General features: G+C 41.7%; 8 protein-coding genes across 13 annotated transcripts; 3 read left to right on the forward strand and 5 right to left on the reverse strand.

Annotated features, from left to right (window-relative positions):
• Positions 1-3826: 3826 nt before the first annotated feature.
• On the forward strand, positions 3827-16091 carry smarcd3a (SWI/SNF related, matrix associated, actin dependent regulator of chromatin, subfamily d, member 3a). Of its 2 annotated transcripts, XM_047028421.1 has the most exons (14): positions 3827-4171; positions 6646-6836; positions 7751-7840; positions 9357-9399; positions 10022-10144; positions 10567-10689; positions 11176-11271; positions 11525-11626; positions 12031-12192; positions 12723-12820; positions 13307-13442; positions 13719-13841; positions 14423-14524; positions 15018-16091. In XM_047028421.1, the coding sequence occupies exons 1-14, from the start codon at positions 4100-4102 to the stop codon at positions 15069-15071; spliced, it is 1515 nt and encodes a 504-aa protein (XP_046884377.1). In that variant the 5' UTR covers positions 3827-4099; the 3' UTR covers positions 15072-16091. The 2 variants fall into 2 exon arrangements, with proteins under 2 accessions (XP_046884377.1, XP_046884378.1); XM_047028422.1 differs by lacking the exon at positions 7751-7840.
• A 1878-nt stretch (positions 16092-17969) lies between these two features.
• Positions 17970-25310, forward strand: abcf2a (ATP-binding cassette, sub-family F (GCN20), member 2a). The gene is made up of 15 exons (XM_047028388.1): positions 17970-18066; positions 19288-19475; positions 19772-19984; positions 20504-20686; positions 21146-21317; positions 21664-21759; positions 22136-22238; positions 22429-22524; positions 22704-22823; positions 23210-23299; positions 23422-23532; positions 23776-23838; positions 24208-24336; positions 24488-24691; positions 25088-25310. Exons 2-15 carry the CDS (start codon positions 19334-19336, stop codon positions 25202-25204), a joined length of 1839 nt encoding a protein of 612 aa, XP_046884344.1. The 5' UTR covers positions 17970-18066; positions 19288-19333; the 3' UTR covers positions 25205-25310.
• Positions 25311-26414: 1104 nt separating this feature from the next.
• On the reverse strand, positions 26415-38583 carry LOC124472440 (myosin heavy chain, fast skeletal muscle-like). Its single transcript, XM_047027272.1, has 39 exons — positions 38365-38583; positions 38138-38281; positions 37747-37903; positions 37534-37561; positions 37247-37361; positions 36939-37031; positions 36766-36829; positions 36505-36603; positions 36237-36340; positions 35879-36017; positions 35648-35766; positions 35353-35502; positions 34981-35151; positions 34546-34849; positions 34067-34137; positions 33807-33894; positions 33610-33727; positions 33405-33528; positions 33128-33264; positions 32673-32928; positions 32323-32565; positions 32060-32236; positions 31735-31880; positions 31538-31628; positions 30953-31342; positions 30621-30747; positions 30375-30493; positions 29925-30121; positions 29585-29768; positions 29308-29473; positions 29011-29135; positions 28555-28863; positions 28190-28393; positions 27911-28036; positions 27399-27569; positions 27151-27255; positions 26975-27070; positions 26665-26796; positions 26415-26527 (listed from the first exon to the last, which is right to left on the reverse strand). Exons 1-39 carry the CDS (start codon positions 38569-38571, stop codon positions 26510-26512), a joined length of 5814 nt encoding a protein of 1937 aa, XP_046883228.1. The 5' UTR covers positions 38572-38583; the 3' UTR covers positions 26415-26509.
• A 5435-nt stretch (positions 38584-44018) lies between these two features.
• Positions 44019-50452, reverse strand: faim2a (Fas apoptotic inhibitory molecule 2a). Its single transcript, XM_047027613.1, has 12 exons — positions 50391-50452; positions 49084-49279; positions 48854-48975; positions 47794-47858; positions 47614-47667; positions 47066-47116; positions 46935-46974; positions 46723-46760; positions 46539-46626; positions 46038-46133; positions 45680-45733; positions 44019-45584 (listed from the first exon to the last, which is right to left on the reverse strand). The coding sequence occupies exons 2-12, from the start codon at positions 49253-49255 to the stop codon at positions 45438-45440; spliced, it is 927 nt and encodes a 308-aa protein (XP_046883569.1). The 5' UTR covers positions 49256-49279; positions 50391-50452; the 3' UTR covers positions 44019-45437.
• Positions 50453-56779: 6327 nt separating this feature from the next.
• LOC124472167 (epidermal growth factor receptor substrate 15-like 1) lies at positions 56780-71753 on the forward strand. 5 transcript variants are annotated; one of them, XM_047026853.1, is made up of 25 exons: positions 56780-56838; positions 57295-57336; positions 57434-57523; positions 57696-57743; positions 57839-57934; positions 58106-58204; positions 58290-58415; positions 58498-58557; positions 58688-58942; positions 59840-59997; positions 60287-60452; positions 60591-60653; positions 61119-61204; positions 61408-61480; positions 61592-61753; positions 61890-62087; positions 62312-62476; positions 62799-62904; positions 63171-63301; positions 63398-63464; positions 64632-64714; positions 64899-64962; positions 66496-66677; positions 67475-67491; positions 68013-68119. In XM_047026853.1, exons 1-25 carry the CDS (start codon positions 56812-56814, stop codon positions 68035-68037), a joined length of 2589 nt encoding a protein of 862 aa, XP_046882809.1. In that variant the 5' UTR covers positions 56780-56811; the 3' UTR covers positions 68038-68119. The 5 variants fall into 5 exon arrangements, with proteins under 5 accessions (XP_046882809.1, XP_046882810.1, XP_046882807.1 ...); XM_047026854.1 differs by having other exon boundaries at positions 67475-71753; XM_047026851.1 differs by lacking the exon at positions 67475-67491 and having other exon boundaries at positions 68013-71753.
• Positions 71156-73574, reverse strand: klf2b (Kruppel-like factor 2b). Its single transcript, XM_047026856.1, has 3 exons — positions 73222-73574; positions 72176-73112; positions 71156-71988 (listed from the first exon to the last, which is right to left on the reverse strand). Exons 1-3 carry the CDS (start codon positions 73291-73293, stop codon positions 71813-71815), a joined length of 1185 nt encoding a protein of 394 aa, XP_046882812.1. The 5' UTR covers positions 73294-73574; the 3' UTR covers positions 71156-71812.
• A 33861-nt stretch (positions 73575-107435) lies between these two features.
• Positions 107436-115414, reverse strand: ap1m1 (adaptor related protein complex 1 subunit mu 1). The gene is made up of 12 exons (XM_047028230.1): positions 115217-115414; positions 114571-114727; positions 114389-114456; positions 113919-114049; positions 113543-113690; positions 113187-113313; positions 112807-112949; positions 112488-112559; positions 112178-112336; positions 111948-112073; positions 108939-109014; positions 107436-108313 (listed from the first exon to the last, which is right to left on the reverse strand). The coding sequence occupies exons 1-12, from the start codon at positions 115256-115258 to the stop codon at positions 108291-108293; spliced, it is 1272 nt and encodes a 423-aa protein (XP_046884186.1). The 5' UTR covers positions 115259-115414; the 3' UTR covers positions 107436-108290.
• A 6316-nt stretch (positions 115415-121730) lies between these two features.
• On the reverse strand, positions 121731-126001 carry LOC124472895 (lipoprotein lipase). Its single transcript, XM_047028028.1, has 10 exons — positions 125755-126001; positions 125269-125444; positions 124935-125114; positions 124667-124778; positions 124267-124500; positions 123932-124174; positions 123704-123824; positions 123249-123422; positions 123004-123111; positions 121731-122880 (listed from the first exon to the last, which is right to left on the reverse strand). Exons 1-10 carry the CDS (start codon positions 125846-125848, stop codon positions 122775-122777), a joined length of 1548 nt encoding a protein of 515 aa, XP_046883984.1. The 5' UTR covers positions 125849-126001; the 3' UTR covers positions 121731-122774.
• Between the last annotated feature and the right edge of the window lie 5834 nt (positions 126002-131835).

Genomic DNA, 131835 nt, shown 5'->3' on the forward strand with positions numbered 1-131835 from the left:
GGATATACTTTCAGCAATAAGCTTCGTCACAGACTCGCGTTTCTCTTGGGTAGACTCTTATAGCGTAGGTCATTTTTAATGCGGATCTCCATAGTGCTTACGGGCCACAATTCGTGATGGACTTCACTGCCGCCCACCTGTCCACGGCCATCCAGATTTGCGCATCAGACGAATGGGTTTCATGAGTGTGTTGTAGGCTTGTCAAAATTAGCCTTTTCCAGTTTACCAGTTCCTTTACCAGTTTGTAGGCAGTAAATCCTCATTGAACACGTTTCTTTATTGCTTTTTTATGTTGTTGTTATGTCGGCTAATATGGTGTCCAACACTTTTAAGACACCTGAGGAACAAAGTAGGCCTACCATTTTCCCTTCTTTATTCTACGGCAAGTGAAAGCTGAGTCTAATTATGATATATACAGAGATATATTTACTCTGTGTTTTGTGATTGAGAAATTACGTTTTGTAGTTGACTATTATGTTTCTAGACTTTATAACAAAGAACAATAGGGATAAACCTATAGTCATTTTTGGAATTGGATCCAAAAGGTTGTGCTTTGCAGTTACAGTGCCCTCCAAAAGTATTGGAACAGTGAGGCGAATTCCTTTATTTTTGCTGTAGACTGAAAACATTTGGGCTTGACATCAAATAATGAACGTGAGACCAGAGATCAACGTTTCAGCTTTTATTTCCAGGTATTTACATCAGGATCTGATGCACAACTAAGAAAATATCACATTTTGTTTGAATCCACCCATTTGTCATGTGAGCAAAAGTATTGGAACAGATATACTTAAAACATATTTAAGTGAATAAGACTTAATATTTAGTTGCAAATCCTTTGCTTTCAATAACTGCAGCAAGTCTGTGACCCATTGACGTCACCAAACTTTTGCATTCTTCCTTTTTGATGCTTTCCCAGGCTTTCACTGCAGCCTCTTTCAGTTGTTGTTTGTTTTGTGGGGTTCCTCCCTTCAGTCTCCTCTTAAGCAGGTAAAATGCATGCTCTATAGGGTTTAAGTCTGGAGATTGACTTGGCCAGTCTAATACCTTCCATTTCTTGCCCCTGATGAACTCCTTTGTTGTTTTGGCAGTGTGTTTTGGGTCGTTATCTTGCTGCATGATGAAGGCTCTGCCAATCAGTTTGGTTGCATCTTTCCTTAAATTGGCAGACAAAATGTTTCTGTAGACTTCCGAGTTCATTTTGCTGCTGCCATCATGTGTTACATCCTCAATGAAGATTAATGAGCCCGTCCTAGAAGAAGCCATGCAAGCCCAAGCCATGACATTACCTCCACCGTGTTTCACAGATGAGCTTGTGTGTTTGGGATCATGAGCAGTTCCTTTCTTTCTCCAAACTTTAGCCTTTCCATCACTTTGGTAAAAGTTAATCTTTGTCTCATCAGTCCATAAAACTTTGTCCCAGAATTTTTGAGGTTCATCTCTGTACTTTTTGGCAAATTCCAGCCTGGCCTTCCTATTCTTCTTGCTAATGAGTGGTTTGCATCTTCTGGTGTAGCCCTTGTACTTTTGTTCATGAAGTCTTCTGCGAACAGTAGATAGTGATACCTTCACTCCTGCCATCTGGAGGTTGTTGCTGATCTCACTAACAGTTGTTTTAGGGTCTTTCTTTACAGCTCTCACAATGTTTCTGTCATCAACTGCTGATGTTTTCCTTGGTCTACCTGTTCGACGTCTGTTACTTAGTACACCAGTAGTTTTCTTCTTCTTCAGGACATTCCAAATGGTTGTACTGGCTATGGCCAATGTTTCTGCAATGGCTCTGATTGATTTTCCATCTTCTCTAAGACTCACAATTGCTTGTTTTTCACCCAAAGACAGCGCTCCGGTTTTCATGTTGTTTTCACCTCTGAATACAGTCTGCATAGACAAAACCTATCTTACCCAATCTGAACCTGAGTGTAGACATTCAGTGGTATTTATTGATTGAATAATGTATGTAATAGGACACACCTGGGCAACAAAACACACCTGTCAGTCATATGTTCCAATACTTTTGCTCACGTGACAAATGGGTGGGTTCGAACAAAAAGGTGATATTTTCTAATTTGTGCATCAGATCCTGATGTAAATACCTGGAAATAAAAGCTGAAACGTTGATCTCTGGTTTCACATTCATCGTTTGATGTCAAGCCCAAATGTTTTCAGTCTACAGCAAAAATAAAGGAATTGGCCTCACTGTTCCAATACTTTTGGAGGGCACTGTAAGTAGGCCCACTTTGAGAATAGTCTAGGTATTTGTAACAGTTCTACGTTCATGAATAGCTGACATTCTCTCAGAGACAAAAAACAAACACTTTTCATGCACACATATTACCAATTGCTTTTGCAAATAAGTCGAGGGGACATGTTTCTACTTAGCTGACAATATTAGATATGCAGTGCTGCTTATTGTCCTCAGGGAGGTGCTTGTGTGTTGGTTGAAAGGTGAACACTTAACAATCGAATGGTTTCAGGCACATAATGTAGTTTATACTTACTATATTAGTAATGATATACACCAAAATCACAAGTTTTGTAATTGGAAATTTGTTGAGAAGATTGAAATAATTGATGCTACTTACAATAAGAATGAATGAGAAGAGCAAACCTTTTGTGTCTCTAGCCTCAACTGTGTGCATGTACATGATCTGTGCATAAGTCAGGCAACCCTCATGCCAGAGTGAAAAAGAGAAATAATATGTTTGGACTTAGTGAGACTTCACCAAATCACCATTTATTGCTGTCGACTTTTACGCATTGGATCAAAGTGCGGGGGTGAGGGGGCGGTTACCAATACCAGCTACCTAGAGGGGGCCTTTGACTTCCAGGATGACTCTTATCTATACACACAAGTGGCTTTGGTAGGGTTGTTGCAGTAGTGGGATTTCATTATGTAAATCGTTAAATTTGTTTTTTTTTTTGTTTAATTTAGTTAATGCAAGTTTTTAGAACAAGCGATGGATTGTTATGGTTTATTTTATGTGTCTGTTTACTTAGTTTCTTTTCAAATGACCATTTCATTATCTTCTGTTTTGCCCTGTGATCGTACATTGCATTTAACCTGTTGTGGCACCCTTGGAGTCTTTCAGATTTACAGATCAGCTTTGCTTCACTTCACTCACACACAATCCTCCTGCACTGCCCGGCTTCAGAAGTGTGTCTCCCATGACAACTATGTTCACAAATAACCACAACCATGTGGTTACTGCCCTCTCTAATTGAATCCCTCACGCAGAAAGGCTTGTTGTATTAATAAAGTATGTTCAAGGTTCATGGTGAATGTGCCAAATAAACATAGATAGAGCTGTAAGTGTTTAAAGTGTGTGGATGTTTGAGGTGTTAAAGAGACTGGGTGTTTCTCATTGTTTTCCGTTTTGTTTGCCCAATGTGGCTTGGACAATGAGCGATCACTTTTTAGGTGTGGGCCTCATGCTGTATTTCTTTATATCTCTTTATGTCTGTCATAAGAACCACCAGGTTCCCTGCTAGCTGTACAATAGCTAGGATGCTAGTGAATTTATTGAGTACATTTGTTTGAAATAATGTTGTTTTTAAATTATATTATTATAGATGTTCAATGCTAGCCACAGTAGTTCATCTTCATTGTTCCTTTAAGATACATTTATATTTGTATACATTTTGTATATTAATTAGGTTTTTGGTCTGTCATTCACACATGCATATTAATGAGTGCGTAAGGGAGCAATAGAGTCTATGTATTTTATGTTTGCTCTCCCGTGGGGGGTTGTGCTAGTTGGCCCACAGGAACCCCCTTCAGTCCCCCCGCCCCCCTTCCCTCTGCTTCGCTCCCTTCCCCTCTCCGCTACTCCAGGCTTAGAAGACAGCTCCACTACACACCAGCACCAAAGTGTGTGTGGTGTATAGAGAGAGAGAGGTGGATTCGACAAGGCTACACGTATAAAAAGGCAGGGAGAGAGTGCATGTGTAGGAGATGGGAAAGGAAGGTTAGATAAAGAGGCTGTGACAGAGTAGTGGTGAAGGAAGAAGAGGGTGTGTGAGAGGAGGTTGAGAGGAGGAACGGAGAGGGGGAGACAAAAGAGAGAAAAGGAAAGGGGGGAAGGGGGATTTAGAGACAGCTATGGAGGAGAGCATTGGAGGGGCTCGGAAAGCCACCAAGAGCAAACTGTTTGAGTTCCTCGTCCATGGAGTGGTGAGTGTGTGTGTGTATTTGCATGTGTGTGGCCGTGTGTGCGTGTGCATTGCCAAAGCAGTGTGTGTGTGTTAATGCATGGTATTAAATTGCACGGAGCTACAGCGTGTGTGTATCAGGCAGGAAAAGGGGAGCCATATAAAGGGTACATCTGAGCCCCTGAATCTTGCATTACTCCTTTTCTTTATTTATAAAAGAAGGGAAGAGATAGGAGAGTGGGGAAGAGAGAAAATGAAGAGGAACCTGAGGAAAGCAGGAAGAATAAATATTGTATTCCAGAAGGGCTGAACAGAGCAGACTTAAGAACATAAGTGTCCAAACACCATGTGGAAGGCTTTGGCTAATAGATTTGATCACTGAGCTACAGACTTAGCTTAGCATCATGTTCAAATGAGTACTAAAGGGACCATAGATACTATTAACTCTTATGAGGCAAACCTAAATGGCTGTCCATGGCCAACGTAAAAAAACTTGTTTTGGAATATCATGACATTTTTGCAGATTCTGTGTCAAGGCTAGGTCAATCAAGAAAACGCTGTGAATGTTGTTTTTCTAGTCCCCCACCTATTAAACAGTTGTATGTAATGTTCATGGGACTACAGTCAGTATGCGTTTTGTATGATTCTCAGTCCAGGTCATAGGCTACAGTCCCAGCTTCTGTTTACTAACACAAGAGTTTAAGCATTGTTATTACACTATCAAAAACTGACAGTTATGTGTGATATACAAGTGTATATTATTAAGTGTATAATGACTTTAAAGCTCGGTAAAAGCCCATTATGTAGCATGCTTGTTGTAACATGCAAGGCTTTTATGTTACATTCAATCAAACTGTCAGTATTTACTGTATGTCTAGAGCTCTTTTAAAATGTTATTTACATTATATTACTACAGCATGTGGTAGGGCTGCATAAATATTATTGGGGCTACTACTGATCTATCTACTCTATCTCTAACTAACTCTATCTCTATCTACTGATTGTGTGTTTGTTGTATGAAGACTGATGACATCCTGTACTACAGTATGTAGAGTGTGTAGAGAAGAAAGACAGTATTTTACCTTTAAGTAAATGATTTCAAGGTAGAACGGATGAGATACTGTCCTATATTGTTGTCTATTGTATCTACTGGACACTTGTAGAATATTATATTGTATATATACAATGTTTTGTCTGCTGATGTATGGTATACAGTGCAATCTGCATTCTACTCAGGTGTTGAGGCTTTGTGAAGGCCATACCATGAAAACTTAGAGCAAAGGAGATTCTCAGAATTGCCTAAAGTCCATATTAGGTAAATAGCGATTACCAATATTGTTGGAAAGTGATGTCTGCTCTAGTTGGCAGGCCTGGTAATCAGCTGCAATATTCTGTCTACAGTTAAATTCCGCTTCACGGTTGTCACCTTTCATACAAAAGTCACATTTAACACATTAGACTGCTTTCATTTTGACATCACTGCAGTGTGAATGGAGAGAAGCATTTCAACATGGTAATCCTGCCAATTCTTACTGATCCCTTGTTTACGGTTCTTGTTGTGTGACAGTCGTATCCCTGGTAACAAGTTATTTCAATCTTTTGTCCACACAAGTTCCGACATTATGCACTGTTGAGTGCAGACATACCCAAACATGCCTTATTGCATCCTATAAATGGCTGATGTTGCATTGGTGTTCAGAAGCCAAGTCGTGTCTGACACGGGTGTAATATCACCTCTTCATCTCTTGTCATCTCTAGTGGTTAGTAAACCATGACACATTTAGACCCACAGCTTCTTGTTTTGCCTGGGTTATAAAGAGGGGTGTGCCATATCTGAGGACATTCTTATTAAAACACATGTTTTTGTTGTTCGTATTTGAAGCACATTGAACCAAATTCTGAGCCTACATCTCTACTTCCGAAGGATCGTGGACAGTCATAATCTTGTAGTAAATGTTATACAGAAAATGTTACACAGAAAATGTATACAGTATTACATTTTATAATGGGCCCCAATTCTGCATGCTTGATTCTTTTAAAGCATGCAAAGGATCACTTTAATGGTCTGGCTCAAAGTGTACTACCCAGTGTGTGAATGTGTGTGTGCACTGCAGCTGTCAAATGCTGTACAGACAGGCACAGGTGTCTGAGCGGGCCGTGTATCTAGAGATTGCCCAACTTAAAGTATAAGCCTGGCAAACCTTGAGCAAAAATACTGTATACATGTGTTTGCTTCATCCATTTGATAAAGGCCATTTTTTGTATGTGTCAAATTTACTCCATGAATGCCGATGGCTGTTGTGTGTTTAGTTTTTGGGCATGCATGTACTCTGTATATGTGTATAAATCTGTGTTTGGATTGAACCAAAGGTGATTAAATTGAAGTGAATGAAACGGAACTGTATGGCCCTCAATTGTCTTCAAAGATGCAAAATAAATTGCCTCTATTCTATCTGACCACTGACAGACACATTCTCATCTCTCTGCCATGTACAGCGCCCAGGAATCCCATCGGGGCCACGGATGCCTCATCAGGGGACAGCCTTATGCCCCCCAGGACCTCCTTATGGTGGGGCCCCATTGATACGTCCAGGGATGCCCACCCCCACTATGGAGCCCATAAGGAAGCGGCCCCCAAACTCCCAACAGGTTCAACAGCAGCAAGCAGTCCAAAGCAGATCCAGGAAGTACGTTTCCCAAGCATAATATATATATACAGTATATTGTCCAGTAAGAAATGGCTGAATGTAGTGTGTGTATGTGTGTGTGTTGCCGTCTTCTCCTTAAATGAGTGTAGAATACATTTGCAGCTTGGCTTTGGTTGAAATTACAGGAATCCCTCACTATCATAGAAACACCTTTTAATAGGCTTGGGACTCTATACTCTATTGGCCTCCAGTGGTCCACAGTCACCATTGCTAACTAATGCACTTAGTATAGGTACTAAATGTAATAATAAGTACATAATTGTGGAACTTATATTTTCTCACCAACTACAAAATGTTTTTATTTATTTACGTGACCTGTGTGTGAGTCTTACACAGATACACCGATATAACTGTAAAAGATACGGAAACTAAACTGAATCAAACCAAAAAACAGTTTGGCTCCTTGGATAGGTGCTTAGATTCTTTCTGAAATAGCCTCCAGTGATCAAGGATTTTAGGTCCAGCGTGTCCAAACACCACAAGGACTGTGGTTGTAGAGCAGACATCATGGTGATCTAATGTGGTCGTTTTTCTGGTTGTTTTCGATCCTAGCAGTGTAATAAACGGGGGTCTGAGGGCTGTTGAGATAAAATTAGCTTAAATGAACTTAAATTAATGTTCATTCAATTAACATGCTAATGTTGTGCCCTTTTAACTCAATGTAAACTTCAGCCTCTGTGCTTGTAGAGAAAACAGTGGTGGGTTGTGTCCCTTGTCATAAATCACACTTAATCTTAAATAGGTTGACATCATTAACAAAACAGAGCAGTAGTCACACTCTACACACAAATAAACACAAACACACCAAGTGGCACACAGAACACCATACAAACAAACACACGCACACATCTTCTGTCACATTGCCATCTAATATAGAAACAATCAACCCATAGGAAGCCAATGGGAATTCCTGGAGCCAATGACATTGCTGCGAGGCAGATGGATATCAGAGAGGTCCAATCAGATTCCTCACTTGGATCCAAGTAGGCAGTCTCTTTTGATGCATGTTGGTTTTTGACGGCTTGCATTGAGTCACTATTTAGCCCAACCCAACATAAAATTAAGTACCATATTCTCCCCTAATCTATTGGATATTTATGTTCGTGGCATGTATGTTTCCAATAAAGTTTTTTCAGTGATGCTACTTGTGAATACATATATATAATATATAATATGATAGGTGCAAGTTGAAATCAATGATCCTTCAGATGCATGTCAAACCCTGCAGAGCATGATTGTCCTTGTGCTGGATAGGGATGGAATCTGCACACGCTCGGTCTGGGTTTACGCCTTTGACCAATCACCTCTCAGACACGAAAGAGGTGGCACATGAAAGGATGCTTGCAAAACTGTCATTAGCATGACATGACAGGCACATGATCATACTTCCGGCGCGCCTACGCGATGGCTGCGTCGACAAGAGCTCCGTTTTAGTTTTTTTTTTTTTTTTTTTTTTGTGTATTAGGGTTAGTATAGCGTACTATTTATTGTTATCTGTAATTTAGGAAGTTTTAGTGTTAGGGTTAGTATAGTCGTTTATTTATTGCTATCTGTATATTTAGGAAGTTCACTTATCTAAGCTCAGCATAGATGTAAATTTGTTCTGTGTACTTATATGTTATGTTATGCCAAGTGCTTGCGTTGTCTTGTCTTAAGAATTTCAGTGCCCAGTCTAACCTTGTGTTGCTCTGTGCACCTGACAAATAAAAGACTTGAACTTGACTTGACTTGAACATGTTTTTAGCATGAGCACAATTGTCCTCATACAGGATGTTGCGAGTTTATGGCAAGTGTTCTGTTGTCTTGTTTTTTGCTGACTACAACCTGATTTGTCAGTCTCTGTTATCTTCAAGTATGTGACTTTGTATGCCAAGTTTATGTCGACGCCAATCCTCCCTAATGCAGATGTATTCTGCAGTCCAAAAAGTCAAGGCCACAATTCACAGTGTTCAGTTTCTCATATATCCTTAAACATCCACTGTCCGTCTCCAGTTAGAACTTGTTTTTCCGCACTGATATCATCTCTTGAGACAGAACCCTTCCTCCTGGGTCCCCCAGAGCGGTGTGACCTGTGGTGGTCACAGAGGACCATGGGAAAGTTGATTGTTGAGGGCAGATGAAGCCATTTCCTGTTCCAGCTGGATTTTGATGTATCGATACACTCACAGCACATTCACATATACGTGCATGCAGAAAGGAGAGTGAATTGGCTTTATTTCAGTCCCTCCTGGTGTTGCAGCTACACTCACAGATACACACACAACCTCACCCCTCAGACTGGAACAGCTCCATTTCCTTCCCTTGGTTCCCCTCAAAATTAATCTATATCCTTACAAACACATACACACAAATACAGTACAGCTGGGAACAACAGTTGGGCCTTCATTAAGTTGATGGCCCATGAACTGGACTACAGTCACCATAGAAACATGTTATATTTATATATCCTCTCTCTCTCTTTCTGTCTCCATCTCTCTCTCTCTTCAACCCGCTTCTCAGTGCCAAGAAAAGGAAAATGGCTGATAAGATTCTTCCACAGAGGGTAAGTGGTTTTTATTTGTCTACATATTTTGTGTATTTGTGTACCAGTTCAGTAAGGGAGCTTATTGTGGGGTCTAGAGGATTGTAGGGGGAGGAGTGTGCTGACGATTTGAGAGTAAAGAGCAGATTTTATGCGTTTAATGTTACAATGGGTGGTATCTTGGCACTGGAACTATTTATCCGAAAGAGGTAAATGCAAAGAAGTCTTGAAATCAGGCTCACAACACCCACTTTAAGGTCCCATAAGACCAAAGGCAAGAAGCTAGTTTTTCTCACATAATTTCCAGTTCCATATCGTTTCCCTATTAATTGTGCACAATTTATGGGTTGGAGAAATCCCACCACCTCTAACATACATTGGAATATATGTTAATAAGGGAAACTACCAGCCATTTATCAATTACATTGGTCATCAGAATTGATTACAAAGTCTGTCTCAGTGTGTTCAGAATTCCTCTACCACAAGCAGATATGTGTCCATTGGCCTTGAAATGAACTTCTGTATACTTTTGGTGAACTTTGGGGGGGGGGAATTCCTCTAGATGTTTGTCATAGATGGGTTTCACAATAGTGCATACAATTAAATGTTCACCTTCAAACCCACTCAAATCACTTGTATTTAGATCCGTGAGCTGGTCCCAGAATCACAGGCCTACATGGACTTACTGGCATTTGAGAGGAAACTGGACCAAACCATTATGAGAAAGAGGGTTGACATCCAGGAAGCAATTAAAAGACCAATGAAGGTACTGATGTCAATACCAATGTTGGATCATTCCAGGAAAGTCAAAAGGGTAAAAAAGCATGTAACCCTAACTGCAGTACTGTAAGCTAGGCTACTCTCAATAGAGCAATTGTGCTATCAATTACAATTAAAACCAAGCAGATAGATTATTACATTTGAACTTTATATCAAATGTGTTACAGTTATGTATGTAACATTATGAGCCTATTTGTAAACCTTTATCATGGTTGTTGCTGAGCTGAGAATAAGGAAAATAACACAAAGTTGTTCATGTAAGATGTTAATCATACAACAAGCATTTAGTTTAGCAATGTAAATGCTCTGCAGTGTATTTGCTTCTTGCGGCACAGCAAAGGGAAAGTGTTACTATTAAGATACAATTAAATAACGTACAAAAACTGATTCATATATCCATATTAACAGCAAAAAAGAAAGTTGAGATTGTATATATCCAACACATTCAACCCTGCCAAGCCAGAACCAGATGATTCAGATGGCAGCATTGCATCCTGGGAGCTGAGGGTCGAGGGCAAACTCCTAGAAGATGTGAGTTTCTTGTTTCTGCAGACCTTCAGGTTTGCTGAGTACTGTTACTGTTTTTATGTCTTTGTCTGTATATATATTTACTATACTGTGAATATTTCCAACACTTTGAAGAAACTGAATTGGAATATGTAGTGTGGATATCAAGATACATAGTTGTATATTTTTGCCTATGCCTTTTAGAGCCCTGTGTGCTTGTCCCTCAGCATCATACAATGACCCCCTAAAATGCCTTTTATAGCCCATTCAACTAATGCGAGACAGACATTAATACAACACTACAGGTGACCCCAAGATGAACGTGCAACTTTTGTATTTTGCAGACTGGCTTGTGTACTTTCTTTGCATATTTAATTACCCATTTCCTTGTTAATTACTGAATCATTTACAATTGTTTTAATGATTAGAAATAATGATCAGATAATTGTGGCTTCCAAACACCTGCTGAAATATTTGTAGCTTTTTCCTTTATGTCCTCTTACACTCAAGCCAGGAAAGCTGAAGAGGAAATTCTCGTCATTCTTCAAAAGCCTGGTGATAGAGTTGGACAAGGACCTGTATGGTCCCGACAACCACCTTGTGGAGGTAAGGATACACCCACGCACACACATACTTTCAAAACCAAACATTTGCTAAACATGCATACCTGTGTTGTGTGAGTTTCAAGATTTACTTTGTTTATAGGAACTTAGATTCTATGAAACCATGAATTCCAAACAAAGGTGTGATTAACAGTATCCCAGCCGTAACATTGTTGTGTCCAGTTTGTCAGAAATGGTATGCCTCACCCCAACCAATGTGAAGGGGAGAGTTAGATGTGTATTTCATTTCCTTCCAGTGGCATAGGACCCCCACCACGCAGGAGACTGATGGATTCCAGGTGAAGAGACCAGGGGATGTTAGTGTGCGCTGCACCCTGCTTCTCATGCTGGACTACCAGGTTGGAAAGTGGAGGGAAATAGCAATCCAATGTTCTAGAATAGCACAGACCAATTCAATCTAGTATCAGAAAGGCACATTCCTATGATACTTTATTTGGATAATCCATATGTCTATGTTCTACAGAAGTTCAATTCAAAATCAAAATGTATGAATATAAATATATTATTTACTAGCAACCATGGCTCCTACCCCCTAAACATATCTGTGTGAATATCAACTGAGTACATTTACAGACAATCTATAGGGGACTGTAGGGGATGTTGATACTAAATACCAAACTGGCAAAACCAGTCAATTACATGTGCCTGTCCAGTCAATATACACCATAGTTGGTCATGATTGCTAAATTGACCCTATTTCCAGCCATCCCCTATTTCTGACGTCCCCTCTTCTCCCCTTCAGCCCCCTCAGTTCAAGCTGGACCCACGGCTGGCCCGTCTGCTGGGTATTCACACCCAGACCCGCTCCTGTATCATCCAGGCTCTCTGGCAGTATATCAAGACCAATAAACTACAGGACTCCCACGAGAAAGAGTACATTAACTGTGACAAGTACCTCCAACAGGTACTCCCCAAAATGTTGTGTTATAATGACAGTTTTTAATTTAGTTTGTTAGCCTACGTATTGCTATTTGTATTTCTCGGCATAGGTATGTGTGCACTTAAGTATAAATATTGTATATTGTTACATGTAGAATGTGTCTTTGTGTGTTTGCTTGTATTATACAGTACAGTACGTTTTGATTGTACAGTCGTGGCCATAAGTTTTGGCAATGACAAATGTTGTGTTTAGCAAAGTTTGCTGGTTCAGTATTTGACAAAAATGTTTTCACGTTTCTATAGAATACTGGAATACAATAAGACACATTTCATATTTTTAAAGCTTTTTTGGGGCAAAGATTCTCAATATATGCAAATAGTCCCCTCTTTTACAGCAGTCAATTTGCTCTTAAAATCCTATCAGAAATCAGTGATTTCACCTGGCTAAAACTAGTTGATACTTTCCCCTGTGCTGATGATATGACTTACTGAAATTATGTTAGCAGGCTGTATTTGTGGATGCACACCCCTTATGAGACATTCTCTCTGCCATAGATCTTTGACTGTCAACGTCTAAAGTTTTCTGAGATTCCTCAGCGTCTGACTAACATGCTGCTTCCTCCAGACCCTATTGTCATCAACCATGTAATCAGGTACAATGTTTCCTTAATAAGCCCTCAGTCATTAGTTTAAGTTACGTTCAGGGCACACATGCAAAAAGAGGCTCCTGAGTATCTTTTAGACAATTTAAAATACTTCTGTGAAAGTATATCTCCACAGATCCATAGTTTATAATAATGTACAAATAAATAAAGATTACTTGGTACAGCTATGAGGCTCAAGTAAATCTGTTTTACTGCATTAAAGCTTCAATTTAGAAAAGGTTAGTAGAGCCTAATTAGCTGTTTGTTCTTCCGGGACATTGGGCGGTGAATACTTATTTCTTGTATGTTTTGTTTCTTAGACAGGTTGAATGAGAGAAGGAAACTGAAAAAAATTGGGGATTACAGCACAGAAAGCAGGAGCTGAAGGCAGGGGTGACAACCATTGAGGGGAGGGCTTATGAATGGCACGCAGGGAGTGTTTAACACTACAGCTCCACTTCCACATCTCACAAACAAAGGTCTGTGTTTTATCAGTGTTGACCCTAATGACCAGAAGAAGACTGCGTGCTATGACATAGATGTTGAGGTGGAGGACCCCTTAAAGAGTCAGATGAGTGGCTTCCTGCTCTCTACAGCCAATCAGCAGGAGATTGCATCACTAGACAATAAGGTTAGCTAATCCAAATTGTCATATTTGTTTGGTGGAGACATAAAAGATTAAAAGGCATAAAAAAGTCAAAAAGTAAAATATTTTCCATACTGTAATACTGTACCAAAAAAATAAGTCGACTACTGCATTTTCTTCAGGGATTTTGTATCAAGGATTTGAATATTAATGACTATATTAGAAATGAGTATTTTAGCCATATTTTATGACCAGGCCATTTGTCAGAGCCCCCCAAAAAAGCAGCCTTCCACATGTCTGGTATTCATATTTTTTCCTCAGATCCATGAAACCATCGAGTCCATTAACCAGCTGAAGATCCAGAGGGACTTCATGCTCAGCTTCTCCAAAGATCCAAAAGGCTACATCCAGGACTGGCTCTGCTCCCAGAACAGAGACCTGAAGGTGAATACATCTGGTACCATAGCTGTGTACCACTTTGCTGAACCTCACTTAAGAATACAGGGCAACACTTAAGGTTACCAATACATTCCAATGAATAACATTATTAAGAGTCAAGATTTAACTAGGTAGATCTTCCTAGTATAGATTACTGGTTTAGCTTTTACTGCCATTCAACAATAGGGACACAGGGTATATGGAAGAAAGATTAAGTATACAAATTCAAATAGGACGATCACCAGTGTACTCAGCAGCTGCAGCAGGGCAAATATGAAGCCTGTTTTGAACAATATTTACACAAACACAACTTTTCATGATCATTTCGGAGTCTTCCTTGGTTCACCTTCCTCTTCAGCTGTTGAGACCACTCCTCAAGTGGTGTGCGATAGAAGGTGTGATTGTAATTTTACATGACAATACTTTTGGTGTAAAGGAACGACTGTCCCAGACGACAGTCTGAGTGACCGGGGACAAAAGGGTTGGATAATTCAGGTCTCTGCTAATACAGTCGTACAGCACACAAAACAAGCTCAACTAGATCCATGCAAATGTTTGACTACTGTTACTATTGTCTCTGGAATCAGTTGATGACCGATGTGATGGGGAACCCTGAGGAGGAGAGAAGGGCAGAATTCTATGAACAACCCTGGTCTCAAGAGGCTGTCAGCCGATACTTTTACTGCAAGGTAAGTTCACAGTTATGTAAGTTTCGGGAAATTGGTGGGTTAATTAAAACTACGGTAGGTAAAATGGGTTACCTAAAGTAGCCTTGGAGAAGACAACAAAATTGTCCTTGGTACTTTCAGTCTACAACATTATAAGCTTACGCTCCTTCATGAAAGACCTCAAAGCTTTTAAGGAGTCAGTGCTGAGGACACTCATGACCTTCTGCTTGTAAGGATGTTTTGGATTTACAGTGTTTTCGTATTTAATGTGAGCACCTGGCAACTGCAGTCTCTAATGTGGGCCATTCCAGAAGGAATTTGAATAATAATGGTGTCTATGGAGCATCATTGCTCATTCTGGCTTCTGCTAAATGTGCAAGTGATTTGTATGCCTAATTGAGGCCTTGCCTTTAATGGTGGCCTTTGCCCTGTTTATACTGTGCCATGGTATGGAAAGTATACTGCATAGCTTAGGTCATCCCTATCTTTCTCAGTTAAATTTTTTGTCCTACAGATTCAACAACGCAGACAAGAGCTGGATCAGGCCTTATCTGTACGTAACACCTAAAGCTGTCCCAGGGGAAGCAGTGATGTAAGACCCATAGGCAGGCACTGACTACACTTCAACTTCTAATACAGTCTCTCTGAGAGGACAGCATGTCCTGGCCTCGGGAGGGTCATTGTAAGTGACTCAGTAAATATTTATGCTGCAACATCCATCCAGCTATAAAACCCCTGTATTCATAGCCTAGTCCACTTCCATGTCCAACCAATACTCAACCACATAAAAAAAATCTTATTTCAGTAGGACCTATACATAGTTTTCAAGCAATAGAAGGCGATTATTCCATGGATCTCCAATAATGGGGACATTTATTTACTAAGGGGGAAAAATACACATATTTCCACAATAAACTATGGAAGAATGTCTTGAAAATGAATGCCTGATAGAATGACAAAATAGGACATTGTTATGTCTAATTAAGTGGAGAATGTCAGTATTTGTATTGGCCATCTCCAGTCATCCCCACTGAAGTGCTTCCTTGACCTTGTGCTTGTTTGTTATACTCCATCCAAACAGTCAATATAATACTGAATGTATTTTTCCATTTATGATCAACATTTGTTTAGTATTAATTAATGTCTCAAGACCGATAATCTATCCCTTGATGCTGTTTTATATTGAAATTGTACCGTATTTACTGTTTTATACAATGTATCCCCCAGAACAGGTTTGCTGTAACATGTGCTGTATAGCAAAAGCTTTATACATTATTTGTATATACTGTTGCGTATATTTAAGATGGCGTCTTGTATAGCAAGGGTGTAGTCACTCTGAAATTCCAAAGATACTGAGCTCATATGTTTAAATAGAAGGGGAACTCACATATAATAGATTATGCCCAAATTGTGATGCCAAATTATTGATACTACATCAAATGCAACAAGGATAAAACTAGACAAAGAAGAACTAGTAAATACTGCATGTTGCAGAAATAATTGAAGTTGTTGATGGGGAGTCAGGTGGCTGAGCGGTTAGGGAATTGGAATCCTAAGGTTGCTGGTTCGATTCCTGGCCTTGTCAAATGACGTAGTGTCTTGGGCAAGGCACTTCACCCTACTTGCCTCAGGGGGAATGTCCCTGTACTTACTGAAAGTCGCTCTGGAAGAGAGCGTCTGCTAAACGACTTACTGAAATGAAGTTGTAGAAGTGTGTACTGTACAGTACACAGTAGGCTGTGTTACATGACGTTTTGAGCATCATAAAATAAAGTGTTACATTATCCTCAAGACAAGAATAAGCAGAAGATGCTTGGTTCTCTAGCCAATGACACTGCTAGAATCTATCGTATATCTTGGACCAGAGTCTAGGAGAAGGGAAAAAGGTGATGATTCACAAGGTTTCATGACGAACTGTTTAAATTGTATATAGTGTTATTTGATTAATAACTACATGACCATTACTGAGAATGAAATACCTCGTGAAATGTTGCATACACATATTTGCTGAGTTAAGGTACAACAGATTTGTGTGGGAAGTTGAACTGTTTCCATGGTTTAGAATGCACTGTCTTGATTTAGTATGCACTGACTCCTCTAGTTTCATAGTAACTTATTAATGGAGTACTTATTTTAAAATGAAATGGTATGTAGATCTGTTTTTATTTTGTGTAGGCATTGACATTGGCACATGGAAGTGACCTTTACTCTGAATACAAACTGATAATGAAAATATATTTGAGTCAAAGCAAAATGTGAAATCTAGATCTATTGAATGAAAATGTAGATCTATTGACTTACCATAGTGGAAATTGGAAAGGTAAAACATATTTTGGTTAACAATTTATTATAAAACATTGTCTGATATCCTTCCATGGACTCTCAACTAGATGCTGATAATTGTTCACTAAACCAAATCAACCTTACTGATGATTTTCAAGTAATAAAATACATCTCACCAAGTGTTCTTGATTTTTTGAGTGAGGTAGAAAGGTTGCTTGTTGTGAATGGAGAGGTGTTCAAGTAATTGACAACCTTATTGTATTTCTTTTACTATGCATGTTGTGTATTTATCCACATGTTGTGTCCCAGAAAGGACTTTGGTCCATAAAAAAGAAATGGCAACTATTTGTTCTGTGTTATGCTTCATCTGTTCAAATTCTTGTCACAATTTCTTCCCAAATGCTAATGCTCCAAGAAATGTATTGTGTATTTTCCTATATGCTGATTAAAAAAATGCATGTTTCAGGTCTGATAGCTACAGGTAGGAGGGGCATCTGATCACTCAGTTAAGGACTGAGGTAGGATCAGGCCATCACTGAAAGTGCTCCGCTGCCTGACTAGGTTTTCATGGAGAGGTCATTTACAATATGTCATAGGCCTAAGCAATTATATATTTATATTCAAATGTTCGTTATCTATTGCTTTTTTTTATAACTCCTGCCGGTTTTAAAGAAGTTTCTCCAAACCACATCTCCAGCTTGGACTTCCCCACACAACCTGTGATGGCTTTGATTAGGGTCTTGGCAGTATGTCCACACAGCTTTTCCAGTGTGTTGAGAAGGCTTAAGTTTTTGCTTTCCACACTTTTCAATTCTAAAGCCTTTGTCTTTTGAAGTTCAAAGGTCAGCATGGGTGTGCGAGGGGTATCTATACCGCCATGGATACATGGGATACCTCCACTCTTACCCTGATGAGTGAATCCCAGAGCCTTCTTTAATTCACAATGATTAATTCACATTTATGAAAATTGAGTATTTACAGCTTTCACAAATACAAAGGGATGATTTAAAGTGTTTACACTATTACAGAAGCGCCCCTTCTGTTCGATTTATAAAAGGCTTTTTTTGTTGTTTCAGAGCATTTACATCGGAATCGGATGACGTGTTTTTGACGTATACCCTATTACCCAACCCAAAAAACTGAGAGGGGTGGAGTCAGTAGAACAACTCGGGCTCTCATTGGTCAGTGAGCCGGTATCGGGGACACGCGAGCACTAAACGAAGTCTTCAGCCTCCAGCAATCTAACATCGTTGGACCGCCGGCAAAGAGGAACAAGAGTGGTAAGAACAAGTCTTTTTTTCAGCGTGATCATACAAAACTATTTAGTATATCTAAACATCTAAACAACATTGATGACATTAATAGAATATAGCCTGGATAGTTTTAAACGTGTCCTGCGTAGGGGTGCAAGGTTAGTTAGCTAGCTAACATAGCTAGGCTAACGCTTTGGCTAGCTAACTAGCTTTTGAATAGACAAAGCAGTACAAGAAGGACCACGAGTAGGCTAGTTACTGTAGCTAAATGCTGTGGCTAGCTAAGAATTGTGAAAACCCGCGGACTGGTATTTTTTTTGTAGCTTACCAAAAAATCAAAATCTGAAAAAGCCGTTTTTATAAATTATTTTAGGGGGCAACTAGCCACAGGTAAGACATTTTGCTAGACGCGCTTACGCCAGCTGTCTTGGTTCATAACGTAGGCAGCCGAATAAGCTGGCTTGTTAGCAAGATTGGGGCCTTTGCTTTTTCCCATCAAAGGGCCCGGTGTCACTTGTAATAATGGAATTTCATTCCTTGTCAATGCTGGCCAGTTTATATGATAAACCACTACATGTTGCTGCAATACAGAAGGCTATTTATAAACGTCCTATATCAAATCTAATTAATTACAGTTTTCCCGGTGTACAGAAGGAACACGTGATGGTGGCCTACCGCCATATCGGGCCACCAAGCCGTGATGATGTAGCAGGCTAGCGCTGATGTAGAAGGTTTCTGTTCTGAAAAGCCGGTATTGTGCAATACTCCTGTCTAGCTAGATCCGTTGTTACTTCAACAATCAACAGAGCAACTTTTCAATACGACAAGAGGGTGACGGCTTTAGATTGATTTCCATTAATAGTTAGCCAAAATGTAGTCTAAGAATGCTTTGATATCATTACCACAATCCCAATGACAAGTGATTGATTTAAGTCATTACTTTAATCCTTTTGGACGCTCGTATATGCACACAGAACAATGTATTTCTAACTTGTAACTTGGCTGTCAGAGATAATAAACTGTAAAACGGCATATAACAATGATAAAAGTAAGATACTAGTCCTTTAGCATCTGTCAGTATTGGTATCTTTTTGTATTAGTGTCCATACCTTTTTGTATTGCTCAAATTCTCCCATGTGCTTCTGTATCTTAAGGGGCTGATGTAGAGACTCGCCGTGAAAAGTGTTGGCTACTCTAAACTGGCCCCCATTCTAATCCTGAGGTCACTGTTCCCATTGCTTTTGTCAGCTCGCTGTCTTCAGGTCTCAATATCTGCCTGACATCTGTAGCAGCCATGCCATCTGACTTGGCCAAGAAGAAGGCGGCAAAGAAGAAGGAAGCTGCTAAATCCCGCCAGAGGACCAAGAAGACCGAAGATGAAGAGGGCGAGAGACCTGAAAATGGGCTGGAGAACGGAGATGGCGATGATATGAACGGTAGGCCTAAGTGTGGACAACAGTTTGTAGGGTTTTAGTTCCAGGTGGCCAGAACAAGCAACCAAAGAACTAGTTATACACAAAGTCAAGGCATGTGTTGCTGGTCAGTGTTTCATGGTCTTTTAGAAGATGTTTCATTCCATATTTTAGGCTTGAACTTGACTCTCACTAAACATTCAAAACAACTTATGCCCCACATAGGCCAATACCACACATCCCTGTTATTCCATATAGGGGGTTTGCTTTCTATTACAATTTATTCGGTGGCATGTCTTTTGTAAACCTTGCTGCAATAGATATGGATAGCATGGCCAAGGAGCTGGCTGAGCTTGAACTGAAGAAGTCAGAGGCACGGGCCGTGACTGGAGTCCTGGCGTCCCACCCCAACAGCACTGATGTGCAAATAGCAAGCCTGTCCCTGACCTTCCACGGCCAGGAGCTTCTCACTGACACCACCCTGGAGCTCAACTCTGGTCGACGCTACGGTCTTATCGGCCTCAACGGCACAGGTAAAAACACTAGGTTCCATTGGGGGGGATATCAAATGTATCTAAATATATATATATTTTTTTAAATTTAAATGAAAGTTGTAAATGACAAGGTAAAATGTGTCCTGTTAATTAAAAGGTGACACAGAAAACTTTACAATATGGGACCAGTTGTATTATTAAATAGTCTAAGTGTTCAGGTCGATTTTTTTATTTTGCCGTCTGTGCTCTGTTGGAGTGCTGCTTTGAGATGATGTGAACAAAAGGCCGAATTATAGTGCTCCTGTCAGGCAGTGTGTTCTGACTGCAGGGGTGCGTTGACAAAAACTAGACCGAAGCGTTTATCTGATCTAAGCGGCCAACTCTGGAGTTCTTTTTAATGCTCTGTGGGACACCCCTCCTGTTATTGGTCTTAATAGTACTAAAGCCATGTTTATGATCCAGTAAAGGACTTGGGTCTGCATAGTAGCTGGTCAGACAAGTCCCATTCCTTCACCATGGGTAACAAATAACGCAACCATTTTTGTTTCTTCCTTGCAGGCAAGTCAATGCTGCTGTCTGCCATTGCCCACAGAGAGGTGCCCATCCCAGAGCACATAGACATCTATCACCTGACCCGGGAGATGTCACCCAGCGAAAAGACAGCCCTGCAGTGTGTGATGGAGGTGGACCAGGAGAGGATTAAACTGGAGAAGGAGGCTGAGCGTCTGGCTGCAGAAGACTGTGAGTGTGATGTCATCGTCTGTCGTTAACCAGATTTACTTTTTAATGATAAAAAAAAAAAAAAGATGCATGATTAATAGTCGTAGCACAGTAGCTGGGTTAAAACAAAGAATCAATAAAATGCCAGGGGCCCCTTAAATTTTAGTGTATGATAAGTCATAGTAGCGTATAGTATTCCACGTTACCATGGGAACTGTGTTCACTGTGGCAGCTTCCCTTCCTAGGCGTGGTACACTAGCTCCCTTGTTCAGATAGGCACACCATGCCATAAACCTTTCATGGTGTCATGTCTGGACAAGGGAACAACAAACGTGAACCGGGGTCAAAAAGGGTAACAGGAAGTACACTTCTGTCGTATGATCTTTCTCCACCTCGTCACCTTTCATCCATCGTTGCCATATGCTGTCTCGTTTTTGTACCCATCCACTCAATGCGTTCCCTTCCCGCTGTGCACTTTAGCCGAGTGCGAGAAGCTGATGGAGCTGTACGAGCGCCTGGAGGAGCTGGATGCAGACAAGGCAGAGGTGCGGGCCTCCCGGATCCTCCACGGCCTGGGCTTCACTGGGCCCATGCAGCAGAAGAAGCTGAAGGACTTCAGCGGAGGCTGGCGGATGCGCGTCGCTCTGGCCAGGTTGGTGTGAGCTACCCTCGGAAACAAAGGGTCTCGCGAAAGAAACGGCTTGTCTGTACAGAACTGCCTGGAAATGATGTAACGAAAGGCCGAATGATAGCGCCAGTGCCGAGCAGTGTGTTCACAGTGCAAGGGCGCGGTGACAAAAATGGACCGAAGCGTTTTTCTGATCCTAGCAGTTTGGTCCAATTTTTTGGTATCCTTCTAGTTGCTGTAGCGAGAAGGGCTACTTAGGGTTTCTGTGAAGATTCAGTTCTTGACAGGAATCTACAGAGCATTGAGACTGGACCTGCTACCTGTTGTAAGACGGTACCATATACTAATGTTGGGTCGTCCTTGTCTGCAGAGCCTTGTTCCTGAAGCCGTTCATGTTGCTGTTGGATGAGCCCACTAACCACCTGGATCTGGATGCCTGCGTGTGGCTGGAGGAGGAGCTTAGTCAGTAAGTGTGAATGTATATCTAGACCGCCACTGATGGGATTCTGTTTCAAATCACATCAGGAATTGTTTCAAATTGTTCTTGTTTAGGTTCATGATTGGTTACTGCTGTGTACGGTGGCAAATTGCAAAAAACGTTGAACTCCTCTAATCGTTTCATGTATTTGTGGAGTCATGTTTGTAGTCTGTAAATGTCAAAGTTATTTTGTAGTTAACCATGCTGTATTTGTCCTATATGCTAAGTATCCAAATTATAATAAAAACGTTTCAAGTTCAGCTTTATATATTTGTACTGTCTTGACAACATCAACACTTATGGCCAGTGTTGTGAACTTCTTTGAAGCTTTTATGTGTACTAAACTTATGTTTGTACTCTACAGGTTCAAGCGCATTCTTGTCCTAATATCCCACTCCCAAGATTTCCTCAACGGTGTATGCACCAACATCATTCACCTGCACCAGCGCAAGCTGAAGTACTACACAGTAAGAGCAACTATTCAGCCTGCACAGTTAGATTGGTCTTTTTTAGATATTTGAATTTTCTCCGTTTAAACAATAGGAGTCCTCAACATGACCTGTGTGTGTGGTCTGTTTTACTTACGGAAACCACCAAGTTCTGCTAAACCTGAAAGGACATTGAGCTGTGTGAAGTAACTTTATGGCTTTGTTCCAGGGAAACTATGACCAGTACATAAAGACCAGGGAGGAGCTGGAGGAGAACCAGATGAAAAGGTTCAACTGGGAGCAGGACCAGATGGCACACATGAAGGTAATGGTGGACCTCTCGGAACCCATGAAAATGAGTAGTAACTGATATAATTGAAATCTTGTCAGCATTAATTTCTTTACTTTGTCAGTTAAAAGATATCAAAGCAACCATATAATGTGCTTGAGAAAACAACATTGTTTTGATAGCTTTTTTTTTTTTCTGCTGTTTTCCGCCCCCAGAACTACATAGCCCGGTTTGGTCACGGCTCAGCCAAGCTGGCCCGCCAAGCCCAGAGCAAAGAGAAAACCCTGCAAAAGATGGTGGCTTCGGGCCTGACTGAGAAAGTTGTAAATGACAAGGTAAGAATGGTGCTGTTAATTAAAAGGTGACACAGAAAACATTACAATATGGGACCAGTTGTATTATTAAATAGTCTAAGTGTTCAAGTATATTTTTTTTTATTGAGCCTTTTTTGCTCTGTTGGCATGCTGCTTTGAAATGATGTGAACAAAAGGCCGAATTATAGTGCCCCTGTCAGGCAGTGTGTTCTGAGTGCAGGGGTGCGTTGACAAAAACTAGACCGAAGCGTTTATCTGATCTAAGCGGCCAACTGAGTATACACAGAATACTTGTCTTTTTTTTTTTTACGTGGTTTTAATTAACAAAGATTACATTGAGGATGTTACACTTTCCAATTGTAAGCTCATTTAAAGGACAGTATTGTAACTCCCTTCCTTTTCCCTAGACACTGTCATTTGTTTTTCCTCCCTGTGGGAAGATCCCCCCTCCTGTCATCATGGTCCAGAACGTCAGCTTCACGTACTCTGATGACACTGTGAGTAAACCTTCAAGATCCCCTCCATTTGGAGTGTTTTTGTTAAGATTTGATGACAACTTTTTACGCCTTTTTATTTGCAAGTTTTTAATAGTCTTTTTTGCTTTTTATAAATGCTGTAGCCCCATATATACAAGAACCTTGAGTTTGGTATTGATCTGGACTCTCGAGTGGCCCTTGTGGGGCCCAATGGAGCCGGGAAATCCACTCTACTCAAACTGCTCACCGGAGAAGTAAGCAGTAGAGTTTTTATAATGCATATTTAATGTAATTTACAACTTGTTGGAACTTATTTCACAAAATAAATGTGACGGTCTCAGTTATTGACTCGTGTATGAACTGTTAATACCGTAAGTTCAAAATCAATGTAGAGTAATTCAGTTATGTTTTTAACGTGCTGATCTCTGACGTGTCTGGTTCGGAATCCTTATAACTTTTTTTCCCCCTCCCCTCCCCCTCTTGGTGTCTTTTCATAGCTCCTCCCCTCTGATGGGATGATTCGGAAAAACTCTCATGTGAAGATCGGCAGATATCACCAGGTATGTTCTGGTCAGGGTATCGGGATTTGCATATTCCAAATCTCACTTTGGTTCCATATTTCAGGGTCTGAATTTAGCTAACCATTTTCAAACATATTTACATGTAGTCATTTAGCAGACACTCTTATCCAGAGCGACTTACTGTAAGTGCCTTGCCCAGGGACACAACGTCATTTGGCATCGAACCGACAACTTTCTGATTAATGGCCCGACTCCCTAACCGCTTAGCCATCTGACCCCCATATCAGCACAGAATGTCATATGCAGTATGTACGAAGTGGTCACTCAAAAGGATCAGTTTTCCCAAATGGGTGATTTTACTTGTACTATGTACACGTGGTCTCATGTATTTCTGGATCCCCCACACAGCATCTCACAGAACAGCTGGAGCTGGACCTCTCCCCCCTCGATTACATGATGAAGTGTTATCCAATGATCAAGGAGAGGGAAGAAATGAGGAAAATCATTGGCCGCTATGGACTAACTGGGAAACAGCAGGTATGTTTGTCCCCTGGGGTTAGCTGAGCCTGGTGACACTGGAAAAAGAGTCCTTTAGTAGATTTGTTACTACCAACACGGTACCATCTTAGGTTTGAAGCATTAAAACATCACCTGCTTACAAATCCAACTGCCCACTCCCCACCACTAGGTGAGTCCCATCAGGAACTTGTCTGACGGTCAGAAATGTCGAGTGTGCTTCGCTTGGCTGGCGGGACAGAATGCCCACATGCTCTTCTTGGACGAGCCCACCAATCACTTGGACATAGAGACCATTGATGCCCTGGCCGATGCCATCAACGAATACGAGGGAGGCATGATGTTGGTCAGTCACGACTTCAGGCTCATCCAGCAGGTATAAATTACATGTCAAGATTTGAAGTGGTTAGCACACCTGTCCTTAATTGGTATTTCTTTAGTTTTAAACCCACGTAACGGGTCCTGGGGCTTTGACATTCTTTGTTTACAACCGCTTTGAAAGTATGGTGGTCTGGCAGGCATACCACTTACCAAGCCCCGCCCCTTTCCAAGTCCTCTGCTTGTTATGCATGTTATGGTAAAATCATTTCGATTGGTCTGTTTATGGCCTCGCTCTCTGGGGCTTGAACTTCCCCCTAGGCCCCCAGTCAGTTGATATTTTTACGTGTTTTGAATTTGGGTAGACTACTTGGAGGCCATGGTGCCTAACTTGTTTGGCAATCAGTGGATGCTTTGTCTTTTACGAAAATGTGATGCATCTTTGTTTTCCCAGGTGGCTCAGGAGATCTGGGTGTGTGAGAAACAGACCATCACGAAATGGACCCGGGGCATTTTGGCCTACAAAGACCACCTGAAAACCAAGATCGACAAACAGATGCATGATATTTAAACTGAAAAATAAAGATCTCCCCAGGTTCAAGACAACACTTTCTCCCAAACCTTGACATTTCTCGCCCATTCTCTCTTCACGCTGTATAGCCGCCCTCCCCCCCCCCCCCCCCCCCCCCCCCCCCCCCCCCCCCCCCCCCCCCCCTCAAAAGCATGCGATTACTGCATTTCAAGATGGCCATCCCGTTTAGGTCTTAAAGCCACCTCACTGGCTTTTGGACAAGTCCGTTATGTTTATTGTTGTGGTTACCTGTACATGTAACCATTAGTAGGCATATGGAATCTGGATTTCAAATGTATTTAATAAAGGATGTGGCTGCACTTATGGTTAATTTTTAAACATTGTTCATCATTTTCGGTAAGTTGAGATGGTAGGATATAAACTGCATATACAGTTGTTTCCTCTTACTCAAACATTGCTTTTTATTTTTGTTTATTTAACGCTGTACCTGCAATAATGGGATTGTCTGAAATAAAGGAGTACAAAGACTGGAGTTATACTATTAAAATCTGTATTTTCCAAATGTCAAACGGACAATCTTAAATATGGTGCATCTACAAAAACACAGTAATTTAGTACAGGCGCATACATAATTTGTAAATATTCAGTACACATGTAATGCATTTCCCCATCCTGTAGAAGGTGATACAATCTGGATAAGCAGTGGGTATTTTTATATATATTTGTGAGCCAGAATATACAGTTGTGATTCTGAATAGGGAGATGGGGTATTTCATATCTACAATTCTAATAGAAAATGCTGTTGTAGACAAGTTGTAATTTACAGTATATGGAAGACGTTGAGGCCAGTTGAACAGTTTTTTTTTTTTTTATTACCACTTTTGGTTATCCCAGGGTATCCTCTCTGGCTCTGCTTAGGCAAATGAACGATAACATTGATGACAATGCATGTGTTATTCACACCTAGGTACCCCTTAAGATCAAAGCACATCATTGGTTTTGTTTTAGTGTATCTGGCATTTTCCCTAAATAAAATCGGTGATTGGACGGCAAATATATTAAGGCAGCAACCATGGGAATAATTGTCCCCAAATTTGAACGGTCCGACTGGAAAAAAACTGCAGCCGATGTTGGAAAAGTGTACATTGAGTAAATCGCCATCACTGCTAAACTTGTCAAATGCAACCTAGGTCTAAACTGCAAACAGTATTGAGGTAATTGCCCCCACAAATACAATAAGACACAATAGTGTAGATCTACATGCTTTATTTCTGCTCAAAATATCACCATGAAAATCATATTTTATGAGACACAGGAATGTTTTGAAACAGTTTCTGGTCAGGTCTATTCAGCATCCTTTGCCTGAGGAGAGAACATTTAAGATAGCCTTATTAATACCCTCTCACACAGCAAACATGAGTCATCTAATTTGACTTGACAATATATTTTAAGTCTGAAAGGGACATTTTAATGTGCATTCCTATTATTGATGTGGTTACCTTGCCAGAATCTCGGCTCTTTGCTCTGAGCTTGTTGACTTGAGACTCAGCAATGTCGGCACGCTCCTCAGCCTCCTCCAGCTCATGCTGAACCTTCCTGAACTTGGACATGTGGGAGTTGGCCTGCTCCTCCTGGGAGACATGGGAGAGGAACATCAACAATCAAAGTCATTTGACTCAGTAGGCAGCAAGTGCATAGTAATTATCATTAGTCTGGAGTGGAAAAATTATAAATGTTCAGTGTCAATTTATTATTTTATTTACAAAATCAATTACTAAAATACTGGTGAGGGTGAATGTGTACACGTACAGCTTCCTCTGCCAGTCTCTTGTAGGCCTTTACTTTAAGCTGCAGTTTATCCACTAAGTCCTGAAGTCTGGTTGCATTCTTCTTATCCTCTTCAGTCTGGAACAGAAAGGAAATTAGTAGAATTTGAATTTTATGAATGAATTGTGACTCATTTACTGTTGACTGTTTGTTGTTACCTGGTATGTCAGCTCCTTTACCCTGCGCTCGTACTTGCGAACTCCCTTGATTGCGTCTGCACCTCTCCTCTGTTCGGCATCCACTTCGGTCTCCAACTCTCTCACCTGTTCAGAGGAGGACATTTACTTGGACAGTTTCTATATGCTAAATGCTAAGGTTTTACAAACAAAATAATGAACCATTTAATATGGTTTGAAATAGCTAACAAATGCAGTTGGTTCCCAGAGCTAATGAAGCGCCGACTCACTCGAGATTCCAGTTTCTGGAGCTGCTTCTTGCCACCCTTCATGGCTAGGTTCTCTGCCTCATCCAGACGGTGCTGCAGGTCCTTGACTGTCACTTCAAGATTCTTCTTCATCCTCTCAAGGTGAGAGCTGGTGTCCTGTTCTTTCTTCAGCTCTTCTGCCATCATGGCTGCCTGCGACCATTGTGGGGAGATAAGGTAATGGATTGAGCTTGATGCATACGGTTGCATCAAGCCCAGATGAGTGCATATAGTACAATTGAGTATGTTGTGAGAGGAGAAGTGTATGGAAGAATTATGATGAGGGGTGGGCAGATGCTGTGTGTTAGTAAAGTATTGACATGTAGTTGTATTAGGGCTGATGAAAACATAATAAGTGTATTATCTAAAGACATACAAGTTCATATGGGCTGGACACACCTGAAGGTGTATAAATCCTTATATAAGAAACCAAATAAATATGAATCAGTACAATAATGAAAAAATAAATGAGTATTTCTTATTTAAAAACCCACATCAGTAATGGCCTTCTTGGCCTTCTCTTCAGCGTTCCTGGCCTCCTGGACAATGTCTTGCACCTCTCCCTGCACCTGAACCAGGTCAGCCTCAAGCTTTTTCTTGGTGTTCAACAGGCTGGTGTTCTGGACAGAAGGAATCACAGAGTCAAACCTGTGAACTTGTAAGAGATTTGTTTTGTTGTGAAAGAACCAAGTGATTGGATAACCTTTCCTCAGTCTGGATGTATGTTCTGTTTTGTCATACTTTGTGACTGTGCGTGTGGATGTTGTCCACACCTGGGAATGCAGCAGTCCCACTCTCTCACTGGCGTCCACCAGCTCCTGCTCAGCCACTTTGCGGCCTCTCTCCGTCTGCTCCAGAGCACCTCTCAGCTCCTCAATCTCAGCCACCATCAGACCGTTTCTGCGCTCCACCATGGCAGCCTGTTCCTTCATGTCCTCTGAATCACGGACAGCATCGTCCAGGTGCAACTGGGCATCCTGAGTAGCAAAGATTAGGATATTCTTATTTGTTTTCGCTGGTCACCAACCTTGGTTTCATGTATACATGTGCCTTGCGCTACATTTACTGCAGAGTTTTAAAAATATCTTTGCTGGTATTTTTTATTTACTTCAGAAACCAGTACATTGTGATGATTTACCTTGAGCTGTGCCTGAACGTTCCTCAGCTGCTTCTGGGACTCAGCAGCCTGGCGGTTAGCATGGCTCAGCTGGACCTCCATCTCATTCAGGTCTCCCTCCATCTTCTTCTTGACTCTCAAGGCGTCATTCCTGCTGCGGACCTCAGAGTCCAGAGTGCTCTGCATGGAGTCCAGCACTCTCTGGCTGTTCCTCTTGATCTGCTCCATCTCCTCATCCTTCTCTGCCAGCTTTCTGTCCACCTCACCCTTGACCTGGTTCAGCTCCAGCTGCACACGCAGGATCTTGGACTCCTCATGCTCCAGGGTTCCCTGAAGAAATTGAAATACTGAGTGTGATGCACACCTACAGTGCATGTTAAATCCAAACAATTCAACACCTAGCAAATACCTGCTCAGAAAAGTATTTAGGTCAAATTATAATAAAAATATTTTGGAATTCCAAAATACAGTTTGTACCTCAGCCTCCTCCAGAGCCATCTGGATCTCAGCCTTCTCTGTCTCCACTGTCTTCCTGGCCTTCTCCAGCTCATGGATGCTCTTGCCAGTCTCTCCTATCTGCTCCGTCAGGTCAGAGATCTCCTCTGTGGAAAAAAATTAAATGTACAATTTGCTCAACTAAATCACAGTCAATATCAGTTTAAAAACAAGAATATGCTAATGTTGTACCTATTGGTTCTGGTGGACTAATCAGCTTAACTTCTTGCAACCATCAGCCTGAGGACCTTTTTATTGTTGTTCAATTGTTTAACTCACGTTGCAAGTTCTTGTTCTCTCTCTTCAGAGTCTCCAGATGGTCAATAGCCTCCTCATAGGAGTTCTTCATTTTGAAGAGCTCTGTGCCGAGAGAACGAGCCTCCTTCTGAGCTCCCTCCAGCTCAGCCTGGCCCTCCTCAAACTTCTGCTTCCACTCTGCTAGAACCTAGGAGGAAACACAAACCACGACAGTGTTGAGCTACTGAAAGATTTAAAAATAAAAACGTTTATAATAAAACAAAATAAATAAAAGAATAGTTCTTTGTCAATCCGATACCTTGTCAAAGTTCCTTTGCTTTTTGTCCAGGTTGGCAGCCATGGCATTGGCTCTCTCAACATCAATCATGAGGTCCTCCACCTCTCCCTGCAGCCTCTGTTTGGTCTTCTCCAGAGAGGCACACTTGGAGTTGGTGGCCTCGATGGTTTCCTCAGCATCCTGGAGACGCTGAGCTAACTTCTTCCTGTTATGGCAAAAGAGTAAAGCTATCCTTGTTCTGATGGCTGGCTCTGTGTGGTTCATAGGTAGCCTAACATCGCGGCCTATGGTGCCCCATAACCCACCAGCCAACTGATTAAATTGGCTTTTTGGAGACAGCTTTCCAGATGAATGTACTTACTTGGCCTCCTCCAGCTCCTCTGTCCTCTGGATGGCATCAGTCTCATACTTGGTTCTCCACTGAGCCACCTCAGAGTTGCACTTGGACATGCCCCGTTGCAGCTCTGCCTTGGCCTCCTGCTCCTCCTCAAACTGCTCCCTCAGCAGATCACAGTCATGGCGTGCCGATTGGACACCGTGGGCCAGTGCGTTCTTAGCCTGGAAGAAAGATGGGTGAAAGTTAAAGCTGGATTTTGTTTCCTGACAAAGCCTTTTGAATATCTGCATAAAGAGTTGAGCATCATTGAGAGCTTGAACGGAATATAGAAAGGACTAAAAGCAAAAGCACAATGACTATGAAAGAACAGTGAAACTGGTGGATGACTTTAACTCAGGGGACAAAGTTATAGTCAACAAAAGCCCTTAGTTCCTCTCTAAAATCTGGGTATCTGAGCCCTGTCTGTAGCCTCACCTTGACTTCCTCCTCAATCTGCCTTTTCAGCTCCTCAATCTGCTGGGTGTAGGCCTGTTTGCTTCTGGTCAGTTGTGAAACCAGGGAATCCTTCTCTTCCAGCTGGCGACTAAACTCACCTATGGGGAAGAAAAGGGGCTCTTGTTAGGCCAAGCAATTTCTAAGACTAAGATTAACCTCTGCTGGCGGACCGCACAGTATTTTATTTTACCTGCAATGGTTAATGCTGTTGTTTTTAAAGGTTACCGTTTTCAGTCAGAAGTCTGGCTCTCTGTCCGCTGATGTCATTGACTTGGCGAACATTCTCATCGTTCTTTGTCTTAATTTCGCTCAGCTGGTCCTCAAGGGTACGGCACATCTTTTCTAGATTGCCCTGTTAAGCAATGTAAACAACAAAATCGAATAATTACAAGGTATGAATAATGAGTATACATAGTGTTGTGCTGCAGTTATTGTTCTGTCTCTAACACATTCATTATTGTGACTTTCAATTATAGTTTACTCTGTAGCATGTCAGTTGGAAGTGTATTTGATCATATGAAGCACTATGCAGGAGATGTTCCCTTTTAATGACTAACTTTAGCCTTGGCAACGGCTTCCATGTTGGAGGAGAGGTCGTCAATCTCCATCTTGAATTCACTCTTCTCTTTCTCCAGCTTCTGTTTGACGCGCTGCAGGTTGTCAATCTGCTCTCCCAGCTCTGCCACACTGTCAGCCTGCTTCTTCCTCAGGGCTGAGGCTGTGGACTCATGCTGCAGGGTGGACTCCTCCAGGTCACGTCTCAGCTTCTGGAACTCAGCCTCTCGCTTTTTGTTCATCTCAATCTGAGCAGCTGTGGCGCCTCCAGCCTCCTCCAGCCTCTCACTGATCTCCTCGAGTTCCCTGGACAGATCGGCCCTCTGCTTCTCCACCTTGGCCCTGGCAGCACGCTCAGCCTCAATCTCCTCCTCCAGCTCTTCAATACGAGCCTACAATCAAGAGTATAAAAGGTCCTCCGTTTTGGTCTATCCACAATATGGGCTGGTAACGGCTAAATTAACTCATCAGTTAAGTTTGCTGGATGTCTCATAGGACAAAATATATATCAAAATATATAACACTGTGATAAACTGTTCTATTTTACAAAGAAACAAATATTCCTGTACTTAGTAACTACACCGTACTTGGAGTTCCTTGATCTTCTTCTGCAGCTGGGCACCCAGAGACTGCTCATCCTCAACCTTGCTGAGGAGCTGGCTGGTCTCAAAGTCCTTCCTATGGAGCACATTAATGTTAGAGGTTTAGTTCAGGTGCTGTAAGGGGAAAGTCAAGATCTAAGGTAACCAACATCGACAGAAATATTCTTAGTATTTGTATTTACTTCTTGATCTTCTCATCCGACTGTTGTTTGTCGTTCTCTAGGTCCATGATGGACTCCTGGGCCAGTTTCAGGTCTCCCTCCAGCTTTCTCTTAGCTCTCTCAAGGTCCATACGGACCTTCTTCTCTTGCTCCAGAGAACCCTCAAGCTGAATAACAAAACACACATTTAGTCATCACACCTCATGTTCAGTGGAAGTATGATTCAAACATTAGTGTAGGCTTTCCTGCACAAAAAATATTACTCTATTTGCAATATATCAGGAAAATGTCAATCAGAAATAAATGTGCAGATCTACTGAATTTCTCATAGAAATCATAGACTCACGTCATCAACTTGCTGTTCCAGCTTAGTCTTGGCTTTAGTCAAGGTGTTGACTTTGTCCTCCTCTGCCTGCAGGTCATCCAGTGTCTGCTGGTGGGCCTCTTGCAGGGCTTTCTTCTCTTTGGTCAGCTTGGCAACACTCTCATCCTGAGATGCCATCTCCTCAGTCAGGTTTTTAACCTAGTGAGGACAATAACAACAGGATTCAATTGGCAGCGTACAAACTAAGAGAAGCACAAGGTCAGCTATTGGTGAGATGTTGATACCTTGTTCTCTGTGGCATGCTTCTCCTTCTCCACTTTGGCCAGGGTAAGCTCCAGATCATCAATGTCCTTCTTCAGCTCAGAGCACTCATCCTCCAGCTTCCTCTTCTTGGCTGTCAGCTCAGCATTGATCTCCTCTTCATCCTCCAGCCTTTCTGTTGTCTCTTTGAGTTTGGCCTCCAGCTGGATCTTGCTCTTGATCAGACCCTCACATCTCTCCTCAGCATCGTTCAGATTATCTGATTCCTGGAAAATGAAAGGTAGAGAAAAGCGTTGTTTCAATGTTTGTTCTAAGCTTGGTCTTTTAAGCTTGTTTAACTGTCTTTACATGTGAATATATCTTGTTCACTCACGGATGCAACTTGGAGAGACAAGTTATTCTTCTCCTGCAGGAGGGACACCATCTTCTCCTCCAGCTCCTTCTTGCGAGCCTCAGCCTTGGTAAGGGCGACTTTGCATTTTTCAAAGTCCTCCTTCATGTTGGCCAGCTCCTTCTCAGTCTCAGCACTCTTCAGGAGAGGCTTGATCTTGTAGTAAACCTTCATCCATGGCCAGTGTTTCACATTCATGAATGAGCGGATGTTGTACTGGATGGTAAAGACAGACTCTCTGGTTGAGAAAGAGAGAGAGGTAGTGAGACAGTGTGTTGCTCCATGGAACAGCTTGATAACATCAGAACAAATGGCATATCTTCACAGATTCCACTTTTGAGTTAAGCTTTGGAAAGCTGTTTGGCCACTTTTGGAAAGGGCCATCAACTGATGTTTGGGTTGAAAAAAAAGTTGAAAGACAAACGTCACCCACTCACCTCCTCTCCATCATCTTGGTGAACTCCTTCCTCATCACATATCCACGACAGAGAGCCTGCGTCATGGTTACCAGAGCAGCAAGCTTCTCATCTCTCATCTCCTCAAGAACACCCAGCAGACCAGCTTTGAAGAACACCTGAGACACAGGTTAGCAACAAGCTGATTAAGGTAAAGACTTTCCAGTGGATATTTCATGCATTTTAACATTCACTGTATACTGTGAGTGAGAAATGTACATATTATCTTATTAGCTGTCATGCTAGTTTGAGCCCATGCCTTGGTGTGTCCGAACTTGTACTCCTCGTGATCTACATCAATTGATCCAAGCAGTTTCTCAGAAGCCTTCTTGTTGTCAATGAACTGGCCTTCAGGGATGACACTGGCGTTTAATACTTTATATCTGTATTGGAAAAAATATGGATATGCGTCAATATCACAGTGTAGAAATTAAATATGGGTGTGTGTGTGTATTTGTGTTTACCTCTGCTTGAAGTCACCATAGAGGATTCTGCTGGGAAAGCCCTTTCTGCAGATTCTTATTCCCTCCAGCACACCATTACATCTCAGTTGGTGGATAACCAGGAAGTTCTGCATCAGACCTGGAAGCAAAAGATTGAGATGAGCTTTTGTCCGAGACAATCTTGCTAAGTGAAACTATTCTGTAAGTATCATTCTCACCTGGAGTCTTGGACTCGTTGGGAATTAGGCAACGTACAAAGTGAGGGTGGGTGCTCCTCAAGTTAGTCATCAGCTTACCCAAGTTCTCCTGTGAAGAGTTTCAAAAGCAATTTTGTTTGTTTAATTTGTGTTCTTTCAGTTTCTTTAAATCAAGGATTATATGTACACCCACAAATTAGAAGTAATATATAAACTCTCACTACAAATTCCTGTTCATATAGAACACGTACACATATTTGCACGCAGTGTTTCTCACTCACTCTGAATTGAGAGGACACAGTCTGCATGGAACCTCCCTTCTTTTTGGCTCCCTTCTTAGAACCACCAGCATCTGTAAATAGTACGATAAAAAAAATGAGAAAAGTGTAAATAACAAAAACGTGTGAGATTCTCATTTGACGAAAATCTTGTTAGCTTAGATCAAAAGCTTAGATCAAAAATTAGGAAGTTTTAGTGTTAGGGTTAGTATAGTCGTTTATTTATTGCTATCTGTATATTTAGGAAGTTCACTTATCTAAGCTCAGCATAGATGTAAATTTGTTCTGTGTACTTATATGTTATGTTATGCCAAGTGCTTGCGTTGTGTTGTCTTAAGAATTTCAGTGCCCAGTCTAACCTTGTGTTGCTCTGTGCACCTGACAAATAAAAGACTTGAACTTGAACAAAACTATTGTTAGAGTTTCGAATGAAGCTTGCATGGGGGGGGGGGATTAATTAAATGTAACTTAAATTTACAAACCCTCAGGTGGAGGAGCCACATAGAGCAAACCCAACAGTTTGACTGAGGACTTCTGGTACAGCTGAAGCACAGAGTCGTTCAGTGGGTCCTTGTTCTTTTCCAGCCAGCCACAGATGTTGTAGTCCACTGTACCAGCATAGTGGACCAGGGAGAAGTGGGCCTCGGCCTTGCCTTTTGCTGGTTTAGGCTTCTCAAACGCCTTAGTTTTGCCAAGATGTTGGTCGTACAGCTTGTTCTTAAAGGAAGTGTCTGAAGCCTTCGGGAACATGCACTCCTCTTCGAGGATGGAGAAGATGCCCATTGGCTGTGTAAGAAACCCAGTTTGATCATCTTCAGTCAGATTTGGGACTCCTAAAACATTGTGCTTCCAACACAAGTTGTATGTGGATACGTAACTTTTCTTTTTGCATCAACCCCAAAGCCTCCCTACCTCACCTTCTCAATAAGCTCAATGCAGGCAGCCAAGTCCATGCCAAAGTCAATGAACTCCCAGATGATGCCCTCCTTCTTGTACTCCTCTTGCTCCAGGACGAACATGTGGTGGTTGAAGAACTGTTGCAGTTTTTCATTGGTAAAGTTGATGCACAGCTGCTCCATGCTGTTGAACTGTGTAAAACAATTTCAAAGAGAACATTTGTGTTTGGTTTGTTATTTTTGGTTTGATATATTTGATATTTAGCAGATTTAAAACTAAATTGTTGTTGTTTTCTTCTAAAGTTGATAACTAATAACTGATGTATTGACATTTTAAACTCATCAACGTCAACATAAACCATTGCTTTTTTCTTATTGTAGATCCCAACTTACATCAAAGATCTCAAAACCAGCAATATCCAGAACTCCAATGAAGAAGTTTCTTGGCTGCTTGGTGTCCAACATCTGGTTGATGCGGATCACCATCCACAAGAACATCCTCTCATAGATAGACTTGGCCAGAGCACTCACTGAGTTGTTCACCTGTGTAACAAAAAAGTAATGACACATTTAGTTGTTAGTGCGTTAGCAGCTTTAAAGAGTTACTTAGTATTTGTAACTCTTTAGAATAAATAAGCTCTAATAAAATGTTTTAAAAACTAAAATATAGATATTATCAAGGGCTTACCTGAGGCACCGTCTGACCCTTGGTCACATACTCATTTCCGACCTTAACTCTGGGGTAGCACAGGGCTTTAAGCATGTCAGCTGAGTTCAGACCCAGAAGGTAAGCGATTTTATCAGCCACTGGAGGGAGAAAAAATCATCAAAAGATTTGAGCAGTCAGTTTATCACAAATAAATCAGAGAAAACAATAATAAATGTGAGATAAAGGTTTGCCGATTATCGTGCCACTCACCCTCAGTGCCATCTGGCTCCGCCTGCTCCTCACGCTGCTTCTGCTTGAAGTGCATGTTGCCGTGGTGCATGACAGCACCAGTAAGCTTGTAGATGCCCATCTTCTCTTCATTGGTGAAACCCAAGATATCAATAGCATCCTGAAAGGGGAAAGCAGATTAGCAGTAAGTCCAGGGTCCACCATTAAGTGTTTGTTACTTTCTAAAAATGTATGTGGGTACACGCAACATGGCCCCAAGATAAATCTTTATTATACCAAATCAACCCATTCAGACTGTGCAAAGTGGAGCAACACACACAGATAAGGGATGTCATTTTCCATTATCAGTTACGCTTTGCAATCCTTATAAGTGACTCACATCTGTGGCAACCAGCTCCTCCTTGTCATCGATACTGGCCACAGTGATTTGACCCTGGCTGATCATGGGGAAATCATAAGGATTTGTTGTGATGAGCGTCATTTCTGTGAAGAACAAATTCTCATTACAATCACTACATCAATGTATATCTCGCTGCCCTTTTTAGAAGGCACTACCCTGATAAAATGTATTTAGCCTTAAAAATAGTTCAGGGGTCTGTAATACACCACAAGTGGGCGCTAGTCATTTGCACTTTGGTCTGCCTCACCAATCAGCTCAGGTTTGTGGTTGGTCATCATCTGGTAGAAGATGTGGTACCCTCTCTCATCAGGCAGCTGGAAGGTTACTCTAGACTTCTCCAGCAGATCTGAGAAAAAGATGAAAGTGAGTTTTTAGAATTTATCCACAAACGTGTACACAAAGGAGTAAATACAAATAAGAGAAAAATCGAGTACATTTGCATAGACAAAACTAGATGAGGATCATCATGTCCCATGTGATAATCCATCATGGAGGAGACACTGCTTACATGTCTCAATGTCAGCACTAGCCAGTTTGCCGGTGGTGTGGAAGTGAATTCTGATGAATTTACCCTACATCAGAGCGTAGGGGAGAATCAGGACAAGAAATATGACTTATCTATCCAAACATTACGGCAGACTGTATTACAGTATATTTACAATGAAATATTTTTATACTCACAAAGCGAGATGAGTTGTCATTCCTCACTGTCTTTGCATTACCATAAGCCTCCAGCAAAGGGTTAGCTGCTATGATCTGATCCTCAAGAGAACCCTAGGTGAGATGAACACAGAGACAGTTTTGATGAAGTAGTCTGAGAGTCAGAATCCCACCAATTAGGTTTTAAGCTTCACAAAAACCACGTCCAAACAGTGACGTAGGCCAACAGAATGCCTTATTATCCAGCACGTATATTGGATTGGATTTATCCCCGGCATACAAGGGAGATAAGACAGGGAGAGATGAAGATAGACATAGAATGGACTTGCCTGCATTTTTCCTGGTACGGCCTCTTTCTTCTTATCACCACCAGAAACAGCAATGGTGGCAAAGTACTGGATGACACGTTTGGTGTTGACAGTCTTCCCAGCACCAGATTCTCCACTTGTTTTGGTAGTACACATTTTTTGTCATGGATTCAGTAATTTTTTATTTTGTGAGAAATTATTGGTGCATTGTTCTATTATTTTCATGTCCAATATGATCATTATAAACTGTATGCATCCTCATGACAGAGGGTAGAAAAAATATCCCTAAAGAATAACGTTTAACTTACGTGATCAGGACAGACTGGTTCTCCCTATCTGCAAGTCAATAGACATTTTCATTGGCATCTCAAGCATCATTACAATTATGAATGCATCTTACTATCCCATATATCCTTTTTTTAAATGTTCGCCATCCAACCACACATCCAGTACTAATTTCATAATCCTTTAGACTCTCTCTCTCTTTCTCTTTCTCCTCCCATGTTTTGCAATGTTCATACCTGTCAACATGAACTGATAGGCGTTGTCAGAGACGGAGAAGATGTGGGGTGGAGCCTCCATACGCTTCTTCCCTCTGTAGGCGTTGACCACTTCCATGTCATACACAGGGAGCCACTTGTAGGGGTTCACCGTGGCACAGAAGAGCCCAGAGTAGGTCTGCATCAGAGGTATCAAAAACAAGTTTTGTTCCTGGAGAACACTAGCTGAGGTTGAGGTTTTTCTCTTTAATCCTTAATTCCACATTCAATTCACAGTGATTTTGATACAAAACGTCAAAACATATAAGAAATGTATACATTAGATTACAGATTTTGTCAATGTATAATTGTCAACTCCTTTAGATTTTTGTCAGTGTATGTATGTATGTATGTATGTATGTAGTTTTCTTACGTAGATCATCCATGCAGCATAACGCTCTTTGAGGTTATACAGGACAGAAGCTTCATTGAGGTAGGTCATCATGGCCATGTCCTCAATCTTGTCAAATTTAGGAGGGTTCATGTTGAAAACATCATCCTCTTTGAAGGTTTTTACCTGAAACAGATTTAGATAGAAAGTTCCATGAAAGAAAGTTCCAGTGAATAGGCCAATGTGCAATGATTGCTGATGGAACTGACCTCTTCAGTGTCAAGGATCTTAACATCCACCTTCCCGCCATCTCTCTTAACAACAAATCCTTTAAGGTACAATTCCTTGGTGTCTGTCACATAGCAGGCATTCTTAGCATCGAAGGGCTTGCTCTGGGCCTCAATCCTCTCCTTCTCAGGCTTGCGGAGGTAGATGGCAGCCTTCCCATACAGGGCCATCTCTGCATCTGTACTCATGGTGGCGGCTCACTGGAAGAAAAAGGAAAAATACAGACACCTTAGTAACAGCTACCACAAAATAAATAGCCTTTGACAAATTCTTTACGCCTCTTGCCATATCAATAGTTCACCATTTATAATAATATGTCATGGGTAAAAGCCAGAGGTATTAAGTTGACCGGTAATTACTGAAGCATAAAGGCTAGAATTGACATTCTTTACAGAGATAACTTACAGGATCCTATCCATACATTATATAAATACCAATTAAATAGATAAAGAAAGTCTTTATCATGTCTTACCGTGTTTCTCTCTACCAGATTAAAAAACTGTGATGGGGACTCTGTAAAAAAAAGTTCCACAGATTACACATCTCCTAAACAAAAAGCATCATAGCAAATCATATTTTTAATCATATCATATTCTAGTTTTTCAAGAATTTGAAGAACTATAGCTGAAACCTTTGAATGGAAATGAATAACAATTTAATAAACCTTTTATGTTTCATGTGGCTTGGGCTTTAAAACAATTTCAAATTGTAATGGAACATTTTACACAAATAAATCAACAAAAGCATATCAAATGGCATTGAGGACACAATGCAGATATACTGAGTGCACTTTCAGAATCAACCCAGTCAATTCGACCACACAGTCAGAAAGTGAAGAAGTGTAGGAACTTAAAACTTACCACAGAGGTTGAGGCTATCTGTCCATGGATGCTGTTCTGTAAGGCCCCCCTTATATTTGGTTTAGCATGCCAAGCAAGCAGAAACTATTTATGGACCCTTGCTTTTCAAGGAAATAGATTGGAGGAGACATTTGAGTGCTTCATTTCCCCTCCCATCTCTCCTGTGTAAATGTATTAATTGATTAATTGTGACTACTTTGGAGAAAGTTAAATTTGTCACAAGTCACATTTGTGTTATAGAAAGCTATAATTAAAGCATTTACTAACTCTTTTTTAATTCAAATGAGGTAACTGTTATCACTATTTAGTTCATAGAGAACTAATGCAATGTAACATTTTACCTAAATAAAGTAACATATTTCATTGTGCTTATTGCAGTAACTTACATTACTCCTTGTGAATTGTAATTATGCATTTGTTCCACGAGCAATGAATAGCTGATTAAGACGATACTTGGGGGGGGGGGGGGGGGGGGGGGGGTTGATCTTGCAACTCATGACTGACTCATGCAACGTTAGACCACATTTTCTTAACCTTTCATTTCTTTCTAGCGAAATCACCAAACATCTTCCAATCCAATTCACAGGAGGTTGGTATTTAAACTGAGGGATGAGTTTAACCAATTCATCCTGGCTCACTCCTGAGCACTATAACAACCCGAGGTGTAAACTCAGCTAGCAATAAGCTATAATAGCAGAATGCCGATTTTATAATTAGGGAACGTGTTTGTGTAGGTGTCAAGCTTTAAATATCCAAGATACGTCTCGATACAAATGTATGTATCAAGCATTATGTTTTGTATCTTGATACAATTGCCGCTTTCTCTCCAGACCTTTACCCACTGGTTTTAAGCCATAGATATTGGACTTATCGTGTTGACCAAGGGAAATGCATTTATCTTTTACCCAGCACCCGTCAAAGATGTGGAGAAAGTGGATCAGGCACAGAAGTTGTAAGCCATTGCTACTGAACCATCAAGGGGGAAAGAATAAATGTGTCAATTGACATGTACTTTGATTCTATTTTCAGGCAACATGTTGATATATAACCAATCTGTAAAATATAATAAGGTCTTCATTTAGCAGGCACTTTTATCCAAAACAAATGTACAGAGAGGGAGTTCATCATGTAACATCTGGATATACATAGTCAAATGCTCTACCACTAAGTTATCCATATTGGCTATATGTATAACTAATATGTGAGTCCATCTACTGTACAATGATAGTTGACAAATGAGTGACACAATTTGGTAGATGGAGTACCCACAGTGTTTCTTTTCATCTTGCTATGCTTTACTGTAACATCATTTAAGGACAATTAACTTCAGAGTGACATACATTCCTGTGTTATTTGAGAACATATTTAAGATGCTGAAGAAGTCATGGATGTGTTTCACATTTTTTCAACTGAGATTTAAAGTCCAAAGAAAAACATCTGAAGCTTTTCGATTCATGTTGCTGACCTCAATGATCACACCCACAGAGCTCAAAGAGGCATGCGCTTAAAGAGTCAAGGTCAAACAGCATTACAACTCAGCTAACTAATAACATTGATTTCACATGCTGTGCTCTTTGTAAGATGAAGACAAAGAAAAGGGGTAAAAGCCAACAAAACAGAAAGTTCAATATTTGCACTGAGGGTTGAATTAATGATATGTACAATTATGTATCAAATGTTCCTCTTTTGTGGGTATCTGATCATTTGCTATTGTCTCCATTCAAACCTAAAACTATATATTGCGAAATAACACACTACACAGATGTTATCTTTATCGTCCTGTGATTTACAACAAAAATGTAAGCCCTAAGTAAACAAATACTTTTTGCTATCTAATGAGATAAAACTGTGATTTGGTTTATTTGAGACATCTTTCTAAAGGGGTCTCATGTGCTGGCACATCACTGTGACTCTGAATTAGCTTTAGATGCTTTGAATGCTACTGCTGTGCCAAGCTGTTCCAAGTCTACCAGCATTTTGTTGGGGACACCCTACATGTTTGTTCCCATCAGCATTTTTAAGTAACTTAATTTGAACTATAAAAGTCTCTACTTTAGGATGTAAAATGTCACATGTAATGACAGGGCTCCACTAACTAACAACCTTCTTGATCCTTCTTTGGAAGACCTTAAGAAAGGGCAAAGCAGGGATTGGCTCATTCATGTTTGTGTTCTGGGCCAAATATCATGGTGGGCATGATCTATTATTGTTTCAATGTCAGAAATGTGACAGTGGAGGAGGCCAGGAGAGGGGACTTGTATGGTCAAATAACTGTGCGTGTCCTTCACCGGATATCTCAAAGCTGTAAAAGCAGGTCTTAAGGAATTCAATCTTTCAGCAGCTGAGTCCTAAGACTGTAGTACAGTAGTTGTGGTCATTGTGTTTTTAAAAAGAAAGCCTTGAACTCCAATTTGAACTCTTGTGTTCGGCAACCTTGTCCTTCTCAATTTAGCTCAGTCAATCCCTCTTATCTCCCAAGCAGCTGTTCTTAATGTTGTTGTAAATTGAGTCTGCTTTGTTTTCAGTCATCTCAATTTCAGTCTATTTTAATCAGCAAACTAATTAATTTTATATTTAGTCTAGCGGAACATTGTTTGATCCCGAGGCCATATTTGTTGACAACATAGTACTTTTAGTTTGTTTGTTTGTCAGGCAGTGCACTTTTTAATGTCAAGGATAAAGACTTTTGGTCAGAAATACAAGAAGACATGGCACAGGGCACACATCAGGACCCTTCAAGGACCATTATTATACCGTTATTTAACAATGGGTTACATAAGAGCAAAATGAAAACTGATATTCAATAACATTGCAAGTGATTTAAATCAATTCAAAGGGAAAATATATTACAAAAAGAAGGTTTTACATCTTACCTAGACTACCATGATTATTTTACATCAGAAAGAGAAAGAGGGAAAGAAGAGCAAGGAGAAGCCTAAGCCGGGGCTGAGTCTGACTTTGATTCTGAGTCTGGGTCTGGGTCTGGGTCTGGGTCTGGGTCTGGGTATGTCTGAGTCTGAATGAGCAATAAGTAGCAGCCAGGTGAATAGGTCTTCTTCTGAGAATAAGAAGCAAGGAGTAAAAAAGGGATAGAGAACAATGGTCCACATTCCTTTTTACAGAATGCCACCAGGAGATCTCCTTGCCAGCTGCTTATTTTCATCTGATCCACAGATCTCTCACTCAGATTAATTTGACCATTTTGACAGGGGTCACACACTCAGTCACCACTACATTACTACACACTGCCAGTGGACGCCCTGGCAGCAAGATGACTCCTAGTCCACAGTCTCTATTACTCTGATTTAGAGAGGCTGGTAAGGTGCCAGAACAAACAGTTAATATATTGGAATCAGCTTACTGCCAGCGCTACCCCTGATCCTGCAGGTGGCAGAATAAACTCCAAGCTTCACTAGTAACCTAGAGATGGATGGCATCCTGTTGCAAACTGAGAAAGTGAGAAAGAATTGATAAACACTGAGATGATTGATGCTTCTAACAGGGGTAGTTGCGTTGCTCATCAGTTGGCTTCCTCCTAGGTCTTCCCCCACACTGGTACTCGAACTCAGGCCTTCTGACTCGCAAGAGTGACCACTAACCAGTTTTGCCAACGAAAAGGTAGGGTGAACTGTATTTATGCCTGAGGAGTGAGTTTTCTTTTTCACATCGGCAACAAGCGTCTGAGCGCCTCCCCCTACAACTGGGTGGCTGGACCACCACTCTCTCCCGCATGCACATAAACAATGACACGCGCCCCTTGTCAAAAAGAGGTCACAGGCTAACAGGCATGTTGCCTCTAAAAGAGAAATGCCACATGACAACTGGTCCTCTAATAGAACTAAACATGGTGGACCCTCATGTCCCAGGCCTCAGTTGCTTCTGGACCAAAGGCCAAATGGAAAGAGGTGGGTTACTATGGTTTCCCTTTAAGATCCGGCCAACTCTTGGTTATCTGGTTGAAAATGTCTCCAAGGGTGCAATCAGGAGGCTAGAGCAATTTGAATGTCTGGAGTAGGTCTTTATTCAACCTACATTGTTTTTCCAAAGAGAGGAGGCAGGTTCTCAATCAAGCTTCCATGACATTGTTTGATGCTGATCGCATCATATTGGCCTGGTCTTCATTCAGTCGTCTGCAGCCCGCATCGTTGTGAACTGCTTGGCAACTGGCTCTGAGGCCTAACCTGCTGGCCCAGGTCAGGGGATCCTTGTGGCTCCCAGAGCCACAACAGCCTTTAAGCTTAGCCTTTGAGGGTTGGTGTTGGCCTGTCTTAGACCTAAGTGGAATGCTCCATGAATGTAGTTGAAAAGCATGTCACCCTCGGTGCCTACGTTCTTGGTGTTGATCATGAGTTGTGAAGCCCAGTATGTCCTGGCTCAGTGGATACTAATCCTTTCCTGGTTAGCCTTCCCGTGTCAGAGCTTTACACATAGATGTAATGCGGACACAACTTATCTGTTGATCTGACTCGCTTTTGATCTGCAGGAAGGTCTTGGAGCCTGGGCTGTCCATGTAGCATTCTCAATCGATTGTAGACATTGTCACCGCAGATTACTGTCAGGCCGAAAACAATGCATTTGATGATACATTCTATAGCTGGTTTATTGGATTGATGGGATTTCCTGAGGGGTGTACTCTTGTCCCAGGTTGGACTTCTTTTCGAACCTTGGAAAGGTTGAATCAACTCATCAAGACCCTCCATGAGGTGGGTCTAGACATTCTCTGTCTTTGCAGCGCTCATTGTTCACAGTTGTGTAAGGAAACACCAATAAACAATCACAAACTTACTTTATTTCATAAATAAACAGAAAAATAACATCTCACAAAACAGAGTATAGATTTATTCTCATTTTTTACTATTCAGGTTGAGGGCCTAAAATAGTAAAATATAGGTTTAGAAGGGCATTTGAGACAGAAGCCCTTAATGCAAAAAATATGAGATCATACTCTCATACAGGCTCTCTTAACAGAGACACAACACACAAAGCACATTACTAATATACCTACTTATGTATCATACATATATCATAGTCAACCATCTCATTATCTTGGGATTTCATTTATTGAGTATAGTGCATTACATAGTGTAAACCACAGGAAAAATAAATATTTATAATATTTATCAACATAATCAAATTTGCGAGAAGAAAATTGGTCATTAGAGAACATAGATCAATTATTGATTGTTGTTTGTAATAATAACCAACATTAAAACAAAATATCTTACAAAAACGTATTGAATGTTTAAAACTTAGAAACACAATATTGTAATAATGGTTTAAAATGCTGGTAAACAGCACCTGAATAAGCACTCATGTTGTTACCATAACAATGATGGCTCCCTAAGTACTTCTTTTGTAGGTCCACATAACGTAAATATCTGATACTTGTATTTTTATATAAATACCCTAAAATAGTTGATTGGGTAGAATTGTCAGACAACATTGCGTCAAAGTAGATTGTACCATAACATGAATGTACATCAACGTTAAAAGCATGCACTGTCTTCTGGTAGGTGTATAAAGCAATAACAAGGATGAGAAAAAGTTGCATACAGTACCAATACCAAAAACTAAGAAAACATCGCAAAACAAACATATATACCAATTTCATGACTTAAACATATATGGGATCCTAGCTAGCTACTCGTTACATTGGGTCCACAGCTGATGGAAAAAGAGATTAAACAATTGAAAGTACTGACCCACAACTCTATAAAAGGCAGTTGTGTTTGCCTCTCCCACCACAGTCAGTGATTGGGTGGCATTGCTCAATCACCAGTAGAAGGTGATTCACAAGAAGGAGGTAACATGAAACATAAGAGTATAATATTGCAGGAGACAGTAGTGCAATGCAGACAACTTAAGTATGTGTGTGCATGTTATCAGTGTAAGAACATTTCTGTGAGGTCAGAGGCAGAGAAACGCATACATCTCTGTTTCAATACTAGTAGACATAAAGGTTTAAATACCACAGTATATTTCAAGTTGTCTTCACATAATCCATTTGTCTTTACCCTAAAATCCAGAAATGTAAATAAAGCCCATACTTTCACAAATTAAATGTGCTTGTCACTTTATCTTTAAGGTTCAGAATGTGAACCTTAAATGTGTGTCTGTAAATGTGTGAACATGTATATCAGTTTTTTATCTGCTTGGGATGCCATTGAAACAAAAACACTTCACTGAGGTTCTGCTCATTCCTGACTGCCAAAAAGCTGTAGGAGAAAGAAAAATATGTAGACCACATCCATGTAGAGACACAAGGCTCCAAACACATGTTCCTCTGGGCTTAGACAGTAACGTCTGTTTCCCATCAACAGTTGCACATCAAACGCCAAGAACTTGAGAGAGAAAGAGACAAAAACATTTAGAGACCCAGGGACTTGGATTTGTAATGATCATGATACACTCAAAGTAAAGGAGTAATTATACAAACCAATGTGAACACCAGGGCGCCAAGTCCAGCATACATGGTCTGCAACCAAGGAATCTGTGAATGAGAGGATGTTCACAAGAAACTTAAACGAAACAGACGTTGCATTTTCCTGTTGAAAATTGAATAACTTCCTCTGTACTATGTAATAACTATCTTCTCCACACCAGCCTTCTGAGGATGTTAAAAACAAATCAAATTAGTTTGCAGTATCTACTTCTACCTAGGAGATACACCTAAAAGAGGTGTGACAATAAAGCAAACTGGAATAAAAATTATACAACCACACCTACCATCTAACCTAAGTCTGCAATATATATATATAAAATCAATAAGGAATGTGAGTGGAGTAGTTGCTTACATAACCAAAGGGAACAGTAAACAGGAGCAGCAGCCCTGTTATCATGAGCACCATCATGAAAGAGAACAGCAGACCATGGCAAGATGTCAAATCAAACTGAAACAAAAGAAACACTGACATTAGGTCAACACGTAAGACGCCTTGCCTTCAAAAGCACTGACAACATTTCAAACAATTCATACAGTGATATGCAGAATGACCATGGGGAAAATCAGCTGGGAGAAACAACTGCTATAGTGATCTATATCTATAGTCCAACAAAGCTTAGTAGCAGTGCACTGTGGTCTGACGCTAGTTTGTCTGATCCACAGCTGAATTCTCGGGGAAACAAAGAGTTTGTAGTGTGAGCTTGGTGGAGAACAGCTAATAATATACCTTAATATAATATACCAAGAGCTGGGTGATGCTGATGGGTCACGGACTTAAGGAAGTCCATATATGCAACACATGCTAAAGTGTGTGTGTTAAATACTTAGACATGCTGGCTATTTACGCTCTCACCTTAGTTTGGAAACAGAACAGTGTGATGAACAGACACACTAGGGCAGTGATACCAATGCAAAGCATCACCACTTTAGTGTTGTGGTAGCTGTTTGCAAAGAGGAAAGATTGCTGTATGTTAAATACCTCAGTGAGAATGAGGACAAATATAGCAACATACACATGCACACACGTAATTGTTTACCTGGCCAGCATCCCTGCCATGTAGGACATAGCTAATGTCTGTAAAAAAAGAACAAAAGGTAAAAAGAAACGCTAACACAACAACCTTAAATAATCTAACTAGTTTAACGGTTTGCTGTCAATTTCCAAGTCCAGAAAGAGTTTACCTCAACTACAGAGTTACTTGAGGAGTTAGTCCTCTCAATAGCAACTAACGCCCCAAGAGACACTTACAAAGATACTCAGAAGAATGAGGTTTGTAGGGTACTGTCGTCTGAGAAAATAAAAGTTGAGTTAAGAAGAACACATAGAAAAAGGGATGAAAGAGTAACTTAGATATCTGGTCAAAAACATTGTTGTCTTACCGGGCATTAGTGCTGCAGACAAGCACCAGATATGTTCCCATGAAGGTGATGCTGTAAGAGATACAATAGTGTCACTACATGCAGTATGACAGCACTGAGATTCAGCAACTGTGCAATTTCCCTGCAATGATGACACACAAAAATATATATCAATATTGTCCTGACCTTCCATATATACATGTATATAACTGTATTCTTGCGTTTACTACTGTTTTGTCCGCACTCTACAACCCATAAGGGCAGAAGCCTAGGACTATCTGGGCAGCTATGAGGAACATGCTTTATTTTTGGATCCTCTTAACCAACTTGATACATAGCATAACATTCTGAACTCAATACAATATTCCTTTGTTAATTCAGATATCACCTGCCTAACACAACTATGTTCCTTATTACTGAGAAGATGTGGATTCCTCATGGAATACATGTGAAACTAAAGGTTAACTAACCTTTTCAACTCAGGATCTCAGTCAATCTGATGACATACGGCCCAACTTAAGTCTGACTTCCTTGAGGATCTCATTATAATGACTTGAATGAACACTTACTAGGATGCTAGGTAGAGGATTCTGTTGTACTGTACGTACTGTCGGACTGGCTCACTGTTGTAGGCAGGTATTAGAAGAAAATATTGTGGTCAATATATGGTCAAATAATTTACAGGAAGGAGCTTTTTAAGGATTAAAAGACAGAAAGCTAAGTACGTTAAGTATTGCAGTTGTCCTTACCAAAATGTAAAGAGAGCCACAATACCAAAAGTCACAAACAGCTGGACCATCAGAATGCAGAACACCTATGTAGGACAGAACCAGGAAATATTAAACATACTAATTCACCAGTTTCCCTGGCACCACTCAACTGACAAAAGACAAACCTCTATAAGACAAAATTTTATGAATGCAACATGCTTATATAGTTACATTTAATTTAAGTTGGTTAAGCGCAAAGCTGGAAAAATAAATTCTGAGAGAAAGTATTTTTCTCACAAAACATGTTAAATTGCAATGCATAATAACACTTTTAACACATTTTATTTGTAATGCGTCTTTCATGCACTCAAAGTGCTACAGTACGGTAAAAATTACAATTATAAAACATTATATACAATAACAATAAGAACAGACACAATTAATTAACAATTAAACACCTGATTAAAAAGGTAACATGTTTTAGCCAATTCCTAAAATGGCAAAGTGAATGAGTATTTCTGAGTTTAACAGTTTAATAGCAGTGCAGAAGGACCTTCTCATGCTTATTCAAGAATTTGGACTGGAAGGCAGTGTAACAGTGGTCATGTGCTGACGTGAAGATGTGTGGGTCAGGACACAAGTGGTGCATCAAAGAGTACACCCAGGTTCTGCACTTGGTTGGCAGGAGTAATTGAGCCGGCATCCACAGACAAGTTATTACATTTGCTCACAGCATAAGAGCAGTTTAGAATTAAAATCATAATGAACAGTAAAACTTGAGAATACAGGAACCGAAAAATGATGAGATAACAACTCTAGAGAATCAGATGTTTGAGCAAGAGCAATGGAGTTATAGATATTTTCAATCTTACATAAGAAGTCATTAGCAAAGTCTTTGCACTTTTTTTGTAGTAGAACAATTAACATGATTATAGGCCCATGTTACCCATATTAAACAAAGTAAAAATGTAAACACCAATTCCACATGTAATAATGAATCGTTATAATTAATAATAATTCAGATCAAAGCCAATTTCTGTGTCAGCTGTTAATGGCTTTATATGATGTAGTCTGTAAAACATATTTTAATATTTCTCACCTTGCGTATGAACATGCGGCGGATGTTTTTATCCTCCCAATTGTTTCCATCTAAGCTGCTTGTGCTGGGATCAGATAAGTGGGAGGAAATATCTGACGGGCAGTGGTTGGTGTAGCCCGGATCTAGCGGAAAGAATGATGACACAAACAGAGGGCAGGGGATTGCTGAAATGTAGACTGAAAAGTCTACATTCTGAAAAGTCATGCAGAAAGTCCCACAGAAAGACTCACTGGGCCGAGGGTGCATGTAGGTCCAACTGGCATGGCAGGGGACAGAAGGTGGTGACATCATGGGTGGCAACCCGTTGGCACCATAGGAGGGCATGACCACTGTCCCCCCTACATGCTCCTTGTCTCCTGCTGTGGCTTCCGCATAGCTCGGTGGAGCAGCCTGCACACTCATGTTGAGGGTTAGTTCTGTATGTAGCTGATTGAAGAAGGACAGCGTAATAAATAAAGATTAGATCAGACCAGTGTTAGAGTCAACACCTCAAGAATAGGCTGCACACACCTAGGGATTGATAACATTTTTTAATTGAAATTACAAATATGTCTCTCTACAGTAGGCCAATTTTGACTGTCAGTCACTTTAGAAAACATTAGAATTGCCTGTATATTTTGCAATAATTTGGATAACATAATAATAGCTATTTAAATGATCTAGCCTTAAGGAAATATTACACATGCTGCATGTTTAAGGTCCATTTTGGTTCCAGGTTAAAATCCCGTCTACCTCATAACACGTGACACATTCATCTGTTTTCAGGTGTTAACTGCATGTGCAACTTCCAAACTAAAGAAACATTGCTGCTGTGAACAACGTTTGACACACCAAAAGTTTTTGAACATAAACATTGTATTATTTAAACATAAACAATCAGCTTGACCCCGGCTAGAAACATTGTACATGATTCAAATTGTGTTAAATCAGTGACCCAAATGCGATGAGTCTTCTGAAACGTTAACTATAATTCATCTTATTGGAATAGGCTACATGTCATCATACATACATTTTAGGAAAGAGATGTATTATTGGCCATAGATGGTCTGTATGTAAAAGGAAAATGTAACTACATCTATAGCTTTAGCTGGAAAGCCTATGACCAGTGGCAAATCACACTCGGGATACTGTATGCATCTAACGACAGTCTATTTCTAAATAGAGATAGAGCTATAGCTCTATATAGAGCTATCTCTAGTATATAGTACTATAGTACATACAATAGTATGTTCTTGTAGGCTTTAGCTTAATGATAGCCTCAATCTATAAATCTTAGCCTAAATCTAACTTTATCACTCGCTACAGGAGTATTGTAAATGGACTACAGTAATTAGGCTAGCTAGACTAGTACTGTAGCTAGCTAGGCTAGCAATATGGATGTCGCCCAGCCTGTCATACAGTCTTTGTTATTTGATGGATGATGAATAGCTTAAAAGCGAAACCATCTTAAACGCTGCATTTAGATAGTATAATAGAATAGAGCAAAATAGCATGCACTCAGACAATAATCAATGATGTTTAGGTTTATGAATCTTACCGGGGGTTGCACTAGCGACACTTGCCAGACCCTCCCAAATAGTCGTACACCCACTCAAAAGAAAACAAGCTTCATTGAACAACATTGCAATTCGGATTTGGCCCAAATTGGGGAAGTTATGCCCCAAGAAATTTACAATCATAGCCTAAAATGTTATATTTAATCTATAATTGATTTAGGAAAAAAAACGTAATCTTTCTATATAGGCTATCCAAATCAAAAATAAACTAATGAATGATATTATTTGGTGGATAACATTAATTCCATGAGAGGTTTGAGTTGTAGGCCTAATAGCCTACAGCTAGTTATAAAATAAAACAAATAATTTAGCCATATTATTATTTGTAAGGGCCTACCATTTTAATTTAAGTTAAAATGTATTAAAATGTTAAAACGTACAAACAAGCAATGCCAATTGCTTAAAACATGTCTATGTTTTAACAAAGTCTTGTCCATTGTTGGTGCACCCTCGCTTATAGGGGAAAGCCTTAGCAACCTGTAGCCTACAATCCGATAGGCTACAGCTAAACTGCTTGCTGCAATGACTTTCCTGGACATCATGTCAAACTCTATTTATGTTGACATATGCTACTTATTGGCAACAGAGCACATTTTATACCATTTAATTTGGTACCAATAAGTTCAAGAATGATAAAAGTAGTTTTAATGACTCAATACTAGAGATGCAAACATCCATCAGTGTTGATGACAACGCCTCTGGATTCTTGGACAATGCAATGTCTCAGCAATGCATTATGGTAGTAGGCATCAGCACATCTACTGTGGCCACCATAAACATCCACAGCAGCAGTTCCTACAGTATGGATACTCAACACAGGTAAATAAAGAAAGGTTAAATGAACTGTAAAAGCACATTTCACCCTGCTGAATTCTAAAGATCTGTGTGCATCAAGATTTAAACGACTAGTCTGAGAGTTACAGATGTTACACTCCAGCACACTGAGCCACAAACAATATTGTGTTTCTGTGCATTTGCCAGTGAGTGACTATCAATGTGAATCGGACTTTACAGTGTCTAATGCAGTACATTTTCAAGTTTTATTGTAAAGTGCAAAGAACAACACAAGGTCAGACTGGGCACTTCTTGGGACAAGACAACACAAGCAACCTAGCATAACATAACATAACAGTCTAACAATCAGAATCAAAAAACAACTTTTACACTCATGATGCAAGAAATCCAATATGATGGCTTGATGTAGCATGGTCTTATCTACAAAACACAACAGTTCTGGCCCTTTTTGTATAGTAAATCCCCTCAGAGTAATAAAGTTGTCCAACATAAAGTTGCTATGTTTCACAAGCGGAGGATTGACAAGAACACCAGAAACCGGTCTTTCTGTCAGAATCCCAAAAACTTTTCTTGTCCAGGTATAACATCAAATGAATGGCCAGTATCCAGAACACTGACATTTTGTCCACACATTTGTCAATGTTTCCCTCAATGGGGACATTACTGAGAGTCCTTAGCTGGAGGCTCAATCACAGTAAACATGCCAAAGGACCCCTAGAATCTTCTGGGGTATCTGTACCCCAAATAAATCACAATTTGATGAATTTATGTTTTATTCAGTTGAGGTACTTGGAATCCTATCCAACCATCTCACTTCATGGTATCCTAAATAAGCTTTGTAATACACTGTGGTAGTGAACAAGGCATAGCTGTTTTAAAAATATACAATTTGAACCATTACTTCATGGCCAAACAAATTGCACGTATACCTACACTTATCAATTAACACAGAGGAATCAGGATATTTCATGCTTTTCCCCTTTTATATAATATTTGTATGAAATGAAAACTGAGATTATCCACATAATGACATCCACAAATGTCGACATTATCGCTACATCAGGCCATACGGATCATAATAAAAGTGTCACAATGTTAGCCTACTCAACATTCCAAAAACTGCATCTAAAACTTTGATACATGCGGTAAACTCATTCACTGGCAAATCAACACCACTAAACAACCTATTTTGTGCGCTAACTCTATTTTATCTAAAAAAGTAACCCCAATCAACGGCCCCGTTTAGTTATAGTGTGAGGTAAGTACTCTCATTAGTCACATCATGTCACACTGAATAATATGTTATGTTGCGCGGTCTCATTTGTCAAACGACAATTAAAACCCAGAGAAATACGGCAGCCTAACACAACGAACTAACGCTACTTATCACCCGTCGACTAATGTAGTTTTCGCACTTATGACTACTCTGGCTTCACACACAATTATTTAAGATTTGACTTTTTAATTGAGGCATTTCGAGTCGGTTCGTGATATTTTATTCTTGGTTAACCTAGCCTGCAGGATTATCTTTCAGGCAGGCTCCACCTTTCTCTATCACGCTAAACACAACTTGCGTGTGGTCGGTTGGCCTAGGCCTTCGTTGGATTTCCGTAATATTACAGATTGTTTTCAAATCTTCTATATGTAGCCTACTTCTAGGCCTACATCTGATCTAATAATGCTTAAAATTTCTGTAACAAATGTTGATTCTAAACATTATTATTATCTAATTCTCTAGGGCAATATTCATCTTCTTGATGATGAATCCTACAATGGATTTGTGTACAGGACAGGTAATATTGTACTATTGGATTGGTAGTATGAGTATCATTACAACCATTCCCATAGACCAGTAAATTCTGTATGTATCTTGCAGAAAACTATCATGCGACAGTTCTTGATCCTCAAGAAACTGGGACATGTTCTGACCAGGTCAACTTGGAGCATATTAAAGATTTTCTGTTGAGAGAGGCAGGATTCGGACCAGCGTAAGCAAGCTTTACGCTTCTCACATTTTACAATTTTATCACATTCACTGAAAATGTGTGTCCAGTCACACATGTCCACTTCTGTAGACCTCGTCATGTCCTCAGCCGTCCTATGATGGAGGGGATTGAGAAAAAGGTCTTTACAGAACTGGAGAAGGAGCGACGTCTCTCTAAGCAGTTTGGGAGGAAGGTAGGCTATGAGACAACATCATAAGTTTTCTCATAAGACACCCGGGAAAATCCTGGTAGAATGGACTTCTCACCATTTCATTGTCTCTCTTACTGTAATTCTCCCTCTCTCTTTTGCACTCTCTCTTTCCCGTTCTTCTAGGTCACCTTGGAGGGACTTGAGATATTCCTGTGCTTGATCAGGCCATCAGCCGAAACTGAGGTCAGGAATCTCCTTCTCCCCCTGTTTTCCAACCTTGCGTGCAGCACCATCCATGACACAAAGGGCGAAATGGACTCCTCTCTACCTGCTGGGGATGCAGGGTCTCCAAATGAGCAGGTGCCAAGCACATCAATGCTGCTCCAAAGAGCTGAGAAGCTGGTCCCTGAGTTGGTGACAGTTACTCTCAACTGCCTCCTGGAGGACAGAGAAGAGCTGCTATGGGGATCACTGTTCAACTCTGAGCAGCCAGGCCTCACCTCCAGTAAGGGACTGTGGGCCAAGGCAGCCATTGTAGATGTCTTCAGGCTTGTGGAGGATGCAGCCAGCTCTGTGCTCAATCCCCAGGATGTCTCAGCACTGGGATCCATCACTCACAGAGTGGTAAAAAACATGGTGGTTGCCATCTTCCAGAAGTTTGAGCATGCCTTAACATCCTTCCAGCTGATAGGACACGACAGCACAGAATTTGATGGTCTGGCTGTGACTCGTTCTATGATTTCGGATATCGTGGATGATATGGAGGTATTGTTATTGTGTCATGTTTTTAATATGTTTTAACGAAAAATAACGGAAAATGTTTTAATATCATACAGTACATAAATGTGAATAGATCTCAAGATAAGGCCTTTCTGGCATTGGCATGTGTTCAATTTCAAGACACCTGTGGCACATGTAAATAAATAATGCTCTTTTTGCTGAAGATGGGGGACTGGGGGACTGATGTACCGGAGAACTTCTCCAACCAGATGTGTGAAATCGTCACCACAGCTGGTACCCCTGAAGTATCCATGAAAGACCTTCTCCTGAAAGCAGCTAGAGCTATCACCGATAATGTAATGGCTGCAATTTCAAAAGTTAAACATCTCACTATTTCCTTGGGACATATTGCCAAAAACGGTATATAATATGTACCAAAAATCTGTAAACCTTTATACTATGTTTACAGAACAACAACATCAGGGAAGGCTTAACAGTGAAAGACGACCTTCCTGAGGCTGCCCCCAAGATCTCTGCCCAGGCCAGATGTCTTGCAGTTGCCATGGAGGACTTTCTCCAGGAACCAGTCATGGCTCACAATGATAAAGTGATGAAGGCAGTTATCACTGAGGTCACCTCAGACCAGGTTCAGCCTTCCCCAAGGTCTCCAAAGACCACTGCGGCATCCAGATTCTCAGAAGAGACTCTGAACAACCTCCTGGAGGTTGAAGCACCCAAGGTGGAGCCTGAACTCTCAGATGAGAAACCCAGCATGGTCATTGGCTGTGTCCTAGCAACCACTTCTGATATCCATCACCCCATGGTGAGACACAACAATCTATTGATGTTCTGAAAAATGTGATATTTGGAGGGGGGGTTTGTATCAACTTTGTATCATGTTCAATGGCATTGCAACGTATTGTTATTCATTCTGGATAACGTCAATGGTTCCTACTGTAAAGTAGATGTTGTTTCGGTTCTCTTACATGGTTCTGTGTCTCTAGACCATTAAGGTTCTGGAAGATGTGTGCAGAGACGTGGCAGAGGAGAACCATGGTGAGTGTGGGCCTACTGACCTCGACATCCAAATAGTTTTTTATTATGTGATATGTGATAGATATGTGTTCTCCTGTGGCATGCAGAGTATGAATAATCATCAAAGTGTTGTCATTTTCAGATGTCAGTCAGGACCTTTTGAAAAAGCCTAAGAAAGGAGGCATCCGTGGATTCTTCAGGCGTGTTCGTGAATTGTTTTCCTGCTGCTGCTGCGGCCTCCCCACAGAGGAAGACTAAAACCCTCCTATGTGGACCATCTGAGTCATCACACCAGCTGACCAACATATTTACAGAACATTTTAAAATGCAGGTGTAAAGATTTGTATTTTTAGAGCATATTAAAGTATAATCACACCCAAATACTTAGAGAAAGTGGATCGCATTCGTCCTCTCCTCTCTCTTTAGTGTCCCCACTGAATGTATAAGCTTCTCGTTTATTGATTTATAGACCAGCTATCAAATCAGCCAATCTGGGTAATCAATCTTAGTGTTATGCTCGGATCTAAATGCTGGTTAAATGTTCAGATCATCCTCCCTTCTAGACACACGGTTTACTCACTGACTTGAAACTAAATACCACTCACTCTTTTGAGAAAAACTCCATCTCAGGCCTGCCTACACTGGGACATCGAAGCAGGCCATTCAGTCATATTCACAGCATGCGTGAGATTCAATGCTGTGAGTGGCCTTAGTTATCCAGAAGGCGGACATTTTGTCCAGATAGAGTATCAAATGAATTGCCAGTGTCCAGAAGGTTAGATTTGAAAATATATCAAGAAGCACTGAAATCACCAGAACAGCAAAGTAGACTGTAAAGTAATCACTTGATAGAAGTCTTGAAAAGGGAGAGAGCGTTTGCCATTGAAACAGGTCTGCAGCCACTGATTCAAAGTTAGTTTTTCTAGCTATTAAAGAGGTAAAAATAGACAAGTGAGGTGACTGAAATGATAGAGTGATGTCCATTGTGTCCCCTTGATGGGGATATTACTGAGAGTCCTTACTGGAGGCGCAATCACAGTAAACATGCTGAAGGACCCCTATACTCATGCATTTCAACCATTTCTCACGCTCTCACCCAACACCTTGTACTTCTCACGCTGTGAAGTAGGCCCCTAAGGGCAGTGGCAGTCCCAGCACATTAGGCCCCCCGGGCAAGGTTTACCAATGGAGAGGCGCAGGCATACAGAGGGAAGTTTTCTGCCGAGTTGATAGGTGTCTCAATATGCAGAGTTAAATGCCACCTACCAGACAATCATAAACCCTGTTTATTGGTAACAGGCGTGGTCAGGCTGGTGGGGTTAATAACTGGGCAGACAGAGCAATGGGGTTTCCAAAAGGGGTAAACTGGTTAGAGATATGGGTTGCATGGGGATATGTGGTTTATCAAGGCTAGTCAAAGAGCAGGTATACGGACAGGTCGAGACCAAACTGGGTCAGTAAACTGATAAATCAAGATATAAACGCTCAGATTTTTCACGGTGATTAAGGTAAGGAAGCTCGTAACACAGGAAGGTAAGCTCATTCATAACTCGAATTCACATTAGCTGGGAACTGACTTGGAAAACGAACCACTTTTTTTATGAATTTATGAAATTCATTGAAGAGCAGCGTTCGTCCTGAGCTGTGCACTGACAGCTGTCAAGTTTAGGCTCGTGTCAGTTAAGTGGTGTGCGCGCTCCCGTGACAGCAGGAAATATGGCGGCGCTCATGACTCTCAGCCAGGTAACTTCAAATACTTGAGTTAACGCCCTAAATCTAAGTTAGTTTCGTGAGTTTAGGCTATCTTTAATTCACTTTGCATAGGAAGGTCACACATGGCAACCCTCTTCAGTCAAAAGTGGTAACGAAGGGGAAGATGTAGACCATTTAGCAAGCTCAGTTGTGTTGTCTGATTTAGCTAACGCGGTAGCTAGCCAGCAAGCCGATGCACCGATTCCCAATATTTTGTGTTCTTAGTTTGTCAATCGGTTAACTTTATTGTAAAGCTGACATAGAAAAAGTCCGATCACGAATGCCTGTTAAATAACCTTTGAGGTTAAGTGTCCCTCTCCATTCTATATATTTAGTTTTCAACCCAAGTGTATTTAACCAGCCAGCTAACTTAGCTAGCTACTGTAGCCAGTTTAGAGAGCGCATCTATGTATTTCAACTCGACCCATATGCATACTCTTTGTACAGTTATCGAGTGGAAACTCCGCTTACGAGAACTATTACAGACAGGTAATATACCTTGTGGGGTGTTTCTTTTTAAAATATAAATAAACTGGACTGTAACGTGAGGCATAACAACATAAGCGTTCTTATTTCAATCTCGTAGGTTGACCCAGGAAACACTGGAAAAATCAGAGCAGCTGATGCTGCTCAGTTCCTGAAAAAGTCTGGCCTGTCAGATAGCACCTTGGGCAAGGTAAGGAACATAAACACACACTGTAATTTTCCAGGTACACCTTGTTTTCCTGTAAAACCTGTATCTCCAACCAGTACAGTGAAGGTATCAATACTGTCAGGATATCAACCTTAGCCAATGAGTTGTTGACATGTTAATTTCATCTGATCAATAATGATACTCCTCTGTGTAGATTTGGGATTTGGCCGACCCAGAGAGAAAGGGCTTCTTGGATAAGCGGGTGAACAAATTCTGCTGTGTTGTATTTTTTTCTAGCTTTTTCAGTTTGCTTCCCAACATGAAGTATTGATTAGGCCTTCACTTCCTTGTTCTCAGGGTTTTTTCATTGCTCTGAGGTTAGTGGCGTCCGCTCAAGGAGGAAATGACATCAGTCTTAATAATCTCAACCAGACACTGGCTGCACCTAAATTTGTAAGTGTTGAAACCACTCCACACACTTGTATGAAGATGTCTTTGTTCTTATCGTGGGATCTTTAATATGGATAGCATATTGTCTGTCTCCTCTGGCAGATTTGAGATTCTTCGATGATACACCCTGTTGCAGATCGTTTTTTGTGATATGGCATGTGAATTGTTTTCTAGAAAGATGCAAACAGTCCACTGCTGAGCACACCGTTAAGCACGTCGTTGAGCACGTCGCTGAGCATATCTCCTTCTGCTGACTCTCAGTGGGCTGTCAGGGTGAGGATTAATTATACATACGTACATTAACAATGCATCATCTGTTAACTAGCACACTCAGTCTGTAACATATTTCCCCCTCCAGCCTGAGGAAAAAGGGAAGTTCGATGGCATATTTGACAGCCTTTCACCAGTCAATGGTCTGCTCTCGGGTGATAAAGTCAAGCCGGTTTTGATCAACTCCAAACTACCTCTGGATGTTTTAGGAAGGGTAAGCATCCTAAAACTAGTCCTGTCTTGTTACACGAGGGCTACTGTTAACCTCTTCCTTGACTCTTTTTTTATACGTGTAGATTTGGGACCTTAGTGATGTAGACAAAGATGGCCAGTTGGACAGAGATGAGTTTTCAGTGGTAAGTTGACAAGTTTGAATCTCAGGTCATTACAATCTCTGTCATTAAGTGTATGAATGCGTTTCCAGTTAACGTCTCCAGTCAAAACGTGCACAATGACAATGTAACTCCCCCCACTCGTGTTCTTCAGGCCATGCACCTGGTGTACCGTGCCATGGAGAACGAGACCACCCCCACCGCTCTACCCGCCTCCCTCATCCCTCCATCTAAGAGGAAGAAGTCTGCCGGGGCACTGCCTGGTGCCGTGGCTGTGCTGCCCGTTCTGACTGGCCTGATGGGCTCCCCTCCCCTCAAAGAGACCCTGCGCTCCACGCCGTCCTTGGGCAGCGTGGCCCCCATCAACACGAGCCTCTCCCCCAAACACTCGTTCAAAGCTGCCTCACAGGTAAGACCTGCTCTGTAGCTACTGGCCTGTAGTCAACCTCCCTGTTAGGCCTCTTACTGCAGCTTCCTCTTGCCTTCTCATTGTTTGAATGAGACAAAAGGATGGCATATTTTTGTTTGTGTGGCATGCTGTCGTTAGTCATGCCAGGGCACGTTGTAAAGAATGTGGTCCCCTGTTCTTCTGGGTTGTTGGTTAAGGGCACAGGTGAGTAAACCTGCCTTGTCCCTCTTCTCTTTAGACCCGTCCAACCACATGCCCAGCTTCGCCTTTTAGCCTCAAGATTTTCTTTCCACGTTCATCTACTATTGTCGCCGTGGGGATTTATATCCAATAATTTATTTTTAGCGCGGTGTCTGGCTTAATTGAAAGGTACACAAGCTGTTATGGCCAAATACTGACAACCTTTTAAAGATTTGAGTGGATGTGAGATTAGCAGTTATAAAATGTGGTATCACAGTTCCGTTGTAGACATAATACTTGGCACACTATCTGTTGGACACTGAATCTCACTCCTTCTCTTACACTGTATTTCTTTACTTAAAGAGATGTAGCAGGGGGTAAGTCTTGTCCACAAGAAGAGGACAAACACAAGTTTTTGCCACTGCATGATTCCTTTTTTATAAACATGCATAGCTTTATGACGCAATTCATCATATGGACATTTTGTGTTAAAATATGCTACTTCCTGACCAGCTGCACTTGCACTGTTACATCATCAAACTTTGTACCTATTTTAGATGCGTCTGTTTTGGGGCGACAATACTGCATATTTCTCATACACCTGGTTTAAGCCCTCGGTCCCAGCACCCACAAAAGAACACATTTATGTTTCTGTTCTCTTTTATATCTCTGTCTCTCCTTTCTTAAATGTTTGGAATTTCCCCTCCTGCATGTTAGCCCACCGTGAACTGGGTTGTCCCAGTGGCAGACAGAGGGCGATATGACGACATCTTCCTGAAAACGGACAGCGACATGGACGGCCTGGTCACAGGCACAGAGGTCATCGAGATCTTCATGCAATCCAGCCTGCCTCAGACGACACTGGCTCAGATATGGTGAGCCCAGTGTACGAATGAGACATGGATGAAGAAATAAGGAATCATGGGGATTATTCCCAACCAAACATCATAACCCAGACGATCACTGAACACAGTTCAGTCTTTAGCTATATTAGCATGGTGCAATGGATGAAGGCCTGTCCCAGTAGAATGTCACTAATAAAGGCATTCTCAGGTCTCTCCAGTAGGGGGACGACAAATACTATTTAGGCTCGTATTCAGCCTTTTGACAGCTGTGCCACCCAGTGCTGCTGAAGTGTCTACAGATGGTTCCTGTGGTCCCCAGGAGCCTGGCTGACACCCAGCAGGTCGGCAAGCTGTCCAGGGAGCAGTTCTCCCTGGCCATGTACCTGATCCAGCAGAAAGTGACCAAGGGCCTGGACCCCCCCCAGACCATCACCCCAGACATGATCCCCCCCTCGGAGAGGAGTGCCGCGTCCGCAGCCGGGCCCGTGAGTCTCGGCGCCCTTTTGCCACTTTCTCTCTTCAAGTCTCGAGTCTCCCCACGCTGAGGTACTGTTGGTTGTTCGCCATGCGGCTCCTGCCTCCTGCTCTTAGCTCTGTCTCTCTCTCTCGGTCCCGATTCTCAGAGCTTTGCCGGCTTCATGACTGCTCTGGGACCTGACATCGCTGCCTATGCTAACCTACGCAGAGTGAGTAGCTGGCCCTGCGTGCCGCTGTGATGTTCTGGTGTGCTGTCGCCGTTTAATTCGTTTGGTTTGTTTCCGGGCCGTCGTCTCTATCCTGTGCAGCGCCTGGTTTTGCTGTACACACATCATGTCTGCTCTATCATTCTAAGTCAATCTGTCTTCAGCCAAGACGCAGTATTTAACTCAACACTGCCACCAGGTGGTTCGCAATAATATAGTTGTCTTGAGAGCTGTCTGATTGATGAATTGATTTTCCAGAGAAATGCTTCATTGAAATGTATCACTTTTATGTCATGGAAATGCATGCCATATGACAAAGGTTTGGGAATTATTTCTATGAGTTTTTCATATTCTGTTGGCCTTTTGAATGCGTGATTGGTGCGTGTATCATCACATCTGTGGAGAAGGTCTTCTGCCCCTTTGACTGACTGACTTCTCCCCCCGTCCCCCCTCCCCCTCCCCCCCCAGGACAGCTCCAGCTCCACTGGCTCAGGGGACCTGACGGGCGTAAAAGAGCTGGACGAACTCAGCCAGGAAATAGCTCAGCTGCAGAGGTGAGCCCTCCAGTCTGCCCCTTCCACCAATAGAAGGCCCCTTCCTTGTGTTCTTCCTTGTAGGAAGAGGGGGGGGGGAGGGTGGTGGTAGTGGGGGGGGCGGGCTGAAGAAGGACAGGAAAATAAGGTCTAACATGGGGATTGAGCTCACTTCCTGCACCTTGCTCGGTCCCTCATCCCTGCCTTCCTGTGGCGTCCTGCAGGGAGAAATACTCTCTGGAGCAAGAGATCCGAGACAAGGAGGACGCCATCCGACAGAAGAACAACGAGGTTCAGGTGAGCGAGCCTTTGTGCAAATTTGCTAGTCTTTCCAAAAAACGGACCCAAGTTTACTGATGTCTTTGTCCTTGTGTGTGTGCTCGTGTGCGTGCGTGTATGCGTCCTCAGGAGATGCAGGATGACCTGGACAGGGAGAGCAGCAGTCTGCAGGACCTGGAGTCCCAGAAGCAGGATGCCCAGGAGAGGCTGGAGGAGATGGATCAGCAGAGGTCCAAGCTAGAGGGCATGCTCAACGACGTCCAGCAGAAGTGCCAGGACGAGTCTCACATGGTCAGCGTCCAGCCTCTGGGACCAATAACATTCGCCCCTACCCCTTGTGTTCTTTTCTCTTACTTTACGCCCCCCCACACCTCCCCGTTCGTCTGTCTTCCCTCTTTCCCCCTCCTTCCCCCCCTCTCGCCCACAGATCTCGTCGCTCCAGACTCAGATTCAGTCCCAGGAGACGGACCTGCAGAGCCAGGAAGCGGAGCTGAGCCGGACCCGGTCAGACCTGAGTCGGCTGCAGCAGGAGGAGGGCCAGCTGGAGCAGAGCCTGCTGGCCGGCCGCGTCCAGCTGGACAGCATCGTCAAGTCCCTCAAAGCCACCCAGGACGAGATCAATCAGGTGCAAAAAACGTTTTGGATGCTTTTTTTATATTTATTTCTATTTTTATGAATGACACTGTTTCCATATAGGAATCCATATTGTCCTCAGACATTTTACAAATGGTGCACACACTGGTCAAGCAAATGGCATTTAGCAGAGGCCTGGCCTACACTGTCCATGCGAGCTAGTGTTGTTTAGTCTCAGTGCATGCATTCATGTGTATGTGTGGTTTGTTGCCTTAGGCTCGCAGCAAGTTGTCTCAGATCCAGGACAGTCAGCAGGAGGTGAGCAAGAGCATTGAGCAGTACAACAGCGCTATTAACGGCACCAACGGAGGCAGCATGACCAACCTGGCCGACATGAGCGAGGGATTCACCGAGAAGGAGAACGGAGGCTTCGGAACCATGGTAAAATCATACAGGATATAGCCCTGACCTAAACCCAATGGTAAATCTGGTGACTTGTGACTTGAGTTTAAGCAGCTTTAAGGAGAGAAAGGTCAAATCTTGCCAGGTCTAGCTTTGCAAAGGTGTATTCCAATATGCTTCCGACTATAAATGCTTTAGATATCTTTGTATTTGTTTTCTTTTGCGGTGTTATATATCAGACTTCCTCAAAATTTCATGTTGACCTCCATTTTAAAGTAAATTCATCATTTAAAGTCTAGATACTTTTTCAATATGTGGCTATTCTTTTTGGGGATCAACTGCTGGAAAATGATTTCCCCAGGAGGACCCCTTTAAGTCCAAGGTAGCCATGTTCAACAGCAACCCCAGGGAGCCTCAGCCTGACCCTTTCCAAACTGAAGACCCCTTCAAGTCGGATCCCTTCATAGGTGATGCTTTAAGTCCAAATGTTTCATTTTTACATTCCTAAAGGAGAGATAAAAGCAAAGGGGAACTCACTACAACGGTGTAGGGAGTTCTCAGTGGAAAGACTTGGCGGTTACGTATGGGATACTTGTTCCAATTTGTGATGTTTATCACATGCGTGGCCTTCTATAGGGCATACACGTAATCTTACGCATCTAATGCAAAGCCAGTGTTTCAGATGATGACTTGGACTTTAATGTAAGACTGTTGGACCCTTCTCTGTACGCAGATCCATTTGGGGGGGATCCCTTCAAAGAGACTGACCCCTTTAAAGGGAGTTCGTCAGAAGACTTCTTCAAAAAGGCAGATCCGTTTGCATCATCGGACCCCTTCAAAAAAAAGCCCATTCCCCCTGCCAAGGTCTAAAGACAATTCTTTTAAGTGCATTTTGCCTATTATTCATTGAAAATATGGAACAGAATAAAGACAAATATGTGTGATTGTTTTTTTCCCCAGCCTGGCGCATTTGGTAGTAGTGACCCCTTCCCTTCCAACAGTCCCAGCCCAAAACCAAAGGACTCAGGTACTGTAACAAAAGCTTTTCTTAAGTAAATAAACTTTAATAATATCACGCTCACTTACAATAGTCAAAGCAGATTCAGGCCGTTCTTAGAAATAAATGTGATTGTTGTGTGACTGCCAATCCTAGTCTGAAATCGTTTAAATTTCATGCCAAAACATATGTTTGGATGTGGCCTCATTGGGGTTGCATCTATAAAAAGTGTTGTTACCCAGGTTCATTTACAGTTTTTAGAAAATTATAATCTTTTGGCAAATTCTGCAAAACCTCTCAATAAATACAGTCATTCAAGGTAACCATGGTGACATTTAGATTTATTTCTGTTTTGGAGGAGGAGGGGCATGAGCGGTGACATACTATTTTTCTCACTGTGGCTTCATATTTTCCTGTGGTGAACCTTCTATTTTAAGCAGGCTACCTACGCATTTAACTGCTGGCCAACTAAAAATAACCCCCTGGAAAAACAGGAGGCTCACTGGGGGCCAAACATAACAGAAACGATGTGGGTCCATAGGTCCAGAACACACTGCCATCACTGCCTTAACCAGTTCAACTCTGCCTCTGTCCCCTGTTCTCTGCCTGGTATTGAACTGGTACATGCTTCATTCGCGGGAGGAAGTTGTTTTAAATTAGGGGCAAGGGTCCTCCTACGCACTGCTGAATCTAGCAGCCTCCGCGGGAACACAGAGCTGAGTGTGGGAGGGAGCCCAGCTTCTTAACGCCAAACGAACTTGCCGCGTAGCGTAACACTCATGAATGCTACTCTTTATGGTCTCCCTCACAACAAACATATTTAGTTACAATGGTTCATTTTTTTTCCACTGGTGCCCCTGCACAGTTGGCAATGTATTCAGTAAGTCCAAAGGCATACCACAATGTGTAAAAACAAGCTCACCACAGTACTTCAACAGTACCCCGACTGACGGCTTTAATGAGTTAATCAGATGCACACGTCAGACTATAACAGTACTTCAACTTTTCAGGTTTCGGAAAAATCGTGGTAAATGAAGCGGCCTAGCCACAAACAGTACGCCTCCTTCTGAAAATAGAGCCTAAGCTCTTTTGGAATGAGCAAAGTATGATGATGGATTTGAATGTATGCTTGAGGCCAAGCCTTCATTGACGCTAGACGTTCCCATAAATGTTTCATTGTGCCGTGTTTTGTTTCAGACGGCTTTGGGTCGGGCGACGCGTTTGGTGGCGGCTCGTACGCAGCCAAGGGGGGTTTTGCTGACTTCAGTCAAATGTCCAAGGTGAGTTCTTGGCCCTCCGATACGAAAATATTGTGATGCCAAACAGCAATATTTTCAACTGATTCCCTGTGGATTTCCTCTTTAATGATGTCATGAAGCATCTTGATGACCAGTATACATACTACATTCTAGCACTAAAGTTTTGTTCGGGAGGAATAGGTTGTCGTGTGATGTTCTATTTCAGAAGCCAGACAATCCTATGCTGCCACCAAAGAAGAACGTACCTAACAGGCCAGCTCCTCCCTATGGTAAGGCCAGATGATGTGCTTGTGTGTGTGCCTGCTCAGTGAAGTAAATCTCATTTCGATTGTGGATGAAACACTTAACATACCTTTTCTCCAAGCTCCAAAATGACTACATGCATTGACTATGGAGTTTCCATTAAAAAAACAAAGCTTGAATAGAAACTGTTTTTGAATTCACTCTTCATCATGTGTATTTAATTTCACTTTTACAGACCTCAGTCACTCTTGCTGGTTGAAACCGTCAGAAAAAAAAACTGCTGGTTGAGTCAGCGTTTTTGGAGAACTCATTTCTGGGTGGCACACTGTCTTATTAAAGTTCAATGTTGTTTTTGTTAGTACGCTGTATGAAAGTACTTCCCCTTTACTCCACCCTCGCTAGCCTTGCAAGGGGGCAGAGCCATCAGTTTCTTCATCTTCTTCTTGAAGTCGTAAACAGGAAAGCTGTTGGTACAGATAACCCAGGCCTGAAGTACGGGTGCAGATTGTTGACTGTTCAGTGTACTGAATGAATAGTTTTTTCCTCAGGTGATGCTGGTTATTGTAGTTCATACTTTTGAATCAGTACTGACAGCACGGTCACGATAAAAGTCAGCACTCAAAAAGGTAGCCAGTGTACTGCCACTGAACTGTTACGCTGCCTTTTTAGTGACATTGTGCACATGCGGCACACCACAATGTCTTTTGTTGATGTGTTCATGTGCGCTTGCAAGTGTGAAAACTCCCACCCACACAACTCTTGCAACTTGTGTGACCTAGCTATGCCACCTTTTCTCTGGTGTGATCTTCAGTTCACCCCACCACCACGCACACACACTCACACACACACAGCAACCGTGCTTCCCATGTGGTCAAACAGTCCCTCCTCTCGTATCTCACAGGAAGTATTTACAGGTTGTACTGCTCGGAACCAGAGCATCTTGGCAGATACGGTCATTCAGTCAATGAAGTCTACAGCAGTAGTGCTGAAGTTTTAGTTGAACTTTGCATGAGGCCCACACCTGTTGCTCAAAGGATACATATCAGGATCCAAATGTGAGACAGTTTCATCAACATTGTGGTTAGCACCTTTTTGTTTGGTAAGCCAACCATTATTGCTTTCCCACGGGTGCCTGTGTGTGCTGGTTGCCCTTTTCCTGCAGCTTTCACAACTCTCTTGAATTCTCCAACTGCGGGTTTAGGGTTAGCTTTTCTGCTTTTGTTTGAGTTTTTCTGTATTTTGTTACAAATACTTTTAACCATTTCTGCGTTATTTTGATAGTGACAGTATGTAAAGAGACAGGAAAGGCAGGGGAGATAGAGGGCATGACATGCAGTAAATAGCCCGGACTGGGATCAAACCTGGGCCTCTGAGGTAAGGACTTAGCCTCTGTGGTGACAGTCCTACCAGGTTAGCCACCAGGACGTCCCTGCTTTTTGAGTTTTGAGTATAGCACCCTTCCTCATTTACCCTGGTTGGTGAGGCAGGGAGGCACCTGACGACATTTTTGAGCGTCAGATACTGACAATACTCCATGTTCCTCTCTGAACCCTCTCCAGGTAAACGTAGTCATGCAAACCTGCTCGGGCTGGCTGCCTTGGACAACCCAAGGGAGCCGGTCCACTGTACCGAACGTAGTCAGAGTAAAATGGCTTCTGGAGACTCAACAAGCAGCAAAGATGCATTCGCTTTTGGCGCTGCTATGAAAGACACCTCTGGCGGGTTTGCAGATGTAGGCTCTGTAAGTGGAAGTGCTGGTTACCGCTTTCATCCAGTTGTTGTTGTTGCTGCTGTTGTTGCTTTCTGCTCCTAGCGATTGCATCCCACGGTAGATAACAGTGGCCTTGTGTCTGGCTTCTGCGCTATGGCTTTGGATTGCTGCTCTTCATTCTGTCAACCCAGACGGCTGAGCCTGTCGTGACAGTATACGTTGCTACTGTTCTGTTTCCCAATTGTACCCGAAAAAAAAAGTACTTGGATTGTACCATGTCCGACTGTGGTAGGGTCTTCAGCTCACGGACCTTTGTGGGCCTTTGAATGAATGTTGACGGGGGTTTCTTTTGGTGTCCATGCTTATTGCACTCCTTTGTACTATACATCTGCACAAGTCTGCACAGGGATTGTGTCTCAGGGCAGACCTTGTCCATCCTCACATCTCCATACCTTCGTCAGCATGGCCGCAAATGCGGATTGCTTTCTATCTTGTCTCTGACCTTTCCCTGTGTCGTTATTTGCAGTAAGAAGGAAAGTTAAAAGTCACAGTATCTGGCATACGCAATATTGTCAAATGTAGAAATTGTCTCATAAGCTGGTTTAATAGATGGAACAGAAAGTCTAACCTTAAATCAACTTGCATGTTAATTCTGTCTTTCCATCTCTGCTGTTTTATTGCTCTTCCCACTGCCACAATGCTCTCAGGACTATCAGCTGCATGGCAGTTTGGCCCTTTGTGTATTCTCTTTTGGGGAAATATGTGTAGACATTTGTACATTGTCTATGTCTAGTTTTGTATTATAGAACGTTTGTTTTTATTCCCAGGATCTGAAAAAGTCGAGGTAAGGTTACTTGTTGGTGTGGTGACCTTTTGTATATTGTTATTTGCATGCAAGGAACGTATCCAGAATGACAGCACTATGATTGGTGAGAACTGCTGTTTGAGATCCACCAATCAGGTGGATCCATTCCATACACTAAGTCCAATGGCGTGTTCAGCTAAGTAATCACTCATAGCAGAATGGCAAGTTCAACACATTGCTGTAAAACCAGTACGACCTCAGGTACATCGTATGTGATTTGTCATGCTGCTTTGCTTTGAATTATATTGAAATTCAAACCCTCCCTATTTTTTATTCGATTCCCTGAAATTGTGTTTGTTTGTTGAAAATGCATTAGTTTTTTATCCAATGACTATGCAATATAAACTTTATTCAATCAAATTCTACATTATTCACGACTTGCAGAAGCACATAAGATTCGTTTTTTTGGTTTGTTGTGTTTGTGTTAGCGGCTGGCTTGGAGTGAATCTGTCCAACCTGCTTGCCAGCACGCTGACCAATGTCTCTTTGCTGTCCTCTAGTTTGGAAATGAGAGCGACCAGCTAGAGTGGGCCAAGCGGGAGAGTGAGCGGGAGGAGCAGGAGAGACTGAGGAGACTCCGCCTCCAGGAACAGCAAGACCTCGACCTGGCCATCGCCCTCAGCAAGGCAGACATGCCCAGTGTCTGACCACTCATCTACGATGCACTCACTTCCTGGGTCAGCTCTACCCTCACTAAAGGTGAATGTCAGCTCCTTAACACTGAGATGATGACACATGAAAGAACAACACTTCTACAATGAAAGAATGGGCCCTAGCTATTATCTCTACAGCCAAACTCTAGCCTTTCCTCTCTGAGACTAGCTCGGATGGAGGCTTTGATGTACACCCTAAAGAATTGTGGACAAACCTTTCATCAAAACTCTTCTTTATTCACCAAAGCCTCAGTTCATAGGTTCTGCAGCTTTCGTGTTTCTCATCCACATTGCGTTGCAACTGTAATGAAGTACAATGAAGACAATTTTTCTGCCTGATTTAAGCCTGGGCTAAGCCCAATATTTTGAAGTGACTTAATCCATCACCAGTGGAGAGCCTGTATCGTGCTCCATGGGTTTAGGTGGGGAAAGCTTTGAAGACATGTCTATGCTTTACCCTTTGTTGTAAAGAGATCTGCTTTTTTAATCTATTTTATTTCATTTTATTATTTATATACAAAAGGCATCTGTAGTTTATGAAGTATCTGTGAATGCACTATTGTAACCTTCAACAGCTCTTCTCCTGGAAGTTCATCCGATCTTTGAGGTCTGACACTTATGAATTCCAGATTTCTGGTGCAAATCTTATTTTGGGTCAGGGAATCAAAAATGAAAGTACAGTTATTGTTTGATTACATTTTCAGTTTTTACTATCTTTAAATTCTTGTTGTATCTATACGTTCCCTCGTATCTATCTTTCAGTTGGTAAAGATATATTTTCCCAAAACTAGAATTTTCAACTTTGTAAGTGTTATTTAGATTTGGAGCTGTGTGATTTATAATACACATGCTTTGGACATGTTTTAATACTCCTTATCAAGCCATGGCTTATTGATAAAGGTGTAAAGCCCTTAGAACGACAACCTTTTGATGCCTTCTCGGCTTTTATCATTTTTATTTTGAAGAAATCCCTTTGCTTTACTATCAAATTTAGCATTAATTTGGGTATTTTTCGGCGCAAAATGGTTATGCTTCGCAGTTTCCACTCAATTTGTTTGTTGTGTGCATAGCAATAAAACACTATCACAACTGCCCCGTAGTCCAATACCAGAGCAAACTGCAAACATTTGGGGCCTTGTTTCATCTTCCAGAAAGGCTTGTGTGGCTATCATAAATGCTATTTGAAGAATCATGTCTGTCTTCCTTGCCAGGATATTCCAGTGGTCTGACTGGCCTTACATGTTAGCTGACAAAAAACATGTGTTGTTCATGTCTTACAGTGGCAACCTTACAACTCTTAGAGGTTTCTATAGGGTACTACACCAGTGTACCCTCATCCATAGGGATACAAACCTATTTGTTTTGACTAATACTGTTACAACAGACTAAAGATTGTGTGTGCTTGATGTAGCTACCTGTGTACTCTGTGCTTGATGCTCCCAAAGGCAGCTGTACTTGGACTAATGTCACCTGTCAAAGCCTCACAACTACCATCATATCAGTTGTGCTCAAAGTTGAATCATTCCCACAATCCGATGCATATATTGTGGGTTCAGATGCCTTATAGACTGTTGCTTCTATGTCATTATATCATTGTATTGACCCAAGATGCTTTTAAAACTTTGCGTGTGGAGCATATTCAAGGCATACTGTGTGTAGCTTGCTCTTCCAATGTGAATGGTTGACTGGAAATGTGGGGCCTACATGGAGCTTCATTGACTGGTACACAATGTCTGCCTTATTTATTGAGATCCAACATGTCATATGTAATAGTACATACCATATATGATTATAAATATTCTTTCAGGTTTTGGAACTTACTTCAATATGTGATACATACTATGTATATCTTTTAATATAATAAAAGCAAGTGTAACATTCCTGGATAGTTTCTGGCTCATTATAGGTAGATGGACACACGTGCAGGCACACCCCCGCACTACACACACACTGCTTTCACAACTGAAAGTTACTAAAACGGGCAGACAAGTCAAATGAGAAGGTTAAATTTGCATTTCACAAATTCTTTTTTTTCAGCTTCTTCTTCTTCTTTTTTTTTTTGGATACTTTACATGAATTGTTAAATGATTGACACAGTTGAACTGGAATGATAACTGGCTATCTTCTCTTGCCCCAGTAGTCTGCTGAATTTGGAATTTGAAACATATTCAAAACATTTTCTCTTGAATAGAGTAGTATGTAATAAAGTCTGGGTGACTGAGTGGCACCACATGATGGAAGGTGTGGTTTAATTGAGCTTGTTTAACTTTTTATAGTAATTTACACAACTGAGGGGAAACACTTATTATAAGTGTACAACCACATTTTCACAAATGTGTTATGTACCCAATCCACTCAGTATTTCATGTCAATATGGATGTACTCCTTATAGTGATGTATTGGTTTTCTACAGTCCACTTCATTGGCATGGGAGACATGGCAGAAGACACTACACTGCCTAGGAATATGTGGTCTTTGAATGTTTGAAATTGCAGCTATGGTTCTGTTGCCTGTGTAATTGTAGTATTAAGGCCCCTTTGATGTTTAACTGTAATTTCTACCCATCAGAAGTGGGAGTCTATGGGCTGCTTGACGAGGGCTGCTAGGCCCCTCTGTCCAGACGTCTCCCCACTCCCTCTCTGTAATTATGGAAATGTACTGTTTGTATTTATAGTCTGAGCCCACAAGCGTCTGGCCTGGTGTGTTTTGCAGCTGGAAAACATAATTGTGTAAATGGTGATACCATGTCTATTGAGTTCAGCAGCGGGTGTATAGACTGGTCCTCAGTTACTCAAATAGATGCAGTTTACCTGTGTCCTTTTCAGGCCTGTGCTTCTGCATTTATTTCAAGTCTAAGTTGATATTCAGGGGGTGGATGTGGTTCATGTAAGGACAATGTGTGAACACGTTTCTAGAAAAGGAACTACTTTGTTGACTAACCTTGTACAATCATTGTGTCATTGTGAAAACTCAGGAAATATCCACATGAATCAAGTATTTTATGTTTTGTTTTTTTAATATTTACAATAAATACACAATTTACAGTATAAAATTCATATACAAGTCCATATAAATTTCAGTAAAAAATAAAGATACACAGGACATCAAGCCCTGATAGTGTACACGGGGGCTGGACCCAGCAGTTGCACTCAAGGAAGACAATTTTCAGCTAAGTGATTTTAAATTAAGAACACAGTTGACTATGCTATTCAGGCCATTCAAAACAATGAGGCAGTTTAAATAACAAAACATTGTCTTTGCTCACACAGGTACATTTCACTTAGGCATAATTTTGTCTCCACTATTTTGGCTGACCTGGCAGTTTGACTATGGAAAGTTTTACAGTAGCATACAGTCGCAATAGAAAGGCACTTTTGTGTCCAACAGCACTCCAGTTTTGAAGAAGAGCAGTAGGGCCAGCCCCTTATTGGCCTGTCTGCCCAAAAACAAATATCTAATGAAGCTTTTCTAAAGCTTTCATATACAACCAAGGTAGTACCAGCTACATTATTACGAAATAATATCACTAAACTTTTATCAATATAAAAAGCTTTGGTCGTGAAGAACAAATTAAATAAAAACAACAAAGAATCGAAAAGTCGAAAATACATCCTATGATTTCCCCGGCCCTCAAGGCCTTACAAGGTTCACATGTGCCTCTTCATGTGAAGGGCCAGGTGGTCAGACCTCGAGAAGGCTCGCTCGCACAGATGGCACTGAAAGGGACGGTGACCGGTGTGTTTGCGGTAATGGCGAGTGAGTTCATCAGAACGAGCGAATTTCCATCCGCAACCCTCCCAGCTGCAATGGTAAGGCTTTTCACCTGTGTAGACAATGAACGAAGGAGATGTCAACATTTGCACTGCTAAAGCTTTCTTCAAAAGTTAAAACACAATATTTAGTCTACATTCGGTACGTCATGGTCATTAATATATTGTTTTCCCCACCAATTGTCCCCCCCCCCCAACTAAGATCAAATAAGTCAACTAAAATAAGATTGAAACTCTTACCAGTGTGAGTTCGGTGGTGCGCTTTAAGATGTGAGCTTTTGGTGTAAGTTTTTCCGCAGCCAGCAAAGGTACAGGTGTGTGTCGCTGTCCGCTTCCGTGGCCAGGTGCGCCGTCCTCTCTTGGGCTTAGACTCCAGTAGCTCAAGTGGAGATGACGGGGGTGTAAGCAATACCCTCTGCGGATTTGGCTGCATGTTCAGGCCCTTTTCGTACATGCCAAACTGGTGCGCACCGTGATATGAAAGCTGCATCTGGGCAGCTTGAGATGGAGGAAGGTGTGGGTACGACGGCGAGGAGTGGTACTTCTGGGGGAAGCTCATGGAGTGACACATCGGTGTCTGGATGTCTGAGTTGCCTTGGTCATCTGGGCTAAGCGGCGGTGTCATGGTGCTTGTTGCGCGCGGGGAGATGGCAACCCGTGGCTGCTCAAAGGACATCATGCAAGAAACATTTCCTTCTTGCTTGATTTTTGGGCAGTTCTGAGGAGCAATGCCAAAGACTGGCCCGTAACCGTCCATAGATGGTTCAATTTTAATGTTATCAAGTATGTCCTGCTTGGGAAAGGCCGTGGAGTTCACATAAAATCTTCCATGTATGCCAGTGCCGCGCGTAATGCAATAATTACTGTCGCTGTGCAGTTCAGTCATGAGACTGGTACTGTACGGTGGAGGCGGTGTGCTGTGTTCCGCTGATGGATAGGTTGTCATGGTGTTACCCGTCGTATACATGGTGCTTGGGTCAGCTGAGCCCATATATTCCGCACCTGTTCCAATCGGCGCCACGCTATCCGCTGCAGTTGTGTTGGCGAGTATAAAATCCAAATCCAAGTAATTACTCAGATCCTCGTCGTCCTTTCTGCCGTGACTGTCAATGTTCTGTACCATCTCTAGCATTGAACAGCTGGGAGATATTGGTTTGTCAATTTCGCTTTTCCATCTCTGCAAAGTAAAGTTAGAGAGGCCATTAGACACCATATAGTACGTTGAAAGCAAAGCAGAAATGTATCACTGTCAAACTTTTAAGGTGTTGTAAATATGTCATACTTACATTATCCCAACATTTTTCCCTCTGATTTGAGAATGTTGAAAAAGACGGCAGCATTACATCGGATAAGGCCATCGTTTGATGCGATAAACAGTTGTGTATTTAATGTGCAAAAGCCTATGATCACCTTGTCACACTCAAATGTGTGCGCCTAGCAGACTGTTACTACAAAGTTGCGCTTCATAGACATGAACAAGTTTGAATGGTAGGAGGTCCTCTCGACTTTCTAAATACCGTAGCTCGACCAATAGTGCAAGTCCAGGAAATACGTCTAGGATAAGTAAATATAGCCGTTTATAAAGGGTCCCTCTTTAAGTTCGAAGAGCTTTTGCGCTCTGCCTCTCTCTCACTCACGGTCGATCGTACAAGCCTATAAAGCACTGGATCCTCCCTCCTAAACGGTGACGCATGTGGCCAATAGCTCCGCCTATGTAAAAAAAAAAGGGGGCTGCACCCTCTACAGTTGGAAGTTGTAGGTTACACTAGCAATGGAACATACAGTAGACAACCATTACATTGCGTAATGTAAGCTGTACCCTTAAGACAAAGTTCCAAAATGATCGTTTTGAAATAAGCTTGAAATTGTATACAGGCACTATGATGTCCAATATCTTCAATTGCCTAGTGTTGTGCGTGATACTGAGCAGATTAAAACTGTTTGGGAGAGATAGTGGCGCTGAGAGGCATTTACACCTGCTTGCCGCACATCTCCCTCAGTCATTATCATTAGGCCTACTGTAAAAGGGTGACTCTATTGTTCTTGCGCAGCAGGCTTGTCTAAACGCACGCGGCTCCCAGGCGCCAGGGTCGTCTGAAACTCTTTTCACGGTACTTAACAGTTTCAAAACTTGGAATTTTGGCGCTATTTAGTATCCTATTCAGGTGTAAATAACGGGTGTTGAAGCCGTTTTTTGAAATGCAGACGTGTGAAATTTGCATCTCATTCAGGAGCATCAGTTTCGTTCATTTTGAGATACGCCACCCACAACAGTTGAGAGTTTCTGGCCATTTTTGGGCTCCCTCCTTCACCAGAATCATCAAACTGTAGCTTGCGTTAGGCGATCTTGTAGACTTTAATAACGGCCCCAATTACAAGTATTGACAATTGTTTTTAAAAACTGCTGTATTGAAACCATTAAACATACCACAATGACTGTTAAGGCCAAAACACATTTCACCTTGACTTGCTGATTATTCCTTATTTCGCTTTTTCTGCCAGTTCTTTGGAACATGCGTCACAAGTGTGAATTCTAGTATTGGAGAGAAGCGTGGAATGAGTGGACATACAACTGGTTATAGTGAGCCCCTGGCCCTGTCCCCACACACCATTTCCTCATCCAAACTCTAAAACACACACTGTCTACATCTAACATTCTGAACTGTCATAGGGGGCAATACGTTCAAACAGTGTCCATAAACTACAGCACTATCTTAGCAGGGTCAAATAGGCCTAGATATCCAACAAAGACACAACCACAGTTGACCTGCTTACACACACACAAGATGTCAAAACTTTGGTGTCTAGGATTATGTGAACCAAAATTAAGATCAGGAATGATAAGGTCCAGTTAGATAATGTTCTTATATAACTATGACAGTGAGTACGATACCATTCAGGAAGATGCATTCATTGTTCAAGAAATGAAGGGAGATTGAAACAGATAGCGTAACTTTGGTTTCAGTAGCAAGCAGGGAGGTATCAGTGCAGCCCCCTAGATGGAATGTATTTATGTTAAAATGCTCCTCATGTATTTACCTGAGAGCATCACTCTTAGGAGATGAAATCTCTTAATTTAATTTAGCTACAGGTAACCTTTAGAGGGGCAATCAGGGTTAAGAGGTGCACATGACAGGAACTGTCATGTGAGCAATATATGGGAAAGTGTGTGGATTAGCAACAATTCCACAGAACCAAAGCTGTTTTTGAGAAACATTTACACAATAGTGACATTGGGCAATTCAAAATAACATTTCACAATTCAATAAGTTAAGCGCAAGTACATCATGCACCTAAAGGAAGAGCTTGTTCCCATTCGTGCTGACATTCCCTAACCCTATATCACTCAACTTTTCATTCAAATGTAGTCAAGTAAACATTTAATGTTATATTTACTCATAACTTAGTCCGCATAAGGGGGTCAATATTTAGAATTCTGATCTTCCTGATCGGGATTTCACTGTGACTGACTGCTCTACAGTATTAACATAACAAATGTCACAAATGTGTACATTTTCTTTCTCTATGGAAAGGATTCTGAGACATCTGCTACGCGCCTTTGGCTGCGTGCAGAGCTTCCATGGAAAACACAATCTGGATGCAGAGCGCAGAAGCAGCATGGGACTTCCAGCCAGAGCGGGAGGCAGAGAGAGTTTGAGAGTGAGTGGGATTCTGCTCTGGGTTTATATACCAGGGTTATTTTTAACCACATACTCCTTGCTTATGACAGCGTTTCCTCCCCGGACCACTCAGGAAGCACGTTGGGCTCCTTTTCCTGCTCACACGCGGCCAGATTCAAACAGAATCAAAGAATGATAGCATTGAGTCTCACCATCTCCTGTTAGGAAAAGAAGTGTGTGTGTGTGGTGGTGGTGTGTGTGGGGGGGGATGCTGGGGACGAAATGTTAAACAGAAAAGGTTAGCACGTGCCAGTGGCGTGAGATTCAAAGACTTGGCCACTGTCCTGCTCTCATTTCAGAGCACCTCAAATATTTGTGGAGAAAAAAAATCGACCTAGACTTTTCCTCTCACTTTTTGACCATTTTACCCAAGGAGCGGTTTGTTTCTTTAGTATACAAGTTTAGTGTAAGGGTCCAGTATGTTGCAGTGACCGGCAACCACTGCAAACAAATTGACCTAATACAAAAAAGCAGCCACAATAATCTGGTTTGCCTTTAAGCAACTATTTATTGATTTAAATGGATATTGTGTGTCCAGTATTCCACAACAGTACTGTTTATTGGCCGTTAGAAACTCACCACATTAACATACAACGCCACCACTAAACAATACATTCCTAAGGCTATAAAGCACTAAATTTAGCTTTGGGAACATGAGTATGGCCTTGCTTTAGTCACATTATACTGGTCATAGTAATCCAAAATGGGATGCAGACTTGAAGCTACATTTGAGAGTCAACAACCAAACAATGAGTCGGTCTTCCAACAAGAAAAACCAAAATAGTCATGACTTTTTCCATCTGAAAATGTGTGCCAATTTTCGAGTCTCTACTCAAAAAGTTAATATTAAAAATGTATTTACTCTCACATTGAGTTTTCATGAATATTTTTAGGGTTAGTAAATTTGGGAGACAGTGATGTAAAAGCAATCAATAATCCCTTCTTTAATTTTAATATAAGGCACTACAGGTAAACATCTAAGTTTATAGTCTCGACACACAGAGCTTAGAAAACAGTGGCTACACTGGCCGGTTGGTCACGTTGCATTCCACATTACATCTATATTAACAAAACCAGAGTCTGGTTTGAACCAAACCCAAACACATGTTTCAGCAACCAACTTAGCTTTCAGAAAGTGTTACGGAAAACCCACCTCTTGAAAATATGCAGCTAACATGGCAGTCCTGGCTACATGTGGATATAATTGAGTTGAGGCCTAGTAGTGAGGGGGATGGGCTCAATTTATTAGCTGTTAACACTGGGGATCGTACAGACCTCCTCACACACCATACACTTGCATGCCTTGTGCTGGCTATGAAAATGTTTTCTTTCTCCAAAGTGCAAAGAAAGGCGCTTTTTATTTGATTAATGAGAATGGACAGACTCTCTTTGGCCCAGGGTATTCATGGCTTTGGAGTCTATCAGTGCTTCAAGATATTCCATGTGGTATTTTAGACACACTCACATAGATTTGACCTGACTCAGTATAAGCCTTGTCATTGAGCACTGCACACTGAATGACTTAAAGGTCAGTTTCTGTTTCCATGTCTTCAGAAATAGAAATGAACCACCAAATAATGTACCAATCGGTGTGTGTACAGAAAACAGCCTGATCGGACCACGACTGTCTTCTAGACACCTAATAACCTATTCTGAAGATTTACACGTGGATTTTACAAGGATGAAGCATTGAACAGATAAACATCGTCAGCTCGATGTTACTGTGGAAAGTAAAGTGGAGTCACTTCAAAGCCATGAGGGACCTGTGTGTGTGTTGTTTCAGCCCCTCTAGATGGGACGACGACAACCAGAAACCTGCGCACATTTGAACATGCCGGACTAAACTGTGCCAGCTGTTCAAATACCATCTCCCTGGCTCCTACACAGGTTACCTATTGAGGCCATGCTCTGCTTGATTGAGTGATCCAGTCTGCACTGCACTTTATAACGTACACACCTCAAAATGGCGACATTTGTGAAACACGAATGAAAACATTCCTTTACGAAGGAATGCCAATGGTATTTCCTCCACTACACCTGGATTATATTCCATGGAAGCATATTCTGAAAACACTTGTAGTCGGTTTGGTATACTCTCGTTGGTGAATAAGCTAAGATTACTTCTAAATAACTGGGACCCACCCATAGTGTTTGGTTGCACTTTACACAAAGGGAGTGATATTATGAACCAGTCAATACATCTTTATGTGTGTTGAAATGTAATTTATTACTCTACAATAAACCTTCATATCTGATCTCCAATCAGATCGAATTGATCAAGTCCTCTAAAGGACACATGCCTGAAATAAACTTTGAAACTATGAACTAACACACCTCGCATTTAAACATCTTACACATCTTCTCACATCTTAGTTGTGGGTTTGAAATCTTCCAAATGATCAAACAATACATACTTAATGTGTGGACTGTGTGTAGTTACGGCTTTCAAAAGAATGAGGTCACGTTCAAACCACTAAAATGCTCGCTCAAAGGTTCGAAGGTAGGAGGTTATACTGGCTGGTGACTTGTGGCTCCACTTGTCTTGACAGGCCTACTATCAAGGCCTAGTCCGGTCCTAATGTAATTTCCCCTCTCTGTCCCCAGGGCAGCAGGAAACCTGGTATCTATGGGTCTAACGCCACCAGCTTCCCCCGATCCCCACTGATTTGTCAACACCGCCACAAAGCTTTTCTTCCTCCAGGTCAGGCAGGTTCCCCCGGCACATTTCAGATGTTATCACAAAGGGAGCAAGGTGTATCAACCAAAGACAGTAACCCCAAGCCAACAGCCATACCCCCTGTTGCTGTGTGTTTGTGTCCTTTGCTTTTGAAGTGTTTCAAAATGCAGTGCTTGAACTGCAGGGCGACTCATTTTGTCAAGTCTTACTAGAAGAAGCAATGGGTAAATGCAGCAGGTAAAATTCATTTTGATTTCATCCTCCAGAACAAGTAACACCAGTTAGATGGGTAAAACGTACAGTTAGGGCAGTTTTAAGGAGGGATTAACTCAATAGGGTGTAACTAGGACTGAGTAATTCTGCAGTCGCTTGTCTTTCGAGCGATAGATTAGATGGTCACAGTGTGGTAAACAGACAAACGGGATCCGGCTTGCGGTCATGATTTTAGCACATGCTCCTTCAGATATTAATGTAACCAGCTTTCATTATGAGCCCCAACACGCGACAAGAGGTTGCAGTATGATTAGGTAGTTGATCACATGGGGAAGTCTTCTACATTTAAGGCTTCAACAATGCACAAATCACCTCAGCTTTCTTGAAACTGTTATCTGGGTGTATACTGTGGTGTGGTTTGTACCCAAGTGAGCTACAACCAGGGCCGTTCTTGTGCATTTCAAGTATAAAAGTGTGCAGAACTGTCATTGCAGTGAACTGTTATCTGGGTGTACACGGTGACAGAGAGTGTGGTTTGTTACGGGGCCACAAGTTGGTTTCCTCTCTTACTTTCTACTGTTACTTATGTGGGCCAGATTTTCCACGGGTACACACACAAGCCAATGCTGTATCATCTAAATCATTAGTCAGCAAGAGATTAAAAACTGCTGTATACAGACATAAAGTGAATGAACAAAATAGGTAGAAATACACTGTACAATTTGGAATAAACTAACACAGTGGTACAGGGTTCAGATCAGTAGAGTTTTGCTGTAAATACTTACACAAACAGTCACAAATATCTTTCTTAATCTTAGACTTAATCTACACCAGACTGCAGAGACAACAAAGACAACACACCAATAATGGATGTACATGTACCACACCTAGTCCCTGTAAGAAATGAAAATCTGGCTAGTCTATCAGGTCTTCAAAAGAGGTGTAATTATTGTACCATTATGACTTCAGGGCCTCTCCCAATTAACTGTCAATCTTCAAAACAATCACAACCTCCTTTGTTTTTTACCCAGCTCTCGTTAATAACCTTTATCTCTTATTTTTATCTCCGACTCAGAAACCCCTCATTGATCTAGTTTCAATAGGGTGACATTCACTTTGAAAGGATGTTGTTTGATTGCAGGGGTACAGGCTAGTTTGAGTGGTCAGAGTAGGATGGCTAGTTACTACAAAGTTGTATACTTGACTTGAGACGATTGCTTCGTGTTTGTTTTGTACTATGTTTTTGTAATTTGAGGTCCAGCACATTTTTCTGCCGTTGTTTTAAACTGAGTGCAGACATAGCATTATCCAGCTGGCAATACAACGGCCTCTCACCCTTTCTTTCTTTCTTTCTCTTTCTTTCTTTCTCTTTCTTTCTCTCTCTCTCTCTCTCTCTCTCTCTCTCTCTCTCTCTCTCTCTCTCTCTCTCTCTCTCTCTCTCTCTCTCTCTCTCTCTGTCAACATTTTATTTCTATATCTTTATTATTATATCTTTATTTCTCTCTCTTTCACCCGCTATGATTTTTTTCTTGTGTCAAGGTCAGGCTACCGCACACACCAGGCAGTGCTGATAAAAATTAACCGTGGTGTGTATGCGTATGTATCATGACTGGGTTTCTTATTCGTCCCCCAACTGTTCCCAAGAGATCATCGCATGTTGTCACAGTGAATAGTGTGTGTCGGACACACACCCTGCCAGTGCTTAGCAACAGCACGCAATGTGACGGACATTAGGGAGGACAGATATTGTAGTCATTCTTTAGCATTATATGTCAATGACCACGTTTTTACAACACCAATAAAGTTCAGCCACCTCAGCAAAAAGCTCATCCTGTTCTTCAAAAGCGCAAAGCATTCTATGTGAAGCCCTCCAAGAAACCATACCAGCTTGCATCGTTATGGCAACAGAAATGCACAACCTTCTCCACCTTAAAAAAAAGAAAAGGCAGATATCTTAACCTCATGCTTAGGGGGTAAAGGTCAAAATTGGCAGCTCAAGGGAGCCAAGATGTCTGTGACCTCTCAGAGTCTCAAAGCGACCTTTCTTGACCTTGACTGTCCACTTAAGGGCCCACCTGCACTTACCATAACCACTAATTAGCTAAAAAAATTTTGCCAGGGTCTTAGCCTAACTGTCAGACCTCCTTTTTTCACTTGCTGCTCACTTGAGCTTCAAGCCATGCCGGAGTGGCGCATAATAACTCCCAACTCACATTCATCCCTGAGTTGTTGTTATTGTTGGCCTAAGTGGGGTAAATTATAACATGTCTGGGCGTCTCTCCCCTGGAAGGCAGGACAGATCGTACTCTTCAACCTGAGGCAGGATTGTGGTGGAGGGGGAGGACGGGGGGGAGAGAAACACGCTTGATCCATAAACTGTCTGCGCTTATATGAGCGACCCCCGGAGCTCTGGGTGACATTCGACTTTCTGTACCGCAGCTGTTTGATCAGACCCCAGGCCAGGGAGAAGTCAGCAGAGGAGATGTGCTTCTGGAAAATGTAGCCATTAACTGGTCTTGCCTTTAAATACATCTTAATTGGAAAATGATTATATGTCACACTCATCTACAACTAATGGGATAATTGTCTGGGGGAATTTAAGTGATGTTGAACATCATATACTACTATGTCCAGCATATACTAGAGGAGATACATAGAGGAGAGAGGCATACCTTTTGAACATCAGCATGGGCTATTATTGTAGGCCTTGGTAGTCACAAAGTGTCACATTTCACATATCTGCAGCTCTCGGAGTAGTTAAGAGGTGTGCTCTGCTTTGATGCAACTAGCTAACCACATCCTGTTTTTTTTCTACAAGTGAATCATTTTACCGTTTGACAATTGTTTCCTTGATTTGTGTGCAGGCGCCCTTGTGGTGTGTGGTCATATGCACACCACTTAAAGCCTCGTATGTGTTCTGTGTGCTCGCAGCTGGCAATCAGAGTCCCTCCCTGATTCTCCGAGCTATTTGTCTTTTTTTGTGTCTGTGTTTGTTCATCTGTATGTTTGTGTGTATGTGCGCGTGCACATGCACGTGCGTGTGTTTTGTCTCACGGTGGATCTGTTTGCGGAGTGATGTAGTAATGGAAGAAGCATGGTCCTGTGAGTGTGATAGTCCTGTGTTGATGCTCTTCCCACCCCCCCACCCCCCCCTCCACCAATATCCTCTGCCTCACTCTGGAACATTTTGGATTCTCACCCTCGCTCTCCCCTCCCTGAACAATACCATGCCAGTTGTATTCATATCACCCTTTGGATCTCATTGCAGATAGTGAATGAGACCTCCCACTAGTCCAAGGCAGCTTTAACACCACTCCATTTCAATCCCATGTGTGTGTGTGTGCCCCTCTGTTGTTTTTCAAATCAGAGATTGGCAGGACCACATGTACACCAGTTGTGTATATACAGTGTGTCAGGGAGAAATCCAGGGAAACTGCCAAGCGTAATTTGTTATTGCAGACTTGGAGTTGGACCGTGTTGAAGATTTATACTCATCTGGCATCCTCCTGGCTTTCCCTATCTGTGTTGGTCCAGCAAGCGTCAGAGCCAGCTGGGTGGCTGTGGGTTGTTCCGAAGCTGCCAGTCTTAAGTGTCGGAGAGACAGGGTGTAAGATACGGATCATTTGGGCTGCAGGTGACCCCTGAGTTGTTTGTTGAATCGAGAGAGTGAGAGTGAAGGAGAGGAGAGAAACGCACAGAAACAGAGAGAGATATCCAGCAACAACAGAGAGAGAGAAACTTGAGATTACAGAGAGAAAGGAATAGATACACACACAAAGACAGGAATAGGAAGAAAGAGAGAAAAGCTCAACACATGCACACAACCCAAAGCTAACCCACACAGACTACAAGAAAGTGTCCTCGTTGGTTTTATAGACAAAAGTACTTTACATTCGCGAGTCCCTCATATCATCTCTGCAGTCATATTTTAAGTCCTGTTGAATCTGACTGGTATCAAGTGCGCATAAAAAGTGACAGAGAAACTCAAGTTGCATGAGGTTTCTGTACCTTTAGCAAATGTGGCTTCCACAAGCAAGGCCTCAATCTGCTGCCTCTCTAAAGTATCATTTAATGGCCATTTTCTTAGATAATTTCTTCCTTGCTCTCCTCATCCAAGACCAAAATTAACTCCCATTGGGAATGTATGGTTGGGTGTGGCCCCCTTACAAGGATTCCACAAAATGGTGGTGTGGTGGGAGATCAGTTCTAATCCAGCAAACCAATGTTAGGGAACCATAGCGGCCATTTTGTAAGTAGATGTGGGAAAGGAACTTTGACTGCAATTGTGGTGGTGTAGTTCAAAAAGTATCCTTCAAGTTATTCCATTTTGGTCAACTTTGGTAGTTAAAAGTGTAGGATAGGGTCCAAATATGGATGGGGAGTGAATTTAACGTGTTCTTATTTTGCTGAACCTGCATTGCCGTATGCCGTCATCGTGATCTACCAGGAGAGACCTCAGTTCCAGAACGTCCTTTTGGTCCCCTGCTTTTCACGGAATGTGCGCAAGCTCTCTGATTGTTCTCTTTCCTGTGACTCCACACTGGCCTTTGTTTCTGGCTCATTGCTGGCTAATTACGGAATTCCGTCAGAGCTCCTACTGCTCACTTTCGTAATGTCACCCTGCGCATAGGGTATTTCTGGCTCTGTTCTCATGCTTTTTCCCATTCAAGCAAAAGATGACAAAGTTGGCAAGAACATTCTCCATTGGAATGCCGAGGCTGAAAAGAGAGCTTGTGGCAATAACGAATCACTTGTGCCCTCCCCAGGCATTATTCCAAATATAGGCCCCTGGTCGAAACACCAAAACTATAGGAACCCTGTTCCAATCCCATACACCTTTATTTATCATAATTCAATTCAACAGATTTTAGAAATTGCTTTGTACTCTGGCCATAACTGAAAAACAGACACGTTTTTAAACTGACTGCCTTAAAGCGACTGAAGGTAAAAAAAAAATATAACAAAAAATCTATTTCTTGTATTTCAGAAAAATGATCCTCTATAACTAGAAACAAGAAAACAACGATTGCAAATTATTTGCAAATGGAAACTCTCAAGGATTGACAGGAGGTGCAGTGAGGTCAGTGTTTTGTACTATGGGTGTTCATGTCCTCTTTCTTAACTAATTGGTTTTGTGGTGTACCCTGCCATGAATCTATAAACTAACAAAGCAGATGTTCCTTTCTACACAACAGTGTCAGCAAACACAGAAATGCAGAAGTTGTACTGTGGCAGCAGCAGCAGTGAAAACTTGGGTCTGAGCATTCTCAAAGGGTTTCCTTTCCTTTTATACCACCTCCTGAAATAAGCCTACTCCCATTGGCTGAGAGCAGAACTCTTATTGAATCGCATTGGACCAATTAGCAAGTAACACTTCCTGTTCTGTGAAAGATGTTTCCTGTTGATAGTAAGCTTGGAGCTGACGGAGAAAGAGGGGCCTGTTGAAACTCTGCCAGTGCTTCCCTGACCTTTACGGCACTGGCGGAAAATGTGATGCCGCTGGTTTAAGTGAGGTGTATGTGTTCACAGGCATATGGCTACACACACACACACACACACATACACACACACCTCCACCCACACACACACACAGGCCTGATGATAAACACTGTTGGGGTCAAAATGTAAACACACATCTGCCACCAGCTTGTTGGTCTGAGTCACTTTTGCCATGTCATGGCAACAATCCCTACCTCTGTCATGTCATTCAGCTGCCTTAAAAAAAAACCTTTCCTTCTTGCCGTTTCCCTCTCTGTCTCACCCCCCCCCCCCCCGCCCCTCTCGATATCCCGCTGTCTTTCACATGTACGTGTCTAACTGACGATGCTTTGCTCTTCCTCTTATGGGTGACTCTCACTTTCCTCTTGACAGAGTTCAAACAGACCACACCACATAGCCCTTCACTACAAACAACTGCTCTCCCAAAGGGTCTCTTGTAGTAGGTTGGATGGTCAGCATCAGACCTGTACAGATATGTTGACGCGTGTAAAAGCTGTGAATATGAGGCACCAGGTATCTCTGGTTAGTTGAAGTAATACACTTCTGCCTTGCTATCTTTTGGCTACTTCATACTAATGTGTCTCGTCAGTGATAACAGTGAGTTGTTTAACTCTTCAAAACAATACATTCTTCTTCTTCTTCTTCACCCTCTTTAGCACCACACACTCTTCTTCTACAGCAGAGCAGAGGGGCTATGGTAGTAGCCACAGGTTAAAAGGAATGTCTACCGTCTGGACGGGAAAATGTAATCAGCTGAGGTTAGCATATTAGGCAGGTTTCCCTCCCACTCTCTACTCTCACTCTCTTCCTTTCTGTTCCTCTGTACTGGAACAGAGAGAGAGAGAGACTAAAAGATAATTAAGATGTATATGAATACCATACTGTATTTTAAACCAGCACAGAACAGATACCCTACTGTTTGTGCTTCTCTCATGAACGCAGCATGCCCACTGATTTTGCCTGGCGGAAAGTGTTAAGTGAGCAAAAACTGGCATGTTGGAGGTATGAAAATTAGACATAATACACATTTTCTTTCCATTGGACCTATTATTTTAAGGTCTGGTCACCTGTTTATAGACCTGTTGATCGTGCTTGAGTTGCAGTTACAATAAACTTCAGTCAGATTATAATTGATTTAAATAGTCTTCAAAGTCATAGCATAACATAATGATAATACTGGAATAATAAGACTTTAGTTGTGTGTGATATGGAGTATATTGATTAAATCTATTGAAATTGAACAATACCACTATAGGGCGTGTTCACATTTAAATGACTCATTCTTCATTTGTATCAGACTCTTCAAAGGAGAAGTATATTTACTGAAAACTGATGACTTTACTTACACTGTGATAGTATACTTTGTGTCAGGGGTAATATTCATCAAACAAATGCAGATATTTTCAGAGTTCTTTGCTGTAAGCAAGGTTCGAAGGTCGGGGGGGTGGATGTTATCGTAAATATTTTCTTTACGCCCTGGAGAAGAAGTTGACCCCCCCCAATTGACATTGTATAATTTGCACTCTGGCTGTAAGGCATTAGTCATTTCCTTCAAGTTCAATATCAAAGACAGACAACAATTCATGAACTAACTTGAATATATTTAAATGAAAACAATAACCGTTTTGTGTCCTTCATTTTTTCTCACTATGATTTTTCACAACATTGTTTTAATGGTGATAAATACCTAATCGCCAACTACCACAAAACAACATATTATTTTGCAATTTGTCAACTGTCTAAAACTAATGTTCCTTTAAATGTGTAGGGAAGTTCTGGTCCCAGGTCTTAACACTACCCCCCTCTATTAAGCAAAGCGTAACTCCCACTTTATACTGTAGCTTTAAAAAAAAAAAAAACTGTCATTGCTCAATCCCAATTGCTTCAGACACCCCATTCCTGGGAAAATGAATGTGTGTCCTTGTTACAAATATAGTTTTTTTTGTCGCCACCATGGGCTGCTATTTCTCAGGGTTGTGGGCTACTTTAATAACTACTTTGATCCCACTCAGGTTTGGAGATGGAGATTACACAGCCTCTGAGAACAATCTGCTTCCATTCTTTGGGTGAAACCACACGGCAGTCAAGGCTGAAGGGACTTCATCTTGCACACTTCATCTCCATTCCCACCTTTGTCCCAGATCCTCATTCTCTTTTCCCCGGACCCTGTCAGGTTGACCTCAGGAAGGTCCTCACCGCTGAAGCATTTTGACTCAATGTTAGCTGAAGCTTAAGAGAAACAGGTTAACATGAAGCCACTAGACTTGTCAGCTCTGGCTCTGCTTGTGCTTCCTATTTTTTATGAGCACAATAAAAGCAAAAAGGTGGCATCTTGAAAAATGTGTGCTTCTTTCAGCAGGTCAATGAATTTCATACACAAAACATTCTCAAGATTTTTGTGTGTTTGCACTGCATTTGGGTCCTGTCAAGTCTTTGTGCTCTTCTGGATCAGAGTGATGCATCTTTTCAGCCACTGTATGTATTTCAGTCGCTGTTAGTCTCCAGTTGGGAAGTCGACTAGCCACTTTTCATCCTCTTTATGGGTCTGTTTTACACTTTGTCATAGAAAACAGTCAAGTTACGCCCATAACCATTTATCTTCCTTTACTGTAAACAGAAACCTTGAGCGAAACAAAATCCAGGCTACACTTTACCTTTTTAGTTACAACACATTTCTCCACTTCAACTCTGAGGGTAATTTCCTATCAGAGATCAATAAAGTTACATTCAAACCAACCTAAAAGGAACAATCTCACCAAACTCTTGTGTACAGGCCTACCTGTCTGTCTCTCCACATCAACTGCTCTTTTGAGTTGTGTGTGAGTGGGAAAACTATGCAAATATACGGTCCAGGATAGGCAACGTTTCTGTGACTTCCCCCAATGCACCAGCCTGACTTTGCCACATTCCTCAAATGAAATTACCAGATCCATAAAACCAGTTATCAGGGCACAGAAAATGTGGTTTGGTGTGCTCATGGAGTTTGGAGCACACAAAGGAGCAGGAGTCTAATTAGTCTGGTACACCTCGTTCTCTGGTCTGTGTGACTAACCACATCAGTCGGCACGATACTTGGCACATTCGAAACATAAGATGTCATCCTGTCAGATAAAAAAGACAGATGGTTTGATGTTTTATTACATTCAGAATTGATCCATCTCCAAATGTACAACACACAGGATATGCAAAGCCTTTATAACGTGTGTGCGGAGGAACCAGGCCCAGACAATGTGATATGCACCGTTTGGAGCAAGTGAAGTAAGGCCTGATGTTTACAGAGTGACTCACAGCCATACCAGGTCCATGTTTGCACACAAGTGGCAGGGCCATGTGACCGAGGCGGCTGGGTAGGATCCTACTGCAGGTAGAAGAAAAGATAACAAGATCCATCACACAGTACACACACCTGTCGAATGATACTTCGACAGGGGATGGGCAGCGGTGTATGTGTCTACAAGCACGAGTCGGAACATTTTTCTGAATGCGCAATATGTGTGCGCACATGCCTTAAAATCATGGATAAAGCTGGATACACATATTTGGACGTTTAAGCCAACAACTGATTATCGAGAGCTGGGTGTAACTGTCTGACAGGCATCTATCTGCAGTCATCTGCCTGGGCTTGTGCTCTCCATCCACGTGTGCTGATCGTCAATGTGCCAATGAGACTGAGTCACTCTGACAGCTCTGTCCACCCAAGCAACAGTGACTCAGAGTGAAGTGGAACTCGGAATGTTCCCACTCGATCACTGCCATTCACATTCTCCTAACAGACTGTACCTGTCTGACCGGACACTGGGAGTGAGTATGTATTCCGCAGTCTTTTTTGGAGTGTTTACAAAAGTGCCAAGTCACTATGGCTTGAAAGGGCTCAGCCTAAATGACCCGTGAGTCCCGTGTTTGTGAGCACGTCTGGACTAAAACACAGTGTGAACGTGTGGATGGTTTAACTATGTCTGGGTCCGACCAAGGGTTATGCAACCCACAGAAGACAGCAGCCAAGATATGAAGCTCAGTCGCCTTATCTCCTGCCTGGCTCCTCTCCTTGAGACAGCATTGCCTCGACTCCAGCACCAGTTTACGACTAAAGAGGAAAAGATTGTCATAAACGAGCAATGGCTGAACTGATAACTGCACTCTGCATGAGGATCCCCTTTAATTAGCGCACTTTATAGCCCTGTGGATGCAGTGAAAGCATGTTATGGACGCTAGGAAAGTAAACACTACTTGGGAGGGCGCAGTGTCCACATGGAGCTTACCCTCAACCATGTTGAGTTGTCGTTTGATAAAAGGGGGGTGGGGGGACCTGTATTTTATGTAGAAGATTGCACAAATGTAAATGTTAGTTATCATTGAAAAGAAGGGGAATCTTTACTCAGTAAGTATGGTAATGATCCCTGGGGGAATCTTACACTGTTACAGTAGTAACGCCATCCAGACAGGTCAGTAATGGTTCAAAATAAACAAAGCACGTTATATAAATGTATGATTTACAGTATACTGTATACTGTACTGCAACTTGCAATCAATGGTTATCCAGAGCATTTGTAGCAAGTGTCTTGCCTAAGGTGTGCAACACTTTGGTGTGAGTCAAGTATGTTGTAGTGGAACCGAGAAAGAAGGTTCGACAGACGGCAGATTTATTTGACAAATACTAAGAATCCAAACTAGTTCTCACCCTTTCAATTCGTCAAGTGTCTTAACGAGTAGCATAGGCTTTAGAATCTTCTCCTGTCAGGGCTCACAAACCCACCAGACCACACACCTCCACTTTTTAACCGCTCTCAAGAGTAGGATCCACCACATGCTCGGCTCTGACCAATGAGCATCGAGCGCCAGCTGCTTTGGCTCCCCATCCCTCCCACCCCACCCCCATGTAGAAAGAAGCTCTTTAAATGACTGAAATATTTCAAATGCCTGTCCCCAAACAAAAGAGAAGAAAACACAAAGTGGAGGGGTTGAGAGAAAGGAGGGAGCCCTGACCCCAGGTTGACCAGAGAGGAACTTAATCCTAGTTTACGTTGACCTCACTCAGCAGCCTTCTCAAGTGCTAGATGGACGGGTTGGAGGGCCTTCAGGTTTCTCTTCTCACCTGGAGACTCTGAGAGACCTGCGGTTGACCCTGGAGTTATGCAGTGACTTCACCTGGCCAAGAGACCGGTGTGAAGAAGTGACGGTTGACTCTTGTCAGCTGTGCTGTAATGCTGCTAAAACAAATGTTCTATTTTAAGTGAATTCATAAATGTTGCCACTCTATTATACTTTGATCGTTTCTGAGCAATGCGCTGTATGTACGTGCATGTGCTACTTTCTGGTGACCACTCCTATGCCTGAGTTATAAGACTCATAGTTCTGTGCAATACAGACATTAATCCCTGGCAATTTGGACGGATTTTGAAGTTAAATCTTGCTCTTTACACCTGTGGTGAGATTATCTGGATCTGTAGGTGCAGAAAGTAATGTGCCTTTATGTTCTTCATGACTACTTACATGTGTATTGTGTGTACATGAACAGCCATATAAATGGAAAACTATCTTTCCATTCCACGTTCTCCATCTGTTACCTGCCGGTTGAGGTTGTCTAATTTTAAGCCCCACCTAACCACAGTGTTTTTATAGATACAAAGAGATGGGTGGTGTAATTTGGGTTACTATAAGTAATCCTATATGTAATTACCATGTTTGATGTAGACTCTGTATTTGGAATGCCTTTGTTTAAAGGACAGTTCAAAATCACTCGATGCTCTGGTATGATTTAAAGAAATGTATTTAGTCATTAAAAGCATTGAGGACACAACCTAGTTGCAACTGACAGATGCAGTGTAGTCTACAAAGACATGGACATGCTGTCCATTTCAAAACACCACAGTCTGATGCTGGAGTTTGTCAGTTAAAACCAAATGAAATCTTAATGACTTATACAGAGAAGTGAGCTTTTATGTTCTGTGAACACGTCTGATACTGTTTGCCTAGTTAACCTAACCGTGGCAGTTCAATTCACAGACTGCTTAAGGGATATACTTCTAGTTTTCATGGGTATAAAAGGCTTTCAGGGTGAGATGAGGTATTTTCATGCTTAAGGTCCCTAATCTGATAATGCACCTGAGGTGTCTTTGCTGGAGTGAGATGTGGAGTAAGTGCTCTTTAAATCACCTGAGGTTTTGCAGTGTGTGTTTGTGTCTGTGTACAGTCTGTGTGTGTGTGTGTGCTTGTGGTAAAATACATGACACAATGCAGACAACATGAACACAGACACACACCAAAAAAACAATAAATTAAGAAAATAGGATTTTGTAAAAATAAAAATGATATACTGGTAGGCTATTAGTAATATTAGCATTCAAAGCATAAAAGTAAACCAAGAACAACAATGAAAACAAACAACATTTCCAACAATCCATTGGTCAATGTTCCTACAGGCCATAACCAGGGTGATAACACTTTAGTGAAGGCTGGCATTGGGTTCAACACAGAGATGATGACACATGCTGCAACTGCTTACGTGCATACCAGCATACACACACACACATGCCCCACCACACACATGCTCACCTGTGCCATGAAACAGTATTGGAATGGGGCTGGACTGACAAAGTTAAATAACATGTCACACCTCCTTTTCTTAGGAAAGGGTATCAGCTCCTTAAACAAATTAACTGTACATATTTGTTCATTGTATTTGCTGACTGTTTTTTCTTTGTCTTCAAGCTTCTTGAACCCACCACCTTATTATTTTATCATCTGAATTGTTAGCTTTTACTGTGACACCGGCACGCTCGCTTGGTAAATATTAACATGGCCACATCTGACACAGTTGCGATATGATTAATATTCGAGTAATTAAAGACACTCATTTGACAGTCCATAGTGCACAAGGATGTTTTTCTATGGAACTGATCTTTCAGGGAATTTTTTATATTCTCTATGTTGTTTTTCAGATGTGCTTTTAAATACACAGTGGTTAAAGTAGTTGTTTGACTCTCACATGGCCAGGTCAAAGTACATTTCCACATCTTGCATTGACAGGGACAGAATGAAATGATACTGTGTGATGATTGAGTGAATGTAAAGGTGGAGATGAATAAAGTGGAGCGGTGAATTCCTTTGCCGTGTTGCGGTAGATGTTTCAGTAGATAAGGATCTGAGATGTAGGAAGGTCAGCGGATTTTAAGGCCCTGTTTAGTTCACCTGTTGTCTGAAAGGAAGGTCGGTCCTTTCTGGTGAGGGAGGAACAAAGTGGGAGGTGGGGAGGAACAAAGTGTGTGTGTGTGTGGGGGGGGGTGGATCCAGTGGAGTTGGTTTGGAACATTACTCATGTGAGTAGCCATGTCTGTGACCGAATTACCCAAATATCTTCCCCGAAGCTTACTGATTTATTATTAGGTGTAGATGATGTTAGCTCTTCCTGTTGGCTGTAAAAGCCTGACATCTAGTTGTCGTCCACCCTCTGCCACCCCCTCCCCCCTTACACCTTATGCCCTCCCCCCTCCTCCACCCCTCCACTCTCTCTATTCCACCCATCACCCCTCCCCCTTCCTCCCCTCTCCATGCCCTCCTCTCCCTCCACCCTCCTATCCATCTTGGGTTGCCTGTTAGTCAAGTATGATGGCCCTGGGCCTACCTGCAGAATAATCCCCAGTCCAGACGTCTGCCACCAGTCTCACCACCTCTCTGGGATAGTATTGTGGGGAGAGTCTTGTGTTGTCTTTGTGTGTGAGTTATTTGTGAGGGGGGAGGGGGTAGTCCCTTAACTGTGAAGGGGAGTCATTCATTGTGAGGCAGCAAATACATGTCTTTCCTGAGAGCAGCAGATGAAAGGCCATGGTCTTGGTTCAATTTGGTTACCAGTTCGATTTGTGCCTGTAATGCCTTGTTCAAGGGCACAATAGTCAAGATTGTAGCGGGCAGAAGAGACCAGACATTTTCTGTTTTGGGTACTTCCTTCAGTTTCTGCAGAGTCACATTCTCTTCGCTATAGTATATGTGCAACGCTGTAAAGAACCGCTCTCATTTTTTTTTCATGTTGCCTCTGTCACAACTATTATATGCCACAAGTCACACTTTCAAGTTTCCCCCCCTCTGGCACTGCGGTCAGATTTTCCCGTAATTGTGACAAACCGTTTTGCTGAATTTACAAAAAAACAACACACAGGCAAAAACAGACATGGGCCTAAATACACACAAATACACTGACACGTACACACACACTCTCACTCTCACACACACACACACACACACACACACACACACAGAGAGAGACATGTACACACAGTACAAGCACAATCATGTTTTGACTCCAATCTCTCAGCCCAGGATGCTGTGATTAAACCTTTCAATCATTGTGACTCTGTCTGCCTTATTTAAAAAGGCTGTCTTACTGCTGGCCCATTGTTTGAGCTAATCACAGAATTGTTGGACATCAAATCAGACAGTCTTTTAATGTTTCTCAGCAGGATGCCCTATCAGTCTGCCCAGCTTGAGTCTGCTGGCTGCAGCTTTCCATGCAGAGATCTTATCCTTCCAGCTATTTATTGACTAAGAGTAAAAATATACGCTGCTCACTTTCTGTTTGGTTGGTTACCCCTTTTTGGAAACTGCAGTCAAAGATTCAACATATTTATAGCCAATAAGAATCCTTCTTGAGTCTTTTTGTTCTGCTTTTGACAGGCATTTCAGAAGGCACTAAAGGTGGCATTGGCATGCTAAGTCTTATGAAAAGATGCAATAACACGTAAAGGGAGCCCATCGGTTGTAATAAAGACAAGTTGATATACAACTCTACGCTGCCCATCATCCAGAGGAGTCTGTAGGTGCCCTTCACAATAAAAGTACTGGCTGGTGGGACCATGAGAAATTTGAAGTGCTCAGGTAACACACAGAGTAACACTAAGAGTCATTGGACAATAGCTGTGAATAGGCCTGTCCCATTGTGTTGCAGCATTGTGTTGCATGGGAATGAGGACAGCAGGAAACCTATCCTTTGTTGACCTCACTATTGGTGTTATCACTTTCAACACTAGAGCACACACGCACTGTAGAGTTTACATCACACACACGAGACAAACAGCTATCCTTAAGGGAATAGAGTCCGATACATGAAAGGGCACTAGGAGGACATGTACTAAGACATAACATAAGACAGCATGTAATCTTCCAAATGATGTCTAATTGACAATTCAACTCCCAGAGGAAATGACAGAATCAGAATATGGTTACCTATTGTGTCTGTTCTGACTGTTGTGCTATCATCTTACAATACCCATGTTTTCACAGCTGTCCCTGTTTTCTGGCATATATTGTTTGTCTGAAGTTGAATTTCTGAACATTTATCAGAGATAACCTATATCAAGGGCATTTCATTTTAACATGTTTGTGTTAAAGTTGCGTAACTACTGGTTTTGGAGAGTACATTTTACTGACACAATAAAAAAAGCTGTTGCTTAAGTATGGTGTAAGTATTAAGTAACTGTTTGTACTCTACACATATTTATAGTTTTATTTGAGGGAGGAATGGTGAATAAATATTTAGCCGGGAAGACTTAAGAGGACCATGTCAGGATTGACCAAACCAGAAGAACCAGACCAGAATAGACCAGACTTGAATGTGCCGGACGGGGATTAGCAAAACCAAGAAAGACCAACATGGACAAAAGTGTCCAGACCAAGATGAACCAGACCATGATATACCAGACCCCTGTGTGGATCCAAATAAATTAGACCCTTTCTAGACCATTTGTCAGAGATCTAAAACAAGTGGAAACAGATGCACATGAGTTGCCTAAGTATTGTAAGAGAAGAGTCACATTTTAATGCCATCGCTGATCAAGTGCCAACCTGTATTTTATTTGGAAGGTGAATATTGGAATATTGGAGATGGATGGCTGAATGTAACACTTACATTCCCAAAAGAACATGTATTCCTCTTTGCACTGTAACACAGCAATGAACATGCCTGTGGGAAGCATTTAAAACAAGTTTTAAACAAGTAAAAAAATAAAAGATGCATTCATCCCTAGAACCATTCCCTTCCGACACCTGTCCTTACCTCCTCACCTCTTCACACATCCATGTCATCTTATAGCTGGGTAGTCTGAGGCCTGGAAGATGTGTTCTAGATAAGCTGGCCTGCTTAACACGTCCAGGGCTTCATGGACCCTGAGCCAGTTGTGCAGGCTGGAGTGGTGGAGTCCTATTTCAAAGCTAAACCAGCCTTTATGTCCCAGACACACTGCATTCCTTTGCTGTTGGAGTAAATTAAAATGACGGATTCATTCATTTGTTGCTGTTGTATTACGTCTCTGACCCAGAGGTAGTTGTATGCTAGCTCCTGCCAGATACTGTGATAGTGTAGGGAGCTTGAAAAGCTTTAGTTCAATGTGGTAATATCTCTATATTTTGCATGTTGATATATACTATATTTTCTACTATATGTAAACCTGAGCTTCAACACAAAGGGATTTGTCTATCACCTAGTGTTTACTGAACAATATCTGCCTTGAACGTTTTATTTAAACTTTAGGTCTTATTTAAACCTCATTTCTTCATTCCCATTTTAAAATATTCAAACAGTAGATTGTTTAACAATGCAATGCGCTTGAAACAATTGTTTGTTTATTTTTCCCAACAACGAGACTTGAGGAACCGGCCCTCTGCACGGTTGTTTAGAGACACCTGAACAAGAGTGGTTGAGGTGATTAGTGGTCTGAGGAGTTTAGTTAAGGTGACCTCTTTAATTAGACAAAACCCGATTGTAGGTAAACACTCGGTCACCTGATAGCATCTCCTCTCAGCCAGAATACCCCACCCCCCTCTACTCCCCTCGGGTCAGACACAGAGACAACGTCTTTTATCTGACCATTGCACCCCCCCTCCTCCTCAGAGCCCCCACCAAGTATAACCACTGTCTCCACACCAAACAAAAATCCATTAGAAAGTTCATCAGGATATATGTTGGGATTGTTTGAAGTGGTCAGTCGGGTCTTAGTTTCCTGCCAGGAGGATCCACATTATTGTAGCTTGTAGGTTGACCCATGCAAGTTGCTGAAGGGCCGGATGGTCTGTTGACTTCCTTGTCGCAGACACCTGGGTAATGAAGTACACATGCTTTTGCTGGGGACTCATTCATCAGAGTTTTTTTTTACTCTTACTTGGATGTGCGTTCTTTTGACAGAGCATGAACGGTGCAACAATTGAAGCTTGTTGAAGGGGGGCAAGGGGGAGTTTTTACATCACTCTGGACGTCATTTACACATGTACATTCTGAATGTTCAGTTGAAAACGTTGCTGATGCTTAACTAGAATACACACATTTCTATGAATAACCAATAATGACCTTTTTGACTACTTAGATTGTTTTCACCTACTAAAAACAGTGCCACCTTCTGAATGACTTATTCATTAAAAACAACATGATTGTCTGGATTATTTCCAAGGGATATGATCATGACACTGGTTTTCAGTCTGCTCTAAGAGAATCTTGGACATGAACATAAGGAAGTTGTATTTGTAGTTAATCCTAGTAGTTCTAGTTCCGCCCTTCCTCTTTCACTCCACTGCTTACTTTACCAGTGAGCCTACCTGAAGAGCAGAACACAAAACAATAAGCGTCGGCATTCAAGGGCATTCAAAGGGCATTTTTCCAGCTGTAGATCAAAAGTCAGTTTGTTGCTCAATCAGCATGTGACATCATTTCCCTTCATGAAATGGCAGCAAATGAAACAACAGCCACTGAAAACATTATCAGCACCACAAAGGAAAGTTAGTAAACATGTGTTCTGTCTGCAGTTTGTAGAAGCTGAGGTGGTCTGCCATGGTTTGCACGTTGTTATTGATCTCATGCCACGACAGTGGCATAGGGGTGCACGTGAGACGCATGAGACACCTTGAACATCCAAGGGTGGTGTCCTCCTCCTATTGTCTAGCATCATGTTTGGGTTTGTGGATGAGAGAGCATGGATACTAGAGGTTTTAGGTGTGCTGGTTCAAATCGGTCCTGCAAGTTCAGCCTGTTTATTTGTATGTATTACTCTCTCTCTCTCTCTCTCTCTCTCTCTCTCTCTCTCTCTCTCTCTCTCTCTCTCTCTCTCTCTCTCTCTCTCTTTCTCTCTCTCTCTCTCATGGTCGGGTAAAATGTTCCAAATCCTCTAATATCAAAATTACATTTGAAGCATATAGCAAATTAACAGTTTTACAACATGAGCTCATTGTAAACTCGTAAACTTGTAAAGTAGAGAAAAGTATCCTCCCAAACCAAACAACCAATTCAACCAAACAAACACAATTATAAGATGTTAGAGATTTTACGGAGCATATTTACACGGTAAAACTCTTTGACATTCCGCCAATATTCTGTCTTGTTAAATTTGATACAACATTGGCATGTGTTGCCTTTATTTTGTAAAGATAAAGACAAAGGTGAACAACTACACAGTGTGCCCAAATGGATTTGGCAAATAAAACAAGTGTGAAAACAGGACAGGACAACAGGACTGAAGTCACATGAACTTCATGGGCAGAGCATGTGCTTATTACTTTATTGTGTCCTTTGTTAACATGCCTTACTGTTCATATCAGACTGGCAAACAATCAGTTGTGCATTGAGCTGCACACCAGCTGCATCTTTCCTCTCAGGACACGTGATATGGACTGGGAGGAAAACATGTTACAACACAGTGCCCTTACTTCTCAGCATCTATTCACACTCTGTCACTGAACTACAAGCACCATCTGCATTCTTGGTTGAAGTCACTAGTCACCACAACAGACTCATAATTCAAGGTATAATACATGGGGTGTTTTTGGAGGCTGCATTCTTGGGAAATGTAGTTAGCAACATGGAAAGTGATGGGGAATAAAACATATTGTACTTCAGATACAATGGCAATAAAAATGTCCCAAGCTTCATGAAAAGAAAAATAGACGGTTCTTCCAAATCACCATCTCAAATTGAGTTTTACATATTTTCACTGACTTCGCCCTGGCTATAAACTCTTCTAGTTGGACATGTCGTTAAACAACTTTAAAGCTAAAACAACTGCTGCTCTCTCTGTGTTGTACACTGACAGAAGTCAAACATTTACTGACCCTAAAAATAAAAATGTTTTCTGCAGATTGTATAATTACATAGCGGGGAGCGGGGATGTTAGTGTGTAATGTGATGCCTTTTTAGCGTGTTTGTGAAGGGAAGGGGTTGTGGAAAGAGGAGGGGGTGGGCTGGGGGTTAGTTATGTTATAATATAATTAAAATAGGATGGCCTTCACCAGCCTTAACTTGTTATTGTACAAAACCCTAAAATGATGGTAGTGTAAAAATAGGGGTTAAGGAGACATTTGAGCTGAATGCATGAACTCATGAATGGAGTTCCAGACTTCACAACCTAACTGTGAAAAGAGCAACTTTTGAACACTTGATACGTTTTTAGTAGTGTGCTTTATGATCCAAATCAGAATCAGAATCAGAATGGGATTTATTCGTCATGAAAGTTTGTACTGACAATGAATTTACTTTGGCAGGAAGGTGCATACAATAAACATATAGGAACCTAAAATTTAAATATTTGGACTATCTATACTAAGGGTACATAGGGTACATACATTTGCAAAAAGTAGATTTTATCGCAGTCTGAGACTGTATCTAAGGCCACAGTGAGTGAGTGTACACTTATAGGAACGGCAGACGTTGTTTGAATTATGTTTTAGTACCTGTACAGTACATACCTGTGGTATATATACAACATGAAACCGTTAACATACTATATACAGCTCCTCAAACAAACTTTTAACAGACACTGGTAAACTTTCAACCTCTCATTCCACTTCGACCAATGGAGGGAAAGCCTATCTCCACTCGTTTTTTGACTTATGCAATTTTATCCGCGAGGTATTTGACTGAAGTGGCAGCCTATTTGGCCTCCCATTAAAGCACTGTGGTATGTGTCCCCGGGACTGCTGAGGTTGTTTTGAAGTGCAAATCAAAAAGCCTGTGTGTACAGAACGAGCTCATTCACAGCTCTCGGCCAACTCAATGGACTCATTTGTCCATGAAGGTAAACACTCAGCAAGGAGGCCCTCAAATATGGCCTTACAAATACCTGCCAGCCCTCTCTAGCTCTCCATCTTATGTGACAATGAACACATTCCTATTCAGGCGCCAAAGTTGCACCGTGCGATAGTGTGGTGTTATTTGGGTCGACGCACCTGAGCAAATGAATGAAACAATGTTTTGATGTATGGTGTCCTCAGGATGGCCTGATTCTATCTTTGGTGTAGCAGGAAGATCAAAAAGTGATGGAAACACAGCAGCAGACAGGAATATCATGAAGTCTGTTTTGGTCAATGCTTTAATATCACCTCAGTTGCTGTTTGTGGCTCAAACACGTGTTTCCCAGGTTACAAGACTGAGTGAGATCCACCTGGCTCATGGGCTCTTGCCCTGCACAGTTCCCAGTACTATGTCACAACATACATACACACACCCACACACATTGGCATTCCTTGTAGTTGGGGATAAGTGAAGCTGCAGTAAACAAACAAGGACAAACAAGGTTCCTAAATAAAGAAAAAGGTGATCAAGTTTGTCAAGTTGATGTCTGCGTATGATAGACTAGTCCCAGACAAACCAAACAAACACCGATGTGATTTGTGACTCATCACCAATATTGACATATTTTCTGAGAACCAATAAGAGGGCAGAAGCTATGTTTTTTAAGGAATTCTCAAGCAGGGTGTGTGTTAGATTGTCTGTCATGTCTTTCATTCTGATCTATCACACAGCAGCCAGCCAAGGTGAGAGCATACTTCAGTTGATGCCGTTGTCAACACCCTGGGAGGAACTCAGTGAATGACTGTAGATACAACATCAACTGTAAAAAAAGAAATGAAAAGTGGTTTCAGCGGTGTGTATGTGTGTATACGTGTGTGTGAAAGTGCATGTGTGCTTATTGGGTGTGTGTGTGTGTGTTTGTGTGTGTGTGTGTGTGTGTGTGGGGGGGGGGGGGTGTAGGTGATTTCTTTGCAAAAGGAGCTTGTTTTTTCAAGCCGCTTGTAAAATCCAACTCTGCAGGATGTAGCTTGCTAATATAGTGTAGTTGGGCAACATCCCACGCAAGCCACAGTCATGCTTCAGATAACATAGTTTTACTTTTGCATGAACGGTATTTTAAAACCTTGTCAAACTAAAACAAAGTGTCCTGCCCATTGATACGTCTGTGGGAAAGTACTGTACTCTCCTCCCTGAAGAAGTCAAGTCAAATACTTGAAACCTTCAAGACCTGAAAACATTACTAAGTCAATGTCCACGTAGGATTTGGTCAAATTCAGAAACTAGGACATCACTGGACCTTGGATGTTGTTTCAGAGTCTGTTTGACTGTTGGGATCTCTTTGAAACAATTTTAATCTCTCATTGGCCATGAGGACAGGATATAATACAAAGAGTAGCTACTTTTCCCTTTGAGGATTTGCACTGTATCAGCATTGTTTAAGTTTGCCCATCAATGTGAAACCATGCAAATTGCAGGGATGGGTGGGTATGTATACTGTAATTTTAAATGGAATATAGTGCTCAATTTAGAGCCGTGACGCGGTCAGGGGGCAAATGTAGCGCGCCGCTCGGCCTGGGCTTTCTGATTGGCTGTTGTTTGCATAGACAGGGCCTTTCCACTGGTTGTGACCGGGCGGTTCTGATGTGGTCAACCGTGTGGGCCTGATGATGGGGTTCTGTGTGTTCCCTGACCCTGACCATAATGGACAACTTTTACCCGCCGGAAGAAAATTATAGCCCCTCTGGAATGTTGCTGTTATTATTTTCCTACTTCCTTATGAAATACAGGAGGACATTTCTGTGTGTAAAGAGCCATTATAAAAGAATCAGAGTTAAGCTAGCTAACCATTCTCTGGGGGAAATGGGTGTTGTAGTTTGTAGAAGAGGATGTAGGCGGTAGTGGGTGATTAGGAGAGAATAATGATGAGTTCACAGATGGTTTATGGGGATGTTGTGCCAAATCACACAGGAACAATCAACAAATAAGACAAACGTCTTCTCCTACCCTCTGCCTACTCCTTTGATTTCCAGCTGAAGACTGAAAAGCACTGTATTTCACAAGTTGTGTTTGGTTCTGTGCAATAGAGGAGCACAAAGCCATTATTCATAACAATACAAGACATTCAATCTAGTGGTCTTGTAGGGTGAAAGGGGGGATGAGTGTTTAGCGAAGATGGATTAGCCACCCTTGAGCAAAGAAGGAGTCTGATAAGGTTATAAATATTGTTCAGGACCATTCTGTAGAAATATGGGCTTTGTGGAAGGTTGTCAAGGGGTCCTTTTGCTCACTTTTACCTTGTGGGAGAAAAGTCTCTTCAGGGAGCAGAGGAGGTGAAATACTCTGTGTTCTGAGTCACACTTAAAATATATCTCCTGGATAATTGTCTCAAACCAACCTGTGGATGTTGGGAAGCCTAAATGTGACTCCCTTAAATCAACTTCATATAAACTCAAAATTGCCTGATATATTTGGCCAAAGTCGTAGGGGTAAATTTAATGGGGTCTGCATGAGCTAAACAGACTAACCACAAGGGTCAACACTAAAAGTAAGACTGGTTTGGCTACCGTGTGTCTAGCATCTGTTTAAAAGCTAAGCTGACAGAAACTGGGGAACTCTCTTTGTCCCTCACTCTTCAGTGACTAACAGTAACCTCAGACTGGAACAGGTGGCATATCTGTCTTCTGTCATGCAAAAAAAAGGAAAGAATGGGAGTGAAACTCATCATTAGGGATTAGCTCTGCAGGGTCAGTAGGCCTTTGACACCTGATAGACAGCCAGTAACCACTTTTTCAAGGGTCCCTTTGGTCTGAATGCTTTTTGAAGTGTGTAGATTAAGATCACAAAGATTAGAGCAGGTTGAATTTGGTAGGCGGAGGGGGGGGGGGGGGTATTGCGAGTCCTGGTGCTTGGAAAGTACTGTTCATGATGATATCTGATGTGAAACATCAAAGGAGGTGAGCTTCAGCCCTCGGGGACACCATTGGCTTCGGTTGTTGTTCTCACCTCTCTCCCAGGGGTTGTTGTTCTCACCTCTCTCCCAGGGGTTGTTGTTCTCACCTCTCTCCCAGGGGTTGTTGTTCTCATCTCTCTCCCAGGGGTTGTTGTGTGTGTGTGTGCCCACTGCACTTTTCCACAATCTCTGATCTCGATCAAGGTGTCATGGAAAGTGATAGATGTCCTCCAGCTACAAATATATTTATAAGACATATCATGAAGAGCCGTGTAATCTGTGTGTGATGTTGCTCAACACGATCAAACATCCTGGAGGGTGTCATTAGGCCTTGAATAACTTGTCAATAAGCGTCATCTGCTTTTGTTTCATGAATACAGTTGAACCCTAACAAAACCACAAACCTTGCTTTCGAAGGTAAGCCTGTACGATAAATCTCCTGTGTCAGCGTGATGAGAAACAGTGACTCTGATGTCGGTAATGCTGTTGGTGACCTTTGGTGCTCATACTTGAAATACAACAGCATAGGACCAAACCAGTCAGTCAACTATGTCCTGCCCTACCGGCTGGCATCAACTGACACGTGAGAGAAGAATAGTTCAAAAATGACATTTGAAGGAACCTCTTTTTATGATCCTAGTTTATGGTGTCAATAGAGGTGCCTGTAGCCTGTCCGGTATTAGTTGATTGCTGCATTCCGATCCTCCCCTGTAGATGTGAGGTGCAGAGAGGGACGACAGGACGGCTGCTTCAGGAGCTCAGCAACCCTGTGCCGGCACATGAGGACGTGCAGAGAACATATGGAATCGTATCAGTTTAACCTGGGGTCAAAAGGTCACTTGAAACCCACCTAACCTAGCCTTCTTTATTCACGCAATAAAACGAACATGATGCGTAGTGTATTATTAATTTCAAATAGCAACGGTGTAGACTTGGCTCTGTCAGTGCTAGTGTTAATTGCTGTAAAACCCCAAGTGTCTGCACTGATTGTGCCATCAGTCAGGCTGTAGGTAGTAAATGAGTCACCATAGCGATACAGACTAAGTAATCTCACAAATTGCTTTAATGTGGGTATGTGTCGCGTCCTCCTGTCTGCCTGCTCCATCCTGCAACACACACATTGCACACACACACACCTTGAACAGGGGAAAGAGTAGGCGTGCTGCACCCCTCTAATGGCTGTGCGTACTGGATTCCGCCCAGTCAGGTGATGTGGTGAGGGGAGCAGGTCTATTGTGTGTTGAAAGATGGAGAGGAGAAAGGTATTGTTCTGCAGTAATGTAGTCAGCGGGTAGGCCTATCAAACTCTTATGTTGTGATAAACTGGATCTTCTTGATTTTACTGAAGGCCAACCCACAGGCTGTGAATGCAATTACACAAGGGCAAAAAAATCAGTTCCCACACATGCACATGCACTCACAATCACTACCCAAACTAAAAAAAATGTGTTTTTAAACATCTAGAGAGACCCCGACATTGGACCTCTGAATATACCCCCAAAAGCTCCTCATGCCTGAGCCTTTTTCATGTGGTATCGTTCTATTTCTGCCTCAACCTTGAGTTTTTACTCTGTTACATCAGATACACCACAATGCTATCCTGGCCATATCCCTCTTGTAAATGATTACATTGAAGGAACCGGTCTACAGATAGTGTGAATCATTGTAGGTTATTATAGCCAAGCCAAGTCAGTGGGTCCTTCTTCTAAACCCCCATCCCATGAGAAGGATGTGTCTCAAGGGTTTATTTTTACTTTGCTGTGAGTGGTTGTGGCACAAAACCACCACATGGCTTTAAGATTGAGTGGTCTTGGTGGAAAAGACAGGGCCTGAAATTATAGAGGGAGAGAGTGGATGTCACACAGGCCTTCCCCCCCCCCCAACCTGACCCCAACCCAACCCCCACCTAGGGCTGACTGGGTAACTAGACATGCTGTCTGAGATGGAGTTGGATCATCTGCACCTGTATGTGTTCCTGAACTTTTCAGGTTTTCTGTAGTGATGAGTTCTTAGAAATTCAGTCACGTGAACATACTTCTTGTGTTCATCGCAAGCATTCAAGGTATTGTAGACTGTAGATAATGCCTAAAGGGTTTCAAGGTTTTAGACCAGACTTAATCTCAGGTCTGAAATAATTGTTCTCTCTTGAAGACCTGACACATTTTGTCCACATCGCTACAAAGTCTCAGCTAGTTTGGATGTGGAATAAACGTCCTTGTTCATTTCTTTCTGTTGTTGTTTTTTTCCACCAAGCTCTATTGAAAGACCTTGGATAAACAGTAGCAAGCCCAACCATATTGAACTCCACTGCAACGCAATGTCAAGTTCCAAACCACTTACCTCAAATGAGCCGACCTAAACTATGTGTTCATTCACTGCTTTCTGATTGTCCTCCAAATTCACCCATCATCGCCCGTCAATCTCTTGACGAAATGGACTCCTCAGATGAGAAGGACAATGAAGGGCCTGCAGCGAATGTCTCAGAGTGACACTGATGTCAAACACATGTTCCCCACAGCTCAACAGAAATAGACAAGCCTATTTAGAGGGAGGGTTGGTTTGTATGCAGGCTCCAAGGACTGATGTTTGCAATCTGGAGACCGCAGCCGGTTTTTACATGATCAGTAATTCAAAAAGTGGTCAGCAAAGGAATCCATCTTGCGCCTCTGTTTTGCTGTTGCCATGCACTCGTGCTAAAATATCACCAGGCTCAGAGAAACTGGACGGAGAGAGCAGAAACTATGTCATATGGCATCCCAATACAATCACCATGTCCGGGAGGGGGGGCGAGAAAGACAAACACAAATATTTTCAGTAGCAAGCAGCTCAACCATAAAGTGGTTGTGAACTGGTGGTGTATCAAAATGAATGTGAGGTTTTTGAGTCACATCACTGACTATGTGGATCACAGCTGTTGGACTTGTGATCATCTCCAGATGTAGATCAAGTTGAATTAGGAAATAGATTTAACGGTCATTGAGAGGATTGCTAGCCGAGGTTTTGGCTTTTCGAAACCACTGGTATTTGTGTCTGTGATCGTCATTCCGAGTAAGAGGTGCAAGCAAGGTGCTTCTGGGTGGAAGCTGAAACCATAGGAAAACCTTTTTGTTGCTCCCAGCATTGAAGAGCACAAGCCTATTTCCAACTAACATTGGTCTTCAAAAGACAGACTTTTTTTTAGTTCTTTGAACATTTCACAATTAACATCCAGCTGTCATGGCGGTCTTCTGTGTAGTCTCAATCCACACAGACAGGGATTAAGATGCTTTGTGTTGCCAGAAAAGACCTCTCCATTTACAGTACATGCTGCCTCAAGCAGAGTTTAGTTCACTGATTGTAAAGAGAAAAAGGCCTTTTATTTGTCTAAAGGGGATATGATACTTAAGAAATGTGAATACGTTTAGCAGCAACTATTTTTGACCTTACTATAATGCCAAAGGAAGATTTATCTTACAACTGAATGACTTCCTTTCCTTTCATGTTTCTGTTGCTATCTGTAAAGAATGTCTTGTTTTCCAACCTGGGTGGTTTTACATGTAATGAGCTGTCAAAGAACATTATCTGGAGCTGATACCCCTCAGGTGCTTCATGGTATATCACGAAAGTACCAATGGTTCCACAAAGTGAATTTGGATCCATCAACAAGTAAGTCTCTGTAGAGACTAATATGCAAATATTACACTGTTGGAAAAGCTCCCATTTCTGTTTTGATTGGGCTATCCTTTTTTCTATTTAAACATATATAATAAATGTAAGGTTCTAAATGTGAGTTGGTACATTTGTAGTTACTTTTAGTAAAGATAAGGAAAACATATACAGCCTATACTGTAATTGTGGCAAAACTAGGGCATTCTAGCATTGTAATTATTGTTTCAGAGACTGAAGTTGATTATGTAATAAGGGGTGCTATACGTAGAAGATCCAAGCCAACGTCAGTCATACGATACTGTACTTTGAATGCTGTTTCTAGGGCAACATAATATCTAAACCTTTAATTGTATTTGCATGGGACTTTGGAGGGAGGTAATCATGGTAATCTTGCCAAAGGTTTATCTTTCCATTTGCCTTTGTCATGGTGAAACTACTGCTCCTTAATTCAGAGTGTTCCCTAACAGACCTGTCATACATGTCCTAGGATTTAGAACTGTTGAAAGGAATTTAGTATTATTCTGTATGCAGACCTGGGTCAAATGTATTGACCACGTACCTTTAAATAAGTGAGGTGAAAATAATTTTGCTAAATCCATTAGTGAAACCAAAGGAAGATTTCAAAACATTTTGAGGTATATGAAACGCTACTCAAATAATTTAAATTATAAACTAAATAGTTTGTGTGAGCTAAAAAAAAACGTGTCACATTGATTTTCAAGGTTGTAAACATTTAGCTATATGCTGTATTCCAAATAGTCTGTCTGTATAGGAGAATGGAAATCCATATTTGGAATTTCCTTCTTCTTAACTCAAGCCACACACACACTCCCACACACCTCCTATTAGTACAGTAATGTGTTTCTACTGGTGTGGATGTCTCTTTTCATACTCTACAAATGCCTTCCATAAATATTCTCCAAGTGTTGTATTTTCAAGATGACTAATGAACAATTTAAGTATAGATGTAACAAGAAGATTATAGGTATGCATATCAGGTTAGTTAATGACGATGGCTATTGATGTCATAAAGAAGGAATGCTGAATGCAAGGGCTTCCCTGTACTGTAGGCATGCTGGTTTCTAGGCAGCAGGGTTCCGTGTATAGGTAAATATTAGGTGCCGTGCGATGCACTTGTATATGTGCGTATGTCTAAAGATTAGAGTAAGTGTCACATTGTGCAATGTCAACTGGTATTGCTATCTGAGTCCATCTATTGTGTAACTGAAACTTTCCATTCACAATCTACAATATCGATGTCCATTACAGAACCTCTTTTTTGATTCGATATACATGTTGTTGCAGAGTTTAGTGATACCGGTGCATTTCTGTAACAATGGCCAAATGAACCAGTGATCATGACCTGTGGAATAGAGGATAAGGAATACAAATGTATAATAAAGGATTCCACACCATATTATCCTTAGATCTTACAACTGGACATGGAATCATTTGTTTGATATGTTAGACATATGTCAATTCTCCCTCTTGAAAAGGCATTGTAAATTAGACGTCCTAATTCAGAGCTTCATCGCTGCTTTTGCCAAATATCAGAGAAGTTTGCTGAGCAAGTTCAGGCCAGGAATACAGACAGTGCTGCTACAAGCAGTGATTACAAGTGCTAGTTTACTTTGCCTTCATATTCCTAGAGCATAACTTTGAATTAAGCCTCAGGATGTGTCTACACTGAATTAGGGGGAGACAGGAGACACAAAAGATTAAGCCTGACTGTCACTGACTATGCAAGTGAGCTTAAATATCTTAATGTCACTTTAATCCATATTTCAAAGTACAGAACTTCCCCTACCAGTCATTCCAGTTTATGGAAACACACCTTTAGCATTTACAGTGAAGTAACACAAACATTCACAGACACATTGTTGAATTACATGCATAATAGAGTTACTTTAGTGACACCACCATCCTCATTCTGTGACAGTAACTGGGAAAAAAAACATGAACAACTCAGGTCTCAATCCAATAAGGTTACTTCAGATTATCCTGCACATGATCATGTTGGCTCATGTCGAGCCTCCCCAGCCCTGATAACATTCCCCTTCTTTTTCTGATAGAACCCTGTCAATGATTCACCTCCAGAGACAAAACACACCTGTTGCGTTGGCGTTAGGAGGAGACTAGCCAGATGTCCCGATTACACCTGTTCTGAAAACTACTGGACAACACGCCAATTGATTGTACCCGTAAAACACAAAAATTATTCAGAGTTCTGACAAGGACAAACACTGATGATGTCACAGTAGAACTGTCGTTTCTAAGTCACCATCTCTTCACGACTACTGTAGAAGAGTTGTCGCCTCGTAAGACAAACCTAATGACCTAATATCACACCACTCCAGACTTCAGTCTCGCTAACCCCTGAACAATGGCTACTCTGTGCTTGGCCATCCTATTCCTGCACACCAGGAACCTTCTAGTGTGTGAGACGGCCAGCGCAGTTTGAGTCACATCCTCCCCGACGTTCCAGCGTGTTTACTGAATGCTGGTTCTAAATAGTAGCTGACATCACACACACAGGCCTGTGGATCCTGAGAGAACCACTGTTGGGTGTAAACATCCACAGACCTCTATAGACCAAGGGGCCTTGAACAGGAAACTTCTGGCCACTTTTCTCTATTTAGCATTCCACACACAGACGACAGCAGGTGCCTTGTGAAGACGGCATTGCATCAACTTAACAAACACCCAAAAATACAAATGAAGTCATAAACCCAACTTGTTGGCCCCTTCAATGATACAACTTGCAGTTAAATGTCACAAGGAAACAAGAGAGATATGCTAAACATGTATTTATTGATTTGAAATTGAGTGGTAACATGTCACAACGAGGAAAATAATTATTCTCAACAGGTAATCATTGATTTTTAATTTCACAGGCATGAAATCAAAAGGGATTTAGAGTGCGATAGGTGCAGAAGGAGGTTAGACACCTTAGAGTTGGCATAGAGTTTAAATTCTTGGGCAACTTGACCAGTAATATCATACCTTTTTTGGCTTATTGGATTACAAGCATTATCGCTATTGGCCATCATCCATGGCAAGACAGGCCAAACACTGAGTGGGGTGTAAATATAAAAAATACAAAAAATACAGATTATTTCATAGTGACCTGAAGAAAAGAAAAAAAACACTTAATTGGAATTTAAGACGTACTGTACCAACAAATATATACAATCAAATTTGAGACGTGACAGAACACAAAAAAATACTGTTTCGTACATGAAAGAATAAATCATTGCCTAAGACTGACACAGAGGAAGCAGCTGACCTGTGTTGTGATAAAAGTAACTTATGAACAGAACCTTGTAACGTCCCCTCAAACGACCCACAAACAGTATAACATGTGAATGTGGACTGCACAGCTCAGAAGTAAACTTTGTCCATTTCTCCAATAGCCTTTCCTGTGTTCGGAGCTAAACAGTGCCTACAACACTACAACTTGTAATGCAAAGTATGACAAAGGATGCCTTCACGTGATTGCATGAGATATTAAATGTAAATGACCTATTTGAACAAGATAAACTGACACAGAGAGCCAGTGATGCCGCATGATTGACACCTGTCGCACTCGGATGTCAGGGAGACTCCGCCTCCTTCTTCCACCTGCTCACTGCAGACTGAAGCTCCGCCTACTGGGTCCGAAGCTGATAATCTGAATATGAGGAGGAAATGAAGAGACTTAATCAAATGGACGCTTGAAAAAAGACGAGAGAGGAAATCACTGAGAAATAAACTGGAAAGGCAGCTGAGCCTTTTAAAAGGACAAATTATCAAAAGAGGAACAAAAGGAAATTAGTTGAGGATGTTTAGCAAATTAGTGGATAGATTAGCAAATGAACAAAAGGTCGAGAACATGCAAGACTCCTCATTAACTTTATAACTGCTAATGTTGGCCCTCAAAAATCAGGGGAGCTTCAAATATTCGACTACGACGCAACAGAAAAGAGATGTTGCTTCATTTTCTGGGTCCACTATACTGTACCCTCATTTCACAGAGCTGTACCAGATCACATTCTCATTGCATGTGTTACATTGCATTTCCATGTGTTGCCCAACCATTACTCAATGTGCGCGCACAAGAAGGGAAGCTTCTTGTGGCTCACACCGAGGTTATCAAGGACACGTGCCTCTCGATCTGAGGCTTCACAATGTGGGACCGAGGCCACCGCATTGCAAAACCTGTGGTTCCAAACCACCTTGCTATGAGAGCCGGATGGAAGAGTCCACACGCTCGTGAAGAGAAGCGTCACCGATTCAATGGAAGGCTCGTTCCTTACCGCCGTTCTGCGTGATGTAGCGCACCCATGGCAGGGCCTGGTAGCCGCTCTTCTCTATGATCTTCAGGTAGCGCACCTGCAGAGGGGGAGGACAGGCACACACAGTTGGCTCTGTTGGAAGACACGATGTGGGTCAACTATGTCTGGCTGATGCTTTCACTCGGCAACAACCAAAGCCCTGTCATCGGAGCCTGGTGAGCAAGAGGCTTCTTCGTTTCATCGGGAATTGGACGTAGGTCCCAGCGAAAGTGGCGGATGTGGACGAGGAAGTGGTTGTGATATGGGTCACCACCGAAATAAGAGAAGTATGTCCTGCAGAATATCACGCCTCCTGCCTTCAAGGGACATTTACCGCCCATTTAATACATGCCCAGGGTCAGAAAATATGAAATACATGTCAGCAGTATTGAGTTTGAAATTACACAAGCCGTCAACTGGCATTTCATCAGAGGACTGCTGCAACTGAAACATTTCAAAGTTCTCGGGAAAATGATTTCCCGTTACTCTTGACATTTAAAGCTAAACCACGGACGGGGGAAGTCTACAGCCCAAAGCCCCCCATTAAAACTAGACTAGTGCACCATCCAGGTCTAGAACTACACCAGGTGGAGCTCAGACTCATGGCGCACCTTCCAATGAATGTAGAGGAATTTGGTTGTACCTGATGACCCTTCTTTTTTTTAATACACTTTAAAATGAGTCCTGCTGCATGAGCAAATACCAGCAGCAGCTATCTGCCACTAGCCCAGATCTGGTTGCATTAGCGTGGTGTAGCTTGCAAATCAGCATGCTTTTCTGACTAGTTTGAAAAAGCACAAGCATCTGATGATGTCTCTGGGTAACAGATATCAGGCATGGGGATGTGCAACCATGCACTGTACCATGTATGAATGGGACTGTATGAAAAGTGCTAAAATGTCTATTCTACATACAATATCTCCAAACAATAAATCTTCATACAGTATCTAGGTGACACATACCCATTTCACAACGCTACAGTCCCAGAACCTAAATAAGGTGTGGTCCAAGGACTTTGGTGTCCGCTCTATCTGACTAGAACTAACAGCCTAAATGGGCTGATGTAGGATGGACTTTTAAGTGAGAAATAAAACGACCAAGAAAAAAGTAACCCCACAAGTTGGCATACATGACCTAACTGCAGACAACCAGCTCTTTTCTCATCATCAATCAAAAATCTTAAATGTCAACACTTAAAAAGGTTAGGGCTTAGTGGCTCCAGGCTAGTCCCCATAAAACGCCTCTAAAAGTTGTTACTTGCATCATGCACACTTTACATTTGCGTCCCCTGCACTTAGTGGTGGGGTTAAGAGGAACTTTCACATGCTTTGATATTCACACATGTCTAATTAAGCGAGTTTGGCCAAGCCCTCTTCACATGTGTTAAGAGTGAGAGTTGTCACACAGGCTTCACTGGTGGCTGAGATGCTGTCAACTGGTTAGTCCGGCCTTGTAATGACACATGAAAGGGAGTGGGAATACTCAACCATAAGTTTTTCTTTGAGCCCTAAGTATTTCTCAGTCCTCAGGCACCCCTTTCCCAGGCACCAAATACTATTTTCCCCTGAGGAGCCTGTCCTTGGTATTTATTGGGATTCAAAACACCTAGTTGTTTTCAAATGAACTTCAGGCTACTCTTGAACACCTAGTTGTAAAATTGGACGGTTTTGTGACGTGAAGGCTGAACTCTGAACTCAATCTGCAAAAAAAAAAACTATATTTAAGGGAGCAAATACACTGAAGGGGAAGTTGATTTGAAGATGTGATGCAAACTCAATAGATAGTTCATCCTTTCAACCCCATCTTGCTTATTTCTCCAGCATATGTTTGAGGCAGCTTGAGGGTAGATTCAACTGAGCACCGCTAGAGGGGAAGGGCAAGGAAATCATCCCTTTCAGCTGCTCAATTACCTTGAAAATGGACAGACTCATCATATTGCCAAAACGGCCTCATTTAAGAGGATATTTAATTAAAAACGAGTGGAAGTTCTCTTTTTCCGAGTGGGCTGCCTAATTTTCATGCAACTTAATATGGTTGCATGAGAAGCATCCCGGAAATTGGAAGTCACACCCCAACATGAACTCTCGCAGTTCCCTAATCACTGTCATAACTCATGGCATTAGAGGTTGCAAAAGCTTCTCAGCACTTTGTGTGATATTCTGTGGCCAACCATCAAAGAGTTGGAGACCAAATGTGGGTTCCTTTGATAGGTTTCCCCTGTCTAGACCCTGAAGACGACTGTAACGTGGTACTGGAATTACTATGGGTTTTTACGTTCACCTCCAGTTTTTCCCTCAGAACTATGCATCACCTCCCCACATGTATTTTGTCAGCTCTCATTCACCAACACAGAAACATCTCCACTATGATAAGCTACATCCTAAACACTGGTCATACTGTACATCTACGTAACCAAGGATACTTTCAGCTACACTGCTACTCTAGCGCCCCCTCTGTACATCAATTTGATCCATAGGCCATCTAATTCCTTTTCTAAAAAACGTATAAACTTATCAAGGTGCATCTCCATCTATAAACATGTTGGGAGAGGGGTGTAAATCACTTAAAAGCACCTCATTAAACTATGCTATTTTAAAAGCATGTCAACACAACGACTACATTTACATTTATTCATTTAGCAGACGCTCTTATCCAGAGCGACTTACAGTAAGTACAGGGACATTCTCCCCGAGGCAAGTAGGGTGAAGTGCCTTGCCCAAGGACACAACGTCATGTGGCACGGCGGGGAATCGATCCGGCAACCTTCTGATTACTAGCCCGACTCCCTCACCGCTCAGCCATCTGACTCCTTGTGTCTCACACGTCACTTAGCAATGCACAACTTAATTAACAACAGACAATACCTGTTCAACATCCCCACCATTTATTTGATCCAGGAATTAACGATTTAGTTTAACGCTCCATAGAAAGCGCGCCCTCTCTAATATCTTTCTATATATAGCTGTGAGGTCCCCAAGAAGCTATACGCACCTGGATGCCGGAAGTGGTGAAGTAGGGGATCTCAAACTTCACACTTATGGGGGGCTTCCCCTCCTTGTCCTCTGCCTCCACGCTGGGCAGTCCAAAGTGAGCCCGCATCAGGTACTCTTTCCCTCCCTGAGACACACACAAACAGTATCACATGAAATCCACGGACTCCATTTGAAAGCCTTTTAAGCAAAGAGATATTCCACGGTTTTCTTTCATGCAGTTGTGCTTACAGGAAAAGACTTGATGGACCAGACGATCTCGCTGTTCTCTGGAACCCACTTGACACTGCCCACCGTGGTTTTGAACTTGGGTGAATCAGCATCCGTGGGGACAGGAATGTGGATCTCCACATTGTTGGCTGTAGAGCGTCTCTTGAACTGACTTTTGGCCTGAGAAAGCAGCAAGCCAATGGAGATTGTTATTAAAATATATATTTTTGAAGGCTCATACTATCTTTTTGCTCAGTGCACAGTGTAAATAGCCATATATTGATGTAGAAAGCATGCCCAAACAAAACCAACGATGTGAAACGTGTCAGACCTTGATCATGTATTCGATTCGGCTGTGGGAGTGTTTTTCAATCACCGACTCAATCCAGATCAGAGGCTTCACCTGAAACACACAGGATCCCAGCTTGATTCCAACAAGACACAAAACAGAACTTGACTACTCCTACCCCCTAGTGAATCTTCAGCATTACTACAGTCAAAATATATATTGTGTGTTAATCCGTGAGTCAAGGCATGTACCCTGTTCAGCATCTCCGGTATTGACAGGAAAGAATGCGTTTCATGTGAGTGTGGGGGGAAAAAAACACATGAATATGTGCTGATCCATGGAGAGGGAACCTGGTACACACGTGTGTGTTGAGGCGGTAGGACATGAGCTCAAACTCCCCGTCCGGGGGGATGAAGGAGATGGTGCGGTCGTTCTCGAAGCGGGACAGACGCACGCACTGGTGGAACTTGACGTCTTCCAGCTCCACTGACTTACTCTTCCCTCCTGCAGATGTAAACATCAGCGACTGAAATGATTCCACTTCCACAGACTGCTACCAATTCTTCTTCTGCGTTATATTCCAGATGTCTATGAAAAGTTGCAATCCGTCGAAAGAAAAGCACTTGCATATTCAGAGAAAAAGGGAATTGAGAAATCTAGAGACTGCTCGGTTCTAACCCAGGTAGCATTGCAAAAGGATTGAATTATTACAAAAAGATATGTTTAACGGAAAGAACTCACTTCCAGTGTTTTCAAACAGAACCTTGTCATTGAGGCCCAGTCGTAGTTCAGGCATACCGGAGAGGAACACACGCATCTTAATGGAACCAACAATCTCACTACGCAGAACATTGCCATTGGCGCTGACCTGCACATGGAGACAAGGAAACAGAAAAGAGAGAGAAACCAAGAAAAACACCAAATAGTTAAGAATAAGCTATGAGCACACGTCAACCGAGGCATACAGTCTCACAAAACTACAAACAGAACACACTCCTGCCCAGTGTGACACAGCACAGAGACAGGAAGCTTGAAGAAGGGCCTGCAAACCTCCCAAAGGTAGCAGAAGAAAGCTTAGAAAAGCAGACATTCCTCACCAGCAGATTGACTGATTCGATGACGTCCAGGAAGACCTCGTTCTTCCTGTACTTGATGCCCTCCGACCTCCAGGACACGGCGTTGGTGACGGTTGCTGGGGGCCGTGGAGCCCCTGTATCCAACTTGTGACCCTCCTGAGTGATGTATCTAGGGACATTTGTAAACAAACCTGAGCGACAGGGCCATATTATACAGAGAGGAACTGCATCTAGATAAATCCCTGTCTTTGAGGTTCTCATGTCCAGAAAATAGTACAATTTTATAGGCTTCACTGTATGAATATTGGCCTTTTGATGGACTTCAGCATGATTCTCAGCTAGTATGCATGCTCTCTGAATTTCTTCTAAAATGCATAAGCATGGAGAAAAAACGCACTCTTGTAGGATCTTGCTGTCTGTGGTCTGGGGGTAACCGAAGTCCATCAGCTCGTCCATCAGCTCGTAGATTATCACAAAGTTATCCCTGATGCTCTCCTCCTCCAGCTCCTTGAAGTACTCGGAGAACACCTGAGGAGACATTTACATTTAGTCATTTAGCAGACGCTCTTATCCAGAGCGACTTACAGTAAGTACAGGGACATTCCCCCCGAGGCAAGTAGGGTGAAGTGCCTTGCCCAAGGACACAACGTCATTTGGCACGGTGGGGAATCGATCCGGCAACCTTCTGATTACTAGAGCACACAAAGAGCATAGTAGGCCTCCATTCATGCCCAGACTACTTTTATTTGTGGTCATCTGCTACAGTTTACACAACAAACGGAATGATATAGCAGTGGATTAAGCAAAGAAAAACTCAAACCGATTAATACCAAACAACAAGGTTTAAACTAAGCAACAAGAAAATACCTGGATAATCTTGTAGAGAAATGAGAAAACCAGGGAGACTGAGGCATTTTTCTTTGAGGTTGCAACCACTAGATTGATACGTGTTAAGAAAAAGAGAACACTAATTTGACCTAAATCATTAATACTCAGGAATAAGTACAACTCAGTCAAGAACCACTTCAGGAACCAGAGTGGAAGGATACGGTACAGGTTGTTGTGTTTGATCCACATGAAGCGCACTCCTCCGTGCGCCAGGATTGGAGAGAGGGTGCCCTCTTCCTCTTTGTCCATCAGAAGGGTCATGAAGTGTTCAATCTCCGACATGTCCACATCCCCACGGTAGTTACGACAGACGAGGACCTGCGGAAAACAGAACATAAGCCCGACAATTATGTTATCTTAAAAAGATTGTCTCATGCCACAACGGTTTTGGCTGGCTGTAATGATTGATAGTAAGGCACTTTATTATCAAATGAGCCAAACCACACGTGTATTATGTTTTCCAAATACCTCCCAACATATCAAGCTAGTGTAGCCTGTTGCCTGGCTGAAATGAAGCAAACTTGAGCTGTTTTCATGTGACACATTTTGCCTGCCACATCACGGGATTGGTTTTACTGTAGCAGGCCGACCCCCAGTAGATGCTGTCCTGGTAGAAATTCTTTGTACTTAACCATCTTATATTCATCCCATTGTCAACATCAGCGGATGCAATATTTCAGAACACCAGAGTGTGGATTGCATGACAGATGCTACTGTGTACAGGCATAGGTGGGGTGTTAAATCGATTCAGTTGGCTAGAGCTAGAAAACTAACGTATCTAAAATGCTAGCTGTTCCTTTATCTTACCTTGCCCTTTAAATCCAACACGTATACGGCACTTGCCGACATTCTGCTCAACTAAACCGCAAAAGCGGTTTGCTTCTTTTGCAGAATATAAAGGAATATCAGTACCTTCACTTTGGCTTACTTTGAGATAAAATTCAAAAAAAAGGGAAACAATTGTATCCCCTTTCCTCCCTCCGTTGTAACCAACGAGGTAGAATAGTCACGGTTTACAAATGTGTTGTTGTATCGCCACCTATGGAAGAGGAGTAAAGTAGCCTAAACAACGCGAGAGTCACAAAATACAATAGAAAATAATTGAATGGATATAATAAACACACATGTATGATTTTATTATAATTAGGCTATGTTAGGTTTTGGACAGTTTGAGGTTACCCTTAGGTGCAAAACCATAACCAAAAAGTACGTTCCGTCGCCAAGATGAAAGGTTTTTTTTAACACTAGAGGGAGCAACGGGACAGGAAAACAGTTGTTGTATTAAATAACATCTAATTTAGTTTTCAAATCTGGGGTTTTGTGCCTGCCTTGGACTTACCAACAGCAGACCCGCCACCCTGACCTCTGTGGTCATAAATTCTGATTCTGATGACGTATTTTGAGTCCCTTACACTGTCACACATTACAGACCCACCCCCTAGATCACTTTACTTCATCCTCCAGTACCCGTACTCTGCAGGAACCTATGCTAGGATCCTGTTTCTGGATGTCAGCGCTGCCTTTAACACCATCATCCTGACTCTCTTGCAGGACTAGCTCTCCCAGCTGCATCTGCCTGACTCCGCAGGTGGATCACTGACTTCCTCTCTGACAGGAAGCCGAACATGAAGATGGAGAAATATGTATCTGACTCCTTGACCATCAGCACTGGTTCCCCTCATGGATACATCCTTTACCCTCAACTCTTCTCACTGTACACAAACTGCCGCATCTTCAGCCATCAGTCAGTCAAGCTCCTGAAGTTAGCAGATGACACCACCCTTATTGGGGTCATCTCTGGTAGGAATGAGTCTGCCTACAGGGGGGAGGTTGATCATCTGGTGTCCTGGTGCAGCCAAAACAACAAAACAGGAGACTGTAGAGATGGTTGTGGACTTCACACTGACACGACTGTTAACCAACGTATTGCCATAACATGTTATCTTCTATTGTTAATGTCTTACTTATGTCACTGTATTTAGCACTTCTGTACTTGCCATATACTATATGTAAACTATATGTTCATTATAACACATAATCAGACCCAAACAAATTCCTAATTGGCAATAAATCTGTCCAGGAGGGAGACTACCATGCTCAAAAATTGTAAAAAGTAATCTAGACTTTATTAAACACCAGATGTGCATTCCGAGGACAAAGACAAACCTCTCTGAATGTTTGAACATTTCTCTGAGATGTGTCTAACTTCAGGATTCACTGTAGTTCACTTTGGTGTTCAGATAACTATGGTGTCCTGCCTAAATGTGACCTTATAGTTCCATCAATGAGTACAATGGCCATGCAAGTGATCTACATATGCCTACATATTTTCCCTACCATCATCAGCACACTTTCAGCTTGCTCAGTGCTGGACAGACAGAGATACAGGCGCTATTTTTGACTGTGGGTGTCCAAATGACAAATGGTGTTGACGTCAATTGTTTATTTGTGGACACACTGAAGGGACATTACTATGAACAAGCTCAAGACCCCTCTTCTCCTTTGATGAGAATGTCAAAACCTGTCAATTCTTTCATGGCCATTTCTTAGTGTAAGAAATACATAAATACAAGCAGTGTATTAGGTAGATAACAAAAACACACATTTTTACTTAGGGGGATACTGATGGAATCATACATGTAAAGAAGTCTGTCATTAATCACTGATCAATTAACAATACTTACATATCACAACAAATGATTACTTTTTTACTTTAATACAGTTTTGAATGTTCTGAATATAATAAACAATGTTTGAACTATACCCTGCTATATTAGCTCATGAAAACATGACCCTTGGTCATGCACAGGAGAAAATTATGACATTGATAAACTGTCATTATGCTGTTTGCTAAATGTTGCTTATCAGAATCGGAATCAGAAGGGATTTAATTTTTTGCCTGGCTATGCCTGCATAGCCATAAATTAGTTATTTGTAAGATGCCACTAAGAAATGTCTGTGACACTATTGTAGGTCCGAGGTCACAATGTTTCCAACGGGTACAGTATAATGCCATGCAACTTTGAATGACGATAATAGGAGGAACGTCACGGCCATTTCTAGGAGCCCTATCTAAAGACTAAACAAAAGCTATCAAGCACCATGAATGTGACGTCTTCTTTCTGTGCTTGAGAAGGTTAAGTTGTTGTCATCCCCCTGATGTTTCTAATGAGAGTAAAACATCCCATATTGTGATACTATTTAACTGCCTTTCCTTCCTGTATTCATTGTCCAGTCTTTTGAGATGCTCACCATGAGTGTATCAGACACCTGCACCTTACAGATCTGTAATAAATATTTTAAGTTGGTCTTGAACTTGTAATTGGCGACTGACTGGTCCTTTCACAGCATTAGGGTGAATAAAGAGACTTCTTCAAATGTCATATTATAAGCATGGAAGTCATTAAAGACACACCTTCAAAAGAATGGCATTGTGATTGTCTCCAATCTGCAGATCCAATGTTCACTCTTCTGTACACTATGAGGCCCCAGGATAGAATGTCAAACCCAATCCTGTAATAGAGGCTTTTGTGTGTTTGCTTTGTCTGTTTTAACATGTGTGTGTGTGTGTCTCAACAGTTGTCATGTGAAGTAAGTAGCAGGAAAAACTCTATTGTACAGTTCTTCAGATGTGTCGGAGAGATTGAGCCGAGTAAAGAGTAATGAGAGAATGTGAGAGTGAGACTTTGCACGTCTCAGATTGTTCTGTAAAGTAAATATGTGGGAGAACTACAGGTTTTGGGAAGAGGAGGTGTGTGTGGGCATGTGTGTCTGTAGAGCTCAGTACACACACAGCACTGTCCACACTTCAACATCGATTGCATGATGTCCAACATTCTGCTGAGTAAGGACTGGACTCCCAGACACATAGCCTTTTGAGTTTGTTCTCTCACAAATAGTGTCACAAATGGAATGGAATAGTGATGGACGGATCCAAAAGAATCTTATGAAATTGTCTCTCAGTTGGTTCATGATGCAATGCAATGTGCCAAAGACAATGCAATGTGCAATCCATCAGCATGGACAGATGATCTTATCAGGCTGTGTCTGTGTCTCTGCCTCCACACCAGTTTCCTGACCCCTAACCTCATATCCTTAGCTAAAGGGACCACCCAATCTGTTACTCAATGTGAAGATGGGCCCTCGCCTCCGGTCTGCACTGTCTACTGGTCAGTAGCCAGGTCTGCTGAACCATTTAGACAGTCACCCTCCATGCATGTGGACTGGACAGTATGTACTGCAGTTGCTTGATAGGCTTTACAGCCAGTACAAGGGAATTGCACAATGGAATAGCAAATGGAATCTGTCACCAGAAGGGCCTCACTTTGATTAAGAACTGGAAGTCAATGGAGAACAAAGAAAGAAAATGTGTGTGAGCTGTGTAATGCAGGAGGGTATGCGGACGGATAAACCCCTCATGTCATCTTTTGTCATACCGACCGAGTCACAGAGGAAAGTAAATTCTTATTGCCATGCACACAGCCACGTTCTCATACCAGCAAATAAAAACTGTGCTGTTGCCAAATCCTGTCTTTAAAAAGCGAAGGAGAACAGAGTTTCCCAATGCAAGTTGCCAGAACGCATCACTCAACATAATGACTGCAAACCACAGGATGTAAAACGTTGACCTACATATTAAATACTATACATACATTTAAGAAGAAAACATGCATTTGTTCAAATTCAAACTCAGAATATTTGTATGCATTTCTAGCTAGTGGTTCGCCTAATATGGTTGCCTATGCCCTTGGCAAGCTTCTTCTCCCCCATTGGCTAGGGGTAGGGGTGTGGGTAATACTTGGGTCTTAGGTCATTTTCAAGCTCTGGCCCTGTGGTTCCACGACACATAAAGAATGACAGCTGAGGACATTGGGTATTATGTCCACCATGTTGTGCCATACGTAGTGATATTGCGTGTAGGAACGGTATCCCAGATAGTTTTTCAGTTTTGGGTAGGGCATGACATCTTAAGTAGTTGTACACATGTATTTGGTCTGCTATCAGCACTTGTAACCACTTTAAGTGTCTTTCTGGTCACCTTTAGGTCACCTGACCTAGCTGTTTACAGAGTTTATTTACATGTAAGATGAAAAGATCAGGCCTCAAATGCAACCGTGACACTATAATAGGAGCTGGGCAGCAGGTGTGACAGCCCAGCGTAGCGGCAGTGTGTGTGTGCTTGTGTGCATGTGACAAAGGTGAACCTGAACACGATACCCATCAAAAACCCAGCTGGGACTTGGGACTTAGAAATAGCAGCTCTTCACTATGTATGGTGAACTACAGTACAAGGCTAGAATGAACGGCATCATTGGGTCGCTGTGATTTTAGGTGACAGGTCTCAATCTCCCTCGCTCCTTTTCTGTTGTTGTGTTTTGTTGTTGATATAAAGCGAATAATGCAAGTTGCAAGATGTCTCGTAAATGCTGCATATATCGTCGAGGGATGGCATTTCTTTTCCCATGCACCGCAGGTCCATCTGCTCGCTCGACCCCGTTGTGACCTTTCACCCATGACTTCTGCTGCACCCCCACCCAACACAACTCAACACTGAGTCTTTGTGAGAGTTATTCTCGCCATTAGTTCTGCTAGTAGTTTATGATCCCTGTTTAATGGTTTCCGTTTGCATCCAATTCCCACACTCTCATTAACAGTCTCCAATGCCAATTTGTGTGGTGTGGGTGTTTGTGTATGTGTGGGTGGGCTGTGTATGGGTAGTCATGTCTATGTCCTTTGGAGTTTGATATTTAACAGCTGGACTTGGACAGGATTGCAACCTGTTTGGTTTATAGGAAATGCCATTGACAGATTCCCCTATTTGAGATTGGTTAGAAAAAAGTTGCAGAATGTTTGCTAGAATTTCTTGTTTGAACTAGATGGACTGTTCACGATCAAGCACTAATGGACTCCTTCTGAGTAATTTATATCAAACAAGAAGGGTAGGGGATTAGTCATTTCATATGGTAATTTCAGTCCATGTCCGCTTTGATGATATATCGATAGCACACACAGAATTGGTTATCTTCTCTTTATTCAAAATGAAAGTGTTATTTACTGTATTATAACCTAAAAGTCAAAATCTTGCAGTAACTTAGTTCACTGTCCACTTGTCTAGCATAATGCAATGTCTTATAATGGTCTAAATTCTACATGGTTCATGGTTACCACCTGTATATGAAGGAGATAAGCTCTTGTGAATTATGCTTTCAGTATGTACTCCATATGCAACAAATGTTTTCTCAATGACAGCCTGAACAGTGAGCCAACATTTGTCACGAACCAGGATGGATGTAATACTACACTCCAGGAGATAACCTCACATGGTGAGCCGTGATTCTAGTAATACTTCAAATCTTCTCTGAATTGTAATGTTGGTGACAGCCATGCCAAGTACCCTCACAATCACACATTTCAGTACACAAACACAGGCATATTGTGCTCACATACAGAACCCACTGCTGCCAGTTGCTAAACTTGACGTGCAGCTCATAGAACACATGTTTTCCTATTCCATAAGGAGATTGATAGTCCCATATGCTGCTGTGTAACTCATCTGTGAACGGGTATGAAGAAAAAGGACATTCAAACCAGTGCTGTTTGTATGACTGTTAGTAACATTGATTTCATTGTGGTCATTTATTCCAGGGGCATTATCGTATGATTAGTCCTGTAAATGAGTGTCATACCTCATCCATTCCTTAACATGTTTTAATCCCTTTACACAACATTATTGATTACTCAAAACGTGTGTATGTGAAGCAACGTAAGTTACAGTATGCCATCTGCTACTTGGAAAGTTGTTTTTCTTTTTTTATTTCAATGAAGTGAAAAACAGAAAACTGACCTTCAGTCAGATTACAAATTTGCAGTAAATGTCTCTATGTGCTCCCTACGTTAACGACCAAATACGGGAAGCTACCAAGCAAACTGAACCCTGCCAAGTAAAGGGCATCTCATGTTGACAAAGTCTGATAAAGATAAATGTTTAGATGCACTGAGTAGAACACGCAGAGGAGATGTTTGCTCACGTGGGCGACAGCAGTGCCTGGAAACAGGTAGGAAGCACGTCATGTCTGGGTCAATATTGTGAGCTTTCTTAGTAGACATCTGGAGCCCCTATGAGCTGCTTGGAACTGTGGTGTTGCTTTTTGCAAATAGCATGACAGATTGTGTTATTGGTGTAAATACGCACAAGAAACGAGCTGCCTTGTCTTGGCTTTTCTCAAGTCCTATTTCAAGGGAAGTTTAATGTGTTCTCTTTTTGCTTGATAAAGTATAGTTAAGGGGTGAAATAAAAAATTACCTCATGAAGTCTCACCAATCCAAGCCTATTTTTTATTTGCAGAAAAAATATATAGGTAGTACATATATTATTGTAATAGTTCAGCACCACAGAAAGCCAAAAATTATATACAGTCTAATTTAGGAATTATATACAGCACAATCAATAAATACAATAAAAAGCATTCCCAGCAAAACTGGTTGTCCAAGTCAAACCTATTATATAGAGTGAAACGTTGCAGCAGTGTCCATCTTTTGTTTTCCAACTACCTTTTACCTACACACCTTTTAGAGCCATTTGTATTTCAACTTTGCCAGTGATTGGACCTTGACACGATTTACCTTTTTGATGACAACCTATAAAGTGACCTGTGCTAAATAGTTTGTGATACAGTATAACATGGAATAATTGGCCGACTTGGATGTCACAGTTGTGTGCCAAAATTGTTAATTGCAAACATACGTATATATTGTATAACACAAGGGAATATTCATATTGTTGCATTAATATTCTTGACCATGATCACTTTGATGCAGTTACAGTAACAAGTGCTACAACAAGGGTCACAAAGTCAATAATACAGTAAAATATTATTTCCCATTTCAAAATGTTCATTTTAAGTGTAAATATATGTCATAGTAATGTAATAGTATATGTTGACAATAGAGTATTTATCTTTGTCAAATGAAAAAGCTTCTCTAAATACAATATGCAAAAAGGTCAAGAACACAGTTTACCTATAACAATCCACCTTGTTGGATGAAAAATATACTCTAGATTGAGTTTGATTATGTGATTGGAATGTTGTATACTAAGCTATTTGACAGAACTAGTGGTCAGAGCTACAGTTCCACAAAACAAACACTTTCAGTTTTAACAGATGCCTATACAGATGTTCCAGACTTTTGCTGAAATTCTTATTTGCAACAGCATAACAAACTTTCATGCAGAACATGCATTGATATCCCCGTTGGGTTGTAGATTCAAGCTGTTTGCTTTTCACAGTACAGTGAGGAAACCGAACTCAGGATATTTGAATAGTTTCTAGCAAGTAGGATAGAGTGATTGTCAAGGCTTATCTTATCAGTGAGATGAAGATAAAGACTCAGATGATGACAGGGTCTTATCAACGCCAGCCTGATTCATACCTTGTTTGAAAAAGCTTCCATGCATCTTGAGCCTGTGCAACCTACAATACAACACAAAGACAATGTCATTACATCAGCGTGAGTGAGGGGTGTCATGTGAATGACCCATGCATCCTGAAAACATGTCCATTGTACCAACTGAAACATTGAAACATGTCTCTCACCTCTCCATCTTCCGGCTGTTTTGATCTTCTTTTGACTTTACAAAGGACACAGATTCTCCTCCCTGGACAAGATGAGCGAATTCGCCTTCTCTAACTCTGAAGATTACCCTGTAGAAAGACCAGGTGAAGGCATGGTCAGGTACTGAAATGTATTTGGCCAAAACAAAACCCATGAAAGGATGTCCATTGGATTGAACTCATTCAGTTCTTCAGTTCAGATTCACTTCGGGATTCATAGTACTCACTTGGCCTGTGTCTCACCAGACTTCACACGGATCCTGCGGATCAGGAACTCGTTGCTGCTGAGGAAGGAGAAGTAGGAGTCGCTCTCCCATTCCATCTCTACAATCAGAAGCTCGCCAATGTCGACATCAGAGGTCACCAGGAAGGAGACCGTGGAGTTGGTGAACAGGTTGGGCCTGTGTGTGGAGATACAATGTTAGGCTAGTGTTCTAATTGTGTCGAAGGTGTTGTAGGTTAGATGGTGGGGTGGGGGTGCGGGAGAACACTTATGATACAGGGGCCCCCAGGTTAGGTTTTTTCTCACTTATGGGAGAGCGCCCTCTATAATAGCTGATAAAAAGTAAGGCCGTAGAATTGGATAGTTAGTCTAAGGAGGGCTTGTTCATGTGACATCCAGCTAAACTAACGTACTGTCGCCCACATTCCTGAGAGTTTTTGCATAACCAGAGACACTTACATAATCAGATTGATGTCTGTCTTCTCGCCGTGGGTTCCGAACAGGGCCACTTTCAAAGGCTGCTGGCTGAGACTCAGGTTGTGCTGGCTGAAGAAGTGGACCTTTATCTGGTAGTGGAAAACTGAAGATGGACGACACTGATGTCAGAACAACAGGTACCACACAACAGTGCCGATCAGGACCACACTAAAAGGGTATGCCTGTAATGGCGTAACAAGGTCAGCCCACCTTTGAAGGGCATACTGGAAGTGGTCTTGAGGTACATCTTGGCGCTGCGGGTCGTGCGGACCTTGTTGACGTTGTAGCCCACGTTGTTGCAGCGGTTCTTGCGGCAGCTCAGACACAGGCCTTTGTTGAAGGCATCTCTGGAGTTGCAGCGGTAGGCCATGCTCTGCTGCTGCTTGTTAACCAGGGAGTCGATGAACAGGTGCACGGAGCGCTCATGGGCACACTTCACAATCTGGTCGACGTCTACACAGAAGAAGACAGAAGAGGAACCGCTTAGAGTGGGTTTGTGGACCCCTAAGAGGACAATGCTGAAATGGTACTTGAAGTACACGTACTGTAGATGCCGTAAGTGGCGATCATCTTCATGGCGTTCTGGAAGGTACATCCAGGCTGCTCAGTGCCTCCATTGGGGTAGATGTCCACATGACCCACAGGTCTCTGGATGCCAATGCTCAGGTCGGGGCTTCCCCTGATATTGGTGTGCAGAACATCCACAAAGGTGGCATCGTCGGGGGACAAGCGACTGAGGCTGTCAGCATTCTCAAAACGAGGGCCAGCGGGGTCCAGACCTGCTCACATGAATAGGATTGTAGTGGTTTAATTTTAGAAGGAGAAACATTTTAACACAGTAATGAGATAATAATAGCTATTTTGTTCCTGGAACCAGGCACAGGGCATGGATATTCCAAATGCTGCCATACTGTGAGTTATTAACTGACTGCAGGAGGTTTACACCTGTTATTCTATTGACTTTGTTGTTGGTGAGGTTCCCTGCAACTCCAGCCACATGGGCACCCAGACTGTACCCCAGGATGTGAAGCTTTGATAGGTCATACTTCACCTCAACCTGGTTGTGGGGAAGAGTAAATTAATCAGTAATTGTCTTTAGCTGTCTGAATAAAAGTCTGCAAATAAATGTTAGTAAATCAAATATACTAAAAAAACTTTTATTCTCTCAATCACTTGATACCATTTTCTAACATCACACCAGGTGAGTGCTCACCTCCAACCAGTTGATCAGCCTTGCCACGTCTTGGCCCACCAGCTTGGTGTTCTCTGCAGAGTTGGGGTAGTGCTCATTGGCCCTGTCCAGCCAGTCCACCACTAGAACATTGGCACTGGGCTCTCTCTCAAAGAGAGCAGCCACAAGCTTGTGGACCCAGCTCTCAAAGAGTCCAGCCACCTACAGACCCCCAGACAAAGGACATTAGGATGTGCTAAACAGTATAGGATTAGTTCAGACAAAAACACATTATTTAGTTGCTAAAAAAAGTGAAACTGGTATAATAACATGGAAATTAACTTTCAAATTAGTTGGAAAGTCTTGAGTTACTTACCGACCACCCATGGATGATGGCAAAGGTTTGTGATGAAGTGTTAAATCCACACTCACAGACAGTGCGGTTCACACCAGGCACAAGGTAGCACAGGTCCTCCTCAGGCTCCTCAACTTGGCGTACTGAGAACTTGGTTTCAATGTAAGTGTAGTTTCCAATCCAGTCAGTGTTATTGTCTATGAGAGAGCAAAAGTAAATGGTTTTCCTGATTCAACACTAATAAAGAGAGCATGTGTTCAGTGTAAAACCAACCACATTTTTTAAATAGAGCGATTATTTTTTCTAGAAATAGAAACGTATACCTCAGTGGCAAATTAAAGTGAAGCCAATTAAAAAAACATTTATTTCAGTTTGTTCATAGCCATACCCAATTTACAGTTCGATCTGAATTTAAACACGCCAATTATGCATCAAGGTCAATAAAGGTTAATAAAACAAAACCTAATATTTTTTAAGTATTGAAAGTATTACGTTCTCTGCACTTACTGATGGAGGTTTGTTCGGTAGTTTCAGAGAGAGCTTCACATGCTAGTATTATTGTAATCCCAATGACGAACAACCATGTTATTTCTTTTCCCATAGTACAGTAGGTTGGTATGTTTTAAAGCCCTATCCAATTTCAAAAGAAAATTGTTGAGAACACTTTTATCCGACGTAAATAAATTACCGTTGGAAGAAAAAACTATTTATATTTGTCTGCACGATAAATTATTTCAATATGCCAGAAAGCGTGCAACGTCGGTATTTATATAAACTCGAACTCCACATGTAGATATCTTACCTTTCTTCTATTGGTCTAAACCTGGACAGGGCGTGTACAACCTTACCCAACTGGGACAATGTCAACAAATCGCATGCCTGCTTTGTAACACAACAGTAATTAGCTTTTGTCAAACTTGGTTAAAAGCATAAATGGGTAATGTAACTTTTTATGTAATCTTGTAATGAATGAAATGTCTGCTGTGTAATACAAAATATTGTTCGTTTTGTCAAAGTTCGTAAACATGTATAAACTACGGTGGCCCTGAAGTGCAAATGACACCCCCTAATATGAGTAGGCATCCCCCAAATGAAAATACTCCCCCCCATACGAGTCACCTCCCCCCAATACAAAAACGCGCTCCCCCAAATGGAAAACGACATTACATTAACTCAAAAACACATTACATTAAATCTGAACGGAAAGGGTAGCTAGGTAGGCTACTACACTTTAGCGCTGATTGGATGCAGTAGGCTAACTGACAAGAAATAATAAATTGATTGACAGAAGTACAAAATGCCATAGCCTGACAGAGTTACGTGCACCAGAACATTTATTTGGGTATCGAAGCATGTAGCATAGGCTATGTATGCAAAAGCATAAATTGCAGTGTTATACGTAAACATCGATAGCCAAACAACTAGTCCAAGTAACTCTGTCATTATCATTAACTTAATCGTTTTGATTGGAAGGAAAGAGGAAACATTAATGTTTACAATTCAGAGTCATTACACTACTCTTTATTTTAATCAGGGTAATTCCTATGAAATAATCTTAGATCTGCTGTTAACGTTTCACAATATGTAGCCTATGCGCACGCTAAAAACGCAGTTGAAGGAAGCAGGACTTTTCAGAAGAAAAAACTAATAGTCCACTACAGAGGAATGAAATGCCACAATGACAGAGTAACGTGGACCAGGATAGTTGTTTGGCTATCGATTTTTACATTTAACTCGAAATACTTTTGCCTAAGTAGCCTACTATTTGCTACATTCTTCTATAGCCAAACACATGTTCTGGTGCACGTAACTCTGCCAGGCTATTGCATTTTGTACTTCTGTCGATCAATTTCTTATTTCTTGTTAGTTAGCCTACTGCATCCAATCAGCGCTAAAGTGTAGTACCTACCCTTTCCGTTCAGAGTTAATGTAATGTGTTTTTGAGTTAATGTAATGTCGTTTTCCATTTGGGGGAGCGCGTTTTTGTATTGGGGGGAGGTGAACAAATCATCCGATTTGAGGGGAGTCGACTCGTATTGGGGGGAGCGCGTTTTTGTATTGGGGGGAGGTGAACAAGTCATCCGATTTGGGGGGAGTTGACTATTGGGGGGGAGCAGGTTTTTGTATTGGGGGGAGGTGAACAAGTCATCCGTTTTGGGGCGAGTTGACTCGTATTGGGGGGGAGTATTTTCATTTGGGGGATGTACTCATATTAGGGGGGGTGGTTTGCGCTTCAGGGCCACCGTAATAAACAGGTCAAATAATCTTTAATAGTATTAAATTAAATACAACTAAATGATTCAGTGATTGGATGTTTACATATTCAAACAGACATTCTGATCTCCTGCCAGGGCCTGTACTTGGCTGGGAGACAGAATTAGCCAGTGCGTGCATCACCAGAGCAGGCACATCACAAAAGCAGTTTAGTTTTCCGTGTGACACAAGTCAAGGTCTTAGCAATTAAAATTGACACAGTTGATTATAATATAGAAAAATACACCTGCCTTTTCTCATAAGTTGCAATTTAACTCAAACGTATTATATTTGAGAATATGATATGGTTATAAATGATCAAGAAAAGCAATGTTGGCCAACTGATCAATGGCTATGAAATGCTAGAATTTGCCACGGCTGCTTGAAATCACTATTTGGAAATGTGGTGCTCTTGTTCAATCGCTGCATATTTCTATCGCTGCTTATTTCTACATATGCCCTGATTGAGTTCTCTGTGACCCACAAAATACCAAAGAGAAACAGTGCATCCTTAACTGTAGACAAAACCCAACTAGAGCATACAAGGTGAGAAATAGCATATGGAGTACCCTAGCAAATGTTTGTCTAAATCTTATGGATCATAAACTGTGTTTTCAAATTTCCTGTCCCTGAAGGTGAAGTGGAAGATATTCCTTACACTTCCAAATCAACCAATGAAGCCAAAGACACAGCAGCCGCCCACAGACACCCATTGACGTAATATTCACATAATGTCAAGTGTTTCCAGAGCGTAACATATGTGTTTCTGATCTAGAAAGCTCTTTGAAGATCTCCACATCCGAGTAAGAAGAAATCAGGAGGACATGACACGGGTGTATAAATCTAGTTCATGAACAGGTTCATACTGTTCTACCAGTTGGTGTGATGGCTGACTCGTACAGTTTTTTTCCGATTGCTTAGACACAAACATGTCAAATAACACACAGTTACTGAAACCTGACACTCAAGGAGCAAAACAGCTCAGATCTGCATAACTATAAGCGCATTCTCAGCCTCACACTATTTGCAAAATACTATACAAAGTGTTTTGCAAATGACTAAATCAAATCACTTTCATACATTAAACACAAAAATATAAGATTATGTCACTTACAGTAATTGCCTTTTCAAGACACTGCCTTGTAAAATGCCACATGTGAACGAATGGATCAAACACGTGCAATCACTATATTGTATTACGTAAGTATAGCATGCTAAACTATGGTACTTGCCCCGGAGTAATCATTGCACTATAGTAACTTGTGTTACCATTGATATCCTTTGCCCCAAAAAAAATGATCATCCGGAAAAACCTGTAAGAATATTTACCAACATAGGTCTTCATCATCAATAAACATTTGTTCAGAAGTGTGGACACATCAGTGTTCATGTGCACACATGAGACATGAGGGTGCTGTGTGGATGTGTGTATCAGTGTGTGTGTGTATTGGTGTGGATGTGCGTTTTGGTGTGTGTGTATTGTTGTGTGTTAACTGGTGTGGGATTTGTGTACTGGTGTGGGTGTGTGTACTGGTGAGGGTGTGTGTTTTGGTGTGTGTGTGTATTGGTGTGTGTGTGTATTGATGTGTGTGTATTAGTGTGTGTGTGTGTACTGGTGTGTGTGTGTACTGGTGTGTGTGTGTACTGGAGTGTGTACTGGTGGGTGTGTGTACTGGTGTGTGTGTGGAAGACATCCACCACCATTGCTAAAGAGAAGCAGCCACTCTTTCCCCTCCCAGTGGGAACCACTTGTGAGCTTCCTCCACATGCACACACATACTCACTTTCCCTTCTGTCTGCACTCAATCACAGCACCACATACCAACGTTTTCACACCAGAACCGTGACAAAATATGTTCTTGACATTCTCTGAGCCTTCCTTAGGTTGAGGTAGTTTTACACTGTGTAGCGTGATGTAATACCGTGACGGTTTACAATGTCTAAAACTAATGACATCTTCTAAGATGTTTTACACAGGAAACAACCCACAATGTTGATGTGTGTAGTTAAATTAGGAGGTAATCCCAGTATTAACCTTGAGTCGTCTTAAGGACCAAAAATGAGCTGCCACTGTGTATGGTACAGCAGACACAACTGCCTAAATAATCTTTGGAAATATTTGGGAGTAGGGCTGAGTTCAGGAGTTGTGAACTTCAGGAGGCATGTTTTTTCTTTCTGTCCTAGAGCGCCCTCTGCTTCCGAGACAATCAAAAGGACAAAGAGACACGGGCTGCAACACTGTAAAACAATCATATTATTTTATGGAACCTTACACCAACATGCATTCAATTGAGAAGCACAAGCTCCAGCAAGCTTAAAACAAGATACGGCTTCTCAGGATATATCTTTTCTAAATTCTTAGAAAAGATATCTTAGGAGTTGTTTTTCAGTTGTGAAGAGGCAGTCTATTCAAGCCACACAAGTGGTCCGTGTACATGCTGTCTGCAACTCAACAGAAGAGGTCGCAAGCAGCCAACCTTATGCTGTCAGTCAGACGCACGCTACTTTGCCACTTCGCTTTCTGTTGAACTCTATGAATCAGAAGCAGCTTTATGATTGACAGTTAGTAAAGATAGAGGGGAGTTGGAAGCTTATTGACCTCTGGGTAGTGTAGACAATACTGGATGTGTATTCTTACTGTGTATTCCTACTCTGGAAGAACAACACAATCTAAAACAAACCCTAATGAAACAATAATTTGGTACAGAAATAAGACAATGTTGAATCAAAACAAAATGTGCAGACCCTCAACTTTCATTGGTAAATGAATGAATCAATTACTGTTTTACAGCTTAAGCAAGAAAAAAACAACAAACCATAGTCCACTTTGAATAGCGTTACTTTATGGTAAATGATCAATTACAACTACGGTAAATGTAGTCCTAGAGTAAGAGAAACATCAAATATCGCTTCATATTGCAATAAGTAACACCCCCCACCAGCCTTGTTCCACAGCCTGTAAACAAATATAATACACACACACACTGAATTCTACTTGTCTATTCCCATAGCATGGGATGTAAACTTAGGTCTACATTAACTCTACTCCCAAGACAACCCAACAGCTTTTGGGGGAGTTATTACCTTAAAAGGAAATCTCCTCCTCTCTCTCCCTCTTCCTCTCCCTCCCTTTCCCTTTCCCTCTCCCTCCTTGTCTCTCTCTGTCTCACTTTCACTTATGCCTCTCTCTCTGTCTTTCCCTTCCTCCCTACTGGGAGCATCAACCACAAGTGTGTACAATGTGAACTCTAAGAATGTTTATTCTCTCAATAAAATCCTTACCCAAAACCATAGGTATAGACTCACTCTATGCAGTAGCAAGTTTTCTTGGACAACTTTACAAGACATTTTGTGGTAATACAGTATCTGTAGTAAATCCTTTCTGCAGGTTCATCTGTAGTGTTTGGCAACAGCTACAAAAATGATGCAGGTCGTAATAAACGTCTTGTCTTGAGAATCTGAGTGAGATAGCATTGTACACTAAATGAATTAAAAAGCTGTTTACTACTCCGTAAACATAAAGGCTGTTGCTTGCAATTTCAGGTCAGTTGTTTTCAAATAAGGGCCTTCGTAAGGAAGTAACCTTTGGACAGATGGATGGAGCATTTATTGGTCGGTTTGTGTATACTACAAAGACAACCACACAATTACCCACCTTCAGAATGCCAGTCAGGCATGCTCAGAGCTCCGAATATGTTTTTACCAGAACACTTAAAAGCTAAAGGCTATCCTTTCAGAATATCAAAATTTGAAGAAAACTTGGCCGTATTAATATTTTATTTGAATACATAATGTATTTCAGTGAGCTAGTAATTGCACACAAAATTGAATACTGAACTTCAAAGCTTGAGCTTACCATAAGTCTGGAAAGTTGATGACCAGAGACTGCAAGGCGAGAAATTTCTCACTCTTACAGGGCTTATGGGAAAACACTGCTCGCACGATCCCCATGATCCCCATGAAGGGATTCACCTCAAATCTGCGTCGACTTTACACCTTGACTTTCCTCAGCAGTGACTTCCATTTAGAAAAGGTTAAACACAACTGGTGACCTGTGTGTACCACTAGTTACAGCAGAGATTGACAGGGGAACAGCCTGTGCTTAAGAAAGGTTAAAAAATTCACCTTGAGCGAACAAGTAGTGATAACTTGAGACATTCTAATGCCGCACAAACGTACGGCTGGGAATTACTTTGTCTATCTTTTAACTTAGCATCAAATTCTTTCAAGTTTATACCCCTTGGGGTGTTAGTTGATATCATCGCTGGAAGAAGCTTGATTTTGAGCAGACTTTATTTTTAGTCAGAGCAGCTGTTGTGTTTGTGAGCTGTTAGT

The sequence above is a fragment of the Hypomesus transpacificus genome, chromosome 10, assembly GCF_021917145.1.
Source record: "Hypomesus transpacificus isolate Combined female chromosome 10, fHypTra1, whole genome shotgun sequence".
Classification (NCBI taxonomy): domain Eukaryota; kingdom Metazoa; phylum Chordata; class Actinopteri; order Osmeriformes; family Osmeridae; genus Hypomesus; species Hypomesus transpacificus.

Excerpts from the sequence above, each read along its gene's own strand:
- ap1m1 (XM_047028230.1), bottom strand. The coding sequence starts at position 115,258 with ATGTCGGCAAGTGCCGTATACGTGTTGGATTTAAAGGGCAAG. Across the intron at positions 113,691-113,918 it reads GACAGCAAGATCCTACAAGA|ATACATCACTCAGGAGGGTC; the intron begins GTGCGTTTTTTC and ends AAATGTCCCTAG. Across the intron at positions 108,314-108,938 it reads CTACATCACGCAGAACGGCG|ATTATCAGCTTCGGACCCAG; the intron begins GTAAGGAACGAG and ends CCTCATATTCAG.
- smarcd3a (XM_047028421.1), top strand. The coding sequence starts at position 4,100 with ATGGAGGAGAGCATTGGAGGGGCTCGGAAAGCCACCAAGAGCAAACTG. Across the intron at positions 11,627-12,030 it reads TTCTCATGCTGGACTACCAG|CCCCCTCAGTTCAAGCTGGA; the intron begins GTTGGAAAGTGG and ends TCTCCCCTTCAG. Across the intron at positions 12,821-13,306 it reads GTCATCAACCATGTAATCAG|TGTTGACCCTAATGACCAGA; the intron begins GTACAATGTTTC and ends GTGTTTTATCAG.
- abcf2a (XM_047028388.1), top strand. The coding sequence starts at position 19,334 with ATGCCATCTGACTTGGCCAAGAAGAAGGCGGCAAAGAAGAAGGAAGCT. Across the intron at positions 19,985-20,503 it reads TATCGGCCTCAACGGCACAG|GCAAGTCAATGCTGCTGTCT; the intron begins GTAAAAACACTA and ends TCTTCCTTGCAG. Across the intron at positions 23,839-24,207 it reads AGATCGGCAGATATCACCAG|CATCTCACAGAACAGCTGGA; the intron begins GTATGTTCTGGT and ends TCCCCCACACAG.
- faim2a (XM_047027613.1), bottom strand. The coding sequence starts at position 49,255 with ATGAGTGTGCAGGCTGCTCCACCGAGCTATGCGGAAGCCACAGCAGGA. Across the intron at positions 45,734-46,037 it reads TTACTGTTCCCTTTGGTTAT|ATTCCTTGGTTGCAGACCAT; the intron begins GTAAGCAACTAC and ends TCTCATTCACAG. Across the intron at positions 45,585-45,679 it reads GCGCCCTGGTGTTCACATTG|TTCTTGGCGTTTGATGTGCA; the intron begins GTTTGTATAATT and ends TTCTCTCTCAAG.
- klf2b (XM_047026856.1), bottom strand. The coding sequence starts at position 73,293 with ATGGCCTTATCCGATGTAATGCTGCCGTCTTTTTCAACATTCTCAAAT. Across the intron at positions 73,113-73,221 it reads GGGAAAAATGTTGGGATAAT|AGATGGAAAAGCGAAATTGA; the intron begins GTAAGTATGACA and ends TTTACTTTGCAG. Across the intron at positions 71,989-72,175 it reads GCACCACCGAACTCACACTG|GTGAAAAGCCTTACCATTGC; the intron begins GTAAGAGTTTCA and ends TTGTCTACACAG.
- LOC124472895 (XM_047028028.1), bottom strand. The coding sequence starts at position 125,848 with ATGGGAAAAGAAATAACATGGTTGTTCGTCATTGGGATTACAATAATA. Across the intron at positions 125,115-125,268 it reads CCATCATCCATGGGTGGTCG|GTGGCTGGACTCTTTGAGAG; the intron begins GTAAGTAACTCA and ends GGGGGTCTGTAG. Across the intron at positions 124,501-124,666 it reads CAAAGTCAATAGAATAACAG|GTCTGGACCCCGCTGGCCCT; the intron begins GTGTAAACCTCC and ends TCATGTGAGCAG.
- LOC124472440 (XM_047027272.1), bottom strand. The coding sequence starts at position 38,571 with ATGAGTACAGATGCAGAGATGGCCCTGTATGGGAAGGCTGCCATCTAC. Across the intron at positions 37,032-37,246 it reads CCGTACCAGGAAAAATGCAG|GGTTCTCTTGAGGATCAGAT; the intron begins GCAAGTCCATTC and ends CATCTCACCTAG. Across the intron at positions 36,018-36,236 it reads AGGAGCTGGTTGCCACAGAT|GATGCTATTGATATCTTGGG; the intron begins GTGAGTCACTTA and ends TTCCCCTTTCAG.
- LOC124472167 (XM_047026851.1), top strand. The coding sequence starts at position 56,812 with ATGGCGGCGCTCATGACTCTCAGCCAG. Across the intron at positions 56,839-57,294 it reads CGCTCATGACTCTCAGCCAG|TTATCGAGTGGAAACTCCGC; the intron begins GTAACTTCAAAT and ends CTCTTTGTACAG. Across the intron at positions 57,935-58,105 it reads CACTGGCTGCACCTAAATTT|AAAGATGCAAACAGTCCACT; the intron begins GTAAGTGTTGAA and ends ATTGTTTTCTAG.